General features: G+C 60.7%; 6 protein-coding genes and 1 long non-coding RNA gene across 9 annotated transcripts; 4 read left to right on the top strand and 3 right to left on the bottom strand.

The window, feature by feature from the left end:
* Nucleotides 1-1,808: 1,808 nt before the first annotated feature.
* Nucleotides 1,809-12,650, top strand: ZNF395 (zinc finger protein 395). Its single transcript, XM_029052351.1, has 10 exons — nucleotides 1,809-1,885; nucleotides 8,935-9,156; nucleotides 9,475-9,710; nucleotides 9,980-10,080; nucleotides 10,610-10,836; nucleotides 10,972-11,072; nucleotides 11,297-11,546; nucleotides 11,877-11,969; nucleotides 12,223-12,350; nucleotides 12,471-12,650. Exons 2-10 carry the CDS (start codon nucleotides 8,947-8,949, stop codon nucleotides 12,580-12,582), a joined length of 1,458 nt encoding a protein of 485 aa, XP_028908184.1. The 5' UTR covers nucleotides 1,809-1,885; nucleotides 8,935-8,946; the 3' UTR covers nucleotides 12,583-12,650.
* A 7,779-nt stretch (nucleotides 12,651-20,429) lies between these two features.
* LOC114807337 lies at nucleotides 20,430-25,531 on the top strand. 3 transcript variants are annotated; one of them, XR_003755379.2, is made up of 4 exons: nucleotides 20,430-20,599; nucleotides 23,663-23,782; nucleotides 24,193-24,316; nucleotides 24,436-25,531. It is a non-coding gene; the product is annotated as an uncharacterized LOC114807337 (long non-coding RNA). The 3 variants fall into 3 exon arrangements; XR_003755381.2 differs by lacking the exon at nucleotides 23,663-23,782 and adding an exon at nucleotides 23,354-23,458; XR_003755382.2 differs by lacking the exon at nucleotides 23,663-23,782 and having other exon boundaries at nucleotides 20,443-20,599.
* Nucleotides 25,532-57,694: 32,163 nt separating this feature from the next.
* NCOA1 (nuclear receptor coactivator 1) lies at nucleotides 57,695-82,605 on the top strand. The gene is given in 22 exon segments (XM_029052700.2): nucleotides 57,695-57,715; nucleotides 58,222-58,327; nucleotides 59,244-59,410; nucleotides 60,544-60,641; nucleotides 63,133-63,310; nucleotides 63,622-63,822; nucleotides 64,324-64,419; nucleotides 66,700-66,840; nucleotides 67,605-67,752; nucleotides 68,325-69,275; nucleotides 69,277-69,643; nucleotides 71,153-71,333; nucleotides 72,590-72,719; nucleotides 74,080-74,248; nucleotides 75,057-75,305; nucleotides 75,307-75,375; nucleotides 75,824-75,925; nucleotides 76,236-76,629; nucleotides 78,511-78,661; nucleotides 78,771-78,933; nucleotides 79,300-79,386; nucleotides 82,056-82,605. Coding segments are annotated over 21 exon segments (4,278 nt in total). The 5' UTR covers nucleotides 57,695-57,715; nucleotides 58,222-58,238; the 3' UTR covers nucleotides 82,203-82,605.
* A 927-nt stretch (nucleotides 82,606-83,532) lies between these two features.
* PTRHD1 (peptidyl-tRNA hydrolase domain containing 1) lies at nucleotides 83,533-86,530 on the bottom strand. The gene is made up of 2 exons (XM_029052701.2): nucleotides 86,293-86,530; nucleotides 83,533-85,125 (listed from the first exon to the last, which is right to left on the bottom strand). Exons 1-2 carry the CDS (start codon nucleotides 86,500-86,502, stop codon nucleotides 84,955-84,957), a joined length of 381 nt encoding a protein of 126 aa, XP_028908534.1. The 5' UTR covers nucleotides 86,503-86,530; the 3' UTR covers nucleotides 83,533-84,954.
* A 431-nt stretch (nucleotides 86,531-86,961) lies between these two features.
* CENPO (centromere protein O) lies at nucleotides 86,962-93,205 on the top strand. The gene is made up of 6 exons (XM_029052893.1): nucleotides 86,962-87,046; nucleotides 89,024-89,202; nucleotides 89,576-89,705; nucleotides 90,567-90,826; nucleotides 91,811-91,982; nucleotides 92,766-93,205. The coding sequence occupies exons 1-6, from the start codon at nucleotides 87,016-87,018 to the stop codon at nucleotides 93,062-93,064; spliced, it is 1,071 nt and encodes a 356-aa protein (XP_028908726.1). The 5' UTR covers nucleotides 86,962-87,015; the 3' UTR covers nucleotides 93,065-93,205.
* ADCY3 (adenylate cyclase 3) lies at nucleotides 93,149-116,904 on the bottom strand. Its single transcript, XM_029052894.2, is given in 28 exon segments — nucleotides 93,149-93,844; nucleotides 94,101-94,225; nucleotides 94,317-94,440; nucleotides 94,574-94,693; nucleotides 95,569-95,586; nucleotides 95,588-95,626; nucleotides 95,628-95,645; nucleotides 95,647-95,922; nucleotides 95,925-96,017; nucleotides 96,328-96,409; nucleotides 96,987-97,055; nucleotides 97,265-97,512; nucleotides 97,682-97,789; nucleotides 99,415-99,477; nucleotides 99,479-99,505; nucleotides 99,716-99,826; nucleotides 99,828-99,861; nucleotides 100,030-100,097; nucleotides 100,099-100,199; nucleotides 100,687-100,738; nucleotides 100,821-101,026; nucleotides 101,029-101,072; nucleotides 101,255-101,413; nucleotides 101,601-101,728; nucleotides 102,066-102,177; nucleotides 102,529-102,659; nucleotides 105,158-105,307; nucleotides 116,185-116,904. Coding segments are annotated over 28 exon segments (3,579 nt in total). The 5' UTR covers nucleotides 116,872-116,904; the 3' UTR covers nucleotides 93,149-93,658.
* Nucleotides 116,905-126,645: 9,741 nt separating this feature from the next.
* On the bottom strand, nucleotides 126,646-134,865 carry DNAJC27 (DnaJ heat shock protein family (Hsp40) member C27). Its single transcript, XM_029053154.1, has 7 exons — nucleotides 134,779-134,865; nucleotides 131,427-131,509; nucleotides 129,934-130,003; nucleotides 128,752-128,916; nucleotides 127,627-127,749; nucleotides 127,169-127,329; nucleotides 126,646-126,804 (listed from the first exon to the last, which is right to left on the bottom strand). The coding sequence occupies exons 1-7, from the start codon at nucleotides 134,863-134,865 to the stop codon at nucleotides 126,672-126,674; spliced, it is 822 nt and encodes a 273-aa protein (XP_028908987.1). The 3' UTR covers nucleotides 126,646-126,671.
* Between the last annotated feature and the right edge of the window lie 1,735 nt (nucleotides 134,866-136,600).

Here is a 136,600-nt window from a genome sequence, read left to right as displayed (position 1 = left end):
CTGCACCTAGTAAGCGCTTAACAAATACCAACATTATTAATAAGTACTACTGAATGAATGAATCCATAAATGAAAGAGCCTGGGTCTGGGAGTCAGAGGTCCTGGGTTCTAATGCCGGCTCCAACTCCGGCCGGCTGTGTGATTTGTTCATTCCAAGCGCTGACTTGTTCATTCCAAGCGCTTAGTACAGGGCTCTGCACATAGTAAGCGCTCAATAAATACTATTGAATGAATGAATGATTTGGGGCAAGGCACTTCTCTGTTCCTCAGTTACTTCATCTGTCAAATGGGATTAAGACTGTGAGCCTGATATGGGACACGGAATATGTCCATCCTGAGTTACTTGTACCTTACCTCAGAAATTAGTACGGTGTCTGGCACCTAGTGAGCGCTAAACAAATGCCCTAAAAAAGAGGGCCGGGACAACTAGCCCCAAATCCCACCCCAATCCATGTTGGTGGGCCCTGTTGCCCAATTGCACATACCAAGCGTTTAGCCAGTCATTGATTCAATAGTATTTACTGAGCGCTTACTATATGCAGAGCACTGGACTAAGCGCTTGGAATGGACAAATCGGCAACGGATAGAGACCGTCCCTGCCCTTTACGGGCTTACGGTCTAATCGGGGCAGACGGACGGACAAGAACAATGGCAATAAATAGGGTCAAGGGGAAGAACATCTCGTTAAAACAATAGCAAATAAATAGAATCAGGGTGATGGACATCTCATTAAACAAAATAAATAGGGTGATGAAGATCTATACAGTCGAGTGGAGGGGACGGGAGAGGGGTAGGAGCAGAGGGAAAGGGGAGAGAAGAGGGTTTAGCTGCGGAGAGGTGAAGGGGAAGGGTAGAGGGAGCAGAGGGAAAAGGGGGAGAAGCAGCGTGGCTCAGTGGAAAGAGGCCGGGCTTGGGAGCCAAAGGTCATGGGTTCGAATCCCACCTCTGCCACTCGTCAGCTGTGTGACTGTGGGCAAGCCACTTCACTCCTCTGTGCCTCAGTTCCCTCATCTGTAAAATGGGGATTAACTGTGAGCCGCCCGTGGGACCACCTGATGACCCTGTATCTCCCCCAGCGCTTAGAACAGTGCTCTGCACCTAGTAAGCGCTTAACCCATCCCAACATTATTAAAAGGGAGGGGGGAGCTCGGTCTGGGAAGGCCTCTCGGAGGAGGTGAGCTTTAAAGTCCAGTGCTCTGCACCTAGTAAGCGCTTAACCCATCCCAACATTATTAAAATGGGGGGGGGCCCAGTCTGGGAAGACTTTTTAGAGGAGGTGAGCTTTAAAATCCAGTGCTCTGCACCTAGTAAGCGCTTAACCCATCCCAACATTATTAAAATGGGGGGGGGGCTCAGTCTGGGAAGGCTTTTTAGAGGAGGTGAGCTTTAAAGTCCAGTGCTCCGCACCTAGTGAGCGCTTAACCCATCCCAACATTATTAAAGGGGGGGGCTCAGTCTGGGAAGGCTTTTTAGAGGAGGTGAGCTTTAAAGTCCAGTGGTCTGCACCTAGTGAGCGCTTAACCCATCCCAACATTATTAAAAGGGGGGGAGCTCCGTCTGGGAAGGCCTCTCGGAGGAGGTGAGCTTTCAAGTCCATAGTAAGCGCTCAATATTGAATGGCTGGCTCCGATCCCGGGCTCTTTCCCGCTGCCGGATGATGGTTATAATGATGATTTTCGCGGGGGGGGGGGGGGGGGGGAGGCCGGGTCGGTTCCGGGAGGGGGATCCGTTCCGGGTGTTGGCGGCGGCCGTGTACGTGAGAGCGGGGCCCGGGCGGGGCGGGGGAGGGGCGGGAGCCCGGGGGGCGGGGGCCGGGCTGCGGGACGGTGCGGGAGGCGAGGCGGGACAGGTCACAGCCCCAGGAGGAGGAGGAGGCCGGAGGGAGGTGAGCGGGGCCGGGGGGCGCTTTGGGGGTCGGTTCCCCCCCCCCTTCTCCCCTCTCTGCAACCGGCCGGTCCCGGGGCGGGGGGCGGGGGGTCCCCAGCTCCGGGCCTGACCCCCTCCCTTCCCGCCGGGACTGTCCCGGGCCCTCCCTCCCCGAGTCCAGCGTTGCCCTGCCGCCGGCCCCGCCCCGAGGAGGAGGGGATCCCCCCCTCCCCCAGTCCGATTGACAGCCGTCGACCCCCGCCTCGGGGAAACGGACGAAGCCCCCCCGCCCCGGTGGCCCTTCCCCCGACCCCCTTCCCGGAGCCTCCTCCCCCCGGTGCCCCCTTGGGCACCCCCTCCCCAGCTGCCCATCACGCCCGGCTGCCCCGGGGTCGCCCCATGGGCCGGACCGGGGGGGGGGGGGTCCCCAGCTCCTCCGGATAGGACGCCCCCCCCCCCCCCAACCCGGGCCCTGCCCCACTTTGCCAGCGTCTCTCTGGTCGAATTGGCCCCCGCCCCCTCCCTCTCCAGGCCCCACTTGGGATGGGGGTGTCGGGGAGGGGACCGTTGTGTCCCGGGACGGATTTTAGGGAGATTCCCCGCTAGCCGAGGCCGTAGGGCACCGGGACGGGTCTGCACCGGCCGGACGGCACGGCCGGATGAGAGGAAAGGACTTCCCGGCCCCGGGGTGGGGACAGGTTGGCGCTTGTCTCCGGTGGCGGGTGTGGATGTGCGAGGGCGTGCGTGCGCGGGCATCCCTGTCTGGGCCCCGGGACCGGGAGCCGGGGTCGGGGCCCGGGCCCGGCTGCCCTCCGCCGGGCCGGACGCCACCCCGGGCCCCGGCGTTCGCCCCCTCGGGCCGTGGTTCCCCCACGTGGCCCCCCGTCCCAAGTCGGCCCCGGCGCCCAGCCCCGAGATCCCGCTTTTGGCCCCGGTGAGGATGTTGCGTTGGGTGTGAAGGCGTGTCTAGGAGGCCTCGGTGAGGAGGTCGCGTTGGGTGTGAAGGTGTGTCTAGGAGGACTCGGTGAGCAGGGCCCGAGGTGTGGACGGGACACCGGAGTGAGCCCCGTCCGCCCCGGGGTGGCAGGTCCAGCCCCGCCGGGCAGCAGATGGAGGCCCCCAAGACGCCCTCGGCCCAGCTGGGACGGCGCTCCTTGCCCGGGGCGGCCCAGCGGGCCGAGGGGTCCGAGCAGGTGGATCGAAGTTCTGCGGACGTGCAAGTGCGTGAACGTGGCGAGTCGGGCAGACGTGTGCGGGAGTCGACGTGTGCTCGCGCGCCTGCCCTCACACGCGTGCGTCGCGTCGACGTTCCCGGCGTCGGGTGGCTCCGGGGAATCGTCCCCTCCCCGGGGCCTCGACGCCCCCTTCTCCCCAGAGACGCCGAGGCCAGACGGAGCCCGGGGTTTGACCCCTTGCGACCGGGCAGCGCCGCGGCCGCGGCTGCTGCTGGGGTCTGGAGGCCGGCCGGGGGGGTGGGGTCTCCTCTGGGGTGGGCCGGAGGAGGGCCTCACCCCACCAAGAGACACTCCTCTTCTTCCCACGGTCTTGGCATCAACCCTAGGATCGGCGACCGCCACTCCACCCGCCCGAGCGGCCCCCTCGGGCCCTCTCGGGGACGGGGGCGTTTACACCCCCCACCCACCAAAAGTTGCGTCTCAGAGAAGCCCAGCCTTCGCGCCTCACTCCTCGTCCCGGCTCACCCCTCGTCCCCCCGCCACCCCACCGTATCCGAGACCCTCTCTGCAGGGGGCTGAAACTAGGGTGTGGGGATGGCACGATTTCTACCCCGGGAGGATTCCCCCGGCACCCCCCCGCTAGCCTCCCAAAAGTCAGAAGCAGCCACCCCTGGCCCGCAGCCAGACTCTGCACTTTCGGATTAATGGGAGGAGGGGGGAGGCGGCCTGGCTCTCAGCGGTTATTTCTCAAGGCTGCCATGGCTGCGGGAAGGAAAAGGCTTGGCCTGGGAGGTGGGGGGGGTGGGGGAGGGGGCTCCTTAGGGGGTGTGGCTCTGTGGTTTGTTGTCCATCAGGCACCACAGTCCCTGACGTTTTGGCTTTTCCTGGGGCGGAGGCGGGGCTGGGGCCGGTGCCAGGTGAGGGGCTGGAGGGTTTTCTCCAGGGTCCCACGCAGCAGAGACCCGGCCCCATCCCCTCTCTGCCCCTCCATCCCTTCCCTCCTCCTCCTCACGGTACCCACGAGATGGGGTCCACGCCATGACCCAGTGGTGGGGGGCTTCAGGAAATGGGCAGGGGGCTGGAGGACCCTCCAGCGGTTTGGGAAGCAGCTTTGAGACCCCCCTCCACCGTGGGTAGCAGAGACGGTGAGTTCCAGGAGTGTGGTTGGGATCCTGCTTGTTTAATAATAATGCTGGTATTTGAGTGCTTACTACGTGCGGAGCGCTGTTCTAAGCGCTGGAGTAGATACAGGGTCATCGGGTCGTCCCACTTGAGGCTCACAGTTAATCCCCATTTTACAGATGAGGGAACTGAGGCACCGAGAAGTTAAGTGACTTGCCCACAGTCACACCGCTGACAACTGGCAGAGCACTTCAGCTACCCCGGGGGTGACCCGGCTTCCCCAAAACCCAGGCCGTGCTGGGGTGGGACCCGAGAATTAGGGTATTTATGAAGCGCTTACTGTGTGCCAAGCGCTGGTCTGAGCACTGGGGTCCATGCAGCGTAATCGGGTTGTCCCACATGGGGCTCAGAGTCTTAATCCCCATTTTACAGATGAGGTGCCTGAGGCACAGAGGAGTTAAAGCGACCTCTTCGCTTCCCAGCTGGACGTGTGCCCGATCCACCCTGGGCTGGGGAATGGGCCGCTTCGGTCAGAGGCTCCGAGCCACCCCAGGGACCACACGCTGGAGAGGGGTGGGGGGCAGTGGGTGGGGGGGGTGGGGGGGACCCCAGCCCCACCCCTGGGGACTTGCCGTTGAGGGAGGGTCTAGCCCCAGGGACCTCGGGTCCACCCCAGCAGTCATCCCCCAGTGGAGCAAAAAGGGAGCCGAGCTTTGAAACAGAATGGCCTAGATGCAAGAGCGCGGGCTTGGGCATCAGAGGTTGTGGGTTCTAATCCCGGCTCTGCTACTTGTCTGCTCTGTGACCCTTGGGTAAGTCCCTTCACTTCTCTGGGTCTCAGTTCCCTCATCTGTAAAACGGGGATTGAAACCATGAATCCCATGTGGCACAGGGTTTGCTTGTATCATTCATTTATTCAGTAGTATGTAATGAGCGCTTACTATGTGCAGAGCACTGTACTAAGCGTTTGGAATGTACAGTTCAGCAACAGATAGAGACAATCCCCGTGTATCCTTCCCAGTGGTTGGTACGGTGCCTGGCACATAGTAAGTACTTAACAAATACCATAATTGTTATTATTTCGGCAGGGAGGCCGGTCCAGGCCGGACCCTGGGGCCCGGGCACGGGGCCTTGTTGGTGCCACTCGGGCCGGAGGCAGGAACAGGGGTCCGGGGGGAGCGGGCCGGCCGGACACGGGGACCCAGTGGCGCGGAAACCCCGGAGTCGGGGCTGTGCGGACTCTTGAGACGTCTCCGGTCTCATGGGAGGCGAGGGGGTGCGAGGCCGGAGTCCGGCCCGGGGGTTGGTTGGTGGGGAACGAACCCCGGCACCCGCACGGCCTGAACCCGGCCCCGTCAACGGCATCTGGGGGCCCAGCCCGGCCATCGCCCCCCCCGGCCACAGCCGGGCACCCAGGGACCCCAGTCCCATCGCACCCACGGCCGCGGTCGGGCCCCGGGAACCCCGGCCCCGCGGCCACAGCCGGACCCCGGGGACCCCAGCCCCATCGTCCCCGGGCCCGCAGCTCGGACCCCCTGAAAGGACGGAGGGAGGAGGAAGGGGCGCCCCCCGGACGCCCCCCCGCCCCATCCGGGGTCCGGCGGCTGTCCCGGGGAAAACAGCTGCGGAATATCGGTTTATCCCAGCGTCCCGCCAAGCCGTAAGGCCCAAAGCGGCTTCGGGGGCGGCGGAGCGTGGCCCGGGCCGCCGGCGGGCACGGGGGTGTAAACAGCCATTTGGGAGCGCCTCCCCCCCTCGCCCCTAACCCCTCGCCCATCCCTCCGGGCCGGGCCGGACCAGACCGGGCAGCGCGCCCACGATGCCGGCTGCGCCTGGCGTGGGAAGAGCGGGAGGAGCAGCAGTGGGAGGGGAAGGCACCGGGGGTGATGGGAGGCGCCCGGCCGAGCAGTTCGGTGGTCCTTGGGGGGACCTTTCCGGCCGGGGAAACTGAGGCCCGGGGGCAGTGTCGGGAGCAGGGCCGCCCCGCCTCGCCGGTTTGGCCCTTTCCCTCCCTTTCCTAGAAAGACTGGTTTGCCGGGTCCGCCGCGCATGCGCGCGCGGAGAGCGAGCGAGCGAGCGCCGGAGCGCGAGCGCGCATGCGCGGGCTCCCGTCCGGAGGGGAGGGGGAGGGAGGGCCCCGCCCCCTTTCTGCCCAGCAGCGCCCCCTGGTGGCGGCTCCTGCTCGGTCTCCCGGGCCGCCGCGGGGGCGAAGGTCACGGGGCCTGCCCCGCCCCCCAGATGGCCTGCATATATTCATTCATTCAATAGTATTTATTGAGCGCTTACTATGTGCAGAGCACTGGACTAAGCGCTTGGAATGAACAAGTCGGCAACAGATAGAGACAGGCCCTGCCGTTTGACGGGCTTACGGTCTAATCGGGGACTGTGTGTGTGTGTGTGTGTGTATATAAAATGTTGGTATTTGTTAAGCGCTTACTATGTGCCGAGCACTGTTCTAAGCGCTGGGGTAGACACAGGGGGATCAGGTTGTCCCACGTGAGGCTCACAGTCTTAATCCCCATTTTCCAGAGGAGGTAACTGAGGCACAGAGAAGTTGTGACTTGCCCACAGTCACACAGCCGACAAGTGGCAGAGCTGGGATGATGATGATGATGATGATGATGTTGGTATTTGTTAAGCGCTTACTATGTGCCGAGCACTGTTCTAAGCGCTGGGGTAGACACAGGGGAATCAGGTTGTCCCACGTCGGGCTCACAATCCCCATTTTACAGATGAGGTAACTGAGGCACCGAGAAGTGAAGTGACTTGCCCAAAGTCACACAGCTGACAAGCAGCAGAGCCGGGGTTCAAACTCATGACCTCTGACTCCAAAGCCCGGGCTCTTACCACTGAGCCACGCTGCTTCCCTGTATATATATATATAGAGAGAGAGAGAGATGGTGGCTTCGCAGGGCTGGGCAGGGGCCTGCCAGCAAAGGTGAAATGTAATATGTACATCACCCTGATTCTATTTAGTTGCCATTGTTTGCCATTTAGAGCCCCACGTGGGACAACCTGATTCCCCTGTGTCTACCCCAGCGCCTAGAACAGTGCTCTGCACATAGTAAGCGCTTACCAAAAATACCGACATTGTTTTTACGAGATGTTCTTCCCCTCCACTCTATTTATTACCATGGTTCTCGTCTGCCTGTCTGTCTCCCCCGATTAGACCGTAAGCCCGTCAAACGGCAGGGACGGTCGCCAGCTGTTGCCGACTTGTTCATTCCAAGCGCTTAGTACAGTGCTCTGCACATAGTAAGCGCTCAATAAATACTATTGAATGAATAATAATAATGTTGGTATTTGCTAAGCGCTTACTGTGTGCAGAGCACTGTTCTAAGCGCTGGAGTAATAATAATGTTGGTATTTGTTAAGCGCTTACTATGTGCTGAGCACTGTTCTAAGCTATGGGGGAGATACAGGGTCATCAGGTTATCCCCCATGGAGCTCCCAGTTCATCCCCCTTTTACAGAGGAGGTCACTGAGGCACAGAGAAGTGAAGTGACATGCCCACAGTCACCCAGCTGACAGGTGGCAGGGCCGGGATTAGAACCCATGACTTCTGACTCCCAAGCCCGGGCTCTTTCCACTGAGTCACACTGCTTCTTTATAATGGGGCTGGGAGTCGGAGGACCCGGGTTCTAATGCCACCACCACCATTTGCCCGCTTCGTGAACTCGTGCCTCATCTCCCTTTGCCTCAGTTTCCTCACCAGTAAAACGGGGATTAAATCATACTCCCTCCTACTTAGACTGGGAGCCTCATGAAGGACAGACTACTTGTTTTGTTCTGTTTTGCTTTAAAGTCTGTCTCCCTTGTTTAGACTGTGAGCCCGTTATTGGGCAGGGATGGTCTCTATCTGTTGCCCAATTGTACATTCCAAGCGCTCAGTGCAGTGCTTTGCACAAAACAAGCGCTCAATAAAAACTATTGAGTGAATGAATGAACTACTATTGATATTATTATGTATATATGCTCATTCCATTCATTTCATTCGATCATTTATTGAGCGCTGACTCTGTGCAAAGCACTGTACTAAGAGGTTGGGAGAGTACAGAGTGCCACTCCGCACCGGCCCCTCCTTGGGCACACGCACACATGCACAGACGTCAGCCTGCGATCACACACATGCACAGACAGCGGAGTTTGGAGGGGAGGGAAAACTCAGCACTGCCCCCCACCCTGGTCCTACTCCCTTCTCTGCACTCCCCCCTCCCATTTTTTAGGCCAAGTAGAAAGAGCTTTGTTAGAAACCATTAGGCATCAACTAGTTATGGTATGGGACTATTCAGATCAATCAAGGAAGGCCTCCTGGAGGAGGGTGTGCTTTCAGGAGGCTCTAAAGATAGGGCGGGCAGTGGTCTGGGGGATTTGGGGGCAGGCTGTGGATCCCAGTGGAAGGGGTAAGACCCCAGCAGAGCAGGACTTGAATCAGAGCCTTGGCCCCCAGGCGATCCTTTTATGTATTTATTTATTTGTGGTGTTAGGTGCTTACTATGCACTAGACACTGTACTAAGCACCGGAGCAGTTACAAGATTATGAGGTTGGACGCAGTCCGTGTCCCATTTATGACTTGCAGTCTTAATTCCCATTTTACAGATGAGGAAACTGAGTCCCAGAGAGGTGAGGTGACTTGGCCCGGGTCACGCAACAGACGAGTGGCGGAATTGGGATTAGAACCCAGGCCCTGCTGACTCCCAGGCCTGGGCTCTGCCCACTAGGCCCCGCTGACCTGCCACCCCCCCCCCCCGCCCCATTCTGTCTCCTCAGGCCACCGGCAGGATGGCGAGCGTGTTGTCACGGCGACTTGGGAAGCGCTCCCTCCTGGGGGCCCGGGTGTCGGCGCCCGGTGCTGCTGGGGAGGGGCAGGGCCTAGCCGAGCTGGCTGGGTTGGTCCCGCCACACCCCCTCCCCCAGGGCAAGGACTGTGTGGGCCAGGACCACCCCCTCTTTCCAGGCCCCCAGCTGGGGACGCTACTCCCAGGGCAGAAGGTGAGTGACCTCATGGTCCTGGGCAGGATACTGTGTGCGCGTATAGGGGGGCGGCGTTCTCTGTGGGCACGGGTATGGGGGTGCTCCATGGGTGTAGTCTCCGCCAGACCGGGCACCGGGGTGATGACTAGAGAGGTTGGGGGAGTTACTCCTGGGCTGGCCCCAGACTGTCCCCAAACCCGTCCCCTGGGGAGACGGTGGATCTCTTCTCCTGCGAGGCCGGGGATCCCCTCTCCTCCCTGCGGCATGGGCAGGGGCCCGGGTGGAACGGGGCAGACGGGGACCCCAAGCCTTGACCTTGCCCAACTCGGCTCCCAGGTGCTGGTACCCTTCGAGGGACAGGAATGGCCGGCGCTGGTGGAGCTGGCCGGCCGAGCGGAGGACGAGGTGACCGTGCTGCTGCTGGAGCGGGGGCTGCGGGTCAGCTGCAAGGGGGACGAGGTGCGTCCGGCGGAGCCCTGGGCCGGACCCCCCCGGGCCCTGCCCCCAGAGCGGGCAGCCCCCTTGTCCACGGCCCTCCGGTCCGTCAGCAGGAACATTGATGTTCCCAGGAGGTGAGCGGTGGTGGGGAGGACTGGAGGGGTGGGTGCTGAGGTGTCATACCTTGCCCCCGGCCCCGACCCTGTCCCTGACCAGACCCCGCCTCCATCCCTGCTTCAGTCGTCGCCCATATCCTGTCCCTGCCCAGACCCCATCTCTGTCCCTGGCCGGACCCTGTCCCCGTCCATCTCTGCCCCGTGCTCCCGGGGGTTGTTGTCCAGGGGCTTCCGCGGCTCCTGCCCCCCTCCCCACCGCCAGCCCCCGACCTGTCCCGGTTCGGCAGGAGGTCAGACGCGGTGGAGATGGACGAGATGATGGCGGCCATGGTGCTCACCTCTCTGTCCTGCAGTCCCGGGATGCAGAGTCCCCCCAGCAGTGAGAACCGTGAGTGTCCTGGGGCAGGGTCCAGACGTGGGGGTGAGGCGGCTGAGGTCCCCAGACTTCAGCTATGAGGACGATGGGACCGGTGTCCCTGGGCTCCAGTTGTGGGGGTGAAGTCATTGTCCCCCCTGGACTACCCAGATTGAATGCCTAACCTCATTCAATCAGTCAGTCAATCCCTAAGTGGTATTTATTGAGCGGTTGCGGTGCGCAGAGCACTGTACCAAGCGCCTGGGAGAGTCCAGGACCACAGAGTCGTTAGACACATTCCCTGTCCGCCAGAAATTTCCAGCGTCGCTATCCCCAAAGGCATCCAAATGGGCCCGGGAAGACTCCAAATGGGGTGTTTCTGACCCGCCTCCTCCCTAGCTTCCACAGCGACTGGCTGCCCGCAGGGGCCGGGGATTCTGTGTGGTCGCCCCTAGACTGGACCAGGGCTCTCTGCTGGGGCAAGGCGGTGGTTGTGGGGGATGTGATCCCGTCCCCGCCCACCCCCGGCCCGGGCGGTCACTGGCGTTTCCCCCGTGGCCAGCTGCCCGGGCCAGCTATGAGCTGTGGAAGGACGGGGGCGACGTGTCGGACGGCGGCAGCAGCACCAGCAGCGGGCACTGGAGCGTGGGCAGTGGCATCTCCACCCCGTCTCCCCCTCGCCGCGAGGGCAGCCCCAAGCACGCGGGGTCCCCCCCGGCCGACGACGGCGGCTTCGACACGGACCCCAACGCCTTCCTGCTGGAGGAGCCGGCCCCCCGCAAGAGGAAGGTGCTGCCGGGGTCGGCTGAGGCGCGGGGCGGGTGGCGGGAAGGGAGAGGGGAGGCCGCTCTGGTCCCGGGGAGGTGGGAGGGGCATCCCCGGGGAGCTGCAGCAGCTCTGACCCCGGAATTTGCGTCTCCCCAGAACTCGGTGAAGCTTCTGTACAAGTGCCTGTGGCCCGGCTGCGGCAAGGTCCTACGCTCCATCGTGGGCATCAAACGCCACGTCAAGACGCAGCATTTGGGGTGAGTGGGCCATCCGGGCTCCCCCAGCCCCGCCGTGTCAGTCGGCCGGTTGGGGGTCGGGGTGGACAGAGGCCGCTACGCCTCGGCGGCAGAAGAGATTGGTTGCAGATGGGGGTTGGGAAGCCGGGGACCCCTCCTGGGTCTGGGGGGGCCGGGCAAGGGGCGGGGCCGTCCGTCGGTGGGTCGACGCCCGGCCCCGACGTGACGTACCCCTCATCCCCCAGGGACGGGGCGGACTCTGATCAGCGGAAGCGCGAGGAGGACTTCTACTACACGGACGTGCAGGTGAAGGAGGAGGCGGTCCCGGCCGCGGCCGAGCCGGCCCCTGGCCCCAGCCTGGGCTCCCCGGGCCTCCCGCCGCCCCCCCTGCCCAAGCCAGAGACCCCGGCCCTGGAGAGCCCCCTGCCTCTGGACAAGCTGAGCAAGTCAGCTCCCGGCTCCTTCTGGCACATCCAGGCTGACCACGCCTACCAGGTACCCTGCCCGCTCCACCGGGTGGTCAGACCCTTTCGGCCAGGCTCTACCCAGCCTGGGGGGGCGCAGAGAGAGAGAATGGGTGGGTGTGGTGGGGGGCGGGGGGGGGTGTCTGTATCTCTGTGACGGGGGACTGGCGGTGATTCTATCTGGGTGTGTCGGGATGTGCAGGCTGCCAGAGGCTGCGGCCCGTTTTGTGTTTTCCGTCCTGGCTCTGGGCCTAGGGAGACTCACTTCTCACCTCATCTGGAGCTACGGGGGGATAGTGGGACCCAGGAGTCCTGCCCCCCTCTTCTTCCAGGCTGAGCTCCCCCTGCCCCTCCCCTCCAGGCTCTGCCGTCCGTTCAGATCCCCGTCTCCCCTCACATCTTCACCAGCATCAGCTGGGCAGCGGCCACCTCCTCCATCCCGGCCCTCTCTCCGGTGAGTGCCTCCTCCAGCCAGGCTCCCGCTCCGCCGAGTGCCCCTTCCGTCCCGACCCCTGCTCTGGTGAGTGCCCCCTCCATCCTGGCTCTCCCTCGGGGAGTGCTCCTCCATTCCCCCCGACCCTCACATGGGTGAGCATCCTCCTCTCCCCCCGATGCCAGCTCCCGTCTCGATGTCCCGGACCCCGTCTCTAACCCCACGTTTCCGTGTCTCGCCCCCGCCCTGACCTCCCCGCCCTGTCCCCGTGCAGGTGCGGAGTCAGACCCTGAGCCCCAGCGACCCCGGGCCACCGCCCCCACCGCCCCCGCCGCCTCCGCCGGCCTTGCTGAAGTCCCCCGTGATCGTGGCCTCCCCGCCGCGGGTCCCCAGCAGCACCAGGTGAGCCCCGCCGGCCCCGGGAGGAGGGGAAGGGGTGGGTTCGGCGCTCCCGCCCCCGCCCAGCTGGGATCCACCTAAGCTCACCTCCCCCCGGACCTGACCGGTCTCTCCCCGTCGCAGGAAAGTCCGTGGAGACGCCAAGAAGTGCCGCAAAGTGTACGGCATCGAGCGCCGGGAGCAGTGGTGCACCGCCTGCCGCTGGAAAAAGGCCTGCCAGCGGTTCCTGGACTGAGCCCCCGGGGCCACCCCCTCCCCTGCTGCCCCACTGCCACCCTCTGCCCCGGCCCCGCTGCCGTCTCCGGCCCCATCACTGCCCTCTGCCCCCCAGCCCCCAAACTGCCCCCCTGCCCCATTGACTCCACTGCCTCCCCCTGCTCTCCGGCTCCAACGCTTTCCCCCATCCCCCAGGCTCCACCCTCCCACCTCCCCCCGGCTCCTCTGCCGTCCCCTACCCCACCCGTGGAGCCTCCATCAGACAACTGCCTCCCGGAGGTCACCGGAGTGGAGCTGTTGGCAGCCGTGCCCAGCTACGAGCAGGCCTCTGCGCCGACGACTCCCAGAAACGAGGGCGGTGAAGGGGCTCCTCCCACCGGCCTCGTTGGGCCTGGAAACTCCGAATCGGGTCGGGGTGGGGGCTGGGGAGGCAGGGGGTGGGGGCCGGTGAGGGTAGCAGACAGAGACGGACACCAAAGAATCGCTTTCCGAGCCTCGGTCCCCACTAGCCGCCGAGGCCGACCGCTCTCCCGCTCCCAAAGACGGTGGTCGACTGGGGGAGGACCAGCACTTGGGGTTTCAGCCCCAGGTGCGGCCTGGCCTGGGGGCGCAGGGGAGCCCAGAGTGGGGAGGGGGAGCCCCGGGGGCAGTAGGGACCGAGGACCCCTGCCCCAGTTCCCTGGGTTTCGTTTGTGGCGGACGCCCTGGGGGCTCCATGCACCTTTCCTGCCCCCTAGGGAACCCTGGCTGCCATCCCTTCTTCACTCCCTCTCTCTTTTTGGTTAATTTGTCATTTTTACTCATTAATTGTTTCCCTCCTTGGGGAGGATCCAGTGCGAGCTGCATGAGGGTCCCCCGGATCCCTCTCCATCTCCCCCTACCACCCCTCCCCCAAGCCCAGCACACTCCCAAATGCCCAGGAAAGGGGCTGGCAAGGGCCCCGAGGGGTCACTCTTGGTCATTCTGCAGCCGTGACGTGGGCCTGACCCGCACCCCTCTCCCCGAGATTCACACTCTAGAGGAAGGGGGTCCAGATTCTATGGCATCTGAGACTGTCCCCTCCATCCCAGGCCAGCCGTTTTCTAGACTCTGCTGTCAATCCTCGATTTTTGTGGTGTTCTAGCCTTGGCCCTCCCTCCGATTGGCCGGGTTCAAGAACCAACCCGCCCCCCCCCCCCCACACACACACACATTTAAGGTGTTCTGGACTTCGGCTCCTCTAGCCTAGCCTCGGCAGGGCTCTAGACTGCCCCGTTCTAGACTTAGCCAAGGAATTTCTAGACTGTTCCCTCAGTTCCTGGCTCAACAGGGTTCTGGACTCGACTCCGCTGGCTCTAGACAGTTCCTCTTTGGCGGTGACCCTCCGGGGCTCTGGGGACCCGAGATCTGGAGGGGGACGGGACCCTCCCGGGGGAGCAGTCAGCCCCAGCTTCTGGCCCGGAAGAAGCTCGCCACTGCCCTTCCCCTCCCTGACTCTGGAGGGGAGTCTGGTCCCAGCAGTCATCCCTTAGCTGGAGGGGCGTCCCCTGTTCCCCTCCACCGTCCTCCCCACCTTCCTCCCCGCCTCGGTCCCCCACACTGCTGCAATGTCCCTGTCTGTGGGGGAGCCTCCATTTGAGGAAGAGCCCCTGTCTGCAGGGGAGACCCCCGCCTGCGTTGCTGGTTCTCCTGAGTCCATCCCTGAAGGCCCCGGTGGCCTGTCTGTCCCCCTGCCCTGGCGAGCCCCTCCTCGCCCCGGGAGACCGGGGGCGGCAGGGTGGGTATCAGGTTGAACGATTCCAGCTACTGCCCCAACTGTCTTCCAAGTATTATTTTTATTGTTCAAAGAAATTTTTTAAATGTGAAATGTAATGTTTTTACAGTTGCAATATGAAATATATTTTATAAGAAATAAACAACCTTGTCCGACCCTGTCCTCACATGTATGTGTCCCCATCCGGCCTTGCCCTGACTTGGGATTTGGGGGTGGTGGGTTGGGGGAGGCGAGAGGACAGGGAGAGGTGTCACTGTCCTGCAGGCCAGGACCTGGTCCTCCCCATGGGACCCTCACCCACCCACAACACTGGGGCTCCCCCCACCACTCTGCTCCATCAAGCTATGCTCTGCTTTCTCTGTCCTGGACTTGGACAGAGGTTGGGGGGTTGGGAGAAGGATCACAGGATCAGCCACCAGGCCAGGTAACCCCACAGCACACTCGCCACGACTCTGCCTCCAACTGGGCCCCAGGATGCTCTCCTGGGTGCTCTCTTGGACACCCACCCTCATGGCTAGGGATGGATCACGCAACATCCCTGACTCTCCCCTCTCCATCCCTGATTTTCCCCCAGTGGCCCAACACCGACCATCCAACACCCCCGACTCGCCCCTCTCCATCCCTGCCTGCCCCCAGTGACCCAGCATGGACCACCCAACACCCTTGATTCTCTTCTCTCCTTCCCTGACTCTACTCAGTAAACCAGCATGAGCCATCCAACACCCCCGACTCCTCTCTCTCTATCCCCATTCTCCGTCCAGCTCCACTGGGGGCCCCTCACCCTGGAGTTGGGCGTGAGTTGGGGGACAGTGATTTTACGTTCACCCTGCCCACTTTATTCCTGGATTTGCCCTGTACCACCGTCCTCTTCCTTCTTCAGGATGTGTGTGTGGGGAGGGAGGGAGGGCAGGGGGAGAGGAGCTGGGAAGGGTCAGTGGCACTCCCTCCTGACTCATATCCAAGTGCTGTCAATTACTTCTGGATTAGCTGCTCACCTGGGACCACTACAGCCATGAAAAGGTCCTTCCACACAGAGATAAGTGGAAGCTGCCAGCATTGGCGTAGCCCAAATTAAGTTAAGGACTAGGACCAGGTTAGCATTTGCCTGTGGTTAAACCAAGATTTCATTTCTACCGTCTCTAGCATCTAACTACTGATGTTATTAACTTACATACTCCAGGCCTAGGGAGTCTTGGCGTCTAACTTGGAGGCTGTGGTATATATAGTAAATAGTGGAATCTATCACTTTGCTCTACAGAAGGATGTGGCTCTTGTGCCATCTAAAAGCAAGCTCCAGGAATTAAGGTGGAGGTCAGAGTATTAGTGGCCTTTATTGAGAACCTACTCAGTGCAACACACTGTCCTAAGGGCTTGGGAGAATGCATCGGAATGGGTCGGAGGCGGTCCAAGGGTCAAGGAGAAGTAGGAAAGAGTCGACTCTGTTGGCCTTGGCTTTGAGGCTTCCTGGAGGAGGCAGGGCTGGTGGAGGTCGGGGGAGCTGAGGGAGAGGTTGCCCCGTGGAGGAAGAAAGGAGTCCCAGAGCCAGGCCAGGACTATGGCCTCCATCAGTTTTCTGCGCTGTTCTCAGAGCCCAGTCCCAGACCAGCCTTACCCCAGGCCAACCCCACCCCAAACCCTACTCCCAGCCTGGTCCTAGCGGCAACTCAAAGCCAGCCCAGCCCCACCCCCAGTTCAAGGTCAGCCCTGCCCCATACGAGCCCCAGCCCGATCCCACCCCCATTCCATCCCAGGCCCAGCTCCAGTCCCCAGGCCCAGCCCCAGCAGAGAGGACTCTGCCCCTTGTCCTGCCCTCCAGCAGGGTCAGACACAATGGGGGTGTGTGTGTGTGTGTCTCTCTGGGTGCAGCCCAGCAGACACAAACACAGCACAATGGCCTGATTGTGCAGGGCAGTGGCCAGGGTCTCCCCCTTCCTCTAATCCCTCCCCTTCCCCGGCACCCAGCAAGATCCTGGTGAGAGCCGGATCCTCCCCCTCCCACCCCCAGCAGAAGAGGCGTGGGGGGGCAGGAACGGAAAGGGAAGAGGAGGAGAAGGTACTCTGCCCATTGTACGGGTGGGAACCCCAAGGCCTAGAGCGGTCGGGGCTCTGTTCTCAGTCCTCCGGCAATAAGGAGGGGTTGTCTGTCCCCTAATGACTCCTGTTGGGGGTTGGGGGGCAGTCCTCAGGTGCCTCAGCCCCTTCCCACCCTCTGTAATCCTGGCTCAGGGGTCAGAGACCAGGCCCACGCTGTGAGTTGGGGGAGTCTCACCAGTCCAGAGCGATTCATGAGGGTCCGACCGGACTGGGCCCCACCCCCACAAGCTGCCATCCGCCCCCAGACACAGGAACATACACCTAATCAACTAACCATGCACACATACACACAAGCACGTACACACCAAAGGAGACACAGATACAGACACCCAGAGATTCACACACATATACACGCATCAAACCACACACATTTAATGTCTCTGTATCTGCCTCTCAGCGGCCCAGGTGATAATAACCATGGTATTTGTTAAGCGCTTACTATGTGCCAGGCACTGTACTAAGAGCTGGGGTGGATACAGGCAAATGGGCTTGGACACGGACCCTGTCTCACATGAGGCTCGTGGTCTTAATCCCCATTTTACAGCTGAGGAAGCTGAGGCTCAGAGAAGTTATGTGACTTGCCTAAGGTCACACAGCTGACAAGAGGCAGAGCCAGGATTAGAACCTATGTACATATACTTATGGTATTTGTTAAGCGCTTACTCTGGGCCAAGCACTGTTCTAAGCGCTGGGGTAGATACAAGGTAATCGGGTTGTCCCACCTGAGGCTCACAGTCTTAATCCTCATTTTACAGGTGAGGTAACTGAAGCACAGAGAAGTTAAGTGGCTTGCCCAAGGTCACACAGCAGACAAATAGAGCCAGGATTAGAACCCACATCCTCTGAATCCCAAGCCCATGTTCTTTCCACTGAGCCATATTCATATCCATCTTCCCCTCTAGACTGTAAGCTCATTGTGGGCAAGGAATGTGTTGGTTTTGATATACTACACTCTCCCAAGCGCTTAGTACAGCACTCTCCATACAGGAAATATGATAGGCTGAGTGACTGATTCTCTACTGTTGCCATCTTGGAGCACAGGGAGCAATCCTGATGGAGACAGAGACAAACACTTACCCCACCCCCCCCGCCAGGATGAGAGCAGGGTCCTCTGGACATTAGCTCGTTGTGGGCAGAGATCGTGACTGTTTACTGTTGTAATGTACTCTCCCGAGCACTTAGTACAGTGCTCTGCACACAGTAAGTGCTCAATAAATACAAATGAATGATTGGCCGGTCCATCAGCCCTTAGTACAGTACCTGGCACAGAGTAAGGGCTTAACACATACCATAATTATTCATTATCTCCACCCTCCAGACAGGGCACAGTGCCCTGTTGTTGGCCCTGGGGTGGAGCTTCCACAGGACTCAGGGTTTCTGGGAGGCTTCTGCATCTCCCTTCCCACCAGTCCCACCTGGAGGCCCCTTCCCCTTAGGATCTTGTCTGCTGAGTGGCCTTGGGCAAGTCACTTCACTTCTCTGTGCCTCAGTTACCCCATCTGTCAAATGGGCATTAAGACTGTGAGCCCCCTGTGGGATAGGGGCTGTGTCCATCCTGATTAGCTTGTACCTACCCCAGTACTTAATACAGTGTCTGGTGCATAGTAAGTGTTTAACAAATACCACCAAAAAAATAAAATAAAATCAACTCTGGAACTGCCAACCTCCAATCGTGCAGTGCCAACTTAGAGCCACTGGGCAGAGCTGTTTGCCTACCAAAATCCATCCTCAACTTGGGGTCTGCCACTCAGGGATGGGGTCCCTTCCTCCCCCTCCCTCCTTTGATATCCCTCTGCTTTCTCTTCTCCTCCCCTTCCCTCTTTCCCTCCCTCCATCCTACCCATAACACCCATCCTTCCCCTCTCCCCTTCCTCCCTCCATTCCTCCAATCTTTCTTCCACCCACCCACAGATTACACTCTCCCTCCTTCCCTTCCCTCTTCCAGTTTTTCCCCAGGGCAAAGAGAAGGCCTAACACTGCTGGTGTTTTCTTACCCTTCTGGGACTTGGAGCAAGGGCTGATGAGACGTTACGTCTGTGCGGGAGCTGGGCGGCTTCTCTCTGGGCCCGCAGGCCCTCGAACCAGACCATTTCTAGTTAGTGAAGACTGTCCCCGGAGTCTCCGTACCCAACCTACTTTCTCTCGACACACGAACTGATACCTTCAACGTCACCTTCTCCACTGAACTCAACTCCCTCACTTCCCCCAATTCCTCTGCTGATCTTCCATTCTTGTACCAACCCCCTCAGCCCTAGGTCACCGCCACAACACCCTTCCTCCATTCTTGTGCCGAAGCTGCTGTCAGAATCATTTTCCTATAAATATTTCAGTCCGGGTCCCCCCCCAAGAACCTCCAACGGTTGTTCATCGAGCTCCTCATGAAAAGAAACTCCTTACCATCTGTTTTAAAGGATTCAATCAGCTCTTCCAGATTCTTACCTTACCTTGCTGATTTCCAATATAATCCACCTGCACAGTTGGCTCCTCTAGTCCCACCCTACTCACTGTATCTTGATCTCATCTAGCTTGCCATCTACTCTGCTCCGTCCTCCCTCTGCTTGGTACTCCTTTCCTCTTCATATCCGACAGGCTACTGCTCTCCCCACCTTCAAAACTTTCCTAAAATCGCATTTCGTCCAAGAAGTCTTCCCTTACTAAACACTCACTTCCCTGTCTTTCCTCTTCCTTCTGCATCACTTACTACATACCAGGGTCTGCTCCCTTTAAGCACTTTGCTGTTCACCCCTCTCCCGGCCCCACAGCCGTTATATCCATATCTGAAATTTATTTTAATGTCTACCTCCCCGTTCTAGACTGTAAGCTTCTTGTGAGCAGGAAACATGTCTTCCACATCTATTGTATTGTAGTCAGTCATTCGCAATTATTGAGTGCTTAGTGTATTTATGGTATTCGTTATACACTTATCATGTTCTGTTAAGCACTGTTCTGTGCACTAGGGTAAAATAAATAAATGTTGGTATTTATCAAGCACTTACTACATGCAGAGCACTGTTCTAAGCGGTGGGGTAGGTACAGGGGAACGAGGTTGTCCCACGTGAGGCTCACAGTCTTCATCCCCATTTTACAGATGAGGGAACTGAGGCACAGAGAAGTGAAGTGACTTGCTCACAGTCACACAGCTGACAAGGGGCAGAGTGGGGATTAGAACTCGTGACCTTCTGACATCCAGGCTGTATCCCCTAGGCCATGCTGCTTCTCATATACTGCATACTCATGTGCTCTGTGTAGAGAGCACTGTACTAAGCACTTGAGAGTACAATGTAACCATAATCAGACACATACCCAGCCCACAATGAGCTTAAGGTCTAGAGGGAAAGACAGACATTAATATAAATTACAGATATGTACATAAGTGCTGTGAGGCTGTGTGTTGGGGGGATGAATAAAGACAGCAAGTCAGAGAGACACAGAAGGGAGTGGAAGAAAAAGAAAGGCCTTAGTCAGGGAAGGCCTCTTGGAGGAGATGTTATTTTATTATTTTATTTTGTTAATAAGATGTACATCACCCTGATTCTATTTATTTGTTATTGCTTTAATGAGATATTCTTCCCCTCGATTCTATTTATTGCCATTGCTCTTGTCTGTCTGTCTCCCCCGATTAGACTGTAAGCCCATCAAAGGGCAGGGACTGTCTCTCTCTGTTACCGATTTATCCATTCCAAGCGCTTAGTACAGGGCTCTGCACCTAGTAAGCGCTCAATAAATACTACTGAATGAATGTATAAATGATGTGCCTTCAATAAGGTCAGCCAGAGTCTGGAGAAACGAATCCAGGCCTGGAGAGCAGACAGTGCCGCCCAGAAACACCATAAGGGGCAGGCAGGAACGGTGTCGGGGGGTTTGTTCTGTAGAGATAACTTGAAAGCAAAGGGCAGGGCAGCCTGGAGGGGACAGCGAGGCTCATTTGAGCAGGCCTGAGAAGTCGGGGAAGCACGAGTTTCTCTGGACAATCATCCTTCATGCCTGACACCTGTATGAGTTTTCTCCTCAGCCGCCTCTGTCGTCACAGCCTGCTCTGTCTTCCAGGAATCCTGATTAGGGGCAAGAGCACTACACCTTTAAGGCCCTGGAAGTTTCTGGAAGCTTCCCTGCCCTACATCAGGCCCCTGGCAAAAGCTTGGCTTACTTTGCGGGAGGAAGGAGACAGAGCTTGGCCGTCTGCGGCCTGGTGAGTACCGGAGTTTTGGCTGCTCATGTTGGCCGGCTCATTTCTTATCTTTTCTGCGACACCTGAGGGCTATTATGCTGATGACATATCGGGAGGGGGGAGGAATCATTCAATTGCATTTACTGAATGCTTAGTGGGTGCAAAGCACTGTGCTAAGCGTTTGGGAGGGTACAATAGAACACTAAATGGATGCTGGGGAAGTGTTATTATGCGATGACTGAAATATTTAAATGCTTGATGTTTATTGAACTGTGGGGTTTGTGATGTGGCTATGATGTTGATCGACTGGGGTGGTGGGGATGGCTGTCGATGATATTACTGAGGGTGGAGGGGAGGTGTCGTCCAGCGTCTGGGAAATGGGGAGCTGGGGGAGGGTGGGAAGTGTCTGCGGCGTTGGGGAGGAGGGCTGGGGGTGGGGGAGCGTAGGGACTGCTGGCATTGGGCAGTTTTGGGGAGGGTTAACTGAGGCTTAGAGATGGGCACTGAACTTGCTGGGTAAATGGTTAGCGTTGCCAGAGAGTCATGGTGGCAGACATAAAGTAGCCTATCCTGCTTGGGGTCACAGGAAGCATGTGGGTCTCTGAGGTGTGGGGCATGTTCACTGTCAGTGTGTCTGTGTGTGAAATGTCTTCAAGACACAGCTGAACAAAGGCTCAGTCAACACGCTATCTCAGCTGAAAACTGGATCTTGTGCTCCTGAGAAACCAGGATGGCCCTCCGAAGATGAGGAAAAAGTAGCTCTCCTTAAACAGAGCTTAGCAAGGATCAAGAGTCAAGAAGATGAAGACAATGCTGCAAGTCTGATGGCACAGTAAGAACTGTTTGGGGCCACACTGTGTCCACCCACCCATGGGTGCCCCTCAACACCACCTCCCTCAAGTCCAATGAGGTGTCATCTGTCAGTGGAGTTTCCCTGACCCTTACCCCTCATCTCAACCAGGTCCCTCATGAGACTAAGCTCATGGAGGGCAGGGATTGCATTTCTTACTCTTCAAATAATAATAATAATGGTATTTTGTTAAGCACTTATGTGCCAGACATTGTATTCAGCACTGGGATGGATACAAGCACATTGGGTTGGATACAGTCCCTGTCCCTCATGGGGCTCACAGTCTTAATCCCCACTCTACAGATGAGGGAACTAAGGCCCAGAGAAGTGAAGCAACTTCCCCAAGGCCACATGGTAGACAAGTGGAAGTAGCGTGGCTCAGCGGAAAAGAGCCTGGGCTTCGGAGTCAGAGGTCATGAGCTTGATTCCCGGCTCTGTCACTCGTCAGATGTGTGACTGTGGGCAAGTCCCTTCACTTCTCTGTGCCTCAGTTACCTCATCTGTAAAATGGGGATTAACTGTGAGCCTCATGTGGGACAACCTGATGACCCTGTATCTACCCCAGCGCTTAGAACAGTGCTCTGCACATAGTAAGTGCTTAACAAATACCAACAATATTAAGTGGCAGAGCAGGGATTAGAACCCATGACCTGCTGATGCCCAGGTCTCTGTTTTATCCACTATGCTATGCTGCCTAATAAAATCATGTGGACAAAGCAGTATGAGGTAGTGGATAAAGCATGGGCCTGGGCCTCAGAAGGTCATGGGTTCTAATGCAGCCTCTGCCACCTATCTGCTGTGTGGCCTTGGGCAAGTCATTTCTCTGGGCCTCAGTTCTCATCTGTAAAGAGGGGATGGAGACTGTCAACCTGATTTGCTTGAATCCACCCTAAGGCTTAGTACAGTAGCTGGTCCATAATAAATGCTTGAGATATTATTACTATTACTACTATTGTTGGCTATTTTTTTTTCTTGTTCTATTCTAGGCTGTAAAATCACTTTGGGCAGGGAACCTACCTGCTAATTCTGTTAAACTGAATAGAAGGCAAGGTCCGGAAGTTGTTCCTCAGCCATTTACTTTGCCGAGGACAGGCTCCAGGGGTCGGTCCATCCGTCGGTCCGTCAGCTGCGAGCCTTGCCAAGGGCAGGGTCTGGGGATTGGTCCTTCTGTTCTTCTGTCAGCTGTGAGCCCTGCTGAGAGCAGGATCTGAGCGTCGGTCCATCTATCCGTCTGTTAGCTGTGAGCCCTGCCAAGGGCCAGAGGTTCATTCGGTGGCTAGCTGTGGGCCCTTCCGGGTGTCGGTCCATCTGTCTGTCCGTCAGCTTTTGAGCCCTGGCAGAGGCAGGGGTCCATCTGTGAGCCTTGCCGCGGGCAGGGTCCGGAGCCGTGTCCATCCATCAACCGTGAGCCCTGACGAGGGCAGGATCTGGGTGTCTGTCTGCTCTTGAGTTGTGAGCTCTGACGAGGGCAGGGTCTGGGGGTCTATCTTTCCTTTAGCTGTGAGCCCTGACGAGGGCAGGGTCTGGGGGTCTCTGTCCTTTAGCTGTGAGCCCTGACGAGGGCAGGGTCTGGGGGTCTCTGTCCTTTAGCTGTGAGCCCTGACGAGGGTAGGGTCTGGGGGTCTCTGTCCTTTAGTTGTGAGCCCTGACGAGGGCAGGGTCTGGGTGGTCTATCTGTCCTTTAGTTGTGAGCCCTGACGAGGGCAGGGTCTGGGGGTCTATCTGTCCTTTAGCTGTGAGCCCTGACGAGGGTAGGGTCTGGAGGTCTATCTGTCCTTTAGCTGTGAGCTCTGACGAGCGTAGGGTCTGGGGGTCTGTCAGTCTCTTAACTGTGAGCCCTGCCAAGGGTAGCGTTGTCCCGGCAGAAGGACAGGGTGGATGGGGCAAGAGAGGAATAATGTGAATATCTGCATGTGCCTTACTAGAGATTTTACTGATGCCTTCCACCATGGAGGGCAGGGCCTGTGCCTCTGCGTTGCCTCAGGATTCTGTTGTCTGCAGCTGCCACCCCCAGGTTCTGAGTGCAAGAGGTAGGTGACCGACTGAGTGCTTCTTTAATCTTGAGGATGCCAAACTAAAAACTTTTAGCTGGGGTTGATAATCTCTAGGATGTTGCCACGCCCCACATTTCTGACTCCAGGGTTTGTTTGTTCATCTTATGGTATTTGCTAAGCACTTACTATGTGTCAAGTATTGTTCTAAGCGCTGGGGAGGGGCGGGGGTGTACATACCAGTTTATCAGGTTCATCGCGTGGGGCTCGCATCTTAAGGGCCTTGTTTGAAGAGACTGAGCTCCCTCCACCCACTGCCCAATGGACAATAGTAAGCAGCTGTGAATCCTGCATGAAACTTAGGTAAGACCTTTAGGGATCCGTGGGAGGGGGATGCTCAAACTCAGCCCGATCCATTGTCCACCCTCCATCTACTCTCTGAGGCTGCCCGGGATGGGCCGACCCAAGTGACCATGGCCCTGGCCTCCTCTTTCCCCTGCAGGGTGTATGATTGGTGGCCACAATTTACTGTCTTTTTGTCTCTGTCTACCTCTCGCATTCCTCCTCCTCCTCCTCGTCTCGTGTCGTGCTGGTGGGAGTGACCCTGCAGGGGGTGAGGGAAGTGGAGGGGTGATGGGAGCAGGAAATGAGGCAGATCTTGCCTTGTCCTATTCCTGGAGACTAGAGCCAGGGTGGGTGGCCAGCTCCCAGATCCCCATTGCTCTGGGGACCAGGACCCCTCACCCAGGTCTCTTTCTCTCCCCCTACGCTAGGACAAGCTCTCTAGAGCTAGCTGTGTCATCAGGCCCGGGGCTGGTGCCCCTCCCCTGCACCGCCCCCCTTCCAGGACAGATGTTGGAAACTTCTCCAACTGCCAAGGAGGTCAGAGCAGTGACGGTGAGTGTTGGTCTCCATGTTGTGTGTCTATGTATGTAGATCAGTGTCATGCAGAGTGTGGGCAGATAGCACTGGTGCGCTAAAACAGCCTCTTGGCCGCTGGCCCATTCTGTCCCCAGGACAACTGAGTAGAAGATGGTGGAGTGACTCGGTGGTGGACGGGAAGGAGCTGCTGACCAGGGAGGAGAGATCGACTGCTCACTGGACATTGGGCCCGGCTGGACTACTAGGCCTGCGTCTCCCCATGGATGAGGACTGGACAATACTGGACAATTACCTTGCTTTGCCCAGGGCTCCATCCCAGCCCCATGCCTGCCCTTTGACCGCTTCTCTTTCTCCCCCGTTCCCACCTCCCCGGACAATGCTGTTTGCTTTGGGGTCCAATTTTCTGTAGGGTTCAAGGCACTGGCTTTGGCAGCTCCTCGAGGAGGTGATGGTGTGTACGTGCACAACCCCTGTGGCTGATGAGGAAATGTGTGAGGAAAGGAGGCAGGGGGGCCTGCCCCTCGCTCAGCAGGGAGTCTGGTCTGGAACCAGGGGGTAGAGCTCTGCCTGTTTTCAGACCCGACTGTGGGGCTGGGTGAGGCCTGGGGCCCTCAATTCTATAGACAGGCCGAACCCTCCCCGTGGCCCGGTCTGCAGAGCCCTCTGCCTATCACTGACAACCAGTCACTGCTGGGCTTGGGGGGGCCCTGGGGAATGGGGATCCAGGATCAGGTCAGTGTGTGATGTGTCACCGTGTGTTTGTGGGGGATGAGGTAATCCCGCCCGGAGGAGCAACGGGGTGGGAGGGGACCAGACTAGGCTCAATGTGCAGACTGGGGGGGAAAGTGAAAAATGAACCCCCTTTCAAGAACAGCATTGTCTGTGGGCCCACCATGACAGGCCTGTCAAAGATTCTTTCCCAAAGACCCCAGTCCATTCTGTTTTGAGATGTGTAGGCTGCTCTTCTCATTTCCCTTCCCCTCCCCCCTTTTTGTACCCCCCCCCCAACATTTTTCCTTCCCTGGGCTGATGTTTTAGAGCCCAGTTTTATGTGACAGTTAATGGTGGGTTTGGAATAAAATCTGTTTTTCTCCCCTGCCCCATAACACTTAAATACACATCTGTAATTTATATTCTCTGTCTTTCCCTCAGCTCCACCCCAACCTGTAAACTCAATGGAGGCAGGAAATGTGTTTGGTGCCCATTGTACTGTCCTCTCCCAAGTGTTTATTATAGTGCTCAAATATGATTATTACAATTTCTATGCAATTGATTCTTAAATCTACATCTCAAACCCTAATCTCTCTCACATTACAGTCTCACATTTCCTCCTGTCTTCAAGACATTGCTCCTTAGATGTCCAGCCATCACCTCAAACTTAACATGTCCATAACAGAACTCTTTATCTTCCCCTCCAAATCCCAGCCTCCCTTTGACTTTCCCTTCACTTCAGATGGCACCATCATCCTTTCTCTCTCAGAAGCCTGGAAGCCTGGTATTATCCTTGACTCTCTTTCAGTTCACATGTTCTGTCTTCCACTAAATCCTGTTGCTTCAACATCTGTTGTTAAAATTTGTCCTATTTTCTCCATCTAAACTGCTATCATGTTAATCCACGAACTCATCCTGTCCCTGCCTTCTGCTCCCCTGACTCCAGTCCACTCTTCATGCTGTTGCCCGGAACATTTTTCTACAAACATTTTTGGTCCCTTTTTTGCTCATTCAAGTTGCCCCTCAAACAGAAACTCTTCAGCAGCAGCTTTAAAGCAGTACATCCTCTTGCCCTCTCCTACCTCATCTTGCTAGCCCCACACTTAGCTCCTCTAATGCCAACCTTCTCACTGTGCTCTGATCTTGTCCCTCTCATCGCCGACCTCTCAACCACATCCTCACTTTTGGTCTCGCAAGCCCTCCCTCCTCATATCGGACAGGCACTGACTGTCCCCCACTTTCAAAGTTTTATTGAAGGCTCATCTCTAAGATGGCTTTTCTAAGCCCTCATTTCCTCTTTTCCCCACTCGCTTCTGTTTTACCCAGCCCCACAGCATTTATGTACCTATCTATAATATATATTGTGTGTCTCCCCGGATAGACTGTAACCTTGTTGGAGGGAGGGAATGTGTCTGTTGTTGTGGTGTTTTCTCCTAAGAGCCCAAGGACCCTGAGGACTAAGTGCTCAGAGATGCTTGATTAACAAATACCAGTAGGAAGCAGCAGCTGCTGCTCTCTTCCCTCCCCATCCACCAGTGTGATTGCTGTTGCCTCAGGTGTGTGCACTCCCACACACCATCACTTAATAAATTGTGGGTAGAGGGAGGTGGCAGGTAGATGATAATAAGATGGGTGCATGTTAAGTGCTTATGATGTGCCAAGTAATAATTATGGTACTTCTTAAATGCTTAACTATGTGCCAGGCACTGTACTAAGCGGTGGGCTGGATACAAGCAGATCAGGTTGGACACAGTCCCTGTCCCACATGGGGCTCACAGTCTCAATCCCCCTTTTACAGATGAGGTAACTGAGGCCCAGAGGAATGAAGTAACTTGCCCAAGATCACACAACAGACAAGGGGCGGAGCTGGGAATAGAGCCCGTGACCTTCTGAGGGCCAGGCCCGTGCTCTATCCACTACACCATGTGCTAAGCGCTTAGGCCAATGCTCTGCACACAGTAAGGGCTCAGTGAATGCAACTGAAATACTGTTTTAAGCACTGGGGTAGATACAAGTTAATCAGGTTGCACACAGTTCCTGTCACCCCAGCTCCAAATCCCCATTTTACAGATGAGGTAACTGAGAACCAGAGAAGTTAAGTGATTTGCCTAAGGTCACACAATACACATGTGGCAGAGCAGGGATTAGAACCCAGGTCCTTCGGGCTCCCAGGCCCATGCTCTATTCACTAAGCCATACTGCTTCTCCAAGATCAGATGAGATGGGGATAGCAGACCCTTGCTCTCATTTTAGCAGCTCCCGCTCTGTTGGCCGCGGGACCCCCCCCCCAGGGTTGGAGGATGGTCCCGTGCGCAGAATTTCTGGGCTCGTGTCATCCTCCTGGCCCTTGGGGCTCTGAGTTCGAGTGGGGGAAAAGTCCCACCTGAGCTGGCACCCCTCCTAAGGGTACAGAGGGCCAGGCCGGCGTGGGACCGCCCCCAGCCCCTGCCTGGGCTGGAGAGATGAAGTATGTTCCCGGCTCTTGAGCTTGTAGGCCATAGGCTGGAGATGGAATCGTTGAATGCCCCTTGCGATCCAAGGACTGTGTCCAACCTGGTTACATTGTTTCTACCCCAGCACTTAGTACAGAGCCTGGCAGGTAGTAAGCACTTAACAAATACCGTAAAAAAATGAGAAAACAGACAAACTCTCATTCAGAGACTCAGTGTTGGGGGAGCAGGGGAGGAGCAGGGTGATGGTCATCACTGTTGGGGCCCCTGGTTAATAATAATTATTATATTAAGTGCTTACTACATGTCAAGCACTTTAGAGAAGGAGTGTGACTTGGGGGAAAGAGCCTGGGCTTGGGAGTCAGAGGTCATGGGTTCTAATCCCTGCTCCCCCGCTTCTCGGCTGTGTGACGTGGGGCAAGTCACTTCACTTCTCAGTGCCTCAGTTCCCTCATCTGTAAAAGGGGGATTAAGACTGGGAGCCTCGCGTGGGACAACCTGATTACCCTGTATCTATCCCAGCGCTTAGAACAGTGCTTGGCACATGGTAAGCGCTTAACAAATACCAACATTATTATTAGAAGACTCAGGGTTGGGGGAGCGGGGGAGGAGCAGGGTGATAGTCATCACTGCCTTGGGCCTGTGGTTAATAATAACAGTAATGATTATTATAATAAGTGCTTACTCTTGTGTCAGACACTCTACTAAGGGCTGGGGTGGATACAAGCAAATTGGGTTTAATTCCTTCATTCATTCAATAGTATTTATTGAGCGTTTACTATGTGCAGGGCACTGTACTAAGCGCTTGGAATGGACAATTCGGCAACAGATAGACCATCCCTGCCCCATGACGGGCTCATACAGTCCCTGCCTCAATCCCCATTTCACAGATGAGGTAACTGAGGTCAAGAGGAGGGAAGTGACCCCCGGCAGGCAAGTGTCAGAATTAGAACCCAGGACCGCGTGACCCCAGGCCGCTCGTCGCGCGCTGGCTGGGGGCGGGGGGGAGGGGGCGCCGTAACCGCCGCGCCTGCGCAGTCCCGCCTTTGCCGCCCCTCCCCCCCCTCCCCGCCTCCTGGCGCGTGTCAACCCGCCGCGCGCCTGTTGTTCGGCGCCCCTCCCCCCTCGCCCTTCCCTGGCCGGCCCCAACCAATGAGGTCGCGCGGGGCGGCACGTGCTCGCCCTTTCGCTCCCTTGTCACTCGGGCGCCGGGGAGCGCGCGCCCGCGCGCGAGCCTGCAGGAGTGTCGTGGGCGGGGCCGGGAGGGGCGAGGAGGCGCTCGTTGATTGGCTGACGCGGAGCTCGGCGCTCGCTGATTGGCCAACGCGGAGCTCTGCGAGACGGCGCTCGCTGATTGGCCGACGCGGAGCTCTGCGAGACGGCGCTCGCTGATTGGTCGACGCGGGGCTCACCGAGGCGGTGCTCGCTGATGATTGGCTGACGCGGAGCTCTCCGAGCCCGAGGTGGTTAAGAGTGCGGGGCCTGCAGCAGCCGCTTCTGAACAAAGGAGGCCCCGGGCGCCTATCGAGCGCATAATTACAACTACATAAATGCATATGCCAGGAATACTTATTGAGCCTCTGCTGTATGCGTAGCGATGCACCCGGTGCTATTACTATGATGACATTTGCAAAGCGCTTATTCGGTGCCAGACACTGTGCTAAGCGCTGGGGTGGATACAAGCCAACCGGTTTGGACGCAGTCCCTTCCCCCCCCGCGGCGCCCTGACTTGCTCCCATTATTCATTTCCTCTTTCAGGTTCCCGGCATTTATGTAATAATAATAATAATGTTGGTATTTGTTAAGCGCTTTACTATGTGCAGAGCACCGTTCTAAGCGCTGGGGTAGATACAGGGTCATCAGGTTGTCCCACGTGAGGCTCACAGTTAATCCTCATTTGACAGATGAGGTAACTGAGGCACAGAGAGGTTAAGTGACTTGCCCACAGTCACCCAGCTGACAAGTGGCAGAGCTGGGATTCGAACTCATGACCCTTGACTCCCAAGCCCGGGCTCTTTCCATTGAGCCACGCTGGAGAGGGAAGACTCAGTGGCGTGGGGGCGATGTTCACGCAGTTAATTGTGTGCAGAGCACTGTAGCGTGGCTCAAGAGTCAGAGGTCGTGGGTTCTAATCCTGACTCTGCCACTTAGCTGTGTGACCTTGGGCAAGTCACTTTACTTCTCTGGGCCTCAGTAGATCTCATCTGTCATTTGGGAATCAAGACTGTGAGCCCCACGCGGGACAACCTGATCGGCCTGTATGCTCCCCAGCGCTTAGAACAGTGCTTGGCACATAGTAAGCGCTTAGCAGCGTGGCTCAGTGGAAAGAGCCCGGGCTTGGGAGTCAGAGGTCATGGGTTCTAATCCCGGCTCCGCCACTTGTCAGCTGGGTGACTGTGGGCAAGTCACTTCTCTGTGCCTCAGTTCCCTCATCTGTAAAATGGAGCTGAAGACTGGGGGCCTCAAGTATCCACCCCGGCGCTTAGAACAGTGCCCTGCACATAGTAAGCGCTCAACAAATGGCATCATTATTATTATTGTCATTTCCCTTCTCTGGGCCTCAGTGACCTCATTGGGAAAATGGGGATGAAGACTGGGAGCCCCATTAGGGGCAGCCTGATCGCCTTGCGTCCTCCCCAGCGCTTAGAACAGAGCTGGGCACGTAGTAAGCGCCTAACAAACGTTGGGCGACCCCGGCCGGCCGGTCTCTGGACCTTTGCTGCCCCCTGCCGTCGGCCCCGAGGAAGGAGGCCGGCTGGGGGAATGGGGAGATTTCAATAGCGTTTATTGAGCGCTTACTACGTGCAGAGCGCTGTACTAAGCGCTTGGAATGGACAAATCGGCAACAGATAGAGACCGTCCCTGCCCTACGGTCTAATCGGGGGAGACGGACAGACAAGAACAATGGCACTAAATAGAATCGAGGGGATGAACATCTCATGAAAACCATAGCGAATAAATGGAATCAAGGCGACGTACATCTCATTAACAAAATAAATAGGGTGATGAAAATATATTCAGTTGGGCGGACGAGTGCTGAAGGGATGGGAAAGGAGAGGGGGAGGAGCAGAGGGAAATGGGGGGGAAAGAGGGTTTAGCTGCGGAGAGGTGAAGGGGGGGTAGAGGCAGCAGAGGGAAAAGGGGAGCTCAGTCTGGGAAGGCCTCGTGGAGGAGGTGAGCTGTAAGTAGGGTTTTGAAGAGGGGAGGAGAATGAGTTTGGCGGAGGTGAGGAGGGAGGGCGTTCCGGGACCGCGGGAGGACGTGGGCCAGGGGTCGACGGCGGGATAGGCGAGAAGGGGGAAGGCGAGGAGGTGGACGGCAGAGGAGCAGAGCGTGCGGGGTGGGCAGTGGAAAGAGAGAAGGGAGGAGAGGTAGGAAGGAGCAAGGTGATGGAGAGCCTCGAAGCCTAAGGTGAGAAGTTTTTGTTTTGTGCGGAGGTTGATAGGCAACCACCGGAGGTTTTTAAGAAGGGGAGATGTGGGTCCCGGGCTGGGCTAAGCATTTGGCTCGGTGGAACGGGCCGGCGGGAGCCCCGCCAGCTGACGGACGTGGGTGGCGATGACCACGGTGGCGGCGGCGGCTCCCGAGACAACCGAGCTCAAGGCCCAGGGTTGGGCCTGGGCGCTCGGGGCGTCCCGCACAGAGCCACCCTCCGCATTCGTTCCTTCAATCGCATTTATTAAGCGCTTACCGTGTGCAGAGCACTGAACTAAGCGCTTGGGAGAGTACAGCAATCATTCAGTCACTCAGTCCTATTTGTTGAGCGCTTTCTGCGTGTGAGGCACTGTACTAAGCCCCTGGGAGCGGACAGTGTAAGGACAGACACGTTCCTGCCCACAGGGAGCTCACAGACTAGAGGGGGAGACAGACATTAATAATAATAATAATAATAATAATAATAATAATGTTGGTATTTGTTAAGCGCTTTACTATGTGCAGAGCACTGTTCTAAGCGATGGGGGAGATACAGGATAATCAAGACTATAAGCCCCCAATTAGACTTTAAGCCCGTCAAAGGGCAGGGACTGTATCTGTTGCCGATTTGTACATTCCAAGCGCTTAGTACAGTGCTCTGCACATAGTAAGCGCTCAATAAATACTGTTGAATGAATGAATGAATGAAAGGTGGTCCCACGTGAGGCTCACAGTTAATCCCCCTTTTACAGATGAGGTAACTGAGGCACAGAGAATTTAAGTGACTTGACCACAGTCACACAGCTGACAAGTGGCAGAGGCGTAAATAAAGAAATACAGAGATATACGGATATATACATAGTGCTATGAGGACGGGAGGGAGGATGAAGAAAGGAGCAAGTAAGAGCGGCGCAGATGGGAGTGGGAGATGAGGAGAGGAGGGCTTAGTCAGGAAAGGCTTCTTGGAGGAGATGCGCCTTCAGTAAAACAATAATCAGACACATTCTCTGCCCACAACAAGCTGCCAATCTACAGGGACAGTTAGGGTAATCAGTTAGGACACGGTCCCTGTCGCCACGTAGGACTCACTGTCCAAGTAGGAGGGGGAAGGATTTAATTCCCATTTATTCCCACTTTAATTCTCATTAATTCCCATTCCTACAGATGAGGAAACTGAGGCCCAGAGACCTGAAGTGATTTGCCTCAGGTCACACAGTAAGACAAGCGGGAGAAGAGGCGTGGCTTAGTGCAAAGAGCACGGGCTTGTGAGTCAGAGGTCATGGGTTCTAATCTCAGCTCCGCCACTTGTCAGCTGTGTGACTTTGGGGAAGCCACTTAACTTCTCGGCGCCTTCCTTACCTCATCTGCAAAATGGGGATTAAGACTGTGAGCACCATGTAGGACAATCCCATACCCTTGTATCTACCCCAGAGTTTAGAACAGTGCTTGGCACATAATAAGCGCTTAACGGATGCCATCGTTATTGTTATTAAGTGGCAGAGCACAGATTAGAACTCAGGTCCTGACTCCCGAGCCTGTGCTCTTTCTACTAGGTGGTACTCCGTCACAAATCTGGGAGTGGGGAGGGGCGTTCCGTGGGGACCCCCTAGGTGGGAACCAGAGATCCTGGGAATTCCCTTCCTGCAGAGTCTTCGTCCCGGAGTTTCAGACTAAGCCTCACTTTTTAAATTATTATTAATTCAATAGTATTTATTGAGCGCTTACTATGTGCAGAGCACTGTACTGAGCGCTTGGAATGTACAAATCGGTAACAGACACAGTCCCTGCCCTTTGACGGACTTACGTTATTATGATTATTTTAATGGTATTAAGCGACTGTTACGTATCAAGCACTGTTCTAAGCACTGGGGTAGGTACAAGTTAATCAGTTCTCATTTCTTCAATTACTTTCATTCATTCATTCAGTCGTATTTACTGAGCACTGCAAAGCACTGTACTAAGCACTTGGGAGAGTACAACAACAGACACATTCCCTGCCCACAAAGAGCTCACCGTCTAGAGGGGGAGACAGATATTAATGTGCATAAATAAAGTAGTAAATAAATGAATAAATAATAGATAAATGAATACCTGCCCTGGGCAAAAAAGAGGAACATCTCTAGCCTGCAAGCTCATCGTGGGCAGGGAAGTTGTCTTTTATATTGTTGTATTATACTCTCCCAAGCACCCAGTACTGTGCTCTGCCCACAGGAAGCTCTCAAAACATTGATTGATCCCGGACACCTCTGCTATCGACCCCAATGCTTAGCACAGGGCTCGACACGTCGTCATGGCTAAACAAATACCACAGTTTTTAAAATGATCATTGTTGTTTTGAAGTGACTCTGGGGCTGGGAAGACGGCTGCAGGCCAGTCAACCAGCAGGCTGGAAGGTCAGGGCTTGGCAGGGAGGCTCGGCCGTGGGTCTGCAGTGGTTAATGGGTCAGACCCGCACCCCGAAGGGGCTGGGAACGGCAGGGTGTCATGCTGTGGAGGCCTAAAAGGGGACTTGCCCCACCTCACTCAGAGATGGGGAGGGAGGCTGGAGGGAGAGAGAGGCTGGAGGGTGGCTCCTGAGGCCAAAACCCACAAGGGGAAGTGACTGACATTGGGGCAGGGTGGAGGGGCGTCGGAAGAGATAAGGCAGATGAGTTCATGGCCTTGCACACTGGCATCAAACATCGCTATGTCAGCAAACGCCCCTCCGCCCCCAATCGGGCCTTTCCCAACATCGGCTAGTCTCAGCCTCGGAGTATCCCCCTCCCTTCCCCTCTCCCACCCTCTGGCCTAGCCCCGCACCCACTGGTCATTGTGGTATTTGTTAAGCGCTTACTATACACCGGGCACCTTACTAAGCACTGGGGTGGGTACCGGCGAATCGGGTTGTACCCAGTCCCTGTCTCACTTGGGGCTCACAGTCTCAATCCCCGTTTTCCAGATGACGTAACTGAGGTTCAGAAAAATGAGGTGCTTGCCCAAGGCCACAGAGCTGACGAGTGGTGGAGTCAGGATTAGAAGCCATGAGTTTCTGACTCTCAGGCCCGGGCTCTATCCACTACGCCACGCTGCTTCTCCCACTGGCCTTTCCCAATATCCTCCAGCCTCGGTCCAACCCTGTGCCTATCGGCCTTTCCCGACATTTTCTAGTGTCAGCCCTGGAGTGTGTGTGCTGTGCTCCAGGCTCCCAATCAATAAATCAATCAAGGGTATTTATTGAGGGCTTACTATGTGCAGAACGCTATACTGAGCACTTGGAAGAGTCCGATACGTGGAGTTGGAAGACACATTCTCTGTCCTCAGGGAGCTTACACAGCTCATTCTGTCCACCTCAGCCCTTGCTGGGAGGGTTGGAAGAAGGTAAAGTAAAAGAAACTAGAGGGGAAGGAGGGCAGGGAGTGAAGGGCTTAGATGGGAGGAGAGGAGAAAGAAAAGGAGGGAGGGCATCTTTTTCTCACACAAATGGAGTGAGGTATCTGTAGGCAGGGCATGGGGCTGGAAGTTGGGAGATCAGGGTTCAAATCCCAGCTCTGCCACTAGCCAGCTGTGTGACCTTGGACAAGTCACTCAACCTCTCTGGGTTTCCTCTGTAAAATGGGGATAAGATTCCTGTTCTCTCTCCCTCTTAGACTACAAGCCCTGGTTGGGCCAGGGACTGTCAGTATCTTGTATCTACTCCAATGCTTAACCCACAGAAAATGCTCAATAAATGCCATACTAACGACTTAGAAGAAGTGTGGCCTGGTGGAAAGAGCATGGACCTGGGAATCAGGGGACCTGTGTTCTAATTCCGGCTCTGCCACTTGCCTGTTGTGAAACCTTGGGCAAGTCACTTTGCTTCTTGGTGGGGATTCAATACCAGTGCTCCCCCCGCCCCGCTTAGGCTGTGAGCCTCATGTGGGACAAGGACTGTGTCCGTCCTGATTAACTTGTATCTACCCAATCCGTACACTTGGCTCCTCTAATGCTAAATTTCTCACTGTACCTCGATCTTCTCGTCTATCTCACCACCGACTTCTTGCCCTCTTCCTGCCCCTGGAATGCCCTTCTTCCTCATATCCGACAGACATTGACTCTCCCCCACCCCCCTTCAAAGCCTTATTGAAGTCCCATCTTCTCCAGGAGGCCTTCCCAGTCTAAACCCTTCTTTCCTCTCTCCCACTCTTATCTGCGTCTCTCTGACTTGCTCCCTTTATTTATTTCCCATCCCTGCCCCACGGTACTTATGTCCAAATCTGTCATTTTTTTTTCTGTTAACGTCTGTCTCCACTTCTACACTGTAAGCTCGTTGTGGGTCGGAAATGTGTCTGTTTATTGTTATATTGTCCTCTCCCAAGAGTTTAATATAGTACTCTGCACACAGTAAGTGCTCAATAAATATGACTAACTGAGTGAGTGCGACGTGACTGGCTCCCACAGCTTCCTAATTGCCGCCTCCAACCCACTGTCCGCTATTAAGTCAAGCTTGCCCGCAGATGAACTTGTTCAACCCCAGGGAGTGACAGGTTTGGGTTTCTTCCTCAAACAGCCGGCTGGGCAGCGTCACGGCGCTAGGGACCTTAAACCGCCGTGCCAGCCTCAAATTGCTTGCAACGAAGCACCCGTCGAAACGCTTGCTTCCGAGATTGGTTTATTAGTTGCTGGCCCATAAATGTGACAGTGGGCGGATGGGGGTCAGACAACTGGGGGTTACCGGCAGCGATTCAGGGTAGGTATAACAGCCAATATCCGGAGAGTCCCAAGGCCCCCAAATGCCAAGGAGCTGCACCCTTGGGGCTTGATTCAGGGTGGGTGAATGGATGGAGAAGTGGATGGATGGAGAGGAGGATAGTGCAGAGGAGGATGGATGGAGAGGCGGTTGGAGGAGGGGAGAATGGATGGAGAGGACGACGGATAGAGAGGTGGATGGTAGCGAGGAGGACGGTGGAGAGGAGGACGGTGGAGAGGAGGATGGATAGAGAGATGGATGGTTAGAGAGGCGGCTAAAAGCAGTGTGGCCTGGAAACCAGAGGACCTGGGTTCTAACCTTGGCCCCGCCACTTGTCTGCTCTGTAACCTCAGGCAAGTCACTTCACTTCTCCGTCCCTCAATTCCCTTACCTGTAAGATGGGGATTAAGACTGTGAGCCTTATGTGGGAGAGGAACCGTGTCCAACCCAATTATCTTGTGCCTGGCACATAGTATGTGCTTAACAAATACCACAATAATTATTATTCTAATTGACGGAGAGGCGGATGGCATCTCTGGTCAAGAATAACCCACGAGGCTTGGTCCCACCCGAAAGTTCAATCGATCAATCGATCAATCAATCAAGAGTATTTGCTGAGCACCCGCTGGGGTCAGTGCAGTCTACTCAGCATTTGGAGAAGTGCAGGCACAAGAGAGACACATTCCTGACCCACAGGGAGCTTCCCCCCTAACTGGGAGAAAGAAGTAATCCAACAGAGCGGGAGGAGGAGCGGGAGAAGAAGGAACATGAAAATGCATGGGAGGTAGTTGTACCAGATAACATGATGAAATAGCTAACTGGATAAACAAATCAATATACTTCTATATCAGTCAGTTGATCGGTCAGTCAATCGTATTCATCGAGTGCTTACCGTGTGCAGAGCACTGTACTAAGTCCTTGGGAGAGGACAACATGACAATATGACTGACATATTCCCTGTCCACAACGAGCTTCCAGTCTAGAGGAGGAGACAGACCTCCATATAAATAAATGACATAAATTAAATATCAATACTGAGACTAGGATACGAGGCAACAGAGTTTATGCAACGGTGTGCTATTTATGAATAATAATAATAATGATGATGGTATTTGTTAAGCGCTTACTATGAGCCAAGCACCGCTGTAAGCGCTGGGGTAGATACAAGGTAATCACGTTGTCCCATGTGGGGCTCACAGTCTTAATCCCCATTTTACAGATGAGGTTACTGAGGCCCAGAGAAGTGAAGTGATTTAATAATAATAATAATGTTGGTATTTGTTAAGCGCTTACTATGTGCAGAGCACTGTTCTAAGCGCTGGGGTAGACATAGGGGAATCAGGTTGTCCCACATGGGGCTCACAGCCTTAATCCCCATTTTACAGATGAGGTAACTGAGACCCAGAGAAGCGAAGTGATTTGCCCAAGGTCACACAGCTGACAAGTGGCGGAGCCTGGATTTGAACCCATGACCTCTGACTCCCAAGCCCGGGCTCTTTCCACTGAGATTAAGGTGGGATTTGGGAGTAAGGGTTAGCTACTCTCTTCTCCCTCCAGAGCCCACCCCACCTTGCACTCCTAGCCCTTCCTGCCCCTCTGCCTGGAACTGCCTCCCCTTTGAAATCTGCCAGACCACAGATCTGGGTTTTAATAATGTTATAATAATAATAGTTACAATGGTATTTATTAAAGCCGTTAATAGAGAAGCAGCGTGGCTCAGTGGAAAGAGCCCGGGCTTGGGAGTCAGAGGTCGTGGGTTCTAATCCCGGTTCTGCCACTTGTCAGCTGTGTGACTTTGGGAAGTCACTTCACTTCTCGGTGCCTCAGTTCCCTCATCTGTAAAATGGGGATGAAGACTGTGAGCCCCATGTGGGACAACCTGATTGCCTTGTATCCCCTCCCCGCCCCAGCCGGTAGAATAGTGCTTGGCACGTAGTAAGCGCTTAACAGATACCATCATTAGTATGTGACAAGCACGGGGGTAGAGTTGAGGTAATCAGACTCGATGCAATCCATGACTCATGGGGTGCTAACGATCTAAAAGGAGAAGCGATGTGGTCCCATGGAAAAAGCCCAGTTCTAATCCCGGCTCTGCCGACTGCTTGCTGTGTGACCTTGGCAAGTCACTTAATGTCTTTGGGCCTCAGTTTCCTCATCTGCAAGATGAGAATTCAGTACCTAGTCTCCCTCCCCCTTAGACTGTGAGCCTCACGCAGGCCAGGGACTATGTCCAACCTGATTAACTTGTATCTATCCCCTAACTTAAAACAATGTTTGACACACTTAGCTTTTAACAAATACCACAAAAAAGGAGGAGTAGGTACTTTAACCCCATTTTACAGCTGAGAAACTGAGGCCCGGAAAAGTTAAATGATTTGCCTAAGGTCACACAGTAGGCAATCGGAAGATTGGGGATTAAAACCTGGGTCTCTTGATTCTCAGCCCTTTCCACTAGGCCACATTGCCTCTCCCTCACTTGCTATTTGCCATTTTCTGTGTGACCTCGGGCAAGACACATAACTTCAATGTGCCTCAGGTTCCTCATCTGTAAAATGGACATAAACTACCTGTTCTCCCTCTCTCTCAGGCTGTGATCCCCACGTGGGTCAGGGCCTGCGTCCGATCTGATGATTCGGAATCAACTCCAGCACGTAGCATAGTGCTTGGCACCTAGTAAATCTTTGATAAGTATCCTTATTATATACGCACAACCACCTGAACACTCTTGTACACATAGATTTACATACCCAATAACTCATACTAATAATAATAATTGTTGTATTCGCTCTGCTCTTACCAGGTACTGATCTAAGCCCTAAAGTAGATGGGAAGCAGCATGACGTAGTGGATAGAGTCCGGGCCTGGAAGTAAAAAGGTCACGGGTTCAAATCCCAGCTCCTCCACTTGACAGCTGTGTGACCTGGGGCAAGTCACTTCACTTCTCTGTGCCTCAGTGACCTCACCTGTAAAATGGGGATTGAGACAGTCCCCATGTGGGATGGGGGCTGTGTGATTTGCTTCTCTCCATCCCAGCGCTTACTATGGTGTCTGGCACAGAGTAAGTGCTTAACAAATGCCATGATTATTTGTACAATAAAAGTGGACGGGACATAGTCCCTGCTTCATGTAGATATAATAACAATAATGATGGTATTTGTTAAGCACTGACTATGAGCCGAGCACTGTGCTAAGCGCTGGGGTAGATACAAGGTAATCAGGTTGTCCCACGTGGGCCTCACAGTCTTTATCGGTGTCTTAATCCGTGGCTCAGTGGAAAGACCCTGGGCTTGGGAGTCAGAGGTCATGGGTTCTAATCTCAGCTCCGCCGCTTGTCAGCTGCATGACTTTGGGCAAGTCACTTCACTTCTCTGTGCCTCAGTGACCTCATCTGTAAAATGGGGATGAAGACTGTGAGCCCTATATGGGACAACCTGATTACCTGGTATCTACCCCAGCGCTTAGAACAGCGCTTGGCGTATAGTAAGCGCTTAACAAAAAACAAATTCTAATCCCCATTTTCCAGACAAGGTCACTGAGGCCCAGAGAAAGGAAGTGACTTGCCAAAAGTCACCCAGCTGACAAGTGGCGGAGCGGGGATTAGCACCCACGACCTCTGACTCCCAAGCCCCGACTCTTTCCAAATTATTTTAATGTCTGCTTCCCCTGCTAGACTGTAAGCATTTTGGAGCACGTCTTCGAATGCTGCGGTTTACCCACTAGTACACAGTGCTCCAGGGCTTCCAGTGGAAGAGTGAGGGTTAGGGTGGTGGTTAGGGTCAGAGCCGGGGTGCAGTTTGGGTTGGGTTTTGGGTCGGAGGTGAGGCTGGGGAGGGTTGGGTCAGGATGAGGGGGTGTTGAGGGTTGGGGGTTGGGTTAGTGTGATGGTGAGGAATGGGTGAGGGTGAAGGTGATGACGATAGGGAGGGTTGTGGTGGGGTTTGAGTCAGGATTAAGGTCGGCCTGAGGTTGGCGGTTCGGGTTGAGTCAGGCTGAGGGCGATGGTGTCGGCGGGAGTTGGGGTTGGGTCAGGGTTCGGGCGCCGGCAGCATGGTCCAGTGGATAGAGCACGGACCCCAGCGTCAGGAGGTCAAGGGTTCTAATCCCGGCTCCACCGCTTACCGGCTGGGTGACCTTGGGCCAGTCGCTTGGCTTCTCGGGGCCTCCGTTGCCTCACCTGGAAAATGGGGCTTGAGACTGGGAGCCCCACGGGGGGCACAGGGACTGTGTCCAACCCCATTTTCTTGGCTCCGTCGAGGGGTTTAGTACCTGGCGCATAGTAAGGGCTTAAAAGATACCACACTTATTATTATCTTTGATAGTGAGGGTGGTGGTTCAGGTGGCTGTTTGGGGTTGGGCGGTGGTGAGGGAGATTGGCGGGGGTGGGCCAGGGTTAGGGTGGGATGGGAGTTAAGGTCAGTGGCTTAGTGGAAAGAGCACGGGCTTGGGAGTCAGAGGTCGTGGGTTCCAATCATTCATTCATTCAATAGTATTTATTGAGCGCTTACTATGTGCAGAGCACTGGACTAAGCGCTTGGAATGAACGAGTCGGCAACAGATAGAGACAGTCCCTGCCGTTTGACGGGCTTACGGTCTAATCGGGGGAGACAGACAGACAAGAATCCCGATTCTGCCACTTGTCTGCTGTGTGACCTTGGGCTTCTCGGTGCCTCAGTTCCCTCATCTGTAAAATGGGGATGAAGACTGCGAGCCTCAGGTGGGACCACCTGATGACCCTCTAACACCCCCAGCGCTTAGCACACTGCTCTGCACCTAGTCAGCGCTTCACAGATACGTCTGTAAAATGGGGATGAAGACTGTGGGCCTCAGGTGGGGCCACCTGATGACCCTGTATCTCCCCCAGCGCTTAGAACAGTGCTAGGCACCTAGTCAGCGCTTCACAAATCCCATCATTATTATTACTACTGGGGTGGTGAGTGGGGGTTAAAGGCCAGGGTTAAGGCGGGGGGAGAGGAGGAGAGCTCGCAGTCGATTAGATTGTGAGCCCGTCAAAGGGCAGGGACGGTCTCTGTTACCGATTTGTCCATTCCACAGCGCTCTGCACATAGTAAGCGCTCAATAAATACTCTAGAGAAGGAGCAGCTCAGTGGAAAGAGCTCGGGCTTGGGAGTCAGAGGTCATGGGTTCGAAACCCAGCTCTGCCACTTGTCAGCTGGGTGACCGTGGGCGAGTCACTTCACTCCTCTGGGCCTCAGTGACCTCATCTGGACAATGGGGATTAACCGTGAGCCTCCCGTGGGACCACCTGATGACCCCGTATCTCCCCCAGCGCTTAGAACAGTGCTCGGCCCAGAGTAAGCGCTTACCCAATACCGACATTATTATTATTATTACTATTCTCTGTGCCTCAGTGATCTCATCTGGACAATGGGGATTAACCGTGAGCCTCCCGTGGGACCACCTGATGACCCTGTATCTCCCCCAGCGCTTAGAACAGTGCTCTTGCCCAGAGTAAGCGCTTAACCAATACCGCCATTATTATGCTGATCGAATGACTGAATGACTGCATGCCTGAACGAACGAACGAATGAACGAACGAACGTACGAACGGAGGAACAAATGAATGCATGAACGAACGAACGAACGGACGAATGAACGGACATGAAGGAACGAATGAATGAATGAGCGAACGAATGAATGAACGAACGGACGATCGAATGAACGAAGGAGCGAACGAACGAACGAACGAACGAATGAATGAATGAATGAATGAATGAATGAATGAATGAATGAATGAATGAATGAATGAATGAATGAATGAATGAATGAGAGAAAGCGTCCCGCCGGGGGCGCCCCCGGCGGGGCGAGCGTGCTGCCCCCTAGCGGCCGGGCGAGGGAGTGGGGGCGGTGGGGGGCGCGCGCGCGCGCGCGGTGACGTCATGGCGGCGCGTGGGGAGGGGGGAGGAGGAGGAGAAGGAGGGAGGGGGAGGGGCGGCGGCGGCGGCGGCGAGAACATGGCGGCGGCTGCGCGGAGCGGCTGAGGCGGCAGGGCGGCGGGCCGCCGGGCCCGGGAGCCGAACGGGCGCACTCCCGCACGCCGAGGCGGGCCTCCTCTTCCTCCTCTTCCTCCTCGTCGTCGTCGGCAGGTGAGCGGGCCGCGGGGAGGGGCGGGGGGAGGGGCTGTCACCGCGGCCAGTCCTGGGGGGAGGGGCGGGGAAGGCCGGGGGGAGGGGGGGGTCCCCCGCCCCTCCCCCCGCCGGCGCAGCTGTCACGGGCCACACGCACACACCCTCCCCCACCTCCGGCAGCCCCCCCCCCCGTCGCTGCACCCCGTTTTCCCCTGCGACGGAGCAGCTGTTCCGCCGGCCTCGTCCTCCCCCCCCCCCCGCCACGGCTGCGGGGAGGGGGCCTGGCCGGCCCGGGTGTCCTGCGAGCCTAGCGGCCTCCGTTCCCCGCCGGACCTCGCAGACCCAGAGAGGTGGGGGGCCCGCGGGGCAGTTAGTGGGGCTGGAGGGGGGGGGGTCCTCGGTGAAGGGGGGATGGGCGGCCCGGGGGTGGGGGGTCCTCCCAGCAAGAGGAGGAGGGCAGTCCAAGGGTGGGAGTCCTCCCAGCAAGGCGAGGGGGGCAGTCCAGGGTGGGGGGGGGGGTCCTCCCAGCAAGAAGAAGAGGGCAGTTCAGAAGTGGGGGTCCTCCCAGCACGGGGAGGGGGGCAGTCCAGGGGTGGGGGTCCTCCCAGCACGGGGAGGGGGGCAGTCCAGGGGTGGGGGTCCTCCCAGCGAGAGGAGGAGGGGACAGGCCAGGGGTGGGGGGGGTCCCAGGTGAAAGGAGGGGTCGCCTGCCTGCCCTGCTGAGGGAGGGTCCTCGAACCCGGCCACCTTCTGGGTGGGAAACATCCCCAGCGAGGCGGTCCGATGGCCAGCCGCCCCTCCGCTGGTGCGTCCACCCTCGGCCGAGGGACGGGGAGCGGTGGGGGCCTGGCGGCCCTCCCTGGGATGTTTGATGTTGAAGATGGAGAAGGGGCGGGGGGCCGTGGTCCCACCCTGTGCTGGTGATTTTGTGCGTCGTGGGGTCGGGGCAGGGGGTCGCGGACATCCGCTCGGTCCAGCCTCGGGGTCGGGGAGGGCAGGCCGGGCCCCGCGGCGGATCCGTCTGGGTCCGGCCGGGGGCTGACGGAGGCCGGGGGGCGGTGGGGGTCCCGCCTGGAGGACCGTCGGGGGGGTTCCCGGTTGGCAGGGTGGCGTTGGGGCCCCGCTCAGGAGGATGCAGGTGGGCCCCGTTAGGGTGTGGGGTGAGGATGGGCGGGCCTGGTCAGGGGGTCCCGGCGGGACGTGGTGGTGGTGGGACCTGGGCCCCGGGGACAGGCGGGCATTTCCGAGCGTGGTCTGGCCCCAGCCGGGGCCTCGGGACGCGGCCTGGCAGGGGTTGCGATGCCAGGCCGCACCGCGTCCCCCCGAGGGGCCTCGAAAACCGGCCGCCTCTTCTTTGGTCCAAGGGAGGCTGGGAGTCAGGCCCGTGTTATCCATTCATTCGGTCGTATTTATTGAGCACCTACTGCGTGCCGAGCACTGTACTAAGCGCTTGGAAAGGCCAGTTTGGCAACCGATAGAGACAATCTCTACCCAACAACGGGCTCACAGTCTAGAAGAGGCCCAGCCCCGGCCCCGGTGCGCTGTGTGACCTCGGACAGGCCGCTGGGCCTCGATTTCCTCGCCCGACCGTCCCCGCCTTTCTCCGGGTGCCGAGTACGAGCACCCTTGGGCCTGACCGGCAGACGATTATCCCGGTGGTGCCGGCGGCGAGGTTGAACTGTGCCCTGGGCCTCCGGCGGATCTGGCTTTGCCTGGGACTGGGGCTGGTAATCTGGGTGCTGGGGCACGAGGACGGGGGAGGGGAGGGCCGCAGGGAGGCCCGGACGAGGAGGAGGAAGAGGAGGAAGAGGAGGAGGAGGAGGGCCTGCAGAGGCCCCCTGAAGGGAGGAGGAGGAGGAGGAGGGAGGCCCAGGGAGGGAAGCAGCACGGTGTAATGGATACAGCGCGGGCCTGGGAGTCGGAAGGTCCTGGGTTCTAATCCCGGATCTGCCCCTTGCCAGCTGTGTGACCTTGAGCAAGTCACTTCCCTTTTCTGTGCCTCAGTTACCTCATCTGGAAAACGGAGCTTACGAGCGGGAGCCCCAGGTGGGACGGGGGACCGTGTCCAACCCGATTTGCTTGTGTTCCTCCCCATCGCCTAGTGCGGTGCCTGGCGCCTAGGAAGGGCTAAAGAAATACCATAGTGAATAAATACCATAATGAGGGGAGGAGGAGGAGGCAGGGAGGTGGCAGTTTGGGAGGGCCCTGGCATGGGGGGGTGAGGGTGGGATGAGATGGAAGGTTTATTTGGCTTCCGCAAACATCGCACCCCTTCGCCATTAACCCCGCCGCCCCTCCTCCGGTCCCTCTGGGCCTGGCCCAGCGCTCCCCTACTCCCTAAGTGCTCCCATGCGCTGGTGCTCCCCATGAGCACCCTCTGTGCTCCAGGGCTTCCCCATTCCCTCCGTGGTCTGGTGTTGCCCTGCTCCCTCCACGCTCCCGCGCTTCCGGCTCGCCACGCTCCATAAGCGTCTGTCACCGTGCCCCGGGCCGGCCCAGCCGCGGTGGGTTTCGGGGGCGGCCGAGAGGGGCGTTTACGGACACCGGTGGATCGCGGCCCCGGGTGCCCACTCACCCAGAGCCCCGCCGGCGGGCCGCGCTCTGCGTTCTTTCTTCCGTGGGTCCCGCGGCCCCTCCCCGCCCGCGCCCGCTGTTCCAGCTGAGAAACCCAGCCAGGAGCTGCCACTCGTCGGAGCCTGCAGGGCTCCCCTGGCTCCTCCCCCTCCCTCGGCTCCCCCCACCCTCCCGGTGCTCGGAATTGGGTCACGGTGACGGTGTCGTGGGTGTGTGACATGTCCCACTTGGACTATTTGGGGGCCCGAGGCCGGAGGGGCCCGGTGCGGGAGGGGCCGGGGACGGCTCCCGTGTCACCGCGGCGACCTCGCCTCTCCGGTGGACCCTAGGTCCGCGCTCCTCAGAGGTCATCCTGGACTGCCGCCCACCCGCCCGTGGGAGTCCAGGACCCCCCCCCCCCCCCCCGCAGGCCGGCCCGGGCCCGAGGAAGGGCCGGGGGCCGGCGGGGTCACCGGGCGAAGGGGACCCTTCCCAGCACTTCCCGAACCCGGGCCGCACTTCCGACCCTCTCCGGCCCTCGCCCTCGTCGATAACTTTCCTGCCCCGCCGCTGCTCGGCCACGGTCGGCGGAGGGTCTTTATCGGAAGGCCAGAGACAGTCAGCTGAGCGGGTTGATGGGCGAACAGGACGAGTCAACAGAGGGGGTTCACAGCGGGGCGTGGACGTGGTCAGTAGAGAGAGGGTGTGTAAAGAGGCCCAGGGTCGTGGGGCCCGGCCAGCAGAGGATTTCTATGGGAGGCCAGGGATGGGGGTGGACGGAGGTGGTCAAGAGAGGGTCTCTTTTGACTGTGGCGCGCGGAGTTACGGGGAGGCCGGGCCGATGAGGACTGAAGGGGCTCGGGGTGGCTCGCCGGGGCCGGGGAGCCCGTGAGAGGAGGCAGCCAGGCCTCTGATCGCTTCTGACCTTTTTGACCTCCAGCGTCCGTATTAAGAGCTTTCAAAATGATAAACAAATGAGAGTGGGCTCATGAGGTTGGTTCAGGGGGCGACCCCCAGGGTGCAGAAGACGGAGTCCGGTGGGTCAAGGCCGCCAGGGCATGGAGGGGGAAGGCGGGGCACCAGGTCCCCCCCAGACCGGAAACTCGTCGAGGACGGGAATCGTGTCGGCCGGCTCCGTTGTCCCGTCGTGAGCGCCCGGTCCAGCGTGGTGCGCACAGTAGGCGCTGGGCCGGGCTGTTGATTGGGCAGCCGCCAGGGTTGGTGGGCGGGGGAACGAGCGGAAGGGTCTGGGGACTTGGTGGAGAGGGAAGGGAAGGGAGGGTCCGGCCGAGACCCCAGCCCCAGGGGTCGCCGGGGGCTGGGGGCGTGCAGGGGAAGTGGACGTAGTGGTACTCGGAAGAGATACCGCCTGTGACGCGTGGGACCGGGGCGATGAGGCAGCCAGGGAGAGGTGGGGAAGACGGACGACAAGCTCTTTCTTCCCACGTGGGCGGCAAGACGGAAGCGAAGCGTCCGGTTCGAGTTTTGGGGGCGAAGCCTGAGCTTCGGCCCTGGGAGCGGGGAGCGCTCTGGGCCGCTCGGCGCCACGGAGGCCGGGGCCGGGCGGGGGAGGCGGGGGGCGGGCGGCTGGGCCGGCGGCCTCAGCGTCTGCGGCGCCGCCTTCCTAGGCCCCGCTCGGCTTCCTACCTCACTTGCTTCAGGGACACCAGGGTCCGTGAGTTTTCCCTTTAACCCTGTCACATCCTCTCTTACCTCAAGCTTGGGGAGGTGCAGGCCGAGGTCAGGAAGGGCCGGGGGAGGTTCAACGGGTGTGACCTTTTCGGCAAAGTTGCCCAGAGCCGGGGCAGGGGGAGTCAGTCTCCAAGCGGGGCCTCGGCCTCCTCTGCCGCCGCACTTTCCAGGAGCTACCAATCGATCGGTCCGTGGTATTTATCGAACGCTTACGACGTGCGGAGCACTGGTCTAAGCTTGACAGAGTACAGTACGAGAGAATTAGCAGACCTGTCCGGCATCCCGCCCCCCACCACACACACGTACACAACACACCGGGGCCAGCCTGATACCACCCTGCCGGGGGCCTTTGCCCTCCCTCCTCGTCGTTCAGACGCGGCCTGCGGTGCCACCTCCACCTCCTGGGCATCAGAGCGTCCCACCCCTGGTTGGCCCCCCCCCCCCCCCCCCGCCCGGGCTCCCCCCCACCCCTCCTTGGCCCTCCCTTCTCGGTCAGTCGTAGGGAGCGCTTACTATGTGCAGAGCACTGTACTGAGCGCTTGGGGGAGGACAGTAGAACAGACACGTCAAAGCACTGAGCTGCCCCTTGAGTCCTCCCCCGGGCCGGAGCCAGCGCCTCGCCCCTCCTCTCCCCTCTGCCCTTCTGCTTGTCTGTCCAGCCGGGATGGAGGTGTAGGGAAGAGGCTGGACCTCACCCCGCCCACCGCTCCCTACCGGGGCTGTCTGGGTTAGGGTTTTATTTTTCACTGTCAGTCGGTGAACTGTACTTATTGAGCACTTACTGTGTGCAGAGCCCTGTACTAAGTGCTTGGGGGGGAGAGTAAAATAGAACGATATAACGGACACATTCCCTGCCCGCAACGAGCTTACGGTATAGAGGGGGAGATTGTCCGTGCCACCATCAGGGCCAGAGAGGGGGAGACTGGTCCTGGCCATAAGGGCCGCTTAGTGGAAAGAGCATGGGCTTGGGAGTCGGAGGGCGAAGGTTCGAATCCCGGCTCTGCAGTCCGTCAGTTGTGTGACTTTGGGGAAGTCACTTGGCTTCTCTGCGCCTTAGTTCCGTCATCTGTAAAATGGAGACTAAGACTCTGAGCCCCACGTGGGACAACCCGAGAACCTCGTATCTCTCCCAGCGCTTAGAACAGTGTTTGGCACATAGTAAGCGCTTAAGAAATACCATCATTATTATTATTATAAGGGACCTGAGAGTTGGCGGTGAGGAGCTGGACCTGACTCGGGGTGTCATCTGCCCAGGGCCAGAAACTCACTCTGGTCCCATAGGCAGGTTGACGGGGTTGGCTGCACGGCGTCTCTCACGCTCCGGGGGGGAAGTTGGGTTCGTTGTCATGGCGACCCAAGGAGCCCCAGAAAATCCCACCTGGGTTTGCCGTTCCTTCTTCGCTGACCAATCTATCACTGTGGTTTACTGAACATTTACTCTGTGCAGAGGACTGTACCGAGCGGTGGGGAGAGTACCATAGCGGCAGTAGACTCGGTCCCTGTCCTCGAGGAGCTTACCGTCTAGCGGGAAGGACAGCCCGGAGGTAGGGCTGTGTCCCTAAGGGCCCCGTCGGTCGGCGGGAGGTGGGCACGGACTCAGGTGCGTGGGCAGATTAGGTGGGGAAGTGAGAGGATAGTCAGGGAAGACCTCCTGGAGGAGATGTGATTTCAGTTCGGCTTGGAAGGCGGGGAGACTCGTCAGATCCCCGTCCTTAGATACGTAGTGGGAGGGAGTACCAGACGGAGAGGACGGGAGCCCAAGAAGTCGCCGGAGAGAGAGATGAGAATGAGGTCCAGGGAGGATGTTGGTCTTAGAGCAGCAAAGCACGAGGGTTGGGGTGTGGTGAGAGCAACGAGGAAAGGAAGGAGTAGGGGCAGGGCTCTAAAGCACTGGGGAGAGGTCCAGAGGGGTCCTTTGGCTTTGTGTGTGGGGGTCCCACGATGGTTCGGGACAGAGCTGAGCCGGATCCCGAGTCTGCCGGCCTCGTCCACCTCCCACAAAACTAATCCTCAACAGCCGTGACCCCGGGCTCACCGGATCACTTCCTTCCCCATTCTAGAGTCGTCCAGAGGCCCTCCCTTCCGCCCTCCCTCGTGCGAGCTTGTGTGAGTGGGTGCGTTTGTCTCCGTGTGTGTCTGTCCTCTGCCCCCTTCTCTCCCCTTCCACTCCTGGTGATGAGAACTGAAACGTGTGGACCGCGTCGAGAGAGGGAGGACTGGGCCAGGGGAAACGTGCCCGGCCGTCGGGTCGGGCAAGCTACCCGTCGTGGGAATTGGCAGGGTTGGAGGTGGGCATCGGTGGGAAATGTGGGACCCAGTCTTCCAGGTGGGAGAGAAGGCGTGAGCGAAACGGGGTTGGTCATCAGCGTCGAAGGTGGCCGCACAGAGCGGGGCCAGGTCCGTTGCTCCCCAAAGGAAGGCTTCTTCATGGTGTATTGGGCCGCCAGCAGAGCTGCCCGCAGCTAGGGCGGGCTGCCTGCGGGCCTCCGCCCCTGCTGCCCGCCTCCGCCGTGGCCGGTGTCCCCCCGGGGGCCAGACCCACCCCGTACCAACCCTGGCTTCGTCCCCCAGAGGGCAGGCCGACCAGCCGGGCACCCCCAGCTGGTCTTGGCATCCGGTCTCCCTGGTTCACTGTGCGGCCCAGAGCAGTAGGCCTGCCCTGTGTCCCAGAAATGCAGCGGTCTCTCCCGCTGGGAAATGGGCGTGACACCCCCGGCCGTCCCCGGTTCCCAGCCCCGGGCTGAGCCTCGATCAGTGGCCTGGATCCAGTCACTGGCAGAAGTTGGGATCTGCCGATTTTCTCTGACCGGATTCCGCGGCGGGGGCGGGAGGTAGTTCCAGCCGTCCGGTCCCCGGTCACGTCGGGACCTGCTGATTCTCGGACTCTTTCCCTCTGCAGGACCATCTCGCTCGATGGCGAGGTGAAGGGGCCCGTCCACGGCGGCCAGCGCAGGGGGGACCTCGGTTTCCGGGGGTGAGGGCGGCCACCGGCCCTCCCCCCGCCCCGGGCCCGGTAAGTGAGACGCCAACCTGTCCTCTGGGAAACTCCGGGGGGCTCGGGGCCTGAGATGTGCCGTTTCGGCTTCCCGGCCCGGCCCCGGCGGCGCTACCGGGCAGAGAATGCGGATGTTCTGGGTGGGGACTCCACCCTCTTCCCCTCTCCTTTCGGCTCCTCTCCCTTCTCATCTTTCTTCTCCTCTAGTCTCCCTTCTGTCTTTTCCCTTCTCTTCCTTCTCTTGTCCTCTCTCTTCTCCTGTCCTCTCCCCTCTACATTCTCCAGTTCTCTCCCTTCTCTTGTCCTCTCTGTCTCCCTTCCCTTCTCTTCTCCTGTCCTCTCCTTTCTTCCCTCCTGTCCCTTCTCTCTCCCATCGCTTCCCCTCTCCTCTCATTTCTCTTGTCCTCTCTTTTCTCCCCTCCTGTCTCTTCTCCTCTCCTCTTTCCCCACCCCTCCCCTCTTCTCCCCTCTCCCTTTTCCCTCCCTTGCTGTCCTCTTTCCTCTCCTCTTCTCTCCTCCCATTCGGTGCCGTTCACATTCTCTGCAGAGCCTTCTCTCAAGGAGGTCAGGTGAAGCTCAACCCCAGCTCGGCTTGGCCCCCACGGAGGAGAAGGTGCACGTTGCTCACTGGCCCTACTTTTGGCTGACTGGGTGGGAGTGGCGGGGCCGTCGGCTCTCCGGTCCCTCCGGCCCACCAGGAAATCTCTCGGTATCCACTTCCCGGCCGGAGCGGAAGCTCCTCGCGGAAGGGAGCGTGACTCGGGTCTCTGCTGCACTTCATGATGGAGCATAATTACTGTGCTAAGCGCTGGGGTGGATACACGATCTTCAGGTTGGATACAGACCCTGTCCCACGAGGGGCTCGCGGTCTAAATAGGAGAGAGTCCGGTGATGGAATCCCAATTTGACATATGAGGGAACCGAAGCCCAGAAACAGTGCGGTGGATGTGCCGGGCCCCCCGTGCTGACGTCACCACCATCCTCTTCCTCTTCCGCCGCTGGCCGGCTTTGGGCCCCGTGGTCTGAGTGGCCGGGGTGGCCGGTCAGCGGGTAGTCCCCGGCGCCGAGGGAAGATGAACCGGACGCTCGGTAGGGGTAAAAAGATTCTGGCTGAGCCTCTCGACCCTGTCAGTTTTGCAGCTGTTGCGACCTCAGCTACTGGCAGGCAGCGTCGAGTCAGGCCGCCCTCCGCCCTCCAGCCACTGTCCTCCCGGACTGCCCACGGGGGGCCTGGCTGGCTCTCGTGGACCCGGGGAGGCACCGTCCTCTCCTCTTCTCCCATCCCTTGAACTGGGCCCGGACCAGGGGCCTGCTGAGGGCAGAGACCCTTGCCAGGGTCTCACCGGGTGCCTGGGGCTGCCCCGGGGGCCCCTCGTGCGCAGAGAGCCGGGTGCCATTCTAGGCGCCCGGCACATCCACCGCACTGTTTTTTCCTGCCTCGGTTTAGCCGTGAGCTCCCGTAACCATGGAGACAGAGGCGTCTGCCGCCTGCCCTCCCCCTCCCTCCCTCCCTCCCCCTGCCACCCCCCAGGCTGTTCGGAACGATTGCTGTTGGTACCGGCTCCATTGTTCTCGGTTTGCCCTGAATCCATCTGACTTGCGCCCTAGCTCGGATCTCTGGGGTTGGGGGTGTCGGCGTCTCTGGGATCGGGGGAGAAGGGGATGGTCTCCGGGGTCGGGGAGGGGTTCCCAGATCGCTGCCGTGTTGCCCCGGCCGCATCCGCTTGCTGGCGCAAGCTCAGCTCAGGACTCTTGGGTCACCCGGGGCGATGCCTTAGGCGGGTCCGGCCTTCAGCTCCCCAGCCCGGGTCCTCCTGCCCTCTAGGGCCCACCCAGACCTGCGTGGGCACCACCGGCCCGGGAGGTGCCTGGGGGACGGCGGGGACTGGGTGTGCGTCCCCCCCCAACTCCTCCCCCCAGTCTCGACGCTGCCATTGCTCGCTGACCACGGCCAAGCCCCCGTGGAGGTCCTTGCCACGTTTCATCCTCGGCTCGGGCCTCCCCGCTGACCACTGGAATTGGTATGGGGAGGGGAGGTGGGCGGTGCTGCCGGCGGCCTGGAGCGTGACCAGGTGAGGGGTCTGTACCGTTCTCCCCCATTTAACCCCCTTAAACCCCCCAGATGGTTTCCAGAATTCGGGTTAAACCATCCCTCCTCCCCGCCCTGAAACTGCAGATTTAATTTTTGAAAAACATCTCTCAATTTTCCTTGTCCTTTTCGTCTGGAAATGGGATGGGTTTAACAAGCTCCACAATTACTATTATCAGATTTCCTCGTCCAACGGGTTCCTGCAGCAGCCATCGAGTGGTGGTTGCGGGGTGGGGGGAGCACCGCATCACACGCTCCCGGCTTTAGCTGGGCCACTACGCTGCACCCTCCCGGGCTTTGTCCGGACCACTGGACACTGGACCCCGTGCTTTGATCCAGTCACTGTCCTGCGCACTCCCGGGTGTTGGCTGGCCAAGGCGGGCCAGGCCGCCGGGAAAATCCAGCTCTGCCCAGGGCCTGGAATGGGACTTTGGGGAAGTGGTAGGGAATGTGTCTAACGACTCTGTATTGTACTCTCCCAAGGGGGGAGATGGAGTAGGGGGAGAGGGACGAGGGGTGGCGCTGGGTCAGGATGACGGGTTGGTGAAGTTTAAGCATGGTATTTGAGGTAAAAGACAGCTATAACTATTTAATCCGGTGACACCCTGAGGAGATGGTTGAATTGTCCTTGGGGCCTTGAAGAGACCAGTGATCGGGAGTAAACTGGGTTGGTAGGAGGTGCGAAGGCAGGCAGCCTTTAAAATGTAAAAATGTGTGAACCTGGGCCTTTGTGACCTGGAGCTGCACCCCGATCCCACTGCGGGTAGAGAGAGGTGAAGAAAATGGCCGCTTCTCCGGCCCCAGCAGATTGGGAACGAAATGACACAGGGAAGTAAAGTGGTTTGCCCAAGGTCACACAGCAGGTATGTGGCAGAGCCACAGTTGGAACCCAAGTCCTCTGAGTCCCAGGCCCATGCTCTTTCTCCCGGGCAAAGACCTCAGTGGCCCCCGAGGCCCACCCCTCACGCGACTGCCTATTCCTCCCTTATTCATTCAAGAGTATTTATTGAGCGCTTACTACGTGCAGAGCACTGTACCAAGCGCTTGGAATGCACGATCGGGCAGCGGATAGAGACGATCCCTGCCCAGTGACGGGCTCACAGTCCAAACGTTATCCGCGCCACAAGTGAGCTTTCCCCCCCAGGGCGCTCCGGTCGTGCCCCAGTCAGTCATATTTACTGAGCGCTTACTGTGTGCAGAGCACTGTACTAAGCGCTTGGGAGGGTTCAACACAACAATAAACAAACACGTTCCCTGCCCACAATGAGCTGACAGTCTAGAGAAGCAGCGTGGCTCAGGGGAAGGAGCGCGGGCTGGGGAGTCAGAGGTCGCGGATTCTGATGCCAGCCCTGCCCCTTGTCAGCTTCGTAACAAGTCACTTCACTTCTCTGTACCTCAGTTCCCTCATCTGTAAAATGGGGATAAAGACCGTGAGCCCCACGTGGGACAACCTATCTCCCCCAGCTCTTAGAACAGTGCTTGGACTGTGAGCCCGTCATTGGGCAGGGATCGTCTCGACCTGTTGCCGAATTGTACATTCCAAGCGCTTAGTACGGTGCTCTGCACATGGTAAGCACTCAGTAAATACCATCGAATGAACACAGTAGGTGCTTAACAAATGCCATCATTAGTAGTATTATTAGAGAGGCGGTAAATTAGCCCTCAGCCACGGAGGGTGCCGGTCACGCCCTAATCACTGGCTCCAAGCGCTCAGTACAGTGCCCTGCACACAGTAAGCGCTCAGTAAATACGATCGAATGAATGCGTGGACATTAGCCGGCGATCACAGGGGGAAGTCGGTCCTGCCCCAGCCAGGGAATGCCGGCGGTACCTCGTTTTCCACTTGATGTTTGACCTTATTCTTGCCCTTCTGGCTCGGCCTCTGTGCCCTCATGGTGAACTCATGCTGAGGGAGAGTTGTGTGAGGGAGGGAGGGCGGGAGGGGCTGGGAGAGACCCTGGCCCTCCCAGGAAAACTGCAGCTCCTTCCCAGATCCCCAACTCTTAATGAACCGGGCAGCCGCTAAGCAAGTGGCGTGTTGGTTGGCGATGGGCGGGGGGAGGGTCCCTAAGGCCTGGAGGGGAGGTCTCTCTCCCCTCCCGGCGGGGTCCCCACCTCCCCCGTCTCCTGCTCTTGTCATCCCGTCAGCCATCGGGGCACCCTGGGGGCCCGTTGTTTATTCACCCATTTAATTGCTTTCTTTTGTTTTCTTCTTTGGTATCTGCCCTCTCTAGGTGAGTTTTTACCTGGGTGCCCTCTGTTAGATTGGGAAGGGCAGGGCCTCTCTCTCCCGTTGGAGGTGCCCCAGCGCCGTCGCGGCCTGCAGCGGCCGATAGCGTAACACTCGGGAGGCGTTCAAGAATCATGGTGGCAAGGTGGAGGAAATGTGTGACACCCAGGGCCTAGGATTATTACTTAAAATAATAATAATTGTGGTATTTCTTCAGCACTTAACACGTGCCGGGCACTAAGCACCAAGCACTAAGAAGTGCTTGGGCGGATATAAGCAAATGGGGTTGGACACGGTCCCTGTCCTACGGGGGCTCGGTCTCAACCCCCCTTTTACAGAGGAGGGAACTGAGGCCCCGGCTCACCTGCCTGCCCTGCCAGGGGCCGGAGACGACGCGCAGGTGGAGGGGAAGGGTGGGGAAGGGACAGGGCAAAGGGACCAAACTGTTCTGAAATGGTCAGTGGAAAGAAATGGTCAGTGGAAAAAACGGCAAAGCTTTCCCTTTCTTCCTCTCCCTTCTGCATCTCCCTTGCCCGTGGACGTGGGCCCTTCAAGCACTTGCTGCGCACCCCACTCTCAGGACTCACGTTCATATCTGTAATTTTTTATTTTCATTAAGGCCTGTCTCCCCCTGCAAAGTGTCAACTCCCTGTGGACAGGGAACGTATCTGCCAACCCCGTTGCACTGTACTTCTTAAGTGCTTAGTAGACTGCTCTGCACACGGTTAGCGCTCAATAAGTCGCACGGATCGATGGATGGGTACAGCGGCGAGCGGAGTGTCTGTCAGTGGGGCGAAGGGTGGATCCATCCCGCCCACTGGCCGGGCCCCCAGAGAAATCGAGAGGCTTCTGGGGCTCGGGGCGGCTGCGGTGGGGGCTGCAGGGGGAGGGTGTGTGTGAGTAAGGGGGGACTGCAGGCCTGGGATGGTGCACATGGGCCACAAACAGTCTAATTGGAGGCTGGTTGCCGGGTGGCCTGGGTTCCCCGGAGAGTCGTCGGCTCTCGATGCTCCGCCCTGGGACCCGCCAGTCGGGCTGCCTGCCGAGACTCTGCCGGCACCTTTCGGGCGAGCGGGGCGGACCGGGGACGGCTCCCTGCGGCGGTTCCGCTCCGCCAGAATCCGCCGCGGCCAGCGGGCCGGCTCCGAGGCCAGGTGAGACGGGCCATCCCCGCCCCGTCCTCGTCCCTTTCACTACCTCGGGTGGGTTTTTTCTGCCAGAAAAGGCTCTGGCTGAGCCTGGGACAGTCCGGGTTGGGTGCCGGGTGGCAGTTCTGTCTCTCTGGCCGCCCCCCGGCATCGCCGCCCGGGGCGGGGGGTGGGCCGGGGGAGCCTCTGCCCCTGTTGGGCTTTGTGCCCCACAGAGCAGAATAATAATAATTATTATTGTAGTGTTTGTTAAGCGCTTACTACGTGCCAAGCACTCAGGCTGGGTACGAGCACGTTCCTCTGAGGAAAGTGGAACTTCTTCCTGCTCTCCCCTTGAGGCCCCTCTCCTTTGCTCCCCCTTCCCTCTTTCTTCCCCCTCTCCTCTCTGCTCCTCTCACCGTCCCTGCCCCCCTTCCCGCGGCCCCAGGGGTTAGTAATTCGCCCTTGTCCCGCCCAGCCCAGCTCTCCTCCTGCTCTGCTCTGCAAGCTCATTGTGGGCAGGGAATGTGAATGTGTCTGTTCACTGTTTTATCGTACTCTCCCAAGCACTTAGTACAGTGCTCTGCACACAGTAAGCGCTCAATAAATACGATTGAATGTTCTGCTCTGCTCATTCTCTGCTCTGCTTATGCTCTGCTCGGCTTGTGCTCTACTGCTCATGCTCTGCTTGTGCTCTGCTCTTGCTCTGTTGCTCATGCTCTGCTCGGGCTCTGCTCCGCTCTGCTGTACCCTTCCACCGCTGGGGCATGCTCTGCCCCTTGCATCTGCTCCATTCTGAGAGTTTCGTGTTGGAATAGTGACCTTGGAGAGCAGTTAGTGTAGTCTAGAACCGTCGGATAGGTTTGGCAAGGAGCCTCAGCCTCCCTCTGCAGACACTGCTGGGCCCAGGGAGGGAGGAGTTGGAGCCCCTGGACTAGGCCTCCAGGTGGAAGACCAGCTCCTACAAGGTAAAGCCCTAGCCCCTTGGCCCCCTGGTTCTCTGGCCCACTGGCTCCCTGCTTGTGTTGTTTGATAATCGTTGATTAGAGCGGAGAAAGGAGGCAGGTGAGATAATGAGTCTCCTTAGGCACCTGTGCTGGCAGTCAGCGGGGAAAGGGTCTCGCCGGGGACAGTGGCTCGGATCGGTGCCCTGGTCGGCTGGCCAGGAAGAGCAGCCCACTCTGGGCCTGGCCACGGTGGGGAACCAGTCAGGTCAGATCGGGAGTCCAGGGGCAGCCCACTCCTTCCTCACACCCAACCGACTGCAGGGCCTGTGCTGGCCGGGAGCACGTCGGTCAGTCAATACAGAGTCAGAACTAAGCACATGGGAGAGTGCAATAGAACAGTATTAACCGTCACTGATATAAATATATAAACTACAGATGTGTACGTAAGTGCTGTGGGGTTGGGAGGGGGATAAATGAAGGGAGCAAGTCAGGGCGATACAGAAGGGAGTGGGAGAAGAGGAAAGGAGGGCTTGGTCAGGGAAGGCCTCTTGGAGGAGATGGGCCTTCGATAGGGCTCTGAAGGCAGGGAGGCTAAATGGTGGACAGGAAGAGGGAGGACCTTCCGGGCCAGAGGTGGGAGGTGGGTGAGTGGTCGGCAGCCAGGTGGATGAGTAGAGGTGCGGTCGGTAGGTTGGCGTGAGAAGAGCAAAGTGGGCCTCTGGTGGCCTGGCCCGTCCGTACCCGGGAAGAGGGGGGCGGAGGGAGGGGTTTTGGATTGGCGGCTCGGTGCACGGCGTGTCATCGTTTCCGCTCGGAGTGACCCATTAACCCCTCTGCCCTGTCTCATCCCGGTCCCCGGCGGGTGGGGGCTGGCTGGGGGCCGAGGCTTGGGGGCGGCTCACCGCCTCACGCCCCGCTACTGTGGCAACCGTGTAGGGGGTGGGACCGCGCCCCGACTCTCCCGTAAGGCCGGGCGTTGCCACGAAGGGGGAATCGACCGTCTCCGGGCTTCCCCCGGGGTCCGCGTGGCGTTTCCAGGCCCCGGGGACTCCTTGCGTCCCCGGCTGGCCTTCCTGCTTTTAAGCACAGGGAACCCTGAAAGCCCGAGCTGGGAAGAGAGTCCTCCGGACACCAGCATGCGCCGAGCCCCGGTGGTGGGCAGAGCACTGTACTGAGCGCTCAGGAGAATACAGTGGCGGGAGGAGGGGAGCCGTGAACCTTGATCTGAAAGAGGTGCTCATCTAGGCTTTGAAATCACTAACGGACTGGGGCTTGACTGAGGGAGCGGGCCCACCGATGTGGTCCAGAGGGCAAAGGAGGTTATGGGAGCAAAAGGGCTGAGAGGAGAGTAAGGAGGATGGAATCTGGGGAGAAGAAAAGTGGGTCGGGGGGCCTCCTGGAGGAGTCAGAGCTAGGGAAGGCATTTGAAAATGGAGAACAACGTGGCTGTCTGTCAGATTTGAATAATAATAATGATTGCGGTATTTGTTAAGCACTTACTCTGTGCTGGGCACATTAGTAAGGGGAGGCAGCATGGTGTAGTGGATAGAGCTCGGGCCTGGGAGTCAGAAGGACATGAGTTATTAATAATAATAATAATAATTTGGTATTTGTTAAGCGCTTATTATGTGCCAAGCACTGTTCCAAGATCTGGGGGAGATAGAAGCTAATCAGCTTGTTCCACGTGGGGCTCACATTCTTAATTCCCATTTTACAGGTGAAGTCACCGAGGCACAGAGAATTTAAGTGACTTGCCCAAAGTCTCACAGCTGACAAGTGGTGGAGCCGGGATTGGAACCCAAGACCTCTGACTCCCAAGCCCAGGCTCTTTCCACTAGGCCACGCTACTTCTCCCTGCTCCAGTACTTGTCTGCTGTGTGACCTAGGGCAAGTGCCTTCACTTCTGTAGGCCTCAGTTACCTCATCTGCAAAATGGGAATTGAAACTGTGAACCCCATGTGAGATAGGGACTGTGTCCAACCCAATTTGCTTGTGTTCACTCCAGTGTTTAGTACAGTGCCTGGCACCTAGTAGGCACTTAACAAATACCACAATTATTATTATTAGTAAGCGCTGGGGGTGGATAGAGATAAATTGATTAGGACACAGATAAGTTGGTTAGGACACATCCTCTGTCCCACATGGTGCTCACAGTCTTTATCCCTTCAGGTAGCCATGAGCAGCATCAGAGAAGCAGCGTGGCTCCGTGGCAACGAGCCTGGGCTTGGGAGTCAGAGCTCATGGGTTCGAATCCCGGCTCTGCCACTTGTCAGCTGGGTGACTGTGGGCAAGTCACTTCACTTCTCTGTGGCTCAGTTACCTCATCTGTAAAATGGGGATCGACTGTGAGCCTCACGTAGGACAACCTGATGACCCTGTATCTCCCCCAGCGCTTAGAACAGTGCTCGGCACATAGTAAGCGCTTAACAAATACCAACGTTATTATTTCCTGGGCTGGGGGGACCCCTACCTTCAGGGTTTCACTGGAGGGAAAGATGGGGGAGAGGGAGAGAGAGAGAGAGGACAGTCAGAGGTGTGGGATGGTAAGGCTGGGTCCCTGGGGGACAATCAGGGAAGGAGAGGGGAGAGTCACGAGAGTCACTGAGGGAGAGTCAGGGATGGAGTGGGGAGAGTCAAGGGTGTGAGATGGTCCGTGCTGGGTCACTGGGAGAGAGTCAGAGCTGAAGAGGGGAAAGCCTTGAAGGTCGGTTTTGTGTCCCTGGAGTGAGTCAAGGATGGGTGTGGGGGGAGAGTCAGGGGTGGTGGTTGGTCCTTGCTGGGTCACTGGGGCCCCTCCACCCCTCGGACCCTCCAGGCGTCCTCTGCTGAGACCAGAACGTGGAGCTCGAGGTCGGACGTCATGGGAGCTGGGGGAGGAGGCGCCGACTCGGGCTCCCATGGTTTGTGTCCCCTCTTTGCAGGCGAGAAGCAGCTCAACATGAGTGGCCTTGGGGACAGCCCCACGGACCCTGCCAACCTTGATTCCCGCAAGAGGAAAGGCTCCCCATGTGACACGCTGGGGTCCAGGTCGGTGCCAGCACGGGTTCCGGAGCGGGTCCGGGTGGCACCGGGGTGGCATGGAGCGGGCGGTACGTGGTTGGCCGTGGGATCAGCTCGGCCCGGAGTGGCCCAGACTAGGAGGGAAGGTGGAGGAGCTGGGTTATCCCACCCTACCAGGCTATCCTCAGTTGGGACCTGCGCCCAAAGGGGTGTCCCTCCGTCCCCCTCAGAGAACGGCTATGTCTTCCCGTAGCAACTCTCCCCACCCCCGGCCCTGGTCTCACCCCCTGGGCCAGGCACAGCTTGTGCAGAGTGGCTGTTAGGGTCCCCAGGGCTTGGGCCAATTCGTGGCTTCTCCTGTGTCCTCCTGCGATCGTGGGGGGAATGGGGGTCCCCGTCCCATACCCGCGGGCTGGCCGTTCCGGGGTCATTGATGCCCCCCCCCCCCCCGATGCAGGGCTGTGGCTTGTGGGAAATCTGGACCTGTGGGAGGATGTTGGCCAGAGAGCTGGATCGGGGAGCTTAGAGGGGCCTCAGGGAGAGCCATGGGCCTAGTTCCAGGCTCCCCTTGCCGCCGCCCCCAACCCTAATTGCCCAGTGACTTGCCACTGCCCGGCTTCTTCGGGCTACCCGGGGGGGCCCCGGTGCAGGTCTTGCCGGTGCCCGGGGAGTCAGGCTCCCTTGCCAGGAGACAGCCTGCCAGTTTCTGTGCCTCTTGGGCTCGGAAGGCCCGGCCTGCTCCGGAGTCTGGGTTGGCTCCAGCCAGGCCGGGCCCTTCCTGGTAGTCCAGCCTGGCCAGGGTGACCGGGGGCGAGAGGGATCTGGGCCATGCCGGTCCTCACCGCGTTCCCCCTCCCACCCCGCATCTCGACCCCCCGGCGAATGGGCTCAGGGGTGAAGTGGGTGGTCCTTCCTGGCGCTGACGGGAATCCTGGCCTCACAGCCCGGAGAAACGGCGCCGGGAGCAGGAGAACAAATACCTGGAAGAGCTGGCGGAGCTGCTGTCGGCCAACCTCGGGGACATCGATAGTCTGAGCGTCAAGCCAGACAAATGCGAGATTCTGCGGAAGACGGTCGGCCAGATCCAGCAGATGAGGAGGAGGGAGCAAGGTAATGGCCGGCGGAGCCTCCCGCCTCTGCCTGACTCTCGGCCCCGCCTCCGGGACCTCCCACCCCTCCCCAGTTGTGGCCGGTTAGGCCGGTGGGTGGTGGGCCCACGGTGGCCCCCGGACCGGCACCCGAGCCTGGGGCAGTGCTGTTTGCCACTGCGGGTTGTCACCACCGCCTTAGTCGTCAGGCCCCTCAGTGAGGCCCCGGGCTCTCTCCTTGGATTTCCTCCAGGGAGAGGAAACCAGTATGTGGGAGGGAGGATTCCGGGAGGGCTGGCGGGGTGACGCCATTGTCCCCCAGCTCTGTCGGGGCCTAGTCCTAGAGGAGCGTTTTTAGTGCACCCGCTCCAAGAGCGCGGGCGGGGTGATCGTTGCCGTCCTCTGTGGCCCGGGAGGACCCGTGTCCCCGTACCCAGTTCCCTTCGGTCTCTGGAGCCGAGGAGCCCAGTGCCACACTCCCATCCCGACTCTGAACAAGCCTGGGAAGACTGACCTCCTGGGAAGCCAGAGATGGGCTCCCTGGAACCACAGAGGGTGGGGGGGGCGTGCACCGAGAGGGGCTGCCTGCTCGGCCCAGGGATCTGAGGGAAGGGTGGTATGGGGCGGGGAGGGGGGCGGGGGGCGGCAGGTGGGCACAGGGGGCTCGAGTTGGAGAGCTCTGGGGCATCTCAAACCGTCCGTGGCTCCCCTCGCCCAATTATCTGTGGCCAATCTGCCCAACCCACATCGCCCAGGCCATTCACACTCTGAAGGGTCCCTGCCGCCCGCTGTGATCCTGCTGGGGGTCCGGTGTTGGGGGTGGTCCTCTCCAGATGTATTTCGTTGGTTCCAAGAACATGGGAACCCTCTTCCACAGTTCTTTCAGTCTGTGTGGCCTCTGTTCAACTCTCCCTCATCCCACCCGGGTCATTGTTCTGCCACTCGGGGACCCCTGCTGCCTTGGACCCCGTGGAGGCCAGGGCCGTGGCTGGGGAGAGGCTGGGTTCACGCAGAACGGCGGCCAGGCTCCGACCAGGGGCATTCGGCACGTGTGCCAAGTCTGTGGGGCCCCGGCAGGGCCCGGCAGGCCGAACCTTGAAGTCCGCAGGCGGAAGAGCATCGGCCGAGTGATCGGTTCTCCCTCCTCCTTTGCAGAGAAAGCAGCGGCAGACGATGACGTCCAGAAGTCGGACATCTCCTCCAGCAGCCAAGGGGTGATTGAGAAGGAGTCCCTGGGGCCGCTCCTCCTGGAGGTAGGGGGGGCCTGCCTCCCTGCTGGCCGGCCTGCCTTCCACCTGCCCTCGACGGATCGATTGGCCGAAGGCCCGGGACCCTCTCCCGGACAGCCTTGCGGGTGTACGGGGGGAGGCAGGGGACCGGGGCAGGGGCAGGGAGAGGTGGGCGTCGATGGGGGGCGGGAACCCGAGACTCCTTCCATCTGTCGTCCAGTCTCCCTCCTACCATTCCTTCCCAAGTCCGTGAGCGATTTGTTTTCACTTGCCGCTTCCGCTTCCTTTCTTCCAGTTCTCTCCTTGACCCCCTGCAATCTGGCTTCCACCCCCTCCACTTCACGGAAACCGCCTTCTCTAAGGTCACTAATGTCCTCCGCCTGGCCAAATCCGATGGCCTCTACTCCCTCCTAATCCTCCTAGATCTCTCAGCTGCTTTTAACCCGATGGACCACCCCATTCTCCCGGAAACATTACCTAACCTCGATTTCGGTGACACCGTCCACTCCTAGTTCTCCTCTTATTTTTCTAGTTGCCCCTTAGTCTCTTTCGTGGGCTCCTCTGCCCCCCACCCTGTAACTGTGGGAGTCCCTCAAAGCTCAGTTCTGCATCTCCTTCTAGTCTCCATCCACGCCCACCTCCTTGGAAAACTCAGTCGCTCCCATGGCTTCAACTTCCATCTGTACGCTGATGACTCCCAAATCTACCTCTTGGGCCCCGACCTCTCTCTCGCATTTCTTTCTGCTTTCGGGACATTTCTACACCTCCAACTTTGCAGGTCCAAAAAAGAACTCCTCATTTTCCCACCCAGACCTTGTCCTCCCCCTATCTGCCCCATCACCGTGGACAGCCCCGCTATCCTCCCATCGCACAAACCTGTAACCTTTGCATTTTCCTCTCCTTATCTCTCTCCTTCAACCCACACATTCCGTCTCTCACCACGCGCCGTCGGTTCTACCGTCAGGACGTGGCTAAAATCCACCTTTCCTCTCTATCCCGAAGTGCTACCGCGCTGACCCAAACATTGTACCGCGTCCTGGCGACCGCATCAGCCTCCCAGCTCACCTCCCTATCACCCGACGCTTCCCCGCTCCAGTCTTCATTCTGCTGCCCAGATCATTTTTCTAAAAAGAGCTCAGTCCCTGTTTCCCCCGCTCAGGAACCTCCAGTGGTGGCCCAGCCACCTACACATTCAAGAGAAACTCCTTACCATCAGCTTTAAAACACTCACCTCTCTGCCTTCTTACTGTACCTGGCTGATTTCTGACTTCAGAGCAGCCCGCACACTTCACTAACACCAGTCTACTTACCGTACTTCGAACTTGACTATTGCCACGGCCTCCTCCCCGACCTCCCTGCCTCCTTTCTCTCCCGACTCCCCTCTCCGGTCCATATTCCACTCGGCTGCGGCTTTCATTTTTCTAAAATCTGTTCAGCCCACGTCTTACTTCTCCTCAGAAAACCTCCAGTGGTTGCCTAGCCACCTCCGCACTCAATCTGCACTCAATTGGCTCTCCCCTTCCTCCCTCACCCCGCTGATTTCCTACTACAACCCAGCCCACACACTTCACTCCGCTGTCGCCAGCCTATTCCCTGTACCTCGGTCTCGTCTTCTTCGCTCCCGACCCCTCCCCCACGTCCTCCCTCTGGCCCGGAATGCCCTCCCCACTCCTCTCTGGCAGACCACCTCTCCTCACCTTCCTCTTCCTTCCAAAATCACATCCCCTTCGTGAGGCCTTCGCCGACTAAGCCCTTACTTCTCTATCTTAGCCCTCCCTTCTGCATTACCTGTGCCCGTGTGTCTCTTCCTCGTAAGCACTTGGATATTCACCCCTCCCCCATCCCCACAGCACTTACATTCATAGTCTTCTGTAATTTATTTTGTCGTCTTCCTCCCCCTCCAGCCTGTAAGCTCCTTGCGGGCTGGGGTCCTCTCTTTCTATTCTTTTGCATTGCACTCGCCCAGGCCTTTAGTAGCACACAGGGCTCAATAAACACCATTGATTGACTGAGGCAGGGGGAGGTGGGTGGAGGCGGGCAGAATCCTCCCCATTATCAGAAGGAAGTGTGGTCTAATGGATAGAGCCCGGGCCTGGGAGTCAGAGGACCTGGGCTCTAATCCCAGCTCCGCCGCTCGTCTGCTGGGTGATCTTGGGCGAGTCATTTCGCTTCTCTGGGCCTTAGTTACCTCATTTGTAAAATGGGGATGAAGACTGAGAGCCTCATGTGGGAGATTGACTGTGTCCAACCTGATTAGCCTGTATCTACCTCAGCGCTCAGTACAGTATAGTACTTACGGTGTAATAGGTGCTTCACAAATACCATTAAAAAATACCCCCCGAACTCCAGCTGTTCCTGCTGGAAAGTCATCCCACATTGTGGCGTGCCGCAGGGGGATGCTGGTGCCACCTTAGGGTGAGGCTCATGCTGGGGCTCATGCTCTTCTCTCTCCCTCCCCGCCCCACCCCCCACCCCCCCCGGCTTCCCTCCCTCCCACGGACCCGGGGTCTCTCAGGCCCTGGACGGGTTTTTCTTCGTGGTGAACCGAGAGGGGAGGATCGTGTTTGTGTCCGAGAACGTGACCGGCTACCTGGGCTACAAGCAGGAGGAGCTGATGAACACCAGCGTCTACAGCGTCCTGCATGTGGGTGACCATGCCGAGTTAATCAAAAACCTGCTGCCCAAATCTCTAGGTAACCACTAGCTCTGTCCGGTCCTCCCCCATCCCACCCCCTTGGGACAGCCCCGCCGGGACTCCACGCTGTCCTTCGCGGCAAGCCCCAGGGCAGGTGGGCAGCGGGAGGGCGGGGACTCTCGGCTGGGACTCGATGGGCCGTTCCAGCCGCCGCCTCCCGAGCTCACCTGGTACCGGCCGATTCCTGTAGGGTGGCCGGGGGCCGTGGGGCGGTTTGTGGGCCGGGCGGAGACGGGTTGCGTCTGGCCCGGGCCCTGCTGGGCGGGGCTAGGGCCTTCCGGTGACCTCTCTGCGGCCCCTCTCCCTCAGTGAACAATGTGCCGTGGCCCCAGGAGGCCCCCCGCCGCAGCGGCCACACCTTCAACTGCCGGATGCTGCTGCGGGGCCCGGGCGGGCAGGGGGCGGATGGTACGGACGGCGCCGGGGGTGCCGAGGCCAGGAGTCAGCGCTACGAGATGATGCAGTGTTTCACGGTCTCCCAGCCCAAGTCTATCACGGAGGAGCCCGAAGGTATGGCCAGGGATTTGGTCGGAGTCCCGGGATCCCTCTCGGGTTGACCCCCAGACCACTGAATCTCAGGGACCGCCCAGAGGGTGCGTCTGGATGTGTGGGGGGGGCGTCTCCTTCGTGCCTCTCCCCTCCCGCCTCAGAGGTCCCCAGTGCCCCTCCCCTCCCATGGGGACAGTGACTCGGGCAGTGCCTCCTGCATCCAGGAGGAAGAGGTAGGAAGGAGTCATTCATTCACCTGTATTTATTAAGTGCTTACTGTGCGCGGAGCACCGTACCAAGCGTTTGGGAGAATACAACAGTAAACAGACACATTCCCTGCCTACAGTGAGCTTACAGTCTAGAGGGGTCACTCACTCCCCCACCCCCTTTAGGTGGGGGTGAAGCCGGGGGCCGGGAACTAGGGTGGCGGCCGGAGGCCGGACTGGAGTAGGGGTGGCTGGCGATCGGGGCGGGGGGTCCCCGCCTCACCACTTCCTTCCCGATGCCGGTGGTTCTGGACAGATTTCCATTCCTGTTTGATCTGCATCGCCCGGCGCTTCCCGCGGCCGCCCGCCGTCCCGGGGTCCGAGTCCTTCATGACCAAGCAAGACACGACAGGTATGGCGAGGTGGGGCGTGACCCGGGAGGTTCCTGCCGCGGGACTCCTCGGGGCGGAGGCTGCGGCCTGAACCCAGCCCCGCCACAAGGCCACCGCTTGCTCCAGGCCCCCGATCCCCTCTCCGTCCCCTTGCCCGATGGCGTGGCTCGAGCCTGCGGTGGAGGCCCCGGACCGGATTCGACTCCGCTCTGTGGGCATCTCCCCATTAGGGGTACCCGCTCTTCTTCTACACCCTCTCTTTTGGGGAGGCACCCTCCCCTGCTGTACGTGTCATTCAGTTAATCAGAGGTGTTTAGTGAGTGCTTAATGTGCGTCCAGCACAGTACTAGGCTCTGTCCTGATCCCCCGACTTCTCCTTCTACACCCGCTCTTTCGATGAGTCCCCCTGCCACCTCCTCCTCAACCTGCCTCTCCGGCCCGGCCCTCCCGTCTGTAGCTCCTCCTGCCTCCGGGGAAGCTCCACGTGGCGTCCCCCGCCGGCGCCGCCCACTGAGCACGTCCAACCCGAACCCTCGTCTCCCCGCCCAGCTTGCCCGTCTCCATCTGAGACACCACCTCCCTCCGCGCCCCAGAAGCTGCGCCCTCGGAGTCCCTCCCGCTGCCTCACTTCCCGTCACCTCTCACGACAACTGCCAGATCCCGCCGATTCTCCCGATCCCCGTCGGATTCACCCCTTCCTCTCCACCCGGCCGGTCCCTGCTCGGTCCAAGCTTTTGCCACACCCCAGTCAGGCTCCTGCATCTGCTCTTGCTGAGGAGAAGCATGAGTAGTAACCGTGGTATTTGTTAAGCGCTTACTGTGTGCCAAACACTGTTCTAAGCGCTGGGGTAGATACAAGGTGATCAGGTTGTCCCACGTGGGGCTCACGGTCTTAATCCCCATTTTACAGAGGAGGAAACCGAGGCACCAAGAAGTGAAGCGATCGCCTAAAGTCACGCAGCAGACAAGTGATGGAGCCAGGATTAGAACCCAGGTTCTCTGACTCCCAGGCCTGTGCTCTGTCCACCAGGCCGCACTGCTTTTCGAATCACTTGATTGATTGAGGAGTAGAAGCAGTCCCGGAACTGAACCTTGTGGTGCCCCCACAGTTAGGAGGTAGGAGACCGGGGAGAGTGAGGCAGAGGAGAAGGAGCGGAAGGGTCTAGAGATGGAAGAGGAGAACCGGGAGAGGAATGGCTCTCGGAAACCAAAGTTAGAGAGAGAGCGGCCCGCCGGATCCCAGCCATCCCAGAGGTTGAGGAGGATTATGACGGAGAAGCAGCGTGGCCTAGTGGAAAGAGCACGGGCCTAGGAGTCAGAGGACCTGGGGGGGTCTGATCCCACCTCTGCCGATTGCTTGCTGTGTGACCGTGGGCAAGTCACTTAACCCCTCTGGGCCTCATTTTCCAAATAGGGATTCAATCCTACTCCCTCCTACTTAAAGTGTGAGCCTCATGTGGGACAGGGATCATGTCCAACCGCAAAAGCTCAGATCTATCTCAGCACTTAGAAAGATGCTTGACACGTACTGAGTGCTTAACAAATTCTATGAAAAAAAGGTCTCAGATTTGACTCTGGGGGAGGAGGAGGTTACGGGTGACATTGGAGAGAGTGGCTTCAGTGGAGTGGGATTGGGAGAGGAGCGGAAACAGGATTACAGAGCTTCGGGGAGGAGAGGAACTGGAGGCAGTTGTGGGGGAGTTTGGACGGGACAGGGAAGAGTGAGAGGGCCGTGCGCCAGACCGTTCGGGCGGCCGGGGGAGGGGGCGGAGTACGAGAAGGCCGAGGCCGAGGCCGAGCTCCCGCTGGGCACGGGGGCCACGGAAGGGGCGCAGAGCGCTACCTGGCACGGGGGATCGTCCACACGACCGTGAGGGTGGGCGTAGGCATGCTTAAAACGTGTACACTTGGTGCACAAGTCCACACGTACCCATGCACTCAGGCGCATGCTCACGCCAAGCCACTACACCCAGACAAGCCAAAGGCCTCACTCTGGCCGAAAGTTGGGGTCCTTTTCCCACCAAACGTCTCTGAGAGTTGCTAGGGCGTGGCTTCTGCCTAGCTGCCGACACAGGCCCGGAGGGACCCTCGGGGACTCGGCTTTCTCTTCCCCTTCCCCTCCTGGCTCGGCCTCCCTCCAACCCCACCCCTCTACCCACCCCCGGCTTGTCCACCTCCTCTCTCCCCTGGCTTGGCTGGCCTCTTTCCCCGCTATCTTAGCCTCGTCCCTCTCCCGCCCGGGCCTCTGCTGCTTCTCCCCACTGTCCAGCCCAACCTCAGCTGCTTCTCTGCCCACCCAGGTAAAATCATCTCCATCGACACGAGCTCCCTGCGGGCCGCGGGCCGGACAGGCTGGGAGGATCTGGTGCGGAAATGCATCTACGCTTTCTTCCAGCCGCATGGGAGGGAGCCGTCCTACGCCCGGCAGCTGTTTCAGGAAGGTAAAACTCTCGCACCTTGTGCCCGGCTGGGGGGACGGGGGCACGGCAGGCGCCGGAGCACCACCGGGCGGGCGGGAAGACGCCCGGCGGAGGCTTGGGGGTGGCGCGGCCTCGGGCCCTCCTCACCGCCCCCGATCTGGGCCAGTGGCACGCGTCAGCCCGTCTGCCCCTCCAGCCTCCAGATCCGGCCTTCGGGGTGGGTTGATCCTAGGCCCCGGAGTCCCCACGTGTCCAGCACGCCGGTCCGAGGGTTCTTGAGGCCCGGAGTCCACGACTCAGGGGTCCCCCCGACACCGTCCGGCTGCCGGGGAGGACGGAGAAGGCCCGCCAGACCTTCCTCCTGGCAAGCTTCTCCCCGCTCCCAGTGCACAGATGGGAGGCCGGATCCCTTGAGCGCACAGTGACGTCTTCCCCCCTCGGGATGGGTCTCCCGCCAGAGCCCTGGGCGGCCCTCGAAACCCGGGCCTGGGTCACGGCGCCTTGTCCTCGGGAAGTTGGGCTTTTACCCCGACTCCCCGGGAAGTTGGGCTTTTACCCCGACTCCCCCCCCCAAGTCCCCGCCGCCCTGCCGAGCCTGGGCTTGGGGTGTCAGCGACGGCTTCAGCTGCCTGGGGCGCCGTGCCGGTTGCCCGCGGAGCGGAGGAGGGCTGGGTGGGACCCGCCCGGGGAGGCGGGTTAGCGGGAGGCGACGGGAGCCTGGGCCCGGCCCCCGGGGACGGGGTGGCGGCAGGGTCCGAGCGGGTGTCGTCGCTCTGTCGGTGCAGTGATGACCCGCGGCGCGGCCTTCAGCCCCCCGTACCGCTTCTCCCTGAGCGACGGCACAGTGCTCAGCGCCCGCACCAAGTGCAAACTGTGCTACCCGCAGAGCCCGGACGCCCAGCCCTTCATCATGGGCATCCACATCGTCGACAGGTACGCGCCCCTCTCCCGGCCCCCAAGCCGCATCCACCACAGCCCCGCCCCACCCAGTCCTCCCCCGGCCAGGTCGTCCACCCCTCCTGGCCCCGGCGGCGGCGGGTGTCGCCCCCCGCCTCCCAGCCAACGGTCCTCGCCGGATGCCCTTCCTCACTGTGCCCGCCGGCCGGGGAGGGCCCGGATCCCCCCACCTCGGCCCTTCCTGCTCTTTCTGGGCTTTCTGGAGGCTCGGGCCCGGATGGGGCCGGGCAGGGACCGGGGCGAGAGGAAGGCCTGAGCCTTCCTAGCCCTTGGGCCCCTCCCCTGCCCCCCCCGGGCCCAAGGAGCCGGCTGACTCCTGGATGAAGAACTGTCCGTGCCCAGTGGCTCCCTAACACGTCCCCGGACCGCCGCCGCTGTCCGGCCACTTGTGGCCAGCACGGGGCTTGTCCCGACGCTCCTGACGGATCTGTAGCTCAGTCCGCAGAAGGAGTGTTGACAAGCAGGTGCCTGAGCCCCGTCTCTCTCTGTCTCTGTCTCTGTCTCTCTGCTTCTCTCTCTCCGTCTCTTCTTCCTCACCTGTCCTGCAGGGATCCCAGTGCACTTTCTCCTCCAGAAAGCCCCAGCTCTGGCCTGGCCCTTCCCCGGGTGAATCCCACCGGGCACCCCGCCCTCTCCCCTGCACCGGGCCTAGCGCCGGCCTCCGCCCTTCCCCCCGCCGCCAGCGGCCAGCAGCCGACCCCCGGCCCCCCGGCCGGCCCCCCGCCCGGCAGCGGTAGCGGCGGTGGGGGCGGCGGCGGCAGCGGCTCGAGCCCCGGCCAGAGTAACTTCGGGTGTCTGCTGGGCAGCCAGGCCCCAGCCGCCGGGCTGGCCTCCTCCGCCCCGGGCCCCGGCCCGGCTCTGGGCCTCAGCGGATCCCCCCTGGGCAGCCCCGCCGGCCTCCCCCCGACGCAGTTCGCGTCTCCCAGACGGCAGATGAGCCCGGGACTGCTGGCCCGGCCCAGGGTGCCAGGGAACCCTTTCTCCCCGCCCTCCCTGCCCCCGCTGGGGTCCCCCGTCGGCGGCGCCAGCGGTGCCTGTCCCGGCGCCCACCGGCCCTACGCGCCCGGCCCGGGCGCCGCCCTGCAGGGCGTCTGCGAGGGGCCCGGCCACCCCGCCGGCTTCGCCCCCACCCCTCCCGTCCTGCGGCCGCCGGGCTCTCAGGGCTCCCCGGGCCCCCCGGCCCCCCAGGGCCCCTCGGGACCCCCCGGCCGGCTGGGCAGCAAGACTGAGCCCAGGGACGGCAAGGAGGTGGCCTCCCTCCTGAGCGAGATGATGCAGGCCGGCGACAGCCCCGGAGAGGGCCAGGCTCCGGACGCGGGCACGCCGCCCGGCGGCGGAGGCAGAGGGGATCACCGGCGCCCGGAGGGGGACGGCAAGGGCCCCCAGGGCGGCGGCCACCGCCCCGGGCAGCTCCCGGCCAACGCGGCCGAGCGGCGGCCGCTCCCCGCGGACGCGGACCCGGGCTCCGGCTGCCGGGACGCCTCTTCCTGCCCGGGGGCCCCCCCCCGGCCCCTCCGGCTCGACGGGCGCCTGCCCCTCCTCGCACAGCTCGCTGACCGAGCGGCACAAGATCCTCCACCGGCTGCTGCAGGAGGGGAGCCCCTCGGACATCGGCTCCCCGCCCCCCGAGCCCGAGCGCAGGGACAGCGGCCCCCCGGGGCTCCCGGCCAACAGGGCGGAGCAGGAGGGGACCAGGAAGAAGGACCAGAAGGACCACCAGCTGCTGCGCTACCTCCTGGACAAGAACGAGAAGACCGGGGCCGCCCCCGGCCCGCTCAGCCTGGACGACGTCGAGGTCAACCTGGAGCGGGCGGAGCCCGGCAGCCCGCCCTCCCCGGACGAGGCGCGGCTGGGGCCCCAGGGCCGGGTGAGTGAGGTCTTGGCCGCCCCGGGGGCAGCTGACCTGCGCCCCGAGCAGCGGCAGCCCGGCTCCGTCCAGCCTAGGGCCCGGGCTCTCCAAGGGTGGCCGCCTTTAGCGCCACGGGGCCCGGCGATCGCGCCCGCGACCGAACCGGTCTGGGTGGTCGGCCCGGAGGTCCTTGGCCCACGGACCACCTCACACCCGGCCTGGCAGGCCCCGGTGGGAGGCCGGGAGCCCCCGAGAGCAGGCACCCGGCGCTGGAACCGGGCAAGCCGGGGCTCTGCCGGGCCACGGCGAGGAGGTGGTCCCGGGCCCCGGGCAGCCGGCGGTTCGGTGGGTCCGGCTGGGACTGAGTGGCTGTTGGCTCCCCGGCCCGCCGGGGGCCCCTGACCGCTGTGACCAGCCCGGAAGGCCAAGGGTCTCCCGAGTTCACGGTGGGTCCCGGGCTCCCAACGCCCAGTGTAGGCGGGCCACCCTGGAGGCCGCCGCTCGGGCCGGCCCCGCGCCGTCGCTCCCGGGGGAGCGCTCTCGCCGTCGGCCTCCAGCTACCTCGCGCCGGGCCAGGGCCCGGCCTCGACGCCGTTCCTGTGCCACTCGGGGATGGGCTCGGGCCGGCGGAAGGTCTGGGGTCTGACGGGGCTGCAGCGGGGACCCGGTCGGCGGGGATGGAGACCGGGGTCACCGCTAGGGGTTCAGCCCCGTGGGTGCCCCGGGACGGGAGAACTCCTTCTGGATCGTGGGGTGCAGCACCCAAGCCACGCGAGGACCACAGTGGAGGGCGGCGGGTGGAAGAGACCCGGCAGCCTCGCCCCCACGGTCCTTGTGGGGAGCGTTTGGGGGGAAGGGTGGGCCGGGCCGAGTCACTGGGGAAGAGGCGGGACTGTCGCGTGGTCCGTGCTGGGTCACTGGGGTAGAGGCGCAGGGGTGTTGGATGGGTTTGCGCTGGGTCACTGGAGGCAGAGTCCCTTCTTGGGCATCTTAGATATTCCCAGCAACCTTAGTTACCCCCTGATGCTCTCGAGCGGTTGCCCATTCCAGCCAGTCCTCCCTAGCCCCAGGTTCCTTCTCTGTTCGAGTCGGGAGGCGTCAGGATGGCCCAGTGGTCTAAGACGCGGCATTCAGGTCGCCGGCTCCTGCAGGCGGGGGTTCGAATCCCGCTCCTGACATGTATACCTCCAGCATTTAGTGCAGTGCCTGGCACATAGTAAGCGCTTAGCAGATGCCGTTATTATTATCGTTATTCGTTCATTCGGTAGTATTTATTGAGCGCTTACTATGTGCAGAGCGCTGTACTAAGCGCTTGGATCGTAGACTACAGGCCCATGGGTCCGCTCCTTCCCGCGGCCCCCGCCCCCTGAGGGCCCAGAACGGCGACCCCTGACACGCCCGGCGGTCCAGGCTGCCGCCCGCGATCTCCCCCCTCCTGCCCAGCTCCACCAGGGCCGAAATGTTCGGAGGGGTGGCTGCCCTCAACGGAGCAGCGGGTGACCTTTTGACCCGGCATTCCCTCCTCAGTTCACCAGTGACCTGGAGCAGTTAGACCAGTTACTGCCGGCGCTGGAGAAGGCGGTACAGCTGCCGGGCCTGTGTGGGTCGGACCGGACGGAAGGCAGCGCGCCCGGGGTGACCCTCAAACAAGAGATCGTGCCGACCCCTCTCCAGCCCTCCTCCGCCAGGCTGTTCACCGGGCTAAAGAGTACGAGGGCGATGGTGGGGATGGTGGGGCTTGGGGCTCGGGATAGGGTCGGGTTGGAGTCAGGGCCGAGGGAGGAGGAGAGTAGGCAGGTTTGGGGTCTGAGGTGTGGGTGGGGGCTGAGGAGAGGGGCAGAGGGTGGGTTTTTAGGCTGTGAGGGGGGGCAGAAGGTAGAGTTTAAGCTCTAGGGAAGAGACAGTGGGTGGAGTTCAGGCTGTGGGGAGAGCGCAGAGGGTGGAGTTTAGCTTGTGGGGAGGGGGCAGTGAGTGGAGTTGAGGCTGTGGGAAGGGGCAGAGGGCGGAGGTTAGGCTCCCCATCACTTCTTCTCACGCTTCACCTTTTTCTCCCTTCACTTCTCTCCCTCTCCCCTCACTCTTCCTCACCCTTCCCTTCACCTCACTCTCCATCTCACTTTTTTCCCCTCATCTCAGCCTCTCATTCCTCACCCCTCTACTTCTCACCTTCTTCCCTCGCTTTTCTGTCCCTCTCACCCCTCTTCCTCTCCTCTCTCATCTTTTCATCCTCTCCCCTCTCCTCTCATCCACCCCCCCACCCCTTTCTCTCATCCCTCTCCCCGTCACCGTTCCTCACTCTCAGTCCCCTCACCCTTCTTCTCACCTCCCTCTTCCTCTCCCCCGTCTCCTTTCCCTCTCCTCTCTCCTTCACTCCTTTCTTCTTTCCCTTCCATCTGTCCTCTTCCTCCCCTCCCCTCTCTCCCTTTCATCCCTCCTTCCCTCTCACTACTCTTCACTCTCCGTCTCACCTCTTTCCTCTCTCCTTGTCTCCTTTCTCCCCTCTCCCCCTCAGCTCTCTTCCTCTCATCCCTCTCTCCCTGTTTGGCCCTCTGTGCCTCACAACCCTCTCTCCCCTTTTTGCCCTTTCTGCCCTTCTCCCTCTCACTCCTCTCTCCTTGTCACCTCTCACATCTCCTCGTTGGATCTCTCTCCCCTTCCCGCCCTTCCCCTCTTCCGTCTACCCTTTTCTTCCTCTCCTGCTCCTTTCCCCTCTCTCTTCCCGCCCCCCACCCCCACCCCCTTTGGTACTTCCCCCTCAACTGGGTGGTTTTCCTGAGCCCCTCCCCCTGTCCGGGGACAGCAGTCGCTCTGCCTGAACCCTGGCGCTGGTGTGGACTCTGGCTGCCGGCCTCTTCCGTCCCGAGGGTCCCCGTGGGCGGCTTGGGTGCGGAGGGGTAGGCGGTGAGGTTTTGGACGCTCTGCCTAACCCTCGCCCCTCCCCTGCCCGCCCTCTTCTTCGGTTAGGGTTGCCGGACCCAGATTTGGGGAGCACCGATCTCCAGAGCGGGCAGCCAGGGGCAGGTGACCCGCTCCCGTGGGCGGACAACGCGCTGAGCTCCGTGGCCCGGGGGGGACCACCTGCTAAACCGGAGGAGTAAGTCCTGCGTGGCTCTCGATGGGTCGTTGCTCCGGCCACCTCTGTCTGTCTGCCCCTTCCCATCCTCGCCTGTTCTCCTGCCTCCCCCGCTCACTCTGCCTCCTCCTCCTTCCCTTCCCTCTCTCTGCCTCCCCCTCCATCAGAAGAGCCACACGAACCTGGAAGACAGAGGCACTCTCGAGCTACCTGCCTGACGATAATTAAGCCCCTCGAGAACCAGGGACTGAGCCTAACACTCACCTGTGTAGTTTTTCTCAATGCTCGGTGTAGTGCTCTTCCTACAGTAAGCGCTTAATAAGTACAGTTACCGTCTCTGCCAAATGATTGGGAGGATATGAGCGTAGTTCAAGAGAACCACCCGAGGGGGTCCGATAAATGACAAATCAAAAGGTGATAAATGAGGGCCGAGGGGCTGCTGTGAAACTGGGAGGGGATCGATCAGGGACACCTCGCGGAAGGGGAGGAGGGATTTCAGAAGGGCTTTGAGGATGGAAGGAGTCCCGGAAAGGAGGGTGGGTGTGAGCAGGAGGTCAGCAGTGGGTGTGACAGGAATGAGGCCCGGCTGTTGGGCTGGAGAGGGAAAAGCGGGCGACCTGGGGTGAAGCAGCCGAGGAGCGAGGATAAGTAGCAGGAGAGAGCCGACCGAGTGCCTCAGAGCTGATGATGTGCTTGCTGCCGAGAGGAGTGCGTAATGGTTGGGTGGGTGGGGCCTCAGGAGCAGGGAGATGCGCACGAAACGTTGCTTTGGGAAAGTGATCCAGGCAGCAGAGGGAAGTGGGGACTGGAGAGGGCCGGAGGCATGGAGGTCAGCCAGGAGACTGCCATATCTGGTGGTATAACATAAGTGCTTGGACCTGCGTAGTGCCAGTGGAGTGGAAGGGACGATTTCTGGAGATGTCGTGAAGGTAGATGGGCAGGATTTGGTAGATCATCTGACTGGATGCGGAGGTTGAAAGGAATCTCAGATCATACCACCATTCAGGACTGGAGAGGCCGGAAGGGGTGGAGGCCGATGGTGACAACTGCGACGGGAGATTTGGTTGGGGGAGAGGATTTGGGAGGGAAGGCAGGAAGTTCAGCCTCTGGACACGTTGAGCTTTCGGTGCCAGTGGGACGTCCCGGAGGCTGGAGAAGATGCCTCTCCCCTCCCTGCCCCTCCTGGCCCACCCCCAGCCGCTTCCCTCCTTCCCCGCCCTTCCCCCCCACCGACCCCAGGGCCAGCAGCAGAATGCAGACAGCCACTGCCGCGCTGAGGAGGTCGGGGTTTGGGGAAGGGGCCGCGGAGGCGCTCGGGGGGGTCGGCTCTCGGTCCCCGGCCGGGGGCGCCCGCTGACCGGCCGCGTCTCTCTGCCCTCAGTCCGTGTCTCGGCTCCCAGCTGGATGAGCTGCTGTGTCCCCCTACGACGGCAGAGGGTCGCAACGACGAGAAGGCCCTCCTGGAGCAGCTGGTGGCCTTCCTGAGCGGCCAGGACGAGACCGAGCTGGCCGAGCTGGACCGCGCGCTGGGCATCGACAAGCTGGTGCAGGTATGGGCTCCGGTCAGCGAGCGGGGGCAGGCCCCGGGTCGGGACGGTGGGATGGGGCTCCGGTCCTCTCTCGCTCCAGGCTGCCCTGTGGGGGCCGGGTGAACTGGGCCCCCCCGCAAGGAGCCATTCTCGGGGGCCAAAGCGTCTCCGAGTCCAGGGTCCCCAGTTTACCCTCAGTCATACGGCGCGAGCATCCAAGTGGTAGGGCCGTCGGTGGGACCCGAACTCAGTCTCTGACAGTGGCGCCCGGGCCTTGGGGAAGGGCTGTGTGCCGATCGACCTCCTCAGTACCCTCCTCGTGACTAGGGACAGACCGTCCAACTCCCCTGACTCTCCCCATCCTCCTCCGAATTTCTCCCAGCGGCTCAGCGTGGCCCGTCCGACACCCAAGTGTCCCCTCCCCGTCCCCGACTCTCCCCCAGTAATCCAGCACGTACTGTTCGAAATCCCCAACTCCCTCTCCATCCCTGACTCGGGACAGAGCATCCAACACCCTGACTTTCCCCTCCCCATCCCCGGTTCTCCCCCAGGGACCCAGCACGGACCACCCCGTAGCCCTGACTCTCCTCTCTCCATCCCTGACCCCCACCCCCACCGGCCGACCCAGGACGGACCTTCCCACGGCCCCGACTCTCCCCGCTCCATCGCTGATTTTCCCTCGGGGATTCAGGCTTCCCGCCGCGATCCCCGGCGGCTGTGGACTGAGCGGCAGAGCACTGAGGCCCGGGCCCGGAATGGGGGACTCGTCGGCCGCGCCGGCGGGGTGGGGGTGGGACTGCGGATTCTCACCGTGGCTCTGGTCCGGCAGGGAGGAGGCGTCGAAGTCCTGGGCGAGGGATTCCAGCCCCCACCGGCCCCCCAGCCCGCGCTGCTGGACCCGAAGCCCGGCATGTATGCCCAGCCCTACCCGTCGTCGGCCTCCCCTGCCTCCGCCGCCGCCGCCGCCTTCCAGGGCCTGGCAAGGCAGAAGCCCACCTTTGGGCCGGGGCCCGGCCAGGGGCCTGCCCCCCGTGGCGCCTTCCCCACCGCCATGGGGTTACAGCCGCGCCCCCCCCGGGAGCCGGGCCCCCACCGCCTCCAACCAGTTGCGCCTTCAGCTGCAGCAGCGGCTGCAGGGGCAACAGCAGGTGAGAGCGGGGTGGCGCCGGGGGCTTTTCGGGCTTCTCGGTGTCTCTGGGGACTCACGCCTGCGTGCACATCATCGTCGTCATAATAATGATAAAGTTCCTGGCGTCCTGTTAAGCGCTTACCACGTGCCAAGCACCGAACCCGCCTACACGTGCCCGTCAGCGCGCACGTGCACCCGCTGCCCCCTTCCCGGCTCTGGTCCTGTGACCGTGACCCAAGGAGTGAGACGGGTGGGATGTGGGTGGGCCCTGTCCCCGGGGTGAGTCCCAGGTGTCCATCTGTCCTTGGCCACCTGTCCCAGTTTCCCACCTGTCCCATCCCGGCTTCTCCAGAGGTCGGTAGGGAACTGGGGCGGGGGGCCGTGGAGGCTGTTGAGCGGGAAGGGCCATCCGGCTCACTGTTCCTCCCCCCCCCCCCCGCCCCCTCTCCCCACCCATCTCCATCCAGCTGATGCACCAGAACCGACAAGCTCTCTTCAGCCAGTTCGCAGCGTCTGCGCCCGTGGGCATCGCCGTGCGGTCCGGCATGCTGCAGCAGATGGCGTCGCAGGTAAGGCTGCAGCCTCTGGCGGGTCCCCGGGGGCCCTGTCGGTGGGCGGTACCCACGGCGGCCTCCTGATGGGAAGTGCCCTGGGCTCAGGGGCAGTTCAGGAGTGCCCCGTTTCGGAGGGAGGAGGGGATGGGGACCGGCAGGGCTCATTCCGGCCGTCTCACGCCCTGTGCACTTGAGCCCCAGGCCGTGGCCCGGTGCCACGCCTGACCGCTGGCGCGAGTGCCGCTCAGAGTCCGGCCGGACAGCGGGCGGGGGTCTCCGCGCCTCTGACGGCCCCGTCCCCCCCCCCCTCCTCTCCCCTCCGCAGCCTCCCCTGAACGCGCAGATGCTGGCCCAGCGCCAGCGGGAGCTGTACAGCCAGCAGCACCGGCAGCGCCAGCTCCTGCAGCAGCGAGCCATGCTCATGCGCCAACACAGCTTTGCGGGCAGCCTCCCGCCCACCGCCCCCGGAATGTCGGCCCAGATGGGGGCCGCCCGCCTGGCGCAGCCCTCCCCGCACCAGTTCCCTTACCCCCCGAGTTACGGTACGAACCCCGGAACCCCGCCCAGCTCGTCCAGCCCCTTCTCCCCCCTCCCCCCGGGCCCCGAGGCTGCCCTGGTCAGCCGTGGCGGTGTGGGCGGCAGAGCCATGATGGGCGGCCAGTTCGGAGCCGGGATGAGCCCCCAGACGCAGCAGAATGTCTTCCAGTATGCGGGGTCAGGTAGGCCCGAGGGGCGGGCGGGCGAGCGGGGAAAGCCGGGCCGTGGGCGGGCAGGGAGGGCCCGGGCGCGAGGCGGGCACCGAGGCTGCTGGCCGGGGGGAGGGGGTTCTGGGGTCGGTCACAGGTTGGGCCCTAGCACCACCTGAGGGGCGGGGCGGGGCAAAGGCCATCGTGGGCACCGCCCTGGGATGGGAAATATTAGGGTGCACCCACCGGCTGGGTACTGGCACCAGCCGGGGGTGAGAAGGGAGCGGGGGCTGGCTGCAGTCCTAGTCCTGGCACCCAGAATTGAGGAGGGGGCAGGGACACCAGTCACAGGCTGGACCCCGGCCCCGCCTGAGGGCGGGGAGGGGCCCATCACAGGCTGGGGAGGAGGAACGGGAGCAGGGGCCCGCCCCCGGCACTGGCAGTGCCTGGGGGCAGAGGGAATCGTCATGGAACCGATAGCCCAGCTTCCATGCCACCATCCCCGTGGCATTTTGGAGGTGGGGGGAGAAGCAGAGGAGGGGCTAGAGAGCTCCACCGGTCCCCCGATGGGTACTCACGGCCCTCCCCAGCCGCCCCTCCCCAAGCTGCCCCTTTAGCCCCTTCAAGGTCAGGGGTGGCGTGAAGGTGGATGGGATTTCAGGGAGCCGAACGGTACCCGGCCGGCTCCAGTGAGGCAGTCTGCAGTCCGGTCCGGTCCCGACTTTACTGCCAGCGTGCACAGCAGGCGGCAGAGCGCTTGCGTGCGGCCCCAGTGTAGGGGAGCGACGGGGATTGAGTCTTCATACTACTCGGACACGCCCCGGAGAGCCTGCTCCAACTCCTTTCAGTCCAAGGAGCGGGACCCTGGGGCCTGCTTACCGGTAGTCCATTAGCATTTTCAAGGGAACCACTTGCAACTCCTGCATTACTCACATCATTGCCCCACTTTGCATAATATTTACAACCCCAAAACAGGAGAGGGAAGGGGCGGTTAGGTGGGATCGTAGGAAAATCAGGTCTAACGAAAAAGGGGGCAGAAAGAAATAGGAGGAGAGGAGGGAAAGGGGAAAAGAACACTCGAGACTACACCCCGTCTTTTGCACTCTCGAGCGTGGCATACGATACACGCTCGGTGAATCGCTCCCCCTCCCCGACTCTTCCTCCCCTGGCACTCGCCCATTATAGTGAAGAACCTCCCTTCCCTGCAAGCGTGGCTCTGCATTGTCTACGAGCTCTCATCTTCTCATGCGAGCACGCGCCACGTGAATGCCTGCAGAAATAATCTTTTATTCCCTCCTCCGAAACTGGGGCTGGAGAGGGGAAACTGGAAGGAACTAAAATGCCTTGTCTGTGACAGTGACTCGAGGCAGTTGCAGATGGGTTCCCCGTGAGGTGCCGGGGACCAGGGGGCCGCCTCAGAGGAGGGGGTCGGGCGGTGCGGCCTGCTCCGGCCTCACAACCATCTTGAATCTCTCCCGGCGTGAGAGGAGCCAGGGACTATTTCAGCGATCCCCGACCCTCCTCCCCGGCACCCCTCGCTTCCCACCGAGATAGTGGTTAGTCCTAGTCAGGGTCCTTCCGAGAAGGTAGCCGCCGTGCGGCAGCGGGAGAGCCTGCGTTTCATCCATTCGTTCAGCCGTATTTATTGAGCGCTTACTGGGTGCAGAGCACTGTACTGAGTACGTGGGAGAGGACGGCATAACAATAAACAGACACGTTCCCTGCCCACGGGGGCAGCGGCAGGCCCCGGGTCGGCGGCTCTGGGGAGCGGGCGCCGGGCCGGGGCCGGCTCCTCGGCCGGACCCGGAATCGGGGGGGGGCGGGGGGGCCGCGGAGCCTGACCCCCGACCCCCGCCGGACGCCGTTCCAGGTCAGGGGAGGGGTAGCGGGACTGAGGCGTGTGTTGCCCCGCAGGGATGGGGCAGCCGGGAGAGGCTGGTTTCGCCCCCGCGCTCAGCCCCGGCAGCCCCACGGGGTCTCCGCAGATGGCTGCCGCCCAGCCCAGCCCCGGATACCAGTCCCCTGACGTGAAGACCTGGCAGCAGGGAGCACTGGGAGCGAGCAAGTAAGTGGGGCCGGCTGGGAGCGGGGGGCCGGGTGACCGGGGGCAGCCGCTCGGGGGGGCCGGGAAATAACCGGTCCCCTTCTTTCCTCCCCCGCGGCCCCGCACGCAGCATGTTCGGCCAGGCCGCGGCCAGCCAGCAGGCCCTGTACAACAACATGAGCATAACGGTGGCCATGGCCGGCCCCGGCGTCCAGGCCCTGAACCCCGTCAACGGCCACGTGCAGATGGGCTCGCTGTCCGGCCTGAACGCCGCCGCCGTGTGTGCCGAGCAGGTCGGTGCTCGGAGCCCTTCCCCGGCCCCCCCGCACGCGAGGCCGCTCTCCCGCTGCCCCCCCCCCCCCCCCGTGGGCTGCATGCGGTCCCCGGGAATAACGGACTCCGCCCTTCCCGCCGCCAGCCTTCCCGCTCGGGGCCCCGGAGAGGCCCTTCGGGCGTGGGGGCCGGGGACCTGGGAAACGGGGCCGGAGAGCTGGGGGTGAGAGACGGGGACCCGGGGACGTGAGGCAGGAGAACTGGGAGTCGCAGGGAGAGGGGATGGGGGACCTGGGGCTGGAGGGCCGGGGGAGCTGAGGGCTCGGGTGTCCCGGGGCCCCGACCCCGGACGAAGCGGCCCTGAACGGGCCGCAATTTGCCGGCAGGTGGCAGATCCCACGCTGATGCCCGGAAGTCTGTACTGCAGCCAGCTGCCCTCCGACCTTCTCAAAGCAGACCCCGACGGGGCCCAGGTCAGTAAGATGCTGGGGGCCGGGCGCCCCGGCCCAGGTGGGGACACTGGGTTTTTTTTTTTGTTGTTGTTGGTTCGTTTTAAAAAAAGGTATTTCAGTGCTTACCGTGTGCCAGGCGCTGTTTCGGGCGCTGGGGTGGATACAAGGTAATCAGATTGGCCACAGTCCCTGCCCCACGTAGGGTTCATAGTCTTAATCCCCCTTTTTCAGATGAGGTAACTGAGGCACAGAGAAATGAAGTGATTTGCCCAAGATCACGCAGCAGACAAGCGGCAGAGCCGGAACTAGAACCCAGGTCCTCGTGACTGTATCCGGGCCCGTGCCGTATCCACCGGGCCACGCTGCCTTTCACGCCGCTGCTGGGTGTCTCCAGATGGATCACTGGTCCCGGGGGACGCGCCTGCACCCGGACTGTTTCCCGGTGCGCCCCCGACCCCGTGCCCCGCACTCTCACCGGGGGGTGGTTACTGCCACCCCGGAGCCCTTGGCGGGGGAGGGGTCGCGACGGTGGGAGAAATGGAGGACGGACAGAAAGACCCCTCCCACGGAGCAGATGGCTCAGCAAGAAGGGCCGGGCCGCCTTCCTTCGCACGTGTTCACGCTCGCTTGCATGCTCACGTGCATACATGAACGCGCGCGTCCTCACGCGCACCTCGGCGGTATTTATTGGGTGCTTACCGCGTGCAGAGAGCACTGTACCCGGTGCTTGGGAAAGCACAGTCCAACCGTCGGTAGACGGATTCCTGGCCGCAAGGAGTTTACAGCCGACAGTGTGTACACAGAGAGGCGCCCTCAGCCGAGAGGCCCGGATCCCCTGGGGAGGAAGGGCCGGAACAAAGGAAGAAGTTGGAGTTGGGCACGGGCTGGGATCCGGGACTGGGGTCGGGCTTCTCCCTGGGATGGGGGGGAGGCCCGAGGATGGAGGCCCTACGGGTTTAGGGAATGATGGAGTGAGCCCTCGTGCTCAGCAGGGGCTTGGCGACAGGGTCTCCGCGGTGGTCCCGGTAACACGTGCGGAGTCACCCCGGTGGTCCCGCCGGGAGCCGCCTCGGTGGTCTTGACGTCACATCTGGTGCCGCCCACGCGGCTCTGACGTCATCCCCGGCGCCACTCTCGACGGCCCCGACGTCACCCCCCCAGCACCGCTCCGGTGACCGAGACGTGCCCCGCGCCACCCCGGTGGTCCCGATGTCGCGCCTGCCCCGCGCTGCCCATCACGCCTGGTGTCACCCCGGTGGGCCTCTGGTCACTCTGGGTGCCGGCCCAGGGGTCCCGTACCCACGTTGAGTTGCCTAAATGGCCTAGACCTCACCCCCGGTACCACCCGGGTGGCCCCACCATCATGCTCAGAACCACCTCCGTGGGCCCCACGCCTTGCCTGCACCACTCCGGTGGTCCCGACGTCATGCCCGGCACTGCCCCGGTGGGCCCGTCGTCATGTCTGGAGCCCCCTAGGTGACGGTGATTGTACCCCTCTCGCCGCGCCCTGTGCCACCACGGTGGTCTTTTCGCCACCCCGGGCGCCGCCCCAGTGGCCCCTTGCCTTTCCCAGTGCCCCCGCCCCACTCGGCGGCCCGGTGGCCGGGTCCGGCACCACCCCGCGTGGCGGCCCTGTCTTGCCAGCGGGGGCTTGGCACCCGCCGCGGCTGAGCCGAGCCCCGGCAGGGGTGGACGTAGGGCTCCCGCCGGCCACACCCAGGACCCGTATGGCCCCAGGCAGCCACCGCCCCTCCCCCCCCCCCCCCCCCCCCCGTGCACCCTCGCTAAACTCTGGGGCGGCGACGACAGAGGCAGAGACGTCATCCCTTCCGCGCCTGGGGGCCGGCCCCCTCTCACCGGGCCACTGGCCATGGGCAAGCCGGGGCCCGGCCCAAGGGGTTTGTGGATCTGGCCCCAACTCTCGCTCTCCTTGCCTTTTGGGTACGTGCGTGTCTCCACTGGGCCAGCCTCGTGTGGTGGCATCCCGCCGGGCCGAAGGGGCTACAGTGTGGACGCCAGGCTCCGGGACTGGTGTGCAGCGGATGGGGAACGGGCCCGGAGTGAGGGAAGATCGGTGGCTCCGGAGGCCTCTCCGGGGGGGATGGTGGGGAGCGGCCTGGGGGTCCCAAAGGAGAGACGTTCCTTCTTGGCGCAGGGCAGGAGACGTCGGAGTGCACGGCCGGCCCTCCGGGTTGGCCGCCGGGGCCCGGCGCGTACGGTCTCCCTCCCGGCGCTGGCCGGGAGCCCCGGTTCTGCGTCCCCTGGGGGCCACGGGTCCGACCCGGCGGGCAGAGGATGCCTCAGCGGCGCCCAGTCGGTTCCGGCCCGTGCCACCGCGGGGCGGCCCCCTCGCGCCGGCGAGGGCCCCGACGGGCACGTCCACGGAGAGGCCCGGGCGTGAGGGTGCGAGAGCCTGAAAGCGTGGGCCCGTGAGCGAGCGTGGGAACCCGGGAGCGCGTGAGGAAGAGTGTGTGAGCGCCTGGGCCGGCGTGGGAGCATGACAGAGCGTGGGAGCGTGACGGAGCACAGTGAATGCATCAGTTTTCTTTTTGTAGGGCAAGAAGACAGAAGAGCTCTTCTGTGTGCTGGCTACAGACTAGAGGAGCTCTAGTGAGTTTCCACTTGACGCAGTCGTGCCTCTCCGGGGATGCCTGGCCGCTCGCTGACCCCACGCGTCTGTGTCTCCGCAGATGCAGCAGGTCCAGGTGTTTGCGGACGTCCAGTGCACGGTGAACGTGGTGGGGGGGGAGCCGTACCACCTCGGCCAGGCCGCGCCCCTGGGCGCCCCGTCGTCCCAGGTCCCGAAGAGCCTCCTGCAGCAGCTGCTGACCGAGTAGTGGCCGCGGGGACGCCGGGCGAGCGGCGCTCGATCCCGGCGAGGGTCGAGGTCCGTCTCCTCCGCGGGCTCGGGGCCTCCGCCTGTGGCTGTTGCCCGGGCCCCGGGCTCTGGAGCGAGGAGGGGCCGACTGGGCACCGGAGGGCCGGGCCCTTGGCCCGTGCGCCGCCCGAGACGGCCGTGCCCGTCCCGGGTCCCCGGGGGCCGAGCCGGGCCGACAACCCGGGGCCGGGGCTTCGCCGGCCGCCGGCGCCGCCCTCCGGGGTTGGGCCCCGGGGGCGCTTCGCGCGGGACAATCAGCTTTTTCTCGTGAAGGTCGGGGGTGGGTGGGGAGGGGGCTTTATCTACCCCGGTCGCCGGAAGCGGAGCCGGGGCTCCCGGTCCGAGGCCCCCGACGCCCGGCCCGGGGGGGGGGGGGGGGGAGGGGGGGGGAGGGCGAGCCGGCGTCCGCCCGATTGTAGATACGATTTTCTGATTAAATATGGCAAAATCAGCAGTCGGTTCTTCCCGCTTTTATCGTGTTAACAGCTGACGTAGCTCGATTTATTTAAAATAAAAGTCACTTCTACGATGGGGCCGTCTCTTCCCTTCAGTGCCGATTTCTGCCTCTTCCACGCCGTGACCCCACACGGGGCTTTTCCCAACTGCGTCGGCCCACGGTGGCGGCGGCGTTCTCGGGGCCTCGGACACCTTTCACTCATTCATCCGACAGTACTTATTGAGCGCTTACTACCTCGCCCTCACCTGCACCTGCCCTCGACCCCCCCCCCCCGCCCGGTCTGGCCGACACCCACCCCGGCCAGGTGGCGGTTCTGTAATCCCCCTCCAACCTCCATCACCCCGTCCTTTCTGTCCCTGTCTGCGCCCTGTGGTCGCCTCCTCCTCCGCCCCGACTCCGGTGGGCACAGCCCGGGTGGGGTCAGAGGGCACCGTGGACCCGAGTCATCCTCCGTCGCGAGGACGGGCGGCCGGCGACCCGCCCGCCCGGTCTCCCCCCGGGACCCGGCTCCGGCTCCCGCCCTGCCGGCCGTCAGGTCGGAACCGAGCTCCGGGTGACGTGGGGACGGGGGAAAGGCGGCCTTACCTCCCCCGGCGAGGCCCGCGCCCGAGGCTCGGCTTCGGAGGGCGACGGTCGCCGCTCGGGCACGAGAACCTGGCCGGGGGCGGCCGCCGGCGGGCCCAGGATCACGGAGCTCACCCGTCGTCACCCCCCCCCCCCCCCGAAGCCTAGTCTGGAACCCATTTGGGACCCCCACGTGGGAGAGGGACCGGGGTCCAACCCGATGACCCCGTCTACCTACTGGGCAGACAAGTAGGCGCTTAAATCCCAATCGATGGATGGCATTTATTGAGCGCTTACGACGACGGATCACTGTTCTAAGCGCTCGGGAGAGTACGATGGAATTAGCAGACACCCTCCCTGCCCGTTATGTCATTTGTTATCATTATTTAAGGGTAAGGAGGGGTTCCCTGGACCAGACCTGCTGGGCTGGAGGAGGCAGCGAGGGAGCAGACGTCCAGGTGACATCAAAATTTGTCGGTGAAAATGTCAGGGGTCACGTATTTTATCGTCGCCCACGGCACCGTAGCGGCTGCCTCCCGCACCCGTGGGTGCCTGCCGCGGGCGAGGTGCCTTCCTGGGGTTCCACCCTGCGCGGGGCACCGTGTCGGACATTTGGCGGCCCGTGACGGCGGTAGAAGACGTGAAGCTGCTATCGGGGAGCTCACGCTCCGAGGAGGCGAGCGCTGAGTTGTTTCCCGCCCGGACCCGGCTAAGAGAAACCATCCATCCCCGTTTCTAAAACCATCCGTCGCCACTGGTTGCTCTCTAAATAGGAGGCCAGACAACCGAGGCCGAGGCCCCAGTAGCGACCCCCGGTCCAACGGCCGGGTGGACCCGCTCGTTTCGGTCGTGGGGTCAAGAGTTCAGCCGAGCGAGGGGTCGTCGCCCGGGTCTTTGGGCCAGCCACCCTCCGCTCTCGGATACCTCGACCGCCGCCTCCTCCCCGGCCGGTGTTGGGCGGCTGCCTCGGTTTACCCATCTGTAAACGGGCGAAGGGCACGGCTGTGCTCTTCCTACTCCCCTCGCCGGGCCCCTTTCTTCGGTCAGCTTGTCACGGGGCCCTGCCTCCCCCGGGACCAGTCTAACCCAAGACCGCTACCGGCTGAGCCCTGCTGTATCAGTGAGCAGTTGCCCGGGATCTCCCCGAGCCGGGCGGGCGACGGGGTGGGGTAGCCCGGTCGGGCGGTGCTGGAATCCGAGGCCCCGCGACCGGCCCCGTGCCCACCCTCCTCGGTGGGCGCTCGGTCGGACGGGCCTAAGGGATCGCCCCGGGTCGGAAGGCAGCATCCCGTCCGGACCGAACCCCGTGCCGGGTCGGTCCTCTCCCCGCCTCGGCGACCCTCCCGAACCCCCAGACCCTCTCGGACGTCGCCGGCCTGAGCTGGGTCGAGGGGCGGGGATAACTCCATCTGCCTTCCCGGCAAAACTGGGACAAGAATGAGAAGCGGGCACAGAGGGGACCCCGGAAGCTGGGGCGGGCTCCACCCCGGGTGCCCGGTGACGAGGGAGAGGAGCGGCTGCCGTTGGCTCTGATCTGCCCGCTGCGGGGGTGGGAGGCGGTTTATTGCCCATCGTCCCTGGAGCCACCCACCCGAGAGGGCATCCGGCCCGGCCCGGGTGGACGGCATCCGTAGGTGGGGTGGGGGGGCCGGCCGGGCCGCCGGGGGTCCCTGGGGTCGGCCCGCCGGGGTCACTTGAACAACTTGAGCTCCCTGAGGTGGGAGCGCACTTCATCCCTGGGGTAGGGTCGGAGGGCGAGGCAGGTGGGCGTGTTCTCGGGCTGCTCCAGCCACAGCGTGTGGTCGACGCTCTCCTCCCGCAGGCGCGTGGCCAGGCCCCGCAGGGCCGCCTCATCGGGAATCTGCGGGAGGGATGGGGCTGATGTTGACCGGGTGATCGGGTCGTCCCACGCGGGGCTCCCGGTCTTCGTCCCCATTTTACAGATGAGGTCACCGAGGCCCCGAGAAGTGAAGTGACTGGCCCCAAGTCCCACGGCTGACGAGCGGAGGAGGCAGGACTGGAACCCACGACCTCTGACTCCCAGGCCCGGGCTCTTTCCGCCAAGGCACGGTGCTTGTTGTCTGTCTCCCCCGTGGGGACCGCGAGCCCGTCGTTGGGCAGGGATGGTCTCTGTCGGTTGCCGAATTGTTCATTCATTCAATTCAATGGTATTTACTGAGCGCTTACTAGGTGCAGAGCACTGTACTATTCCACTGTCCATTCCAAGCGCTTAGTACAGCGCTCTGCACCTAGTAAGCGCTCAGTAAATACGAATGAATGAATGAATGAATGAATATCGTGAGAAGCAGCGTGGCTCATTGGAAAGAGCCCGGACTTAGGAGTCGGAAGTCATGGGTTCGAATTCCCACTCGCCACTCGTCAGCTGGGTGACCGTGGGCAAGTCACTTCACTTCTCTGGGCCTCAGTTCCCTCATCTGTCAAATGGGGATGAAGCCTGGGAGCTTCACGTGGGACCACCTGACGATCCTGCATCTCCCCCAGCGCTTAGAACAGTGCTCTGCACAGAGTCAGCGCTTAACAAATACTAATATTCTTCTTCTCTGGGCCTCAGTTCCCTCATCTGTCAAATGGGGATGAAGCCTGGGAGCTTCACGTGGGAGAACCTGACGATCCTGCATCTCCCCCAGCGCTTAGAACAGTGCTCTGCACATAGTCAGCGCTTAACAAATACTAATATTCTTCTTCTCTGGGCCTCAGTTCCCTCATCTGTCAAATGGGGATGAAGCCTGGGAGCTTCACGTGGGACCACCTGACGATCCTGCATCTCCCCCAGGGCTTAGAACAGTGCTCTGCACAGAGTCAGCCCTTAACAAATACCAACCTTCTTCTCTGGGCCTCAGTGTCCTCATCTGTCAAATGGGGATGAAGCCTGGGAGCTTCACGTGGGACCACCTGACGATCCTGCATCTCCCCCGGCGCTCAGAACAGTGCTCTGCACAGAGTCAGCGCTTAACCAGCAACATTATCATGGATAACTTCCCGCCCGTCTCGGGGGGGGGGGCCTCACCTGGAGCACGACCTTGCGCATGTTGCCCAGGTCCTCCAGGTAGGCGGCCGTGTCGGGGTGGGCGCGGTAGAGGTGCAGGGCGGCGGTGGCCGCGTGACAGGCCTGAGCCACCAGGGCGCCCAGCGGCCAGGAGAGCGGCGCTCGCGCCAGGTCCCCGCGCAGCACCACGTACTGCACCAGCAGCCTCGACCCGCCTCCGGGCGCCGACATCTTGCCGGCCGGGCTGGCTCCGGGGAGGAGGCCCGCCTCCCGCCGCGGGGCACGCCGGGAGGGCGAGCCGACGGGGCGCCGCCATGTCGTCGTACGGACGGAGGGAGGGGGGGGCCCGCGGGGCACGCCGGGAGGGAGAGCCGACCGGGGCGCCGCCATGTCGTCGTACGGACGGAGACGGGGGGGGGGTTCCGAGGGGCACGCCGGGAGGGCGCCGCCATGTCGTCGTACGGACGGAGGGGAGGTCCGCGGGGCACGCCGGGAGGGCGAGCCGACCCGGGCGCCGCCATATCGTCGTACGGACGGAGGGGAGGTCCGCGGGGCACGCCGGGAGGGCGAGCCGACCCGGGCGCCGCCATATCGTCGTACGGACGGAGGGGAGGTCCGCGGGGCACGCCGGGAGGGCGAGCCGACCCGGGCGCCGCCATATCGTCGTACGGACGGAGGGGGTCCCCGCGGGGCACGCCGGGACGGGACCGGCCTCGGCGGGCTGCGGCTGAGCGTTAGGCGAAGATGGAGCCCGTGACCGCCTTCCTGCGGGACGGTGAGTCCCGGAGCCGCCCCTCCGACCCTTCCCGCCCTCCCCCCGCAACCGTTTTGATTGAGCGCCGACTCTGTGCAGCGCTTAGTACGGTCCCGAGCGCCCTCAGTGCTGTGGGCAGGGCAGAGCACTGGACTGAGCGCCTGGGAAAGTCAACCCTGTTCTGTCTCTCTTTGGCCCTCTCTGCTGCCTGTCTCCCCCGTTTAATAATAATAACGTTGGTATTTGTTAAGCGCTACGTGCCCAGCCCTGTTCTAAGCGCTGGAGGAGATACAGGGTCATCAGGTGGTCCCTCGTGAGGCTCACGGTCTTCATCCCCATTTTACAGATGAGGGAACTGAGGCCCAGAGAAGTGAAGTGGCTTGTCCACAGTCACACAGCTGACAAGTGGCAGAGCCGGGATTGGAACCCTTGACCCCTGACTCCCAAGCCAGGGCCCTTTCCACTGGGCCACAAGGCTACATTTAGACCGTGAGCCCGTCATTGGGCAGGGAGGGTCTCTCTCTCTCTCTGATGCCCAATTGTAATAATAATAATGATGGCATGTGTTGAGTTTGGCTCCCAGTCTTCATCCCCATTTAACAGATGAGGTCACTGAGGCTCAGAGAAGTGAAGTGACTTGCCCACAGTCACACAGCTGCTAAGTGGTAGAGCCGGGATTAGAACCCGGCTGACGGGCTTTGGAGTCAGGGCTCATGAGTTCGAATCCCAGCTCCGCCACTTGTCGGCTGTGTGACTGTGGGCAAGTCACTTCACTTCTCTGTGCCTCAGTTCCCTCATCTGTAAAATGGGGATGAAGACTGTGAGCCCCACGTGGGACGACCTGATTCCCCTGTGTCTACCCCAGCGCTTAGAACAGTGCTCGGCACATAGTAAGCGCTTAATAAATACCAACATTATTATTATTAACCCATGACCCCTGACTCCCACGCCCGGGCTCTTTCCACTGAGCCGCGCCGCTTCCCTTGCAGGCAATGCAGAAGGGAGAATAAGGTGGGGAGATGTGAGTGATTATTCAGGGAAGACTCCCTAGGATGGATATCATTATTATTGGTACTATTATGGTATTTGTTCAGCACTTACTATATGTCAAACACTGTTTTAAGCGCTGGGGTAGGTACGAGATAATCACGTCTGACACGGTCCCTGTCTCTTATGGGACTCTCGATCTAAGCTTGTGCGTCTATACACTTAGTCTATAGTGTTTGGAAGGTGCTGGAGATGCGGGGAAGGCTACCCAAGTGCCTGCGGGGTTATGTAGGGAGGGAGAATAGGGTAGGGAGATGAAAAGTTAATTAGGGAAGGCATCCTGGAGGCGGGGTGATTTTAGTAGGGCTTTGGAGATCTGTCAGTTGTGAAGGAAGGGTAAGGGAGATCGAGGCAGGAGGGAGGGGGAGGTGGGACGAGACAGAAGAGATCAAGGCACGGGGTTAGGTTGATGTTGGAGGAGAGGAATGAGGATAGGTGATAATGATAATTATGGTACTTATTAACCTCTTACTATGTACCAAGCACTATTCCAAGAATTGGAGTAGATACAGGTTAATCAGGTGGGACACAGGCCCCGTCCCACTTGGGAGTCACGGTCTAAGTAGGAGGGAGAAGGATTGAATCCCTGTTTTACAGATGGGGTGACTGAGTCACAGAGAAGTTAAGCGATCTGCCCGGGGCCACAGAGCAGACATGTGGCAGAGCTGGGATTAGAAGACTGCGACGTGGACTGTGTCCAACTCGATGAGCTCGTTTCTGCCCCTCTGTTTAGTACAGTGCCTGGCATGTGCTAAGCACTTAAATACCATTTTAAAAAAAAGCCGGGGGAGAGGACTGTGGGGGAGCCACTCCTTTCTCCCTGACCCCCAGGTGCTGTTTGAGCTGAGTTTACTCTCTCCCGCATCCCGCCCTCTCCCCCCAACCTCCTCCCCCCCCCACCCCGTCCCCCGTCCCCATCCCCGTCCCCGTGTCCCCGTCCCCGGCCTCCAGGTGTGTTATCTCACCTGGAAACCTTGGAGGCGCGGGCTCTGGGGCTGGCCCGCCAGCAGGAGGCCCAGGAGACGCAGCGGCGGCAGCAGGAGCGCGTCGAAGCGCTGAGCGCCAAGATCCGGGACCTGAGACGCCAGAGGGATGAGCTCAGGGCCAGAGCCAAGGCGCGGCGCACCCGGGTGAGTGGCCCGGACCGGCGGCGGGACCCGCGGCCGGACCGGCCGCCGACCGGGCCCTGGGCTCCCCGTGCTGGCGTCGTGGTGTGGCGGTGCCCCCCAGAGACCTCCCCTCCCTTCTCCTCTCCTCCCCAGCCCGCCGGGCGATGCGGTCCCTGGTGGGGCCCAGGTCGGCCGCTTCCCTGCCTGCCTGAGAGGGAGACGGGCGCCGGACCCCCACTCCGTGGGGCCCCGCCTCTGGTCCGCATCCCGCCCCGGGCCTCCTGGCCCATCTTCCGCTGGCTGGCACGGAAGGGGTAGGGGCCGGTGGCCATCTTCAGACCCCGAGCTGGTCCGGGCCCGGGCCCGCCCTGACCCCCCCCCCCCACTCTGGCAGCGCCTCCCGCAGCCCGGAGCCCCCGGCGGGAGCCCAGACCCCACCCCGCCGAGGGAGCTGACCGAGAAGGCGCTTCTGGAAATGCGCCTGGAACGCACCCAAGCCGTCCTGCAGGCCTTTCACTGGACAGGTAACTGCTCCTGCTGCTGCTCGCGCCCCAGCAGTACCCTCCGGGCAACGCCCCTCTCCTCCTCCCCCTTTGGTATTAGCTGACCCCCCCCAGGCGATCCCTGGGGCCCCGCAAGTCAGATGGCCGAATCCCGGAGCTCCCAGACCGAGATAGGCCTCGGGGCAGTCAAGGCCTGGCCTGCCCTGGTCTGCCCCGTGCTTTCCGGGTGGCCGAGGAAGGGGTGGAGTTGGGGCCTCTGGCCCCAGAGCGGCCTGGAGACACTGGGCCCCATCGCCTCCGTGCTCAGCGGTGTCTAGGGACGGCTGTTGGACTTAACCCAGTCGCCGTCTCCTCCGGACCTCGGAGGGGGTGGCCAGGCCACTCGGCCTCGCCGGGAGGGGCGGTCGGTCAGAGGCAACGGGTCTTCCGGCTGGGCTGTGGGCCCTCCAGACTCCCGGAGGGCGGGGGTCATTTTGCCGACCTGGCAGTGGTCCAAGGAGTGACCCGCTCGTCGGAAATGAGCTGGAGCTCAGCCTTTCCCGGGGCAGGAGTCGACCTGGGGATAGGTCGGGAGGAAGGGTCGAAAGGTCGTCAGGTGAGAAGTAAGCGACTTCCAGCGCCCCGTCTCCCGACTCTGCTATCCTGCCCCGAGCCCTCTCCCCGAAGTTCAGCCCGGAGGTTCGTTTCTCCCAGACGTGGCCTCGCCCTCCCACCGGGCTGGAGCGTTCCCGCCTCTGGACGAGGGCCAAAGGGCCCAGGGGTCCCCATCACCCCAGCAGCAGCAGCAGCAGCAGCAGCAGCAGCCCCGGGCTCTCCCCAGTCACGCTGCCAGTCGGCCTCATAGGCGGGACGCCCCACCGGGGCCGTCTCCCTCCGCCGCAGGAATCAGCGGGAAGCAGACCAAGCCCGGGGCCTGCTTGTACATCGGCACGGCCTTCGAGGGCACCCTCCTAGACCGCTACTACGTGGACCTGGTGGGCCGGGACCCTCCGCGCATTCGCCGCCACTCGATCCCCCCCTTCATCCCCCTGGAGCAGCTCGCCGCCCGCCACCTGCGGGCGGACATGCGGGGCTTCCTCCTCTGTCTCTCCCAGCACCTCAACGCCTACGCCAGCAGGAAGTACCAGGCCGACCGGTTCCAGGTACCCGGGGCGGGGCTCGGGGAGACCCCGACACGGGGGGCCGGGGGGCCGTGCCGGCCCGGTGGTGGCGCGGGGACCTGGAGGTGGTGGGGTGGGGACTCTGCTCTGCTGACTGCTGGGCACAGGCTCCCTCAGCCCCCCCACCGCCACAGGGCTAGCGGTCGCAGTGCCTTATGTACCGAACGTCCTCTGGGGGTGGTGCTCTGTCCTGAGCGCCGCCGGGGAAACGGCAGAACGAGCCGCCCGCAACGAGCAGCTACTGCAGCGAGGTGACAGACATAGGAATCTGAACGCGGGGAGGGATCCGAGTAAACGACTACCCGCTCGATCCATCACCCCCGCCTACCCAAGCGCCGAGGACGGGGAGAAGATAGACACGGGTGCCGCAGAGGTCGGGTCGCTAGGCGTCAGGACTTTGAGAGTTAATTGGAGCGGGCTTGTTGGAGGAATCAGGAGTCGGGGAGGCTTTGAAGTTGGGGAAAGCTGGGGTCAACTTGGGGAGGGAGTTCCAGGCCAGGAGAACAGCGTGAGTGAGGGGATGGAGGTGGAAGAGGCCAGAACAGGTCACGGCTGGACGGCTGGAGGAGAGCCAGCTGTGCGAGTAGCTGGCGAAGTGAGCCCAGAGGTGAGGTGGGGAATTTTCCCAAGTGTTGCCCAAATCCCACTGCTGCGGCTCTGGCGGGGTCCGGGAGGGCCGGGGTCCGAGGGGCCCGTCGGACTCGGCCGTGAAGTGGGGGTGACCCCGGAGTGTGCAGGGTTGGGCCGGAAGGACCGGCCGCCTCCCCTTCCTCTCCCCCCGAAGCCCTATCCCCCCACCGGCAAATCCCTTTCCCGGCCTGCCCCGTTCCCTCCAGCCTCCCTCCGCGGAGCCCGGGCCGTGAGTTTCCCAGGACCGCCCCCTGTCGGTTTAGCGTCCCGGGGCCCGTCGTGGTCACCGTCGGGGTAACCGACCTCCCGTCCCGCGTGCCCCCACGTGCCCCACAGAGCAGGTTCGCCGCCTGCCTGTCTGGCCCGATGCAGAGGAACTCGGCCTGCAACCTGCTGTCCTTCACCTACCGCCTGGAGCAGGAGGGGCAGTCCTTCCACTTTGCCGCCAAGCTGGCCTACGCGGACCCCACCTCGAGCCTGCCCACAGACGTCACCGTCACCGTGCAAGGTAGGAGCCCGCCGGGGCAGCCGCCGGGCCGGGGAGGGGCCGGGCCGGTCCGTTCCCGACACAGCTGCCCCCAGGGCCAACGCCCTGCCTCCGTCTCGTCCCCCGGCCCGGCGGCTGCTTGATCTTGGGGACGACCACTTGAGCCAGGCAGTGGGTTCCACTCGGGTGGGTGGGGAAGAGAGAGAGCGTCTGTGTGTGAGAGACACAGACACTGTGATCTCCTGGGACCCACCGTCCCGGTCCAGTCACCTATAGACGTCAAAGCGTGCAGAATGGCGAAGAAGTGGATGGAGCATTGGCCTGAGAGTCAGAAGGTCATGGGTTCTAATCCCAGCTCTGCCACTTGTCTGCCGTGTGACCTTGGACAAGTCACTTCACTTTTCTGGGCCTCGGTTACCTCATCTATAAAACGGGGACTGAGACTGTGAGCCCCAGCTAGGACAGGGACTGTGTCCAACTCGATTTGCTGTATGCACCCAGCGCTTAGTTCAGTGCCTGGCACGTAGTAAGTGCTTCACCAATGCCGTAATTATTATTATTCTTATATAGCCCGCTCTGGGTTCTGCCCATGGAGAGGATGGGCCAGGTCAGGTCAGGTGGGGTCAAGCCGCTCGGTGACCGCTTCTCCCTCCCGTGACTCCCGTAGCACGGGTTCCAGCCGAGCTCTGGCCGGCCCACGGGTGGGGACGCCGCTCGGCCCCGACCCCCCCGTCCCCGCTGTGTGGGCAGCCGCACATCCAGCTCCCAGGGCCACCCCGATGACCGCTGCCTCTTTCGGACCAGGAACCCCCTCCGCCCTGAGAGAGGAGCGGCGAGCGGCCCACGCCGTCCAGTTCCGGCAGGAGCCTCTGCACCGAGCCTTTGCCACCTTATCCGGCCTGGGCTTGGGGGCGGCGGGAGGGGTCTCGGAAGGCGTCCCGGGACTCGGCCCCCCGGACGGCCTGTCTTCCGGGCTTCTGCCTAAAACCCTCGGGCCCGGGGGCCCGGCGGGGAGGCGATCCGGCGGGGAGACAGCCAGCGGCAGGGCGCCCTTCCCCGGGCCCAAGGCAGAGCACGCCACACCCGCTCGGACCAAGACTTGAATCCGGCCACCCGGTCGGCTCTTCTGACCGGCGACAGGAGCTGGCCGATGACGCACCCGTGGTGAGAAATGAAACGTGGGAGAATCTGTTTGTAGATAGAATATATTTTCCTCTTGAAATACACAATTATTTTCTCTCCAAGTGAAAGGAAGTATTGCACGCGCGCTCTCCTCCCGCTTCGGCCGCTGGGAGCCGGGCCGGGCCCCGGCCCCCGGCGGCCGGCCGAACCCCAGGGTCCCTGACCTTCCCGCGGGCCGACGGCGGGGACCGCGGGCTCGGCCCGGCCCGGTCCGGCGGCGGGCGGTGCCGCCCCGCGTCCTTCCCCGGCTGCCCCGCGCCGCGGCTGCCCGGGGGCGAGAGGGGCAGGCAGGCGGTTGGGCGGCGGGCAGCCTCCGGCTCCCTCCTCCAGGAGAGGGGGTGGGGCGGGGAGAGGAGAGGGAGGCAGCTGCGACTAAGTGGCGACGGCGGCGCGAGACCTGGTCTCGGCTCCTTGGGGCAGAGCGTGGGGATGTGAGCGTGGGGCCAGACCCCACCGCAGGTTCCCCCCCGCCAGCCCGGGTCCTTCCCGGCGGGGGGCAGGGGGGCGCGGTGCCTTCAGGAGCAGTCGACCACCTGGTGCGGCAGGGTGACGGAGGAGCTGCCGTTGGGGAAAGGGGCCACCTTCTCCCGCCCCTTGAGGAAGAAGGTCAGCAGCTCCCCTTTGCCCTTGACGAAGACACGGCCGCGCCGCACGAAGCGGAAGCCGAACGTCCGGAGGATGTCCTGCGTCTCCTCCACCACCTGCGGGGAAGAGCGCCCAAGCTGTGCCGGGGCGCGGGGAGGGGAAGGACGGCGCACAGGGGACCGCGGGTGCGGTCGTCGGGTTGCGATGGGCGGGGGCGGGTCCGCGGCGGCCTCCGGACGCCCCGGCGCCCAGGTCGGGGCAGCGCAGCAAACGACCCTGGAGGAATGCTGCCGCTTGCACCCACGGGGTGACCGGGTCCCGGGCACCGGGCCCGGTGGAGAGAGGAAGGGCGGCCCGGCCCCCCGCACCCACCTGGATGTTGCCCATGACCCCGGTGGACTCCATCCTGCTGGCCACGTTAACCGTGTTCCCCCAGATATCGTAGTGGGGCTTGCGGGCGCCGATGACCCCTGCCAGAACCCCGCCTTTGTTCATACCTGTAGGGGTGAGGAGGGGGCCGGGTGGAGCCAGCTGTCTCCCTCCCAAGCCCTGCCCCCCGGCCCTGCCCTCCGCCACGCTGGACCTCACCGATTCTCAGCATGAAGTTGTTGAAAGACTGGTTGTTGATGCTGGTCAGCGTGTCCTTCATGGCCAGGGCGAAGTCGGCCAGGTCGGCCAGGTGCTGCCAGCGCTCCTTGTCCGACTGGCCCTCCTGGGGCCGGCGCGGGCGGGCGGTCGGGTTGCTTCTGAGCACCGAGGGCCCGCCTCGCCGTGCCCTGCCCCCCTTCCCCCGCCCCCCGCCCGCGTGGCTCACGTTACCCGTGGACCGCGGCGCCGGGCCGTACCTTGCTGGCGCTGGTAAAGCCGTTGGTGTTGGCCTCTGGGGTGACCCCGGATGCGGCCATGTAGGTGCTGCCGATGGTCTTGATCTTGGTGATGATCCGGAACTGAGGGTTGTCTAGGAGCTGGGCCGGGGTGAGGTGCCGTCAGCCGGGCCTCTCCCAGCAAGGTCACGTGGCTCACTTGCCCCCCACCTGCCCTACGGTCTCCACTTGGTGTCCCTCCAGCCCCTCAAATTGAGCATGTCCACCCCCAGACGCCTCCCGATCACTCCCCACCACCCAGCTTTCATCCGTTCAATCGTATTTATTGAGCGCTTACCGCGTACCATTTGGCAACAGATAAAGACGATCCCTGCCCGACGACGGGCTCACGGCTTTCCCGTGTGCACCGACCAAACCACTCTGCCCCCCGTCTCAGAAGTCTGCGACCTTGGTGACTTGCCCAAAGTCACAGAGCCGACAAGCGACGGGGCTGGGATTAGAACCCGTGACCTCTGACTCCCAAACCCGTGCTCTTTCCACTAAGCTATACTGCCAAGCAGAATGGCGCTGCATAGGGTGAACGCTCAGTGGCCGCTGACTGAGGAGGGTGGGTCAGGGCCCAGGATTCTGAGGTGGGGATTGGGGGGGGGGGGGCATCTCTTTCCTGCCCCTCCCCGCCCCAGAGTGTCCCGGGACATCACCCTCGAGAAGCAGCGTGGCTCAGTGGAAGGAACCCGGGCTTGGGAGTCAGAGGTCATGGGTTCTGACCCCTACTCCGCCACTCATCAGCTGTGTGACTTTGGGCAAGTCACTTTACTTCTCTGGGCCTCAGCACCCTCATCTGGAAAACTGGGATGAAGACCGTGAGCCCCCCCATGGGCCGACCCCATCACCTTCTATCCCCCCCACCCCCGGCGCTTAGGACCGTGCTTGGCACGTAGTGTACGCTTGACGAATCCCCGCATCGTCATCACCCGCTTCTCTGGGCCTCCGCCCCGGAGGTCGGGGCCACTCACGGAGTCGAAGTCGGAGATGAATCTCATTGAGGAAGCGCAGGCACTCGATGCCGCCGTTCGTTGATGCTCTCCTCCGTCGTAGAAGTCGGCGAAGTTGGGCAGCGAAGCGAACATGACCCCGATCTCGTCGTAGGCCTGACTGTAGAGTTCCTGGGGACACGGGAGAAGGAGAGCGAGGAGGGCCCGGCGGGGGCCGCTCCCGTCGACGCCGGGAGGCCCCGCCACGTGTCGGTGAGCGCGGGAGCCCCCCGGCGGGCCCGGGGGATGTCGGGGGGTGGGGGTCCTCACCTCATCCTCTTCTTGGAGCCCAGGAAGTGTCGGGCCCACGTGGTCCGGCAGCATGTTGGTGACCAGGGGCCTCGTTCCAGGCGCCGCATCTCGTAGACGCGCTCCTTCTGGTCGTGCACCTCCATCTTTCCACAGGACAGCGTCCGCGCCAGCCTCTCCACCTGCGCGCCACGGCGGGGCGCCCCCCGCCCTTCCTCACTTGGGGCTGGGACCTCCGGGGCCCCTCTCTTCCTCCTCCTGCCTCGACTTCCCTCTCTCCCTCCCGCTTCCCAGGGCCGCCGACGGCCACGGTCCCCGTAGTTGCGGCGATGTGCCACGAGGTGGCGCCCGAGTCCCGGCCCGGGACAGCGGCGCGCCGCCCCCCCCCCCCCCCGGGCTCAGCAGCGCCGCCGGGCGGCAGGGAGGAGAAAACCCGCCCCCCCCCCCCCCCGGAGTCCATTTGGGCCTACGGAAATCGAGGGGGGGACTCACATGGCGAGAGAAATAGTAAAAACTCAGCATCATTACGAAGATCATCGCCGTCATCGAGTACTTGGAGGGGACCAGGGGCAGGCTGGAGGGGGGGGCAGGCGGGTCAGCCCTTTCCTTTTTCTCCTCCCCTTCCCTGCTCCCTCTCCGGGGGACCCCGGCGGGGACGGTCGGTCAGCTCCTCCTCCCTCTTCCCCGTGGCCTCCCTCCCCTCCTTGTTTCCCGGAGCACATAATGATAATAATAATGTTGGTATCTGTTAAGCGCTGACTATGTGCAGAGCACTGTTCTAAGCGCTGGGGTAGATACAGGGTCTTCGGGTTGTCCCAAGTGAGGCTCACAGTTAATCCCCATTTTACAGATGAGGTAACTGAGGCACCGACAAGAGAAGTGACTTGCCCACGGTCACACGGCCGACACGTGGCGGAGCGGAGATTCCAACCCACGACCTCCCAAGCCCGGACTCTTTCCGCTGAGCCACGCTGCTTCTCTAACCAGCCCCTCTCCCTGAGCTGTCCCATTCTGGGTCACCTCACTTGCCTCTCCCCGACGCCCACCTCCCCCAGGAAGCCTTCCCCGGTGGGGAGGACGGGAGAGCCGACCCCCCGCGACCTCGCCGCCCCCGTCCGGCCGGCATCGTCGCCTGGGCTCGGGATCCTCACCTGCTGGTGCCGTTGAGCGGGCCGGGAAACGGCGCCCGATTCTCCGGGCTGTTGAGGTGGGGCGAGCTGCTGGGGGAAGGCGCCGGCCGGATCAGGGGTCCCGTGTGAACCCGCGAGGTGGGGGGGACACGACAGGGCCGGGGGGTAAGACCCGCAACCCTCCGGCCCCTTACGCTTCCCCGCACCGCCGCCCTCCGACCTTCTGTTGACCCCGGACTCTCCTGCCCCTCCACCCAACCGGGCGGTGCCCGTGCCAGGGACGGCGGAGGAGCGCTTACCCGTGCTCCCGGAGCTGCTGGCGGTCGTACCGGTCGAAGGCGGGGTGCCAGGCGTAGATGTTGACCACGCCCACGCCCACCAAGAGCAGCAGCATGAGGGTGAGCTTGACCATGTGGCTGACCTGCACCAGCATGACGGTGGCGATCAGGGTCAGGACCGCGACGTAGCTGGAGTATTTGGGGTTCGCGGCACAGCCGCCTGCCGCCGTCCAGTTGCCGGGATCCCCGGAGCGGTTCAGGCAGCTGAGCTGGGGGGGCACGGGCAGGGGTGAGGGGAGCGGGCCACCCCCTCGCCCAGGCCCGCCGGCCCGGAGCCCGCCTGGTGTCCAGCTCTGGGAGAGGGAGGTCGGGCGTGGGGCTCGAGGGTCGGGGGAGGGGTGCTCGCTCCCCCAACCACGCCGGGGGCTCACATGTCACAAGGTCGGCCATGATGAGGATGATGATGGCCGCCATAGCCCAAGTGTTCCTGGCCCAGCGTGTCCTGTCGATCCAGGTGGAGAAGGCCACCAGCTTCTCGGGGAACACCTGGAAGGGACGGAGTTTGGCGAGAGGCGAACCCGAGGACACGCCCATCCGCCGCCCTCCCCCCGAGAGTAAGCTGGCGGAGGGGGGAACGGAGGCTAGGGGGAAAGGGCCCGAGTCCTGCCCCCGATCTAGCAACGGCCCCAGGCGCTGCCCCCCCCCCCCCCCCCCCGTCGTCCTCCCTGCCCGCACCTCTTCCACCCATGCGCTCTTGGGAAGGGGAGAGAATAAGAAAGGAGGAAAGAAGGGCGGCTTGGGTCACGGTTAGATCGGAGGGGGGCCATCCAGGCAATAAGAAGAGGTTAAGTTCTGTCCAAGGAGCTACCCGCCGGCTCCTCTCCCAGCAGAACTGGTCTGCTGCAGCTGCCTTCCAGCCATTGGAGCCGCCTTATCATCCATCAGTGGGCATTTATGGAGCACTTATTCTACGCGCAGACCTGTACTAAATGCTGGGAAGTTTGGTTCCGGTTTAGGAAAAAAACAGTCCCTGCCCCTCAAGGGACTACAATTTTGCGGGGCCCAGGAATTCTGGGCCAGATCAAGAGAAGGGAGCGGGCTCCTGGTTGAAGACCCCAGGAGGGCCGTGGGCGGGATGGAGGGCTTCAACTCCCCATCCCTCACTGCCAACAGGAGCTGTGGCCTAAAGGTCACTGGATTCATTCATTCGGTCACTCATTCAGTCGTATTTATTGAGTGCCGACTGCGTGCGGAGCACTGTAACAAGTGCTTGGGAGAGCACAATAGAACAATAGACGGATTTCGTGCCCACAGTGAGTTTACAATCTAGAGGGGATGGAACGGAGAGATTAGTGTTGGATGGTCCCACGCTGGTCATTTGGGAAAGAGTCAGGGGTGTGGAATGGCCTATTCTGAGTCACCGGGAAAAGAGTCAGGATGGAGAGGGAGATCGAGGGTGTGGGACAGTCTAGATCACTGGGGGAGTCAGGGACGGAGAGAGGAGAGTCAGGGATGTGAGACGAGCTGTGCTAGGTCACTGGGAGAGTCAGGGGCGGGGGACGGTCTGTGTTGGGACACCGGGGGAGATCAATCAATCAATCGTATTTTTTGAGTACTCACCCTGTGCAAGAGCTCTGTAGTAAGCGCAGGGAGAGTACAATAAAACAGAGTTGGAAGACAGGTTCCCTATCCACAGTAGCTTAGGCTAGGGAGAGTTTGAGGATGGAGGAGAGAGCCAGGATGTTGGATGGTCCAATGCTCGTCAGTGGGGGAGTCAGGGATGGAGAGGGGAGAGTCGGGAGTGTTGGTTGGTCTGTGCTTGGGGAGAGTTAGAGAATGAGAGGGGAGAGTCAGGGGGCGTTGGACGGTCCACGTGGGTCAAGGGGAGAGGCGGGGATGGAGAGGGGAAGAGTCGGGGGCGACGTGCCATCCCCTACCATCGGGCGGGTTACCATGGTTCCTCTCGGTGCCCCCGGTGCCCCGCCCGGGGTACGGGCTGGATGGACAGGGGCTCAATCCGGGGACATCTTTCCCGTGCTGAAGTCCCTGCTACCCCCTCCCCCCCAACACACGTTATGTGGGAGGCAATGCCGGCGCCTTTGGGCTGGACCATCCGTCCTCCCAAGAGCCACGGTGGGAGCGGGTGAACCTCTCCCGCGCCCAGAGGGGGCCTTACCGGGGAAGATGGCCGCCAGGGAACCCACGGTCAGGATCAGCAGGAGCCCCTCCCCCACCCACGAAGGTCCACGTATTGGCCATCAGCTGGGGAGAGATGGGGGGGGGGGGGGCCGGCGCTCAGGGGATTGTCTCTGGAGGGGTCTTGCCCGGGGCCCGCAGCCCGGATCTCGGCTGGGGCCGACCCGCAGCACGCCAGAAGGAGGTAGCCCGTGCCAGAGAGATGGCGGCTGCCCCGCCCAGGCTCCCATGGCCTCGGGGAGGAGCCAGAGGGGTCTCACCCGGGGTCCAGGAGGCCCAGACGAGGGCCGTGCAGAAGAGAAACCACGCAGGAACAGCTGAACGCGGCCCACTCTGTTTCTCCTTCTCCACAGAGTAGCGGCTCTCCAGCTCCGGATCCACGAAGCGCGATGGACAGCAGGAAGGTGGTCCTGCCCTTTGCCCTGCGGGAAGGACGGTCTGGTGGGTCAGGAACCGCTCCCAGAGGGTCCCCCCCCCCCCCCAGCCTATCGGAGACCACGCCTGGCGGTTCCACACCCCCGGGCCCACCTGACCCCTCATGGGTCGGGAAGTGAGGCAGCGGGGCCCGGATGGTCCCCGTCGACCCCCACCCCACCCCTTGGGCCCGACTCCCGCTCCAGGAGGGCTCGTTGAGCAGCTGATTGAGCTCGTGTTCGTGCCTCGGAGGCGTCGACCCACCCTTCGGCCAAGTCGCGCAGGCGCAGGCGCCGACGGGGATTGGGGAAGGAAGGGTTAACCACCTGTGGGGCAGGGTCAAGGGTCAGAGGCCAGGAGAGGAGGGCTGTGGAGGGAACTCCCTTGAGGCCAACTGAATTCACCCCGGGGTGGGCGTGGGGCGCCAGGAGCCATTAGGCCGGAGCTGCTCTCAGCCCCTGACGGAGGGCCCCTGGGCTGTCCACCGTCCATTCCCCTGGCTGATGGCCTGAAGGGAGAGTGGTCACTTTTGGGACCATAACTGCTCTCTCTCTCTGCCATTCCCCCAGCCTACAGCAGAGAGAGAGAGAGAGAGTGGGTGCGTCCGGGTGTCCCCCGTCCTTTCCTTGCGCCTGGTCGGATGGGAGCCCCACCGCGGGCGGAGGAATGCATATCTCCCCTCTGGTTGTCCCTCATCCAGCACAGTGTGTGCGGGGGGGGGGGAAGGGAGGTCCCGTCCCTCATCTGGACCGGCAGCCCCCGGTGGTAGGCTAGGGGTTTCCCCTGCCGTGCCCGTCCCCGCTTCGGTGCTCACATGGGCATCTAGCTCCTCCGCTGCCGGGGGCTGGAGCAGGTGGTGTTGACGCTCCCGTTCTGCTCTTTGGCCTCCGTGGGGTCGGTGGGTCCGGCGGGGCCGGGGAGCCGGCCGCGAGGACGGCAGCGCTTACTTCCGCCCCCGCCGGGGGACGGGCAGAGGCACCACGCGGTCAGAGGTCGGTGGGCGCGGGGGCCCCCCGCCCCCATCCGCCCCCGCGCCCGGCGGTCCCTCACCACACGTTGACGGCCACTCTGGCCGCGGCCGGGCCGGCCCGGACGCGCGGATGAGGTAGGTGACGATCCCCTTCTCCTCCAGATAGTGCACCGGCTGCCCCCCGTTGCCCGGCTCCACCTCGACTCGCCCTTCAGGCAGTCCAGGGTGCTCTGGGAGATGTGCACCCGCCTGGGGCATCCACAGGGTGGCGCTAGCCCACCGGCGCCCCCACCGCCACCCCCGGCCCTGCCGGGGCCGAGCAGGCGGCCAGCTCCCTCTCCGCCGTGCCCCCCCCGGGGTCCGTCCCCTCGTCCCCCCACGCCCGGGGATGGGCCCCCGAGCCGGTGGCGCTCGGCTCCTGGGAGACTCACCCCGGGATGCCCCCGGCTTCCATTTTGTTGGCGACGGTGACGTCCGTGGACCAGACGTCGTACTGCCAGCGTTTCTGCCCCAGCACGCCGCCCAGCACCGTGCCCGTGTGCACCCCGACTCGCATGTCCACCCCGGTCTGCGTCTTCTCCCGCACATACCTGCCGGCGGCGGGGAGGAGGGGACACAGGTGAAAGGGCCCGCGGACCCCTGCTCACCCCACCGCCCGCCTCCTCGCTCAGCCCGACCCCCTCCGAGAAGGCCTGCGGCCCAGAGGCTGGTGGACGGGCCCGTGGCCGGTTCCGCTCGAGCACCCCAGTCCCCCTTCCCCCCGCTCCGAGCCCGTACGAGATGGCGTCCACCATGGCGAGCCCCATGAGGATGGAGCAGACGGCGTGGTCCTCTCGGTAGTCCGGGAGCCCGCAGATGCAGTAGTAACAATCGCCCAGGATCTTGATCCGCAGCTGGTGGTATTTCTGGGGGTAGGCGGGGCAGCCGGTTTAGGCCGACACCCTCCTCCACGGAGGCCGACGACGAGATGCCGGTCTGGACAGGGGCAGCCTTGCCCATCGGGGTTAGTAAAAGCCTCCCGGGGACCTCTTCCCGCCCACGGTGCCTCCCACCCCTCCGTCCCGCAAGGCGACCCTCTGGGGGAACGGCGAGGAGGCGGCAGGGGAGAGCGGGGCCCCGGGAGGGTCCGCGGCTTCTCCCCAGGACGCGGGGCAGGGCCAGCTGTGAGTCCGGTCCCCGCCGTGGGGCCGGCGGCAGGGTGGTAGGTGCGAGTTGGGGGCCGGGGGGCTCGGAGGCACTCACGGCCGCCAGCTTATCGAAACGGGCGAACAGCTCATTGAGGAGCTTGACCAGTTCCTGGGCGCTGCAGGTGGAAGACAGCTGCGTGAAGCCCACGATGTCCGCAAACAGGATGCTGGGCCCCGGGAGAGGGAATAGGATGACATCAGCTGGGGTGGGGAGGGTTCGGGGGAGGGACCCTCAACCTGGACCCCTGCCCTTCCCTCCAAGCACCTCTGCGGCCTACTCTCTACAGAGTCTGAGGCGCCTCTTCCCTCACCCGGACTGGCGGCCCCCCTTCTGCCCCCCATCCTCGCCGCCGGGAAGCGGGTCACAGGGAGGGAGCGAGCGCAAGACTACCCCGCTCGATGAGAGGGGGCAGGTCCCGGGGGGCGGGGGGGGGGGGGGTCGCCCCGGCGGCTCCAGGGAGGAAGGGGAAGAGCAGGGGGAGGAGGAATGGGGCAGGGGGTCTCCAGAGCGGCGGTACCTGACGTTCTCGTGTCGGTACATGTACATGGTGTTGAACTGCTGCAGCTCCTTCTGCGTCTTATCCCTCTTCATGTCCTTCAGCATCTCGTCTGCCACGTGTTTGGGCAAGATGGACAGCATCAGGCTTTCCTGAAACAGGAGAGGGCTCGGTCAGGGCGAGACGGTTCAGGCCTGGAGGGGTGACTCAACCTAGAGTCGGGGGAGGGGGTCGGCCCGGGGTGAGGGGAGAGGGCCTGGGGCCGGGGGGGGGGGAAGGGGGGTCCGGGCCTGGCTGCGTGAACCGGGGGCCCACCGGCCAGACCCGTGGACCGCACGTTGGGGTGCGGGGGGAGGCCGGGCTACCGACGCTGAGGCAACGAGGAGGAGGCCAAGGCGTGGAAGGCGGGCCGTGACTCCGGCCCACTATCTGCCTGACTCCTCTATTTCCCGGACTGTGGGCGGGTTGGTTGCTTCCACGGCCGCACTCTCCCGGGGAGCGGAATCCGGGAGCGGGAGCGTTTACTGAGCGCCCGCTGTACCAGGCTCTTGGAAAGTACGAAATGATGGAGTGGCCCGTTCCTGGCCCACAAAGAGCTTATGTGCAACGGTGGGACCTCCAGGGGGGTTAAGGGGGAAGGTCCATCCAAGCCCCTCTGGGCCCGTGCATTCCTGTGATGTGAAGGGACAGAGGCCCCGTCCACCCCCGGCGAGCACGGATCCGGACCAGGGCAGGGCCAGGCAAGGAGAGCAGGATGCTGGCCTTAGGCTGCCGGGACCCCGAGAGAGTTTTTCGGTCGGCAGTGTGGCCGGCATGGGCAGAGCTTTGTGGGGCTGGTGTTCCCCGGTGGGCAGGGCACAGCGGGGATGGGAGAGAACCCACGCCCGTGCACAAGTTTATGCATGCAATGGATACACGCCAGTCCCTGCTGGCATGGAAAGGGCCTGCCAGTGGTGCAAGGAGGCGGGATGTGCCTGCATATGCCTGCCCTTGTGTGTGCCAACACGTGTGCCTGTGTGCCTAGCATGTGCTCTTGCTGAGGCCCCAGATGGTCCATACCCTTCTCCCCTCCTGGCTCCTGTCCAGGCCATCTCTCTCTCTCTCTCTCTCTCACACACACACACACAACCCATACCCCCAGACCCCTGGGTGGACGGACGGCCCTCACCCCCAGCCACTGCCCCTTGAGGGGCACATGGGAGATCGGTGGAGGGATGGGGAAACTGAGGCCCAGAAACAGGGTCGACAATAATAATCATGGCACTTGTTCAGCGCTGGTGGGAGGCGTAGCCGTTGCAGGGGGAAGGTGGCTGGAGGTAAAGCTAACGGCACAGGCCCGCTTGTCTCCATGACGACGAGGGGTCCGAAGCAGCCAGAAAAGCAGGCCTCTGCCCCTGCCGTGCCCACGGAGCCAACAGCTCGCGGGGCGGGGCCGGGGGCCCCGGGGCGGCTTCCCCTTCCCCTCCTCCCCCAGTTCCCGCAGACCCGCGGGGGGGGGGGGGGACGGGGGGACGGGGGACGAGGGGGCCCCGTGAGTCAGCGGTGCGTTTTTCCCAGCTCCTCCGCGATTGCCTAGCAACGGGCATCCGATGGGACCAGCCCGGGGCGGGGCCGAGTTAGCCGCGCCCCCCGCCCCCAGCCCGGTTCATTCGTCTCCAGGGGAACGGCTGTGGGGCTCCGACTAGCAGGGGCCACGGACGGGCCCCGCCGGGCCTGACCTCAAATGCCTGGGCCTCGTCTCCAGCCCCCTCGCCCCAGGGAGGGGCACCGACCGGGTGGGGCAGCGTGGCCCGATGGATAGCGCACGGGTCTGGGAGGCGGAAGGACCTGGGTTCTAATGCCAGGTTCGCGACTGGTCCGCTGTGACCTGGGGCAAGTCACTTCTCTGGGCCTCAGTTTCCTCATCTGGAAAATGGGGGTTAAGACTGTGAGCTCTATGTGGGACAGGGAGTGCGTCCAACCTGATTAATCTGTATCTACCCCAGCACTTACCACGGGGCCTGGCACATCCACATACCACAAACACCCCCTAATTGTTTGGGGGGGGGGCGTCACAGTTCGTATCTGGGGAATGATGACATACGCATCCAGCCGGACCCTTGCCGAGCCCTACTTCCCGACTGGTCACCCTCCCTCTCTGTGTCTCCAACAAAATCCAGATTTCCACATCTCAGGGGGGGAGGGCCGGAGGCCCTCGGCTCGCTGGCCTAGGTTGCCTTGGAAACTGGTAACAAGGCACAGACCTGAGCCACCGCGAACCTTTCTCCTGGTCCAGGCGGGCCGACGTGGGCCGGAAGGGCAGCAGGAGGGCAGCTCGGGGTGGAGGGTCGACAAGCCCTCTTGGCTCCTCCTCGAACCGCTTCCCAGCCAGCCCCATGGTGGTCCGTACCCCTCCCTGTCCCAGGCCATGGACGGACCCAGGAAGAGACCTGAGCGAAAGTGGCCATCGGGTTGCCGCGGGGGGCGGGGGCTCGGGAAGGGGGAGTTAGCCGACAGGGTGAGCAGGGAGGGGTGGCACGGGGCACAGTGGGGAGAGATCCAGGGACAGAAAGAGCAGCAAATGAAGGACTAGGAGGGTGGGGCCGGGGACCCGGAGCTCCCATCGCCCCCACGCCCCGGTGGTTTGTGGCCCCTGGCCGGGGGTCTTTACCTGCTGCTGCCCCTGTTCCTCCAGGTTGATCTTGACCTCGAGGGACTGGCGAGCCTCCAGAAAGGCCTTGCGGTGCTTGCGGTCGGCCATGTAGTAGGACATGATGCCCACGGCGATGGCGCAGAGGTAGATGACCACATTGGCCAGGACCTGCAGCGGCGGGAAAGACGGGGGTGGGCAGCAGGGAAGTCCCACGCCCGGAGAGGGCAAGGGGGTGGGTGGGTGGCCTGGCACATAATCATCACTTAAGAAATACCATTTTAAAAAAGGGCGGGAGTGTGAACGCTAATAAAGTCCCTTAAAGTTGACAGTAAGGAGTTTTTATCTGATGTGGAGGTGGATGGACAACCATTGGAGGCCCTGGAGCACTGGGGAAGACATAGACTGAACAGTTTTGCTGTTGTACTGTACTTTCCCAAGCGCTTAGTACAGTGGCTCTGCACACAGTTAGCGCTCAATAAATATGATTGGATCGACGAATACAGAAAAATGATCTGGGTAGCAGAGTGAAGCAAGGACAGGAGAGAGGAGAGACAGGAGGCAGGGAGGTCAGCGAGGAGGCCAAGGCGGGATGTGATATGGCCTTGGATCGCTGTGGTAACATTTTGAGAAGAGAGAAAGGGGCACATTCCAAAAACGTTGTGAAGGTAGAACAGGATTTGGTGACAGATTATGTGGCTGGAATGACAGCGACGAGCCGAGGACATTGGCAAGGTTACAGGCTTGGGAGACAGGGAAGATGGTGGTGTTGCTTATGGTGAGGAGAGAGTCTGGGAGAGGACAGGTTTTGAATGTGAAGATGAGAAGTTCTGTTTTGGACAGGTTCAGTTTGAGGTGTCGGCAGGACATCCAAGTAGAGATGTCCTGAAGGTAGGAGGAAGTATGAGACTGCAGAGGAGGAGCGGTCAGGGCTGGAAAGGTAGATTTTGGGAATCGTCCACCTCGAGATTGATTGATTGATTTATATTCCCCCTCTAAACTGTGAGCTCGCTGTGGGCAGGGAGTGTGTCTGTTGTTGTCTTGTACTCTCCCAAGCGTTTAGTACTATGCTTTGCATACAGTAAGCCCTCAAGAAATACGATCGAATGAATGGAGATGGTAGTTGAAGCCACGGGAGCAAATGAGTTCTCCCAGGGAGTGGGCGTAGACGGACACTAGAAAGGGGCCCAGAACTGAGCGCTGAGGGGCCGGCACAGTGAGGGGGCAAAAGAGACGGAGCACACATCCACATCCTCAATTCCTCCCTCGCAACCGAACTCCACACCGTTCCCCCTCTCCGTTGACTTCGGGCTGCCGGACCGGGGGTCCGGCAGCCCCTCTTCACAAGGCATTCTCGGCTCCTGGGCCCAGGCTGCAGAGCGCTGCTGGCACAAATTCGGCCCCTTTAAATTAATCCCTCCCCCTTTTAACTCTGGCCTCTTCCCCCACGGCTCCGGCAACATCACTCCTCCCGGGTCGACTCCCTCATCCACCGCCCTCACCAATTATTCCCGACTTCTTCACACTCTCCTCTCACCCCAGATGACCTTGCCAACTACTTTAACGAAACTGAAACCATCGAGCATAAACTCCCTTCATTTCCCCAGCGCTCTCCCTCTCAGCAAGCACTCTCATCTTTCCCAGCCATCTCGCAAGAGATGTCCCGTCCGCTTTCAAAATCTTCCCCCTCCACCAAGTGCTTCTGACCCCACCCCTTCACTGATACCCGCTCTTCTCCCCTCCCTGATCACCATCTCCAACTGCTCCCTCTCAGATGGCTCCTTCCCCTCCGCTTTGGAACACAACTCCCCTATCCTAAAAAGGCTTCTCTTGACCCCACTGTAATCCAGCTATCTCCCCATCTCTCTCCTCCCACTCCTGTTCAAACCTTCAAAGCCTCATTAAGGTCACATCTCCTCCAAGAGCCATTCTCCGATTAAGCCCTCTTCTCCCTGACTCTCTCTCCCTTCTGCATCGTCTGTGCTCTGGCACTGTGATGGTATCTCTTAAACATTTACGAGGCGACAGGCACCGTAGTAAGCACTGGGGGGTGGAACCAAGCAAATCGGGTTGGACACAGTCCCTGTCCTACTTGGGGCTCCGGTCTCAAACCCCATTTTACAGAGGAGGTAACCAAGACCCAGAGAAGTTAAGTGACTTGCCCAAAGTCACCCAGCAGTCAAGTGGCAGACCTGGGATCAGAACCCATGACCCTGTGACTCTCTGGCCCGGGCTCTATCTGGCACACCAGGGATCTGTACCCTCTGGGCACTTGGTATTCACCACACTCTCAGCCCCACGGCGCTATGGACAGGTATATCAATTCTTTATATTAATTCCGTCTCGCCCTCTAGACCGTAAGCTCGTTTAATGTTAATGTTGGTATTTGTTAAGCGCTTACTCTGTGCAGAGCACTGTTCTAAGCGCTGGGGTAGATACAGGGTAATCAGGTTGTTCCAAGTGGGGCTCACAGTCTTCAACCCCATTTTACATGTTACAGTTTACATTTACATTTCACAGTTACATGAGGTAACTGAGGCACAGAGAAGTTAAGTGACTTGCCCACAGTCACACAGCTGACAAGCGGTAGATCCAGGATGGGCAGGCAACTTGTCTCTCAACTCTGTTGCACTGTACTCTTCCCAGAAGCTTAGTACGGTGCTCTGCGTACACTGAGCGCTCACTATGAGAAGAGCACTCAATAGAGAAGCAGCATGGCTTAGCGGAAAGAGGACGGGCTCGGGAGTCGGAGGTCGTGGGGTCTAATCCCGCCTCCGCCACTTGACGGCTGTGTGACTTGGGGCGAGTCCCTTTGCTTCTCTGTGCCTCGGTTACCTCATCTGTAAAACGGGGATTAAGACTGTGCGCCTCATGTGGGATGATCTGATTACCTTGCAGTGCTTGGCTTAACAAATACCACTTCCATTATGATTATTAATAAATACCATTGACTGATTGCACTGCGCCCAGCGGGGGTTCAGTGTGAACTAACGCCGCTGCTACTGCGTGCTCCATGACCGCCCTCCCCAGCCCACCGGCCCAGTGTAGGCCCAAGCTCGCCCCCTCCGCTCCACTCTCGGGGTGCCCCGGGAGAAGGGGCCGGGGGTCCCGGCTCAGACTCCGCGATGCAATCGGCCTGCGATGGGGGCGGGGGAAGGGAGTGAGCTTTTGGCAGTTGCAGCGGGAGGGGGCAGCATGTGAAGCTTGAGAGAACGGCATCCCGATTCCCTCCCTCGCTCGCTTCCAGCAGGTCACCAGCTGTGCCCTGCTCAGCCCCGACCCGGGCCCGGTAGCGGCCCACAGGAAGGTCGTGCTACCATACCCCCGGAGGCCCTCAGCCACCCTGGGAAACTCTGGGCCTCAGTTACCTCATCTGTAAAATGGGGATTAAATCCTCCTCGCTGCAATTGCGATTTTGAGCCTCGTGTGGCATAGGGACTCTGTCCAACTTGATAAACTCATTATCTACGCAGAGTAAGCACTTAAATACCATAAAAGACTAAAAAGTAAAAAAATAAAGAGATGGGCAAGGCAGGCACAGGTTTGCTAGTCCCCAGAACTCTCCCCGCAACGAGGGTGAAAAGCACTCCCTGGGGCCACTGGTAGTAATACGATTTAATAAGCGTCTCAGAAGTAATCATAATAATAATGATGTGTTGGTACTTGTTAAGCGCTTACTATATGCAGAGCACTGTTGTAAGCGCTGGGGTGGATACAGGGTAATCAGGTTGATCCCCGTGGGGCTCACAGTTTTTTAATCCCCATTTTACAGATGAGGTAACTGAGGCACAGAGAAGTTAAGTGACTTACCCACGGTCACACAGCTGACAAGTGGCCGAGCCGGGATTCGAACCCATGACCTCTGACTCCCAAGCCCGGGCTCTTTCCACTGAGCCACGCCCAAGTTATTAAGCTGTTCCCTGCTCACAAGGGGCTTACACTCTAATGCGGGGCACAGAGGTAAAAGTCTGTTGAAATACAAAAAGAGTCATCTGAATAGGTACTTTCAGTTATTAGTCCAATAATATTCATGAACTACTTTAGTATATAAATAATAGAAAATAGTTATTTATAAACTGAAGCTGGAGAGGGCTGAACAAGAAGACAACACTTCTTCCACCAGGAACTGGGCAGCCGGGAACACTGGCAGGTTCAAAGAGGTTTGGACAGATCCGTGGACGACCGTCCGGGCTGGGTCACTGTGGGGAGACTCAGGGGTTGGGAGGGGATTGTCAGGGGGGTGGGATGGTCTGCCCTGGGTCACTGGGGGGGAGGCAAGGATGGAGAGGGAAGAATCAGGGGTGTCAGATGGTCTGTGCTGCGCCACAGTGGAGAAGAGTCAGAGGGAGGGAGGGGAGAGTTAGAGATGTGGGGTGGTCCAAGCTAGAGGGGTGGGACAATCAGGGGCACGGGACTGTCCGGGCCTTCGTGATTTCTGATCTGTGCTCCCCTGGTGCCTGCTTGCACATGCTTGGCTTCATCAGGGATGTGGCCCAAGGGAGGCTGTATCAAAACTCTAATCATTAAAACTTGTTTGGATGTTCTGGAAGAGCCCCAGAGACAGTTCTCTGGCCTCGTGAGAGCAAGGGGCAGGGAGACTGCAGCGAGGGTGCAGGGAGGCCCCAGGGAAATTGCTGGGATGCTACAGGGAACCAGTCGGTCAAGAGAGGGGATGGGGGCACCTGCCAGGAAAAGAAGCACCAACCGCCCCACTCTCAGCCCAACCCCACCCCAGCCCCCAGCCCGGCTCACACCCAGATATCTAGGAACCTGGAAATCCCGGGGATGTAATGGCAGAGCAGCCTCCTTCCCTCTCCCGCTGCCCCTGCCCCTGCAGCCTGAGGACTCCCAGGGTCAGGATGGCACCAGGAATCCACGGGGCAGTGGGCCTCTTTGGGGCAGTGGGTCTTTGCGCACAGGCCACCAGCGTCTGGCTCAGAATTAAGCTCGGCAGTGGAAGGGAGCGACACCCTCCTTTCCCTCGGCCTTGGACAGCAAACTCTGAGGCCCTGACCCACATTGCTCCATGGAGACCGGGCCCCAGGCTGTTACCGGTCAGCCCCACGGCCCACCCACCCCGGACTCAGTTTCCACCAGTAGCGATGGGACATTGGGAGGAACCAGGTGCTGGCTTCCCTCTTGGACATCCACCTTCACAGTTAAGAGACGGACCATCCCACACCCCTGACTCTCTCTTCTCCATCCACTACTCTCCCCCAATGACCCAGCACACGCCATCCCACATCCCTGACTCTTCCCCAGTGACCCAGCATGGACCACCTCACATTCCCGACTCTCCCTGCTCTCTGTCCCTAACTTACCCTCCAATGACCCAATATGGACGCTCATCCACGGATCTCCCCGACCCCTCTGGAATCTGCAGGTGATCCCGGCCGCACGGCACCTTTTGGGAAAGGATTCCCCGGGCTCACGCCCGGTGGGGGAAGAAGTGTTTCCTGATGCTTGTTCCGAACCTGCCTTAGTCTAGCTCCAGTGGAAAAACAGCACAGCGTGGCCTTTTGGAAACAGCACAGCACTGGGAGTCGAGAGACCTGTGTTTTAGTCCCGGTTCCACCCCTCGCTTGCAGCGTGACCGCGGTCAAGCCACTTAGCGTCTCTGGGTGTGTTACCTCATCCGTAAAGTGGGGATTAAATAGCTATTCTCCCTCCCCGTTGTATTGTGAGGTCCCGTGTGGGACAGGGCCTGACTCCAATCTGATTGGATCGTATCCATTCTAGCACTTAACACAGTGCTTGGCACATAATAAGTGCTTAACAAATGCCAGAATCATTATTAGTATTGTTAGACGGGGTCCCTTTGTGTGGGTGGGGTGGGATCTGGGGAACAGAATTCCATGCTGTCCCCCCAGGGGCAGCTCCGTGGCTCAGGGAGGAGTGGACGGGCGGGCCGGTGGCAGAGAACCAAGCTGACCTGCCGGCAGCTCCGCTCAAAGAATCCACGTGCGGGCTGATGTCGGTGAACGGCAGGCTGCCTCCTTGCCAGGGCCGGGCACCAATACTAAAATCTCACGCTCACGCCTCACTGCTGGGCTCACCTTGGCGGGGATCTCAAAGCACCTTTACAGACCTCCCCGTCCTGCCAGGATCCCCGGGATCCAGGGCAGAGCTGGATTCCCTCGCCGGGCACTACGGTCCTGGAAAACGGGCTGCCGGCCAGACACCCCACTGATGGTTTGAAAGGTTTCCGCCCCCCTCACCTCCTGGGTGGGACCGGGGAGGGAGGTCTCCCCTGAAGCTGCTGCCGCTTTAGGGACCTCTGGGGACTTTCCGGCCAAGCTGGGACCGGGACCACAGGCCCCAGCCACTCATCATTCATCTGTGGCCTGCTGGCAGGGTGGAAAGTGCACGGGCCTGGTGGTCACGGTACCCGGGGTTGACCTGGCAGTCGGTGTACCCAGGGTCCTAATTCCAGCTCCTCCACCTGCCTGCTGCGTGACCCTGGGCAAGTCACAGAAATTCTCTGGGCCTCAGTTTCCCCATCTGTAAAACGGGGCTTCAATATGCATTCACCTTCTCCTTCAGACCACGAGCCCCTCGTGGAAGGGGAACTGTGTCCGAGTGGTTATCTTCTGTCTACCTCACCGGTGCTTTGAATGGGGCTTGGCATAGTAAATGTTTCACAAATACCATGATAATTATTATTACTGTTCCAGTGTGCCTCTGCTCTTCCCCTTTTCCTCTGCCACGGGTTTGGTCGGGTGCGATCTCCGACCTCCCCGGTGAAACTCTGATCTCCCTGCCTGCGTCTTTGACTTTGACCACTTGTTTCCAAGAACCTCGGAGGGGGCCTCGAACCGCGGCGGGGGCCCAGGTCCGCTTTGCCCTGCCCGCTTCGGGCGCACAGTCCAGCCCCACCTGTGGCGGGACCTCAGCCCGGCCCTGCCCACCGCGGGGCCCCAGCCCAGCTTTGCCTGCAGTGGGATACCAGCGTGGCTCAGTGGAAAGAGCCCGGGCTTGGGAGTCAGAGGTCATGGGTTCGAATCCCGGCTCGGCCACTTGTCGGCTGTGTGACTTTGGGCAAGTCACTTCACTTCTCGGTGCCTCAGTTACCTCATCTGTAAAATGGGGATTAAGACTGTGAGCCCCGAGTGGGACAACCCGATTCCCCTGTGTCTACCCCAGCGCTCAGAACAGTGCTCGGCACGAAGCAAGCGCCTAACAAATACCAACGTTGTCATTATTCTTACTATTAGCTACGTAACCCCAACCCGCTACAGGCCACGGGCGCGATCGCTGCTGCTGCTCTTGGTTGCCCGTCAGCGGGGAGGGCAGGTGGCTGCAGGTTCTGTTCCCCCTGGCCCAGCTACCCCCGCGCTGCCCCGGCTGAGGCTGCTGGAACGGCACCCCTAGTCACGCCGCCGCCCACCCAGCCCCTCCCCAACTTGGCAGGGCCGGGGCTTGACTCAGAGTTGCCAGGAAGGGGCCATGGCCCGGTGGGAGAGGGAACCCTGCCTGGCTCCGGGGGAGATTCCCCTGGGGGGGGGGGACGGTCCCCTCCCAGTTCCCAACTCAACTATTTTTAACCACTTACTCTGTTGCCCCGGTAACCCCCATTCAGGCAGTGTGACCCTTCAGAGGTCAGAGCAGGGGGGACCGATAAAATCCCTCTAAACTCCCCACCCCCGCCTGCCGGAACCTCCTGCTTCCCGTCTCCCCAGAAGCCCACCTTCCCAGGGCCAGGGGGTGGCCCCGGGGGGCCAGCACCGGAGGGCTCAGTGGCCTACTACGAGGCCTCGCCACCTCCCCCCACCCACCCCCTCCCTCCTCTCCCCTCCTTCTCCAGCAAAGGGCAAGATACTTCTGGGTCCCTTTGGGTAAAGGATTTCCGGCTGCCTGAGCCCTTCTGTTCCTGCCCCCAGCCTCCGACCCATCCTTCCCCAAGCCCTCTCTCACGATCTGGGATAGATGACCTCTGTTGATTTCTCTGTTCCCAGGGCCGAGGTGGCGGGGTGGTCGGGAGGGGGGAGGGGTGTTGGGAGGCGCTGAAGGGAGCCCAGGCAGATGGGGAGCCAGGGTCCAGTGCAGACAGAGAGTCAGATACTGGGGAAACCCACTCCAGTCTCTGGCCTGAACCTCCAGATGCTGGGGCCAGCCTGGCCTGGGGTGGGCCAGGGTCCCTCCCCACCACATCCTGAGGGGTTTGGTGAAGCCCCCTGCAGCTGTCAGCCCAGCCCCTGGATCGTCCTCTCTGGGACCCCCAGGGCGGGCGGGCAGGGGGACGGACAGGTGGGCCCGGGCTTCGGCCCCGAAGCACTGGGGTCGGGGGGGAACCTCGCTTTACTGCCCGGACCGGGCCACGGCAATCAGCCCTCGGCCCTTCCAGAGCGCTCGGAGACCGCGAGGATGCATGCCACCTCCTCCGAGTGACCCAAGTATAGGGGTCACCATCCAGGCCTAAGTTGAGGCATCCCAGTGATCGGCCTGCCTCAAGAAATCAATCGATCCATCTTATTCACTTCTCGAGAGCCACGCGCTCTCCTCTCCTCAGCTCACCTCACCTCCCCCAGCTCCTGGGCCACCCCGGCCGCCGCTGCTCCTCCAACCCCCACCGCCCTTCTCAGTTGCCTCCTGGCTGCGCCCAGCTTGGGATCGGAGCCCCCTTCGCCCACCTCCGACTCTGTGCGGCACACAGGTTGGGCCGCACCCAGCCTCCCCGCCCCCTCGCAGTCTCCCCCGGCCCCCGCAAGCTGAGTCGCCCCTCCTGACTCTGTCCTCCCTCGGTGTGGCCCAGAGGACACAGGAGGCTGTGGCGGCGGGTGGGGAGGGAGGGGATTTGGTAGATTTGGAGGGGAGGGAGATGCAGGCCAGAGGAAGGGCGGGGGCCAGGAGACTGAGCAGGAGAGGGGAGAGCGAGGCACCGTTAAGAGTTGAGCGTGGGAGGAGCAGGAGCAGAGAGGACCTGGTGGGGGCTAACAGTGGGAGGGAGCACAGGACCAGGAGGAGTAGGCTGGGGGCGACCCCGAGGCCGAGCCGGCGTCCCCAAAGGGATGAGCCTGGGACACTGACCGTCTCTCGGGAGCCTCCCGCCGGCCACAGCCTATCCTCCGATCCACGGTCCCTTCCCTTCCCGGGCCCCCCATGGCTGCCGGACCACTACTCGGGACCCTCGGGACCTAGGGGCCCCGTCACATCTGTGGTAGGGTGAGGAGGGGCCCGCTCGGGCCTTCGCTCAACAGGTGCGACACATGAGTCGGGCGTAGAGGCTCAGGAGGGGGAGCAAAGGGGTCATGGGGGTCCAAGGCAGGAAACTGAGGATCAGGAAAGGCCCCCTGCCACCATCCCCTGTCCCTCCTCACCCCCGTGAGGTGGGGTCAAAGTCAGGGCTCTCCCACAAGGGGAAGAGAAGGCTGAGGGGTATCCCGCCGGAGCGCAGAGCCGGAGGGCCACGATAGGCCTCGGGAGAAGCGACTGGGCCGGGAGCAAACATAGGAGAGAACTGTAGAGCCGCCTTCCCCGGAGGAACCGTCGAGGGTACCCTGCCCGTAGTCCGGGGGCTAGACAAGATGACCCTTCCGGCCCTCCGGAGTTCACGGAACGCTTCCCGTCGACAGGAGCAGGACCCTCCGTCCTGTTCCGCACGTGCACATCTCCCCCCGACGGGGAGCCTCCCTGGGCCCTCGCCTGCCTGAATCCCCCTCCCCCAGGGACAAGCCCGAGGCCTGGCCACTCTGGTTTCAAATCCCTCTGGGCCCAGCCCATCTCCCTTCCGGGCCGCCTCGCCACCCCCACCCCCACCCCCAAATCTTGGCAGCAGTCCCAGCCCAAACCACTTCCCACGGGATCAATCGTCAGGGGTATTTCCTGAGGGCACCGGGCGCCTGGAAGAACACAACAGCAGCAAGAGGCCCAGGCCTTGTCCTCAGGGGGCTGACAGGCCAAAAGAGGAAGTTCCCGTACAGCTACAGAGAATGTGAGTGGGCGCACACGCATGAGGGCATGGGGCAGGGCAGGGCGTCCCAGTCCGGTGTGTGGGGGGGTGCGCAGCAGGCTCAAAAGATGCTGCAGTCCTCCCTGATCCTTCTCGATCCCTCATTCCTTCCCTCTGGTCCTCCCTCCCCACCGCTGATGGTCCCGGCCTTCTCTGCCCTGTGCAAGGGTCGGGGGGGGGGGGGGGGGGGGGGGGGGGGGGAGTGCGGCGGGGCCTCAGAGGAGGACCCAGGAGGGCGCCTGTTTTGAACACCTCACGCAGGCCTTACAAACACTGACTCATTAACCCAAACAGGGGCCCCAGAGGCCAATCATTATCCCGCAGCAGAGGGAGGCAGGGAGGGATGGAGGCAGGGAGGAAGGAAGGGAGGGACGGAGGGAAGGAGAGCGGAAGCGAAGGAGTCAGGGAGGGAAGGAGAGAGGAAGTGAAGGTGTCAGGGAGGGAAGGAGGGAAGGAGAGAGGACGTGAAGGAGCCAGATCGGACCGAGCCCGGAGGGGGCCCCGCAGGAGGTGCAGCTCGGACACCGGTGCTATTGGAAAAAAGTCAGGCTCGGGGAGGTCAGTCCCCCTAGACCCCGGAAGCTCGTCGTGGACAGGGAACGCGTCTATCGACTCCGTCACGCCGTACCCTCTCAAGTGCTTAGTACAGTGCTTCGCACACAGTAAGAGCTCAACGGATACGACGGATCGACGGAGGGCACGGGGGCGGAGAAGCCCCAGGACGGAAAGGAGGCCCCGAATCGTCCCCCGGCTCCTCTCCCGGCCCGGCGGGCGACGTCCGGGAGCCCCCCGAGGGCAGGCTCTGGGTCTCCGTCGCCCATCTGCTGTCCTCGGGGGACGGGGACGCCGCCACACTCGCCGTCGGCGCCCGGCACCGCGCCGCACCCACGTACCCGGCCTGTCGGACGCCTGTCGCGGGGCGCACGTGGGACGCTCGGGAGGGTACTCCCGGCGAGGAGGCGCGGGCGACGGCGGTCGGCGTTCACGGGGCGGCGTCCGCGGGAGGCCGAGAGGCCCTCCCGTCCCGGGGGCGCGGGGGGGGGGGGGGGGGCGGGGGGCGACGGGAGCGAGGGCCCGCCCCGCGGCCGCCCCGGCTCACCTCTCTCAGCGGCTCGGCCCCGTCCGGCCGCTCCCGCCGCCGCCGCGCGACGGCGACGCCCAGGACCAAGGTGTGGAGGGCGCAGGGGGCCCCGGACACCAGCACCAGGGGCGCCAGCCCGAGGGGCAGCGTGACGAAGGACGAGAAGACGAAGAAGGCCAGCCAGCCCGCCGCGTCGCCGACCGCGTGGGCGCGGAAGAAGGCCAGGCCCAGGTAGCAGAATATCTGGGCGACGACGAGCAGCCACAGCAGGTAGGGACCGGCCCGGCGGGCCAGGCGGGCCGGGCGGGCGGCCGGGGGCCCCTTCCCGAGGGGGACGAGCAGCGGGGCGGCCAGCAGCAGCCCCCCGCCCGCCACCGCCAAGGGGGCCGCCCGGTCGGGGGAGAAGGCCGGGCCGCACGTGAGCAGGACGTAGCAGTCGAAGAGCGCGGCGAAGATGCCCAGCACCGGCAGGGTGTCGTGGCGCTGCCGTCTGAAGTAGGTCTGGTAGAGCCTCTCCAGGGAGGCGGGGACGAAGGCCAGCCGCACGGAGCCGGGCGGGCGCGGGCAGGGGCCCGACCCGCCCCCCGTCACCTCGCGGGGTCGCCGGGCGGTGGGGGCGTGGGGACCCCGCTCCGCCTCGGAGGGCAGGCTCACCGACCAGTCGGCCGAATACTCGGGCTCCGGGAAGGCGCGGGGCGGCGACATGCCGGGGGGGCCTCCTCGGGGGGCCTCGGCCTGCGGGGAGGACGGGGCGGGATGGACGGGGGCCGGGGCTCTCCGGGGCTTCTCGGCCTCGCCCCGCCGCCGGCCCGGACCCCGGACCCCGGACCCCGGACCCCGGACCCCGGACCCCGGACCCGCTTACCTGCGGCGGCGGCGGCGGCGGCGGGGAGGAGGAGGAGGAGGAGGAGGAGGAGGAGGAGGAGGAGCCGGGATCGGGGAGCGGAGCCGCAGCCTCCTCAGCGCCCGCCCGGGGCCCGGCCCGGCCCTCGGAGCCCCCAACCCTGCGCCGCCCCCCCGTCCCCGGGAGCACCGGGGCGGGGCCTCGCGCGCCCAGACCGGCGGAGCCCCGCACCCCGCAACCGAACCCCCGCCCCCAGCGCCCGCCGGCCAAGGGGCGGGACCGGGGGCGGGACCCCCGGGGACCCCGCCCCCCTCCGCCCGCCCGCCCTTCCCACTGACTCTCCCCCTCGGACCGCCTGCCCGTCCCACTGACTTTCCTCCCCTGACCTCCTGTCCGTCTGACTGACTTTCCCCTCGGCCGGCCTATCCGGCTGACTTTTCCCCCAGATCGCCTGCCTGTCCGGCTGACTTTCCCCCCAGACCCCCTGTCTGTCTCACCGACTTCCCCCCTGGACCACCTGTCCGTCCGACTGACTCTCCCCTCGGGTGGCCTGTCCGTCCGACTGACTCTGCCCTCGGGTGGCCTGCCCGTCCGACGGACTCTCCCCCTCGGGTGGCCTGTCCGTCCGACTGTCTTTCCCCTCGGGTGGCCTGTTTAGCTGGCTTCCCCCCCAGATCGCCTGCCCGTCCGAATGACTTCCCCCCAGATGGCCCGTCTGTCCTCCCACCTGACCCTCAGACCGCCTGTCCGTGGCCCCGACCGACCGGCTGACTGACTGTGTCCTTCGGCCTGCCTGACCTGCCTGCGACTGCCACTCTGTCCGACCGTCCCCTGACAGACGGCCTCCCCGGCTGCTTCCCCATCTCCAATTCCTTTATGCCATTTGTTAAGCGCTTACTATGTGTCAGGCACTGTACCAAGTGCTGGGGTAGATGCGTGCTTTCGGGATTGGACACAGTCTAACTGCTTGATTTAATTTATTTTATTAACTTCTTGTAAATTCCTGGATTTTAATGTCTATCACCCCCACTAGCTTTTAAATCCCTTGAGGGCGGGGATCATGTCTACTGATCCTGTTGTATTATACTCTCCGAGAGTTTAGTACCATGCTCTGCGCTCAGTAAGGGTCGATAACTACGATTGACTGAATTAATCGATGCCTGGCAGATCGCCGTTCTCCCCATCTTCAAAGACCTAATAAAATCATATCCCCTTCAGAAAGCCTCCAATGAATCACCCCCCCCCCCATTTATCCGCCGTTCTGCATTGCCTATGGATTTGCATGATCCAGATCCCGGGCTAACCCCCCCCCCACTTTTCCCAGACCGAGCCCCCCTTTCTCCTCAGGCCCTCCCCTCCCCATCGCCCCGTCTCTCTCCCTTTGCTCTACCCTCCCTCCCCGCCCCACAGCGCTTGTGTATATACGTACATATCTATCGTTCTATTTATTTCTATTGATTCCCGTTTACTTGTTTTGATGTGAATATATCTATAATTCTATTCATTTATATTGATGCTATTGATGCCTGTTTACTTGTTTTGATTTCTGTCTCCCCCTTCTAGATTGTGAGCCCCTTTGGGACGGGGATCGTCTCTCTTCGTTGCTAAATTGTACTTTCCAAGCGCTTAGTACGGTGCTCTGCACACAGTAAGTGCTCAATAAATACGATTGAATGAAGAAGAATAGCATTTGTTAAGCGCTTACTATGTGCCAACCACTGTACTAAGCGCTGGGGTAAATACAGGATAATCAGGTCGGACCCGGTCCCCGTCCCACATGGGGCTCACAATCCAAGTGGGAGGGAGAACAGGTATTGCATCCCTGTTTTCCAGGTGAGGGAACAAGCACAGGAAAGTTGTGACTTGCTCAAGACCACAGAGAGGACAAGTGGCAGACATCCCTGTCGTTTTGATGTTCACCTCACCCCCTCCCAGAGGACTTATGTGAATATTCTTATACTCTGTTACTTCTTGGCTTGTAGTTTATTTTCAGAACTGGGTCTCCCCCTGTAGACTGTAAGCGACTTGTGGGCAGGGATCGCGTCTGCCAACATTATTGCGTTGTACTTTTCAATCCATCGATCCGTGGTATTTATTGAGTGCTTACCGTGTGCTGAGCACTTTACTTAGCGCTTGGGAGAGCACAGTACAAGAGCTTAGTACAGTGCTCTGCACGTTGTAAGCGCTCAGTAAATACCATGGATCGATTGATCAATTGATTAACTGGAAGAGTTCACAGCGGATGAATAAATTATGGTCTCTTCCACGATTACTTGGATTTGGGCAAAAAAGAAGATTTTCATCGATGGTATTTATTGAGTGTTTACTCTGTGCAGAGCACTGAACTAATCACTCGGGAAAGTAAATTACAACAGAGTTGTAATTAATATAGTAATATAAATCAGTAAATTATATTTCGATAGGCGTAGGTATCGATCTGCATCGATTTTAAAGAAATCAGACCATTTTTTAAATATGACCGAAGAAGGCCGATGAAGTGAGGAGTTTAGAGGTGCGAAGACGGGTTCAGAAGGAGCTGGCCTGCTACAGGGTTCTTTGTAGAGACAAGAAAAAGGCTGATGTTCAATTTAAATCGGTAAATCCTTCACGAAAGTTGGCAGATCGCTTCCTCAGTTGGAAGAACGAGCTTCTAATTCCGAAGCCTCCTTGCAAAGACTCCTAATCAGACTACAACTCCTCATTTGGGTAAGGGGGTGATGTTTTGCTTCGAATTTATTTAACAAAGCTTTAAACAGAAGTTTAGAGATGTGAAACATAACTATATATGGCATAGAAACGAATTTCACATCATTATTCCAGAGGTTCTGGAAGGAATCCCAATTGATAGCATGTTAGGCAATGGGAAAACATGCTGTAAAGTACGGCGATTTATCATGCCTCCACATTTGCAGGGAACAGAATAGTAGTAATAGTAATAATTATAATCATAATGATTGTGGTGTTGGTTAAGTGCCTACTATGTGCCAAGCACTGCTGTAAGCGCTGGGGTAGATACGAGGTCATCAGTCGGAGTGGTGTAGTAGCATTCATTCATTCAATAGTATTTATTGAGCGCTTACTAGGTGCAGAGCACTGTACTAAGCGCTTGGAATGTACAATTCGGAGTACGTCAGTTACCTAATGCGTATAAACAAGACTAAGATTGTGTCTCTGTCCAGCCTGTTTAGCTTGTAGTCACCCCATCGCTAAGAACAGTGTCTGGCACGTAGTACGTGCTTACCGAGTACCATTAAAAGAACCAACAACCAATCGATCAACAGTATTTACTGAGCGCTAGCTTTGCGCAGAGCTTAGTACTAAGGATTCGAGGAGAGTATATCTCTTATATCTCTAGCCTCTTCTATCTTCTATCTCTATCATCTGTAAAATGGGGATTGAGAATGGAAGCCCCACGTGGGACAACCTGTTTATCTCGTATCTACCCCAGCCCTTAGAACAATGCTTGGCACATAGTAAGCGCTTGACAAATACCATTATTATTATTATTAACTAGTAGACACGATCCTTGGCCTCAAGAAGCTTTACAGCCTAGCGGGAGGGACAGTCTCAAAATCATTTAAAGAAAAAGGGGAATGTAGATGAGTTGGTGAGTAAATAGTCGTGTGTGTAAATCGAGAACCACCACGGGTGGCTGGGAGTGCAAAAAGTGCGCAGTTGTGCGGAAGTCCTCATCTGGTTAAAGGGGAACATGATCTGGAGAGAAGAAACATTAACTGGGAAAGGAATCCAGGAGGGGATGTGATTTTAGATGGGCTTTGATGATGGGGAAAGCTGGTCTACCGGATAGTCATTCGTTCGTTCGTTCAAACGTATTAATTAAGCCCTTTTTGTGTGCAGAGCACTGTACTGAGCGCTTGGGATATGAAAGGGGGCGGGAGTTCCAGGCAGGAGGGAGTGTGTGAGCCGGGGGTCGGAGGTGGGCGGGATGAGAACAAGGCACGGTGAGTAGATCGGCTTGAGAGGAGCGAAGTGTGCGAGCTGGAGTATAGTGGGAGAAGAAAGTGGATAAGGAAGGGGGAGAGAGAACTGTTTGAGTGCCTTAATGGTAGCGAGGGGTATCTGCTCCATGCAGAGGGGAAGGGGCAACCGCTGGAGGTTTTTGAAGATGAAGAGACGCGTGTAGATGATGTTCCAGGAAAACGATTCTGGCAGCAGAGTGCAGTTTTTGTCCTGCAGAGGGAAGGCCCTGGAGGCAGAGAGGTGAGCAAGGAGGCTGATGCAGTAGTCAAACCGGGGTGTGATGAGCGCTTAGACCAGACTTACGGTGGAGGGTCGGGGTCAGGTGGATCCGCAGGGAAATGTTGGTGGAGGACCCAGGCCCCCCATCCCGGCCACTCCCCGACACCGAGTTCACCGGGGGTCCACACCGGGTTGGCCACTAGGTTTCTGGTCTGGGGTTCCTCATGCTCCCCGTCCGTTGTCCCACGCTTTCCCCGAGTCGGCCGGCTCCGCGGCTTCCCCAACCGCTCTCCGCTGGGCCGTGCCAAGGGCGCATCCCTCTCCGCCCCTCGGCGCTGCCCTCTGCCCTCTGACCCGCCCTACACCCCCCGCAACACGCCCCGAAGCCAGAGACCTGGCAGAGCCTGCGAGTACAGCTCAGTAATTTATTTATTGATGTCTGTCTCCCCGTCTAGGCTGTGATCTCACTGTGGGCAGAGAACGTGTCGACCAACTCTGGGATAGTGTAATAATAATAATAATTATGGTATATGTTAAGCCCTTGCTATGTGTCGGGAACTCTACTAAGCGCTAGGGTGGATGCAAGCAAATCGGGTTGGACACACTCTCTGTCCCCCTTGGGGCTCACGGTCTTAATCCCCATTTTACAGATGAGGTAACTGAGGCATGGGGAAGTGAAGTGACTCGCCCAAGGTCACCCAGCAAAGTCTTGGAGCGGGATTAGAACCCACAACCTTCCGACTCCCAGGCTCATACTCTATCCACTTACGCCACGCTGCTTCCCAAGTGATTGCGTACACTGACCGCGCTCGATGGATTGATCCACTGATGGGTCGAGTGAGTGGGTGCCCGAGGCCCCAGGCTGGGCCTGCCCATCCCTCGCCCATCCCTCGCCCATCCCGTCCCCCCAAACCATTCTCCCCTCGGGGCCATGGAAGGTCGGTGGGGAGTCGCGGCAGTCGGAGGGTTAAGCGTGGGGGCTGAGCATCTCCCAGCGGCCGCCTCGGCTGCGCAAACACCGTTGCTAAGGACCGAACGGAGCGTTGCTAGGCTGACAGGTCCAGGGGCGAAGGCCCGCCCCCAGGGCGCAGGCTGCAGAGCGAGCCGCAGAGAGCGGGAGCGCCGCCCCTCTCCCTCCTCCCTCACCCCCGCGGGCCCGGGCCTCGGGGACGGGACCGGGAGGAGCCCGGGGCCACCCAGAAGTTTCTGCGCCACGCAGAGATGGATGCGCAGCCCCCGGAGGTTCTTGAGGAGTGGGGGAGATGTGGACCGAGCGTCCTTTCATAAAATACGATGCGGGCAGAAGAGCGAAGTGAGGTCTGGAGTGGGGAGAGGCCGGAGGCGGGGAGGTCAGTGGGGAGGCCGATGCGGTACTCAAGGTGGGATACCTCGTGGATCAACGAGGTAGCCGTTTGGATGGAGAGGAGAGGGTTGCGAGGGTAGAGATGAGAGGATTTGGTAACAGCCTGAACAAGGGGGGATGGAATGAAAGATGAGTGGAGGATAATGCCAAGGTTACCAGTACAGACCAATAGAGTCTACAGCACACGTAAAGTAGGTATAAAAGTGCTACTGGGGTGAGATAACACGTGCTTAGATGATGAGGACTCAATCAATCAATTTTATTTATTTAGCGCTTGCCCTGTGCAGATCTCTGTACTGAGTGCCTGGAAGAATACAATATAACGGAGTTGGTAGACACGTTCCCCGCTCACAGCGAGCTTACAGTCTAGATGGGGAGAAAGACATCAATACAAATAAAGAAATGACGGATACGTACGTGAGCGCCGTGGGTATTTATAAGTTCCACTCCCTTCCGCGTCGCCCTTGCAGTTGAATTTGCTCCCTTTATTCTCCGCTCCCCCAGTCCCACAGTGTTTATATACTTATCCATCACGTATCTATTTATTTTAATGTCTGTCTCCTCCTCTAGACTGGAAAGTTGCTGTAGGCAGGGAACGTGTCTACCAACTCTGTTATACTGCACTCTCCCAAGCGCTTAGTACAGTGCTGCGCACCCACTAGGCCCTCGGTGAATATGATTGATTGATTGATGGAGGCCATCCCCACAGATCAGCGGCCTTATTGAACACTCTTCGGGGTCGGGGAGCTGTACCGTACTGTGGTGGAGTTTCTCCTCGAGGCTGGTGACCTATTAGACTGTAAGCTCCTGAAGGGTAGGGATTGGGCCTTTGACCTCAGCTTTACTTTCCCAAATGCTTAGTGCAGTGCTTCGCACCGTAGGTGAGGAGCAATGTGGCCTTGTGAAAGCACATGGGCCTGGAGGTCAGTAGACCTGGATTCCCATCTCAGCTCTGCCACTTGCCCTGCTGGGTGACCTTAGGCAGGTCACTTCACTTCTCTGTGCCTCAATTTCTTCATCAATGGGATAAAAATAATAATAATGGTATTTCTTAAGCAGTTACTATATGCCAAGCACTGTACTAAGCACGAGGGTAGATAGAGGACAATCAAGTCGGACACAGTCTAAGTTGGAGTGAATCTCCATTTTACAGATGAGGTAACTGAGTCATCGGAAGGTTAAGTGACCTGCTCAAGGTCACAGAACAGATAAATGGCAGAGCTGAGATTAGAAACGAGGTCCTCTGACTCACAAGCCTGTGCTCTTTCCACTGGCCCATGTTCCTTCCTCCCCTTAGACTCGGAGCCCCATTTGAGTCAGAGGTCGTGTCTGACCTGATTATCTAGCGTCTAACCCGGCACTTGGTACTATGCCTAGGACGTAGAAAGTACTTAACATAAACTGCAATTATTACTATCGAAAGAGTGGCGTGAGTAGAGTCAGAAGGCAGGTGGAGACGGCGCCGCCCCTGACGAGAAAAGATCCGTGAGTGTAAGCGTTCCTCCCTTGGACGGGCGCACGCATGAGGGGGCACTTGTTCGGGTCTTCTGCCCTCTCGGGTGAACGTTGTTCAGGCACTGATGGAGTAGGGGAGGGGAAAGGTATTTCCTTCCGCGTAAAGCAGGTACTCTGTAAATACCACTGATGGATAGATCGATCGATCGATCGCTGTCCTTTACCGTCAGGCTGGGAGAGCTCAGACTCTCCCTTCCAGTAGCCCCAAGAACTGGATGCTGGAAATGGGATGGGTCCTGCCAGCTCCCGCTGCTGCCCCCAGCCCACCTAAACCAAGCCGACCCCCGAGGTCGGTGGAGGAGGGGTTGGGACGGTGGTTGGCCAGGACCCTGAGGGGCCGGGCCCCTTGGTGCCCGGCTGGGCCGCCTGGGAGCCCTCGGGGGCAGTTTTGGGGCCGGGACAGGGGCCGGCCCGCTGGACACTTAAGGCCGGGGCAAGAGGCGGTCATTTGGCAGCTGGCGCCCCCGTTGGCTCCTCTGGACCTGAGCGTCCCGCCCCGCGTTTAATCAATCCCACGACCATCGGAGCCACAACCCTCGGGCTGCAGGCTGGACTGTGAAGCGGAAGGACACTCACGAGGTGGGGGGGAGCATGAGCGGCCCTCTCCTGTCACCCATTTACGACTGCCCCGGTGTGGAGGGTGGGAGGGTGGGTCAGGGTCAGCCAGAGGGTCAGGGCCTGCGGCATCCTCCCCGCTGCAGAAGAGGAAATAGGCCCAGAGACCACCTGTGTCTTGAGGTCACGCTGCAGGCCCGTGGCAGACACATCAGAAATGTGGCCAGTGAATGAGGGTTAGGGCAAGGTCTGGGCAAGCTGGTGGGGGGACGGGGGCGCTCGGATCTGTTTTAATAATAACAGCGGTGTTTGTTAAGCGCTTACTACGTGCCAAGCCCCGTACCAAGCGCTGGGGTGGATACGAGCACATCGGGTTGGACCAAGTCCCCGTCCCACGTGGGGCTCAGTCTAAGTCCCCATTTTATAGATAAGGTAACTGAGGCAGAGAGAAGTAAAGTGACTTGCCCAGGGTCACACAGCAGACAAATTCCAATGATCTTCTATCTACCCCAGCACTCGGTACGGTGTTTGGTACCATAGGAAAGGTTTAGCAAATATTACAATTATGCCCCAGAGCCTGCTGACCCCTCACCTGTGGTACCCCCGGAGAGTCCTCTACCGTGGTGGCGCCGACCCTGCCCTCCAAGAACGCAACGAGCCCATGTTCACGCTTCGTGGTTTAAACGGTTTCATTTCAATGAAAGACACATACACAGCGAGGCAGGAGGGGAGGAAGGCCGTGGGCGACACCGCGCGGACCCCCTCGGCCAGGGGCAGAGGTGCAGACCATCCCCAGGGAATTCCAGGCGGACACGGCCGGATCAGGGTGCTGAGGCTATCCGATGTGACCGCCTGCCCCATCTGGATCTCGTGGCTTCACTCCACCTCACCCAGCTCAGCGCAGGCGGCTTAATTGCTTGTCGTCAGGCGGCTTCGTGGTGCCCGGGCTCGCGGGCACACGAGTATGCAAGCAATTCATCCTACGGTGGGCCCTGATCCCGCTCTTCCGCATCAGGTCTGTTATTGGGAAGAGGGAGGGCTGACAAAGACTACAGCCAGGAAAGGGGGGGGGGGTCCGTGGGGCTGCTCTGGGCCTCCCCACCCTTGTCTCCGGCTCCAGCTCGGCACCGTCTGGTTTGGCCTGGATGCTGGCCAGCACAGAGGTGTTGCTCCTGTGGCCAGATGCGGAGGCTGCAGAGAGCCCCGGTTGCCATGCCAACAGACCATTTCAGAGCTGAGAAGGGCAGTGGGGTGGGAGGGGAGGGAGTGAGGGTGGTGGAAGAGGCTCAGAGTGGGGGATGGGGGGTGAGAGCAGAGACCGCCTGGCAGCGGTGCCTTCCCTGGGGCATTCCCGCCGCGTGGTCCCGCTGCAGGGAAATGGCACACAAGTGAGAGACTTGGCAACCACGGAGGAATCCTCCTCTCTGCTTCAGTCGGCAGATTTTGGCCCGGGACAAATACCAGGCCCGAATAGCCCCTGTGTTCCCCAGACCCCTCCCGGTCCAGCTCTCGGTCTCCGTGGCCCTCTTGTGCCCCCAGGGCCGAGCCTAAGATAAGGGTCCCAGCAAGGGCAGGAGACGGAGTCCAGCTTGACCGTGCCGGCACGGGGAGCCGGCCAGCCCTCCGGAGGCCTGACCCAAGGATGGTGAACACCGATCGGATCTGGATCCCGGCCAAGAGGCGGCCGGCCCGATCGTCCCCACGCCTAAAACTGACCGTCTAACCCAGGGGAAAGCCCACCCGCCGCACACGGACGGACGGATGGATGGGTGGAAGGATGCGAGCTCCTGCTGCCGAACGCGGGAAGGCACCAGCTGGGCACCGGGCACCCGTACGGGATCCGTCCTCGGGCCGCAGCTCAAGACCACCACCGACTCGGTGAGGCTGGCGGGTGGACATCGCAAGCCGAAATCTCTGGTCCGCCTCAAGTCTCCGGGAGACTCGCTCCCCATCCCCGTCCTGGCTCCCGGCTCTGGTCTCCCTCCCCCCACCCCCCCGCCCGGCCCCCAACTCCCCCTCCACCTCCCACTATTTGATGTTCTTCAGCAGGGCGGTCCGGGCATTCACCACGGCTTTGAAGGCGTCCTCGCTGCCGGGAGCCACACACTTGTCCGGGTGCAGCAGCACGGCCAGCTTCCGGTAGGCCCTGTTCACTTCGTCCCTGTGGGCGGGCAGGAGGAGGGACCCGGTCGGCCCGAAGCCGACCCAAGGCCAGGCACAGCCCATCACACTCAGGCAGGGGCACTACCCTCCCCGGCCCGGCCTGCGGCTCCGGGACGGCGAGGCTGGAGACGGTGGGTGCCGCTCCGGCCACGGGTGGGTGCGGGCCCGGGATCCACCCACGTAGGAGGAGCGGGAGTTGGAGCAGGAGGAGGAAGGGGAGGCGACCGGTCCCCTGGGGGCCCCCGCCGTACACCGGCAGGCCAGACTGGGGGCCGACACCTCTGGTTTGGCGAGGAACGGCTACCCCCCGGACCCCACCCGGGGGCCCCGGCTACTCCCCCGGGGCTTCCGTGCCGGCCCACCTGCTGGCCCCCGGCTTGACCCCGAGCATGTCCCAGCTGTCCTTGCTGCCGCGGATCCTACGGATGGTGTCCGCCTGCTCCTTGCTGAAGCCCACGCTGAGGCTCGCCGGCGGCCGCTTCCCGCCATGGTCACACAGGTCCACGATGGCACTGAAAAACGTCTGTGGGCCACCCCCCCCCCAGCCCTCCCGGGTTAGGCCTATCTGGCGGCAGCAGCCGAGAGCCCATCCGGGAGGAGGGGAGACCCCGTCCTGTCCCCAGACGCCCCGAAAGGGGACTGCAACATCTACAGTGGCGGCCGGGGCCCGCGACCACATGCCTTCCCACCCCACGGGCCGTTTCAGCTCAGAGGCTGGGATTGCTGGGTGGGAACCGGGCTGTGATCGGTAGTAAACTCGGGGCCACGGGTTATCTCACACTGAGCCCTCGCGCCCCGGACCCCCGGTGCCACCGGGTACCTGGAACATCTCACCGACCCCCTCCCCGGTCTGGGCGGACGTTTCGAAGTACAGGAAGCCCCGGCTCTCGGCCCAGAGTCGCCCCTCGTTCTCATCCACGCAGCGATGCTTGGAGACGTCGATCTGAAGGAGAGCGGGGAGGCCAGTGCGGTTAGAGAAAAGCCACCGGATGCCTCCTCACGCCCTCTGAGCCCAGTGCAGGATGTGCGGACCGGAGGGCGAGGCCGGCTACCACCCCCGGGCACCCTCAATCACCCAGGGCCGACCCGGACACCCCACTGTTGCCACTGCCCCGGACGGGTCCCGAGCTCACGCAGTGCCAGCCTGGCCCTGGGCACGTCCCTGGGGACGCTGGCTCACAGGCCGGTACCAGACCCACATTGGACCTGGCCCACCTTCAGGGGTTTTAGTCCCTATTTCTTGGTTGGTGCCCAGGAGGCCCGCAGGGGTTTCTAGGGGACAGGGCGGTGCCAGGCAAAGGCCAGGTGAGTGAGGGCCTTTGCCCCCAGGGGACTGGCCCACAGCAGTCACTGAGCAGGAGAGGGGACCGTGGCCCTGGCAGCGGTGGGAACCCTGGGAGTAGAACATGACCACTTCTGCCCAAGCTCAACTGTTGGGCATGGCAAAGGAAGCAGCGGTGTCACTGCCAGGGTCCCGGCTCAGGCAGAGCGGGAAGAACACGGTCCCGAGAGTCTGAGAACCGGGGTTCTCATCCACCACTTGTCTGCTGCGTGACCCTGGGCAAGTCATTTCCTTTCTCTGTGCCTCCATCACCTCATCTGTGAAATGGGAATTAAGACTTTGAGCCCCATGTGGAACACGGACTGGGTCCAACCTGATATATCAACCCCAGCGTTTAGTAGAGTGCCTGGCACATAATAAGCGCTTAACAATATACCATTTTAAAAAAAACAAAAAGCCTCTTGGCTTGGAGAAAAGATCCCTATTCTCCCTCCTAGACTCTGGGTCCCAGGTGGGGCAGGGACCGTGTCTGATATTCTCGTCGGGAGCACCGTGTTTGGCCAACAGTAAACCCTATTAAATACCGTGATTATTTTTACTGATATTGTTCTGATGACGACGATGACGAAGGCTCCGGCCACTCCAGTCACCCAGTCCCGATACCTTGTTGGCGCAGACCGTGAAGATGATGTTGTCCATGTTTCCGTGGGGCCCCAGTTCTTGCCTCATCTCGGTCAGCCAGGACTCCAGGGCATCAAAGGACTCCTTCTGCCCCACGTCATAGACCAGCACGGCCCCCTGCGTGTCCTTGTAAAACTCGTTGCGGACCTGAGAACAACACGTGTGTCCTCGGGCCCCGCGAGGAGCTCTAGACTTCCCGTAAGGTGTCAGATCACTCCAGCCCCAACCCCTGCTCCAGGCCCTGGCGCCCCTTTCCTGAGCTATTCCCTCCCCGATCCCGGTTGAGGGGGGGAAGAGGAGGAAAAGAAGGCGGTTCCTCCTTAGCCAAACAGAGCCTGGGTTTGCCCGGTCCCTCAAGAGTCCATAGATGGGGGCGGGAGACCCAGCTGACCGGCAGTCGGGCCACAGTGCATTGAGAGGGGGTGGGGATCGAGCAGTGAGACCAACTCTCTTCCACCCCGTGGTCATTACTGACTCATGGCGGGGCATTCGGGGACCCTCACATCCCTCCCCGCAAGGACTTTTCAGAGGGGAGACTGAGCCTCTAGCCTCCATCTGGGGATGAGCATGGGGTGTCTCACCTAGCTGCTCCTCAACCCGCTCTCTTCATTCCTCCCAAGCCAAACTTGGAACTGTACCGAGCTCTCGACTTTCCCACCTTTATTCCCTCGCTCCCACTGTGCCCTGGGAACTCCCTCCCCCAAATCAGCCGAACTCAGCTCTCCCCCTCTTCAAAGCCTCCTGAAATCCCACCTCCTCCAGTAAATCTTCCCCCATTAACTCCCAATATCCTGGGTACTTCTTTCTTTATACCCATCCTTGGCATGCACACCACGCACGTGCAAACGCACAAACATATTCCCCGCGTTAACATTTCTATGCCAGTCTCCCCCATTAGAATGGAAGTTCCTTGTGGGCAGGGGCCTTGTTCAGGGCTTATGCTGCGCTTTCCCATGCTCTCGGTACAGAGCACTGCCCTCAGTGGGCACTCAGAACATCCGTTTTCTACTGTTCCTATTTCTCCCGAGGGGACCTGTGCCTCTACAGGCCAAAAGCAGGCCCCAGGTACAAACCAAACTCCCCACTGGCAAGCTGGAGGCAAGGGGGCAGTGATCCGAGAGGCGATTCAATGGATGACCCTCTCCCCTCAGCGATACCCCTCACCTCATAGAAGAAGGGGTGGCCGGCCATGTCGAAGATGTTCACTTTGATCTCCCTGTCTCGGACTTGCACCCTGAAAGGGACAACAGGTGACCTGAAGGACGAGCGTTGCCCCCCGCCTCCAGGGGTCGGCCTCGGCGCTGACCGCCGGAAGCCCCTTGCTGGACCCCGAAGGGTCGCTGAGCACAGGGCTGGCTTTCTTTAGAAAGGACGCCGACGGCAGTGGAACCGGGCCCAGGGTCAGGTGTGTACACGCTTTATTGTCTGGATGCAGAGTGCGCTGACTCGGGGCCTACGCTCCACTCCCTCTGGGCACACGGTGACCTTTTCTGTTCCCGGCACGGCCCAGGGCACATACTCAACTAGATTAGGAAACGGTCCACCCTCCACCTACTGCTCTCCCTGTCACGCCCCACTATGCCCCGTCTCTCGACTCCCCTCACCGCCCACCCACTCCTTTCCCCTCCCGCAGTTTCCAGTCCACAGTCAGCAGCGGTGGCTAGGAGGATGGACAGTGCACCAACCCTCAGGGGAGCATTGCGCCAGCGGGAAAGGTGCCCTTAGATCATTATGCCCCCATCTCCTCCCTCCTAAAAACTTCCAACACCTGCCCACTCTTTCCCACATAGAGCAGAAACTCCTCATTATTGGCTTCAGGCCACCCAGCTCTCTCCCCCTTGTTTTATCCACTGTCTACTCCCAGTTCACTCCAGCTCGCAGACTTCACTCCTCTCAAGCCAACCTACTCATCGAGCCTGGCTCTTGTCTCTCCTACCTCTTGCTCAAGCCTGACCCTGCCTGAAAGTCCCAACAACTTCATACCCAGCAGATCTCCGCTTTCCTTACTTTCGAGGCCCTTCTGAAATCACTTCTCCTCCAGGTGTCCTTTCATTCAATCGTATTTATCGAGCACCTACTGGGTGCAGAGCACTGTTCTAAGAGCTTATGTGACCTAATCGCTAATCTCCCAGACCCCCACCACCAGTTCAGAACTTCCGCACCATCTAAACCCTTCTATATTAACGACACCCACATAGCACTTCCGCCTTCTCTCTATAGTTTATTTCAGTCTCTGTCTCTTCTGCTAGATCGTAAATTACTTGAAGGCAGGGATTGCGTCTACCGATTCTATCGTACCCTCCCAAGCACACGGTATGGTTCTCTGTAGGTAGCGGCACTCAGTAAATGCTCCCGGATGGTTGGACGATCGGTTGGCGGCTCGATGAATGGTTGGATGGATGGATGGATGGATGGATGGATGGATGGTTGGCAGAAGGTCGACTGGGAGGATGGATGATCGGAACACACGTGGTGTAGAAGCCTTCGGACCACATTCTGGATCCCAGGGAACGTCCCAACGAGTTTGAAATCTGCACCCCTCCACCCACTCACCCCAGGGGAGCGTCCATATGCATTTTTCTGATGAGGGCAGAGCTTGGGATCCTCTTCTCTACTCCCACCCGACTGCGTCCCCGGGACACTCCCGGGACACTCACTTGGTGACGCCGTAGTCGATCCCGATGGTGGCCAGGTATTTGGGGACGAACCTCTTCTCGCAGTACCGCTTTATGATGCAGCTCTGAGCAAGGAGAAATAGCCTGAACGAACTGCCCCAGTACGCTCCAACACCCGAGGGTCCGGAGCGCCCGGGTCTGGGCGGCTCACCACGAGGCTGATAGAGAGATGATAACCTGGGCGCACAACGCTTCGCCTGGCCCACCGCTGGAGGAAAATACCACCTTGGGGACAGTGGTTTCCAGCTGGTTGCCTCATTTTTGTGACTATTAAAGGCATCGCTTCTGGAAGAGGTTCAGCCAGAAAAAAATAGCCGCACCAAGCATGCAGCAGGCATCTGGCACAGCGCCTTGAACACAACCGGCGCCTAGAAGTCAGGGCTCGCTCCGCTCGTCGCAGGCACCCAGCAAGGCACTCTGTCCGCAGCAGGCGTCGGGTACAGTGCTCTGCACAGTGCGGATACCCGGCCCACCCAAGTGCGGCAGCACCAGAGAAGGTGAAGTTGACCCTTCACTGCCCAATTTTATGGCATTGGTTAAGGGTTTACTATGTGTCCGGCACTGTATTACGCACTGGGGAAGACACAGGTTAATTGGGGTGAACTCAGTCTCGGTCTCACCGTGTTTACCCCATTTTGTAGATGACGCAACTTGAGGGACAGAGAAGTGAAGTGACTTGCCCGAGGTCACAAAGAAGACAGGTGGAAGAGTCAGGGTTAACAATAATAATGATAATAATAATTGTGGCATTTGCCGGGTGCTTACTATGCACTAGGCACTGTACGAAGTGCTGCCGGAGGCACAAGTAAATTGGGTGGGACACAGTTTCTGTCCCACCTGGGGCTCACAATCTCAATCCCCATTTTACAAACGGGGTAACTGAGGCCCAGAGTTCATTCAATCGCGTTCATTGAGCATTTGCTATGGGCAGAGCACTGTATTAAGCGCTTGGGAAGGTCCAACACGACAATAAACAGTGTCTTTCCCTGCCCACAACGCGCTTACAGTCTAGACGGAGGGGAGGCAGAAATGGACACCAATAAATAGAATTAGAGATATGTACATAAATGCTGGGGGGCTGGGAGAGGGGAAGAGAAGTTCACTCAGAAGAGAAGTTGCCTTTTTCTTGTTTTGATGTTTATATATCTATAATTCTATTTATTTTTGTTGATGCCCGTTTACTTGTTTTGATGTCTGCCTGCCCCCTTCTAGACGGTAAGCCCGGTGTGAGCAGGCAGTCTCTATTGCTGAATTGTACTTTCCAAGTGCTTGGTACAGTGCTCAGCACACAGTGAGCACTCAATAAATACGACCGAATGAACCAATGAAAGAAGTGACTTGCACAAGGTCACACAGCCGACAAGAGAAGCAGCGTGGCTCAGTGGAGAGCATGGGCTTGAGGGTCAGAGGTCATGGGTTCGAATCCCAGCTCTGCCACTTGTCAGCTGTGTGACTTTGGGCAAGTCACTTCCCTTCTCTGGACCTCCGTTACCTCGTCTGTAAAAGGGGGGATGGAGTTTGTGAACCCCATGTGGGACAACCTTACCCCAGTGCTTAGAAGAGTGCTTGGCACAGAGTAAGTGCTTAACAAATGCAAAAAAAAAAAAAGGGGAGGAGGCAGGATTACAATCCAGTCCTTCTGCCTCCCAGTCCTGTGTCATGGGTTCTAATCCCGGCTCCGCCGCTTGTCAGCTGTGCGACCTTGGGCAAGTCACTTAACTTAGTTCCCTCATCTGTAAAATGGGGATGAAGACTGTGAGCCCTACGAGGGACAACCTGATGACCCTGTATCTCCCCCAGCGCTTAGGACAGTGCTTGGCACATAGTAAGCACTTAACAAATACCAACATCATTATTATTATTAATTTCTCCATGCCTCAGTGACCTCATCTGTCAAATGGGGATGGTGAATGGGAGCCCCACGTGGGACAACCCGATGACCCTGTATCTCCCCCAGCGCTTAGAACAGTGCTTGGCACAGAGTAAGCGCTTAACAAATACCAACATTATGATGATGATGCCCGGGCTACGCCCTTTTAGCGCCACTCCGCGGCCGGATGGGATAATAATAATAATGATAATAATAATAATAATAATGTTGGTATTTGTTAAGCGCTTCCTATGTGCAGAGCACTGTTCTAAGCGCTGGGGGAGATCCAGGGTCATCAGGTTGTCCCACGTGAGGCTCACAGTTAATCCTCATTTTACAGATGAGGTCACTGAGGCCCAGAAAAGTTAAGGGACTTGCCCATAGTCACACAGCTGACAAGTGGCAGAGCCGGGGATGGGGCTAGAGAAGCAGCGTGGCTCAATGGCGAGAGACCGGGCTTGGGAGTCAGAGGTCATGGGTTCGAATCCCCCCTCTGCCCCTTGTCAGCTGGGTGACCGTGGGCAAGTCACTTCCCTTCTCTGGACATCAGTGACCTCATCTGTCAAATGGGGATGAAGACCGGGAGCCCCACCTGATGACGCTGGATCTCCCCCAGCACTCAGAACAGTGCTCTGCACCTAGTCAGCGCTTAACAAATACCAACATTATGATTATTATATGATTGTGAGGATCTGGAGGCCCTTTAGAGAAGCAGCGTGGCTCAATGGAAAGAGCCTGGGCTTGGGAGTCAGAGGTCAGGGGTTCGAATCCCTGCTCTGCCACTTGACAGCCGGGTGACTTTGGGCAAGTCACTTCTCTGGGCCTCGGTGACCTCATCTGTCAAATGGGGATTAACCGGGAGCCTCACGTGATACAACCTGATGCCCCTGTATCTCCCCCAGCGCTTAGAACAGTGCTCTGCACGTAGTAAGCACTTAGAGAAGCAGCGTGGCTCAGTGGAAAGAGCCCGGGCTGGGGAGTCAGAGGTCATGGGTTCGGATCCCGGCTCGGCCACTGGTCAGCTGGGTGACTGTGGGCAAGTCCCTTCACTTCTCTGGGCCTCAGTTCCGTCATCTGTAAAATGGGGATGAAGACTGGGAGCCCCACGTGGGACAACCCGCTGCCCCTGTATCTCCCCCCAGCGCTTAGAACAGTGCTCTGCACGTAGTAAGCACTTAGAGAAGCAGCCTGGCTCAGTGGAAAGAGCCCGGGCTGGGGAGTCAGAGGTCATGGGTTCGAATCCCAGCTCGGCCACTTGACAGCCGGGTGACTTTGGGCAGGTCACTTCCCTGGGCCTCGGTGACCTCATCTGTCAAATGGGGATGAACCGGGAGCCTCCCGTGAGGCCACCTGAAGCCCTTGTATCTCCCCCAGCGCTTAGAGCAGCGCTCCGCACCAAATCAGCGCTTAACGAGGTGCGGCCCCTCCCCCACCGCAGGCCCCGCCCCCGGGCTGCGCGCGCACCTTGCCCACTTCGGCGTTGCCCATGGAGATGACTTTGATGCGCAGGGCCCCGCGCGGCTCCCTCCGCTTCGGCGCGTTGGGCTCCATGGGCTCGGGCCGTCTGCTGGGGGCTCGACGGGTCCCCGATCTCTCCCGATCCCTTCCGATCTCTCCCGATCCTTTCCGATCTCTCCCGATCCTTTCCGATCCCTCCCGATCCCTCCCGCCCGCCGCCCCGTCCGTGCGCGCGCCGGGACACCCCAACTGGGCAGCTCTCGCGAGAACCGCGGCGGGGGCGCGCGCGCCTGGCGTCGCCTTACGTCACCCGGCCTCCCCCTCCCCCCGCCCCCAACCATAGAGTGGGGCTGGGGGAGCCTCCCGCAGCCTAGAGGGGCCCCACGGCCCCAACAGGGCTCAGTGACCAGACTTGGGAGTCCGGGGGCGTGGGTTCGAATCCCGCCCCCGCCGCTTGTCAGCTGGGTGACCTTGGACAAGTCACTTCTGTGGGCCTCAGTTCCCTCCTCTGTTAAATGGGGATGAAGAGAAGCAGCTTGGCTGAGTGGAAAGAGCCCGGGCTTGGGAGTCAGAGGTCATAGGTTCGAATCCCAGCTCTGCCCCTTGTCAGCTGTGTGACTGTGGGCAAGTCACTTCACTTCTCTGAGCCTCAGTGACCTCATCTGTCAAATGGGGATTAACTGTGAGCCTCATGTGGGACAACCTGATGACCCTGGATCTACCCCAGCGCTTAGAACAGTGCTCTGCACGTAGTAAACGCTTAACAAATACCAACATTATTATGAAGACTGGGAGCCCCACGTGGACCACCTGATCACCTTGTATCTCCCCCAGCGTTTAGAACATTCATTCATTCAATAGTATTTATTGAGCGCTTACTATGTGCAGAGCACTGGACTAAGCGCTTGGAATGGACAAATCCCATTATTATTATTGTTGGTGGCAAGAGCGCAGGCCTGGCAGTCAGAGGATGTGGGTTCTAATCCCGCCTCCACCACTTGTCAGCTGGGTGACCTTGGGCCAGTCCCTTCACTTCTCTGGACCTCAGTTCCCTCCTCTGTCAAATGGGGATGAAGACTGGGAGCCCCACGTGGGACAACCTGATCACCTTGTATCTCCCCCAGTGCTTAGAATGGTGCTTGGCACATAGTAGACGCTTAATAATAATCATATTAGTATTTGTTAAGCACTTACTAGGTGCAGAACACTGTTCTAAGCACTGGGGAAGATACAGGGTCATCAGGTTGTCCCACGTGAGGCTCACAGTTAATTCCCATTTTACAGATGAGTTAACAAATGCCATTATTATTATTAGTGACAACAGCACGGGCCTGGGAATCAGAGGACGTGGGTTCTAATCCCACCTCCGCCACTTGTCAGCTGGGTGACCTTGGACCAGTCCCCTCACTTCTCTGGGCCTCAGTTCCCTCCTCTGTCAAATGGGGATGAAGATTGGGAACCCCACGCGGGACCACCTGATCACCTTGTATCTCCCCCAGCGTTTAGACCAGCGCTTGGCACGTAGAAGGCGCTTAACAAATCCCATTATAATTATTGTTGGTGGCCAGAGCACGGGCCTGGGAGTCAGAGGACGTGGGTTCTAATCCCGCCTCCACCGCTTGTCAGATGGGTGATCTTGGGTAAATCACTTCACTTCTCTGGGCCTCAGTTCCCTCCTCTGTCAAATGGGGATGAAGACTGTGAGCCCCACGTGGGACATCCTGATTACCTTGTATCTGCCCTAGCGCTTAGAACAGTGATTGGCACATACTGAGCACTTAACAAGTCAGTAAATTAAGTAACCACTTGCCTGTCTACTTGTTCTGTT

The sequence above is a fragment of the Ornithorhynchus anatinus genome, chromosome X2 (assembly GCF_004115215.2).
Source record: "Ornithorhynchus anatinus isolate Pmale09 chromosome X2, mOrnAna1.pri.v4, whole genome shotgun sequence".
Lineage (NCBI taxonomy): Eukaryota > Metazoa > Chordata > Mammalia > Monotremata > Ornithorhynchidae > Ornithorhynchus > Ornithorhynchus anatinus.
This window is presented reverse-complemented; position numbering and strand designations above follow the sequence as displayed.

What these genes read in the sequence shown, in the direction of transcription:
- PTRHD1 (XM_029052701.2), bottom strand. Translation starts at nt 86,502, where the DNA reads ATGTCGGCGCCCGGAGGCGGGTCGAGGCTGCTGGTGCAGTACGTGGTG. An exon ending in TGCGCAAGGTCGTGCTCCAG is followed by an intron (nt 85,126 to 86,292) that starts GTGAGGCCCCCC and finishes TCCCTCCCGCAG; the next exon opens with ATTCCCGATGAGGCGGCCCT.
- DNAJC27 (XM_029053154.1), bottom strand. Translation starts at nt 134,865, where the DNA reads ATGGAGCCCAACGCGCCGAAGCGGAGGGAGCCGCGCGGGGCCCTGCGC. An exon ending in GCAACGCCGAAGTGGGCAAG is followed by an intron (nt 131,510 to 134,778) that starts GTGCGCGCGCAG and finishes CTCCTTGCTCAG; the next exon opens with AGCTGCATCATAAAGCGGTA. An exon ending in ATCGACTACGGCGTCACCAA is followed by an intron (nt 130,004 to 131,426) that starts GTGAGTGTCCCG and finishes TGTCCCTTTCAG; the next exon opens with GGTGCAAGTCCGAGACAGGG.
- CENPO (XM_029052893.1), top strand. Translation starts at nt 87,016, where the DNA reads ATGGAGCCCGTGACCGCCTTCCTGCGGGACG. An exon ending in CCAAGGCGCGGCGCACCCGG is followed by an intron (nt 89,203 to 89,575) that starts GTGAGTGGCCCG and finishes CCACTCTGGCAG; the next exon opens with CGCCTCCCGCAGCCCGGAGC. An exon ending in ACCAGGCCGACCGGTTCCAG is followed by an intron (nt 90,827 to 91,810) that starts GTACCCGGGGCG and finishes CGTGCCCCACAG; the next exon opens with AGCAGGTTCGCCGCCTGCCT.
- ZNF395 (XM_029052351.1), top strand. Translation starts at nt 8,947, where the DNA reads ATGGCGAGCGTGTTGTCACGGCGACTTGGGAAGCGCTCCCTCCTGGGG. An exon ending in AACATTGATGTTCCCAGGAG is followed by an intron (nt 9,711 to 9,979) that starts GTGAGCGGTGGT and finishes CCGGTTCGGCAG; the next exon opens with GAGGTCAGACGCGGTGGAGA. An exon ending in CGGGTCCCCAGCAGCACCAG is followed by an intron (nt 12,351 to 12,470) that starts GTGAGCCCCGCC and finishes TCCCCGTCGCAG; the next exon opens with GAAAGTCCGTGGAGACGCCA.